Source organism: Schistocerca americana, chromosome 11 (assembly GCF_021461395.2).
Source record: "Schistocerca americana isolate TAMUIC-IGC-003095 chromosome 11, iqSchAmer2.1, whole genome shotgun sequence".
Classification (NCBI taxonomy): domain Eukaryota; kingdom Metazoa; phylum Arthropoda; class Insecta; order Orthoptera; family Acrididae; genus Schistocerca; species Schistocerca americana.
Genome location: NC_060129.1, coordinates 180,277,024 through 180,421,202, shown reverse-complemented (window position 1 = coordinate 180,421,202; position 144,179 = coordinate 180,277,024). Strand labels below are relative to the sequence as shown.

Here is a 144,179-nt window from a genome sequence, read left to right as displayed (position 1 = left end):
CAAAATCAGATACCAAAGGGTGGTGATACACCAAAAGAGAGAGAAAACTTGCTCTAGCTGGAAAGAAATTCAAGCAGGCGTGCCCCAGGGCTGGATATTAGGACCACTTCTGTTCTTATATTACATAAATGACATATCTAGCTAAGTAAATACAGATACAATACTTTATGCAGATGACTCATCTGCTGTAGTCTGCTGCAAAAACACTGACGAATTAGTAGGGACCACGAAAAAAACTCTACAAGAACTTGAACAATGGATAAAAGATAATGCTATGAAATTAAATCTTGAAAAAACCCAAATCGTACACTTCAGGACCAAACAAACTACTGAATGTATATCACAAATAGAATATTCAGGTAAAGAACTGACCACAGTTGATACTGTAAAATTTCTTGGGATAACTTTAAATAAAAACTTGAAATGGACCGATCATGTGGACAGTTTACTGAAGACATTAAATAGTTTAGTTTATGCAATGGGGGTACTCCACAAAGTAACGGATTTAACAGTGAAGAAAACTGTATACCACGCGTATTTCAGATATGAAACAATATTTTGGGGTGCTGAAAAGACAAACCTCCTTCGAATCTTAAAAAAATAATAATAATAATAATAATAATAATCAGAGCAATGACAGGAACCAATAGTAGACATTCATGCAAACCACTATTCAAATGCCTGGACTTCAGGACAATCCCTTCCATCTTCATATATGAAATACTTCTCTTTGACCAGAAAAACTCACATCTGTTTGAAGGAAATACATTCACACATGCCTATGAAACTAGACATAAATTGAAATACATGCTACCTTGTCACCGACTCACAGTATATGAAAATACTCCGTATTACATGGCTCTGAAGATCAGAAATAAGATAAGGTCAACATTTGAGGAATCCACATTGGAGACCATTGGCACATACCTAAAAAGCAAATGTTATTATAATCTAGAAGAATTTCTAAATGAATAAAAAGCAATGTTATAGTTTAGAAGAATTAATAAATAGGAATAGGGAGTAAAGATGCAAGTACAAATGGTATACTTTCGAAGCCATATAGATACAAAGTATACACGTTCACTGTATATTCATGTTTATATATATGATACGAATATAATAGAGGGAAACATTCCACGTGGGAAAAATGTATCTAAAAACAAAGATGATGTGACTTACCGAACGAAAGTGCTGGCAGGTCGACACACACACAAACATACACACGAAATTCAAGCTTTCGCAACAAACTGTTGCTTCATCGGGAAAGAGAAAAGGAGAGGGAAAGATGAAAGGATGTGGGTTTTAAGGGAGAGGGTAAGGAGTCATTCCAATCCCGGGAGCGGAAAGACTTACCTTAGGGGGAAAAAGGACGGATCCTTTTGTCTTTCCCTCTTGCCAAACAAAAGCGCTGGCAGGTCGATAGACACACAAACAAACACAAACACACACACAAAATTCAAGCTTTCGCAAATGTCTGCTTGTGTCTGTGTATGTGCGGATGGATATGTATGTGTGTGTGTGCGCGCGAGTGTATACCTGTCCTTTTTTCCCCCAATGTAAGTCTTTCCGCTCCCAGGATTGGAATGACTCCTTACCCTCTCCCTTAAAACCCACATCCTTTCGTCTTTCCCTCTCCTTTCCTCTTTCCCAATGAAGCAACAGTTTGTTGCGAAAGCTTGAATTTCGTGTGTATGTTTATGTTTGTTTGTGTGTCTGTCGACCTGCCAGCACTTTCGTTCGGTAAGTCACATCATCTTTGTTTTTAGATACATGTTTATATATAGAATTATATGGCGGTTTGTATCCCGTTCAGTACATCCATACTTCATATAGGCGTGTGAAGGCTATAGTAATGATTCGATGAGTTACGAAAAGATTTAAAATATAATCATGTATTTTTGTTATAATAAGCAATGTATGTATGACATATTTCCTGTAGTATATAAAATACTGTAACAACTTAGGTTAAAGACTGACAAGTCACCAATGTTCTCAATCGAATGATTGTATAAAAACATGTTATGTGACAATAAAGTATCTTATCTTATCTCTTCCCCTTCCCAGCTCCTTCCAGATTGCTGCTTCAATTCCACATGACAGTTGCATTCTGGTCCGAGTTGCCAGAAATGGTGGTCATTTGTGCATGAGATGTGCTAGCTTTTGTGAATGAATGTGTGTGTTCCTCTTTCTTTTTCTGACACATCTGTGGCTGAAAGCTAATGTTTAAGCATCTTTTAATCGTGGCTGTCTGCAACTCAAATTGTCATCTTTACGCTAAATAGTAATCTAGCTTTTCCTTGTCATAACTTTTTCTTTAAATTTATCAAAAGGGTTGATACTGTGTGACGACATAGCAACAATCTTGTGTCTGGCTGGTTCTTAATTGCAACTAAATTCTGATTATTTTATTTTATAATCTCAGATTGCAAACTACATAGATCTTTTATATCCTTATATCAGTTTTTGCTGGTGGGTTGCATTTAAAAGGGTTTATGGTATTTTGAAATCCTTCTCAATATTCGCTGGTTTTCAATGTCCATTTCCTCTCCTCATCAAAGATGCAAAAGGATGTATATTATTGTACAATGATCAGTATGATCTCTGAACAGATGTTATCTGAGATTTATTCTTGAATTGTTTTAACTTCCTATTCATAAAAGCCTCTCATTTGCTTTATGTCATTATTAACCTCTCAGATTGTTAGTTATGTTTGATTCTCACAAGATCACATTGTTTAATTACCCCTGACTGCACCTCCTCGGTTAACTCAGTTATTATTCTCTGTGGGACAATGAAGTATGCATTTTCTTATTTGCTTCCTAGATTCTTTTATAAGTTTTCTAAATTTGCATTTGTCATACGTAATTTTGTCTAAGATTTTCTATGTTTATATTTAACCCTGTGATTGCCTTATTGAATTTTGCTGTCACCTTCTCTGTAAACACTTTTAGTACCTCTTCTACAAGTCGTGACATACTTTGGGTGGCTGCAAGCATGCATAAAACAATAACAAATCTACTGCTAAATCTTCACTGTAGCCAGCTGTTTCAGCACTGATCTAATACTGTATCAGTGTAGTGATACAAGGGATAGCAAATTTGTAGTAAAAAAATCAGTACATTACTTTACAGATGGTACTTTTAGTGCATGTATTGCATTCATTTCAAGCAAGTGTTGATTTGTGATGTCATTGTCCAAACACAAACTAATTGTGATCTAAATCCATTTTGGCAAATTAATAGTTTCTCTCAGGCGACAAAATTTTATTGATTGTGAAATATAAACTCCCGAAGTCTATTTAGAATTGGAAATATTTAATATAAAGGTGTTTTTGTTTTTCTATGCCTGAAAAGGTGCGTGAATTTGTGTGTCTGAAAAAACAGATACCATCTTCATATAGTTAAGGATAACCTGCCATTGTCCTTCTTCTGTGCTGGATGCACACGCATTGCCTGAATTCTTATGGGACTCTGTAAGATTGTCTGCTGCGAGTAATGAGTGTAATGGGCAGGGGTACTACGAATGTAGCATATGGACGTCAATTTGGGAAGGTGGGTCTCACGGGGAGCGTGCAAGGGATAAATCTCTTCAGCCACACTATCCTCTGTGCCCTCGGTGGCTCAGATGGATAGAGCGTCTGCCATGTAAGCAGGAGATCCCGGTTCCAGTCCTGGTCGGGGCACACATTTTCAACTGTCCCAGTTGATGTATATCAACTGGGACAGTTGAACATGTCCGAACATGTCCGAAAGAACAGATACCATCTTCATATAGATTTGGAATAAGTTACGTGCCAGTGCAAGATTGGGCTGTTAAGTAAAATGCGGACAATGGCTATGAATAGGCTTGGATTTAATCCACAAAGCTGAAGTTAATTTTGACACAAGTGCTCATTTGGACAAAAACTAACCGAAGGGTTATTTAAAATATTGAGGATCAATTGAAATAGATACATGTATGACGCTGCTGATTGCGTTGCCAAGCAACATCGTAAGGAATTCATTGAAACGGTTCGCGACACAGTAACGTCCATTACACACATAGATGCGACACAAATTTTGATGACGTGTGAGAATAGCAAGAGAGGGTTTACCTTTTCCATAAATACCAATAAACAAACAATGAGATTACAAACTGTCGCATAATTTCATTGTACCACTACGAAACTTGTTATATTTACCGTGCTCTTCACCGAGAGATCTCAGGAAGCCAGGACAAACAAGAAGAAAGAAGAGGTATTGGCAAATCAGACAATTGAACTCTCAATTATCTAACCCATACACCACAACGCTGCAGGCAGAGAAAAAAAAAGTCGGTTTGAATCAAACACAGCTCCCACCGATGAGACACCAGCACAATGTGGAGAGTGAACCACTATGCTGCTGTTGCTGTCGTTTATTGAACATCTGACCAGACCGCAATCAGCTGCCGTATGTCAACAGGGACTGATACCACAGAAGTGTTGATCTTCCAAACCATAGACATAATATTCTCTTCTGATACTTGGATATTGTTGCAGGAATTAATATTTACTCTTCATCAAACAATGGAAACTCCAGGTGGGAATATCAACAATATAGGGAAACACAGATTGCTACTCACCGTAAAGAAGACACATCACGTTGCAGACAGGCACAATTGAAAGACACTCACATATAGATTTTGGCTGCAGCCTTCGTCAATAAAACACACACAAAAACACGACGACCGCCATCTCCAGCATGTTGGGTCGGAATGCAACACCATGTTGTGGGATGCAAGTAGCAATCTGGAGGGGTGGGGATGGGAAGAGGAGGGGGTAGTACCGTAAGGGTGGGGAGCAAAGATGAACACTGTCTGGTGGAGTGTGCAGGGATTAGACTGCCAACAGCCGCAGCGCTCAGGAGATTGTGGGGCTGGGAGGTGGGGAAAAAAGAAGAGGAGTGAGGAAAGACAGGCAGATGCATTGGTGGAGTGCTGCAAATAAACAGGTTGGAAGATAAGAATGGGGAGGAGAAGATAGGACAAAAGAGATGGACACTGTTGGATGGAGGATGTGGGGACAGTATGTTACCATAGGTTGAGGCTGGGATAATTACAGGAGCAGAGAATATGTTGGAAGGATAACTCCCATCTGTGCAGTTTAGAAAAGCTGGTGGTGGAGGGGAGGATCCAGATGGCTCAGGTAGCGAAGCAGCCATTGAATTAAAGTGTGTTATGTTCAGCAGCATGCCGTGTCACCGGGTGGTCTACTTTGCTCTCAGCCACAGTTTAATGGTGGCCGTTCATCCTGGTGGACAACTGGTTGGTAGTCATACCAATATAAAAAGCTGTGCAATGATTGCAGCAGAGCTGGTAAATGACATGGCTGCTTTCACAGGTAGCCCAGCCCCTGATGGGGTAGAATATACCTGTGACAGGATTGGAATAGGAAGAGCAGATTTTGCATGTGGGTCTTCCACAGGGATATGATCCTTGTGGCAAGGGATTGGGATTGGGAGTGGCATATGGGTGGACTACTACGTTGTGGAGGTCAAATGGGTGATGAAACACTAATTTAGGAGGGGGTGGGAAGTATCTCAGGTAGGACGTCCATCATTTCAGGGCACAAATTAATCAAAGCCCTGGTGAAGGATGTGGTTCAGTTGCTCCAGTTCGAGGTACTACTGGGCAATGAAAGGGACATTTGGACACTCCTTTGTGGCTGGTTCTTGGGGATGGTGGGAGGATTGGGTGTGTCAGGGGAAATGGCACAGCATATCTGTTTGCGGACTAGATCTGTGATAATGCCTGTCTGTGAAGGGCTTGGTGAGACCCTCAACATACTGAGCAAATTAGTTTTTGTCAATGGGCAGCCAAGCTATATGGGGAGAATTTTTTGCTGTGGAAGGGATGACAGCTCACAAAATGCAGGTACTTTTGATGGTTGGTGGGTTTAATGTGGACATGCAGATGGAGCCATCAGAGAGAAGGTGATCAACTTATAGGAATGTGGCATACTGGGTTGAGGAGGATTATGTGAAGTGGGTGGGAGAGAAGGTGTTGAGGTTGTGAAGGAATGAAGATAGGGTGTATTGGCCGAGTCCAGGTCATGAAGATATCATCAATGAACCTGGACCAGACTAGAGGTTTGGTGTTCTGGGAGGGTAGATGGCCCATCAAAAGGTAGCATAGGAGGGTGCCATTCAGATGGCCAGGGCTGTGCCACTGATTTGTTTAGATTCCATTCCTTCAAATGAGAAGTACTTGTGGGATAGGATAAAGTTTGTAAGGTGTATGAGGAATAAGGTAGTGGATCTGGAGTCTGAAGGATGTTGGGCAAGGTAGTGTTCAATAGTGGTAAGGCAATGGACATGAGGATGTTAGTGTCTCAGGAGGTGGCAACAGATGTGACCAGTACGAAACCAAGAAGAAAATGGGTGGTGATTTTGCTGATTCGGTGAAGGATGCGGTTTGTATCTTTAATGTGGGAGGCTAGATTACGGGCAATTGGTTGGAGGTGTCGGTCAATCAGGGCCACAATTTTTTCAGTGGGGGCACAATAACCAGCCACTATGGGGCGTTCAGAATTGTTAGGGTTGTGGGGAGCATGTAGAAGGTGGGTGTGTGGAGTGTCGTAGGGGTGAAGAGGGAAATGGGTTCAGGAGAGGTGTTCTGGGATGGGTCTCAGATAAGTGGCACAAAGCAACAGCTCTCTGCAGCAAGTGCCACATTGTCTTGTAATATCGTTGTCCATCACCCTGTTTCACAGATATGCTGTATTCTCCCCAGCATGTGGTACACATAAAAAAAAATACACAAGAATTCGACACACAGAAGGCGGGTCGCAAATGTATAGTAAAGTGAAAAGAAAATTCCTTCTAAAAATATAAAAAGGATAGTTGCTACTCTCAGTATAGTGGAGATGCTGAGTGGCAGATAGGCACAAGAAAAAGACTGTCACAAAATAAGCTTTCAGCCAACCAGACCATTGTTAAAAACACACACACACACACACACACACACGCACGCACACAAACACACGCGCACGCACAAATGCAACTCACACACAGATGGCCACAGTCTCTAGCAGCTGATGGCTTTTGCATGTATTTGTTCTTATTATGAAAAGGATATTTGCTATTCACCATATAGAGGAGTTGCTGATTCACAGACAGGCACAACTAAAAGACTGTCAGAAAATGAGCTTTTGGCCAACAAGGCCTTCATCGGAACACACACGCACGCACACATACACACACACTGACCACAGCCTCTGGCTGCAGAGACCAGACTGACCTCAGAGAGACTATGGTCGTGTGTGTGTGTGTGTGTATTTCCGATGAAGGCCTTCTTGGCCGAAAGCTCACTTTCTGACAGTCTTTTAGTTGTGCCTGTCTGTGAATCAGCATCTCCTCTATATGGTGAATAGCAACTATCCTTTACATAATATTGTTAGATTCCATCCCGGATTTTCCATTGCTTGATTCCTTCTAAAAGTCATGGACATCATTCATCAGACTGAAAAAGGAATACATAACTCATCACTTTAAGCCAAAGTGATCTGTTACCTCTCCCTGTCGAGATTCCAAGAGGGGTCAAGTGGTAAGTGGTACTCCCCTCTCCCCCCCCCCCCCCCCCCCCTCCTCATTGTCCCGTTTCACTTGTGGATGCTGGAGTCATTTAGCATAATGATATAGAATATGTCAAACATGTTTAAAATATATTCACATATATATGTATCATGTTTGAAATAGGACTGGACTGGAAAAGAGTGAGACATGATTTCAGCTGTCACTGTTAACAGTCGACCATCTCATCATTCACCTTAGCAATCCTGATAAACCATGGAAAACCTGAGTCAGGCTGGTTGGTTGAGGGCTAAACAATAGTACTCACTAATGCAAGTCCTGACCTTGCTGGATATTTACTTTGTAAACAAACAACAAATAATGCCGTAACATGTTTAGGATCTACAATTACCTTAATCCACACACCAGGTTTTCAATGAGATCACAGACTGCAATGTGTCATTGGCATCACAGTGGCAGGATACTATATTTATAAACTTTGTGAGGTGCACAATGTTATATTTGTTAATGTATAAGCAAGTAGCTACTTTGAAATACTATCAACATCTGACTTAACTATCAGTTGTCTCTGCTGTGAGTGGCTGGTGGGAAACAGACAGACTGCATTTCATTTCATCACAAAAAAGCTAGCTAAACATCCCTAGGTCCACTGTTCCCAATGTGATAGTGAAGTGGCAGTGTAAACGGACACATATAGCAAAAAAGCGTACAGGCCGACCTCGTCTATTGACCGCCAACAGTTGAAGAGGGTCATAATGTGTAATATGCAGATGTCTGTTCAGACCGTCACACAGGAATTCCAAATGGCATCAGGATCCACTGCAAGTACTATGACAGTTAGGTGGGAGGTGAGAAAACTTGGATTTCATGGTCGAGTGGCTGCTCATAAGCCACACATCACGCCAGTAAATGCCAAACTATGCCTTACTTGGTTTAAGGAGCATAACAAGTGGATGATTGAACAGTGGAAAAACGTTGTGTGGAGTGACGAATCATGATACACAATGTGGCGATCCGATGGCATGGTGTGGGCATGGCGAATGCCCAGAGAGCGTCATCTGCCAGCGAGTGTAGTGCCAACAGTAAAATTTGGAGAAGGTGATGTTATGGTGTGGTCATGCTTTTCGTGGAGGGGGCTTGCATCCCTTGTTTTTTTGCATGGCACTATCACAGCATAGGTCTACATTGATGTTTTAAGACCTTCTCGCTTCCCACTGTTGAAGAGCGGTTCGGGGATGGCGATTGCATCTTTCAACACAATAGAGCACCTGTTCATAATGCAAGGCCTGTGGCAGAGTGGTTACACGAAAATAACATCCCTGTAATGGACTGGCCTGCGGAGAGCTCTGACCTGAATCCCATAGAACACCTTTGGGATGTTTTGGAATGCCGACTTCAAACCAGGTCTCACCGACCGACATCAGTACCTCTCCTCAGTGCAGCACTCCGTGAAAAATGTCCCGCCATTCCGCAAGAAACCTTCCAGCACCTGATTGAACGTATGGCTGCAAGACTGGAAGCTGTCATCAAGGCTAAGGGTGGGCCAACACCATATTGAATTCCAGCGTTACTGATGGAGGGTGCCACGAACTTGCAAGTCATTTTCAGCCAGGTGTTTTGGATACTTTTGATCACATAGTGCACCAGTTAATGGCATGACAGTATATGACTTGGAATCCAAGTGTATGCTAAAAAAGTTATAATTACTGCTGTTCGTACAGTTGTTTCTATAGACGTTTTTGTAGATATTCTGTGCTTTTAGATAGTGTAAGAGGTTGTTTTTCTGCTTTTTTCTGAGGCAAGAAAAATATTACTATAAAATAAACTTTGGGATTCTGGAATCTTATTACAGAATGCATCAGGAGTACAGTCAGGCATTTCACTCTGACAAATGCTGCAGATTTTAGAAAATCAGTACAATCACTACTGGAGCCATTGCCTGGAAGGACTGCAGAAGATCTTTACATAATTATCAGAGACTTGTTATATCACCTCATAAGACAACCTTCTTGTGTACAGCATAAAAAGCATATTACTCCCACAATATATTGTGCATCAAGATTAATATAATTCCATCATTGACCAAATATGCATCTCAGACAAAAGCTACAAATTAATAAGCAGAGTGCTGAACATGGACTATAATGATCACGAGTCACAGCTACTGTGTATAGAAATGCCAGCAGGTAGACGCAGTTGCAAACAAGAAAGATAACATTAGAATTTTTAATTTCTTACTGGCTAGGGAAAACGGGTGGATCATTTCCATTTAGAACAATGTACATGGGTTTTCAGAACATCTTGCTTCATCATTTTTATGTAGCATTTGCTGCTGAAGTGAAATATTTAATAATAATGGGACCGAATCTATGGTAGAGTAGTCAGACAAGCAAAAATTATGTGGAAAGACAATTGATAAGAAACTCATACAAAATAATGAGACTCATGTGGAGGATTATAAAGAAAGATACTTGAAGCTCAGTGCAAAAAAGAAAAAATGTAACATTAACAATAGAGGACTCAAAAGTCACAGAACCAAAATCAGTTGTGAAATAATGCAAAGACTACTTCACTTCGCGAGCTGAAGATCACATTCAAATAAAATGTAAAGGAACAGTACCGTGTTTCTCCATTAAGGGGAGGTACTGTTGACATTTGATCCTGGTCATAAAAAATCACAGAGTACTGAAAATTGATTTCAAAATATATCTTGGCATGCTTAGATTTTTTCCAGAAAAGTTGAAGGATAGTTAGTTTTCTATCACTAGATGGATATGGACAGTGCACAAATTTAATTGAAACATTAATTTTATTTGAATATTTCTGTATACGTGCATAACCTGTACATGCACCAGGAATTGTGTATGTATATGTGCCTAATCTAAGTGTAACTATAATTTACTATCCTTTTTTTCCAGACATTCAGATTTACAGGATGGCAGACTCAACTGTGAACTGTAAAGTACACATTTATAAAGGTTTCTGGTCCTGGACAGGTGGTGGCAGATGTGAGGTTCTTAGCACGAGCAGGTGATCCAAACACAGTCCAGTTTGTTTAGATAACTTTATTCATACAGTAATACATACATACATCCACTCTAGCGGTCAACGTCCCTGCAATCTATCGACTCCAACACGGTGCACAAGCACAGTGATCGATGACAGCACGACACCCGGCAGCCAGAAAAGACTCACTTTTGTTCCACCACATGGTCTGCAATACCAGCAGCCAATGACCCACCCATGCAGACGCACCAGGGATGGGAATGTGCTTTCTGCTTTGAAGGCTGAATGTTTGTGTGCATTACTTCATCACTTGCATGCACATTATTCGATATGATGTAATACTGGTGACTAATGGTACCAAACGTGCCCTGACGAGAGAGACACTTGGTAAACTGTAGTGAGATAGTGAAGAAGAGTTGGAAAAATATGAAAAGCAAAGGGAAAAAAAGAGTCAGTGACATTAGTGAAAGTGCCAATGTAAACATATTGTATGAAAAAAACTATACAAACCAAATCTGACAGTATTGGTAGTAACAGCACAGAAAAATCCAGTTTTGCTAATACTTGTGATGAAAAAACACTGAGGAAATGACAGGTGAATCTGAATATATTTTACTGGATTTTTTGCTGTTATCATCATTATTATCAAAAATGAAGTGCTCTGATTGTGACCAAAGTACCTCGAATTTTGTGTTAAATCCAACATCCTGGGGGTTTTCAAGTAGAATCACGTTAAAATGTTCTTTTTGTGAACAGAGTAGAAATGAATCTTTCAAATCACACATTTTATGTCGAGATGATATTTCTAACATAATGCAAGCAGAGCTCCTTTTGATGTAAATACACATCTGCTCATGGCATTAACACTGATCGACCAGGTCATTACGAACACCGACCTACTGCCAATATCAACCCATCCCCGATAGCAGCATCACCGGGCACGGAATAATTGCTAGGCAGACACACACACACAATGCACGTAGTGTCAGAGAGCGTGTTGTCTGTCTGCAGAATGGGGAAGTTTGGCCGAGTGCAGACTGTAACGGCCCAGAGGCTCAGCACAAGCATTTTGAAAATTGCATGACTTTTCGGGTGTTCGAGGAGTTCTGTGGCGAGTGTCTTCAACACATTGCAAAACTGAGGTGAAACCGTGTCCAGTTGTCGCGGGGTCGGGTGGCCACCCCTCATTGCAAATGTCAGACGGTGTAGGCTGCACCGACTGGTAAAATAGTACAGGCTAACTACCATCAGACTTTAAAGCTAGACAGAGAACAAGTGTCTGAACACACAGTGCACCCTGCACTAGTAACACTGGACCTCCGCAGCTGACAACCGACGCACGTGCCAATGTTAAAATCGTGACATTGGCAGCTACGACTGAAATGACCGTGTGTCCATCGGCACTACATGTTGGCACAGTGACAGAGCATTGCACAGTCTGACGAATCTACCTTCCTCATCGTGCCGACGGGAGGGGCCGAATCCGTAGTCTTCCTGAGGAACTGCTCCTCGATACCTGTACGGCAGGACAGAGACGAGCTGGCAACATCTCCATTATGTTCTGGGGAACATTCGTGTGGGCACGTACGGGTCCAACGGAGCTCACGCGAGGCGCCACGACAGCCGAGGAGTACCGTATGCACGTTGCAGACCACGTACACCCCTTTGTGACGATTGTGGCAGTGCATTTTTCAACAAGATAATGCACCATTCGTAAGGCCAGGAGTATCACGGAGTTGTTCGAGGAACCCAGTTGTGAGTTCTAGTCGATGTGCCGGTCCCCCGACTCGCCCGATCTGAACCCGATCGAACATATCTGGGACGTGACTGAATGTCACGTCAGAGCTCATCGGCCCCCCTCCCCGAAATTTACGGGTATAAGGTGACTTGTGTGTGCCAACTCCCTCCAGTGACCTAACGAGGCCTCAATGTGATGCGGTGCCACTGCTATCCGTGCCAAAGGTGGACATACTGGCTAGATGGTCATAATGTTCTGGCTGATCAGTGAATATATGCAGGAAGAGGATAGTCCAGCATTTTCAGCATCAAGCGGTTTACTGCCCACGAGCTTTCGGCAGAGATCTCCTCTGCCATTTTCGAGGAACAATGGCCAAAAGCTCTCTGCCAAAAGCTTGTGGGCAGTAAACCGCTTGATGCGGCTTGAAACCTGAGAACGTTTTATTAATGAATATCGCCATGAAAATATGCATTCGTACAAGCATTCGGCAGTTTGTGACGATTATGAATTTGTGATCTTCCTCCTGTCATGCTTTCCAAGAACACATGGGACGTATAGAAACTATTGTTGTTGAATCTACAAATCTCACTTCTGATGAACATTGCGTAAAAGGTCAGAATTCGACAGTGATTGCGAGGTTATCGAAAGTGACTCTGGTGAAGAATTGAAATTAGATTTTGAGAAAGAGCTTATTCACAATGATCTTGAGGAAACTACAAAACTGATTCTGATAACTAGCTTATTGATAATGAACATGAGGGCAATTTGAAAGTGAATTTTGATTGTGAGCTTAGTGACGATAATATTGGTATCAATGATATAATACAGCAAAGTTGAGATGACAATACAGATTTAGGTGTGAGTTATGATGGCTCTTGGCCAACTAGAGGTTTCCGATCAAAAGTCAGTCTTGGCAGCTTTACCAATTTGATCACAGGATAAATTGTCACCTTTGATATTGTAACCAAGTTTTGTCAAATTTGCATGGGAACTCAAGGGCATATCAATAAGTGTTCATGAATCACTCAGAATCCTACAGTAGTTTCCGTAGGATTGCTGAAAATATATTGGAATGATCTGAAAGCTATGGATTTCGATACATCAAAATGCTTTCAAATGGCGATTCAAAAGCTTTCAATCATGTCACCTCATTGAACAGTTATGTAAATAATCGTGAAATACCAAAGGAAGAATGTGTGAATCTTCTTGCAAAAAGGTATCATATGTCAATATGTCTACATAAAATCTCTTCTATATATACAGATGTGTACACATATCTACTTCACATCCATTTTATTTTCAATATTTATATAAAAAATGCAGATATGATACAATTCATACTTTTTCTGAGTCTATACAGGTACAAAACAATTTGTGAAAACAGAAAGAAGCAGAAAAGTTACATTGGGGGGCAAGGGCCATAGACAAATGAAAAAAAAAGAAAAAAAAAGAAAAACCTGTAGCATTTACAAAAAGCAATACATAGAAATAAAGGTAATATGAAGGTATGTGTAAAATACTTTTCAATATATTTCATTATACAGCTACAATGGAGTCAACTAAATTATTATTAACAGAATATGAAAGATGCAATATATGCATCAATACATTATTGCACGTATACTGAGAAAAATCCATAACATTCTCACTGCCCGAAAGGAGAGTGATCATGGTGTTTTTATCAGTCAGTACCGGCCAGAGAAATTGATCTAATGCTTCTAATATAAAAACAGCAATAAAAAACTCAATTTTGTTTAGATACAATACTGCCTCACAATACTACCTTGACTGATGAATCACTATTAACACAACGTCTAACATAAAAAGTTAATGAGAGTTTACACACCATTATATGAAATAGGTGTCCCAAAGAGACATATGTTTCTGCAAAGAGAGTACAAGTAGCGGATTTTTCTATCAGTGTTTGTAAGTATAATGTTGCGTCTCTCAGAGTTATTTCAGAAATAATGACAAAATCAGGGCTCAAACGTGCTAATCGAACAGCACAAGCACCAGCAAAAAAGAACAAAGTAGCATTGCAGCAAGCTGATGTGAGAAATTCTAAAAAATATAAAGAAGTTTGTCAAAAAATTGATTTTGCCAAATATCAAAGAGAAGTTGCTGTACTCTAAAATTATGGTGTAAGCTATGGTGGTGGGTTGTCTTGATGTAACTATGCATTAATCACACATATACAGTGCACATGCGATGTTTCATGTAAATTGAAAATAAAGAGTACAATTTTCAAACTGTCAAATCATCTTTTATTTACTTTTCTTTCATACTGGGCCATATTTTCTGTAAATTCTTAGTACTTCTATTTTGTGGCTAAATTCTTGTAATGTATTACAAAAACAGAATGTTTATCTACACTTTTCATATGTATATACTGTTAAAAAGATCACTCACTATACTTCTTTTTTTTTAAAAAAAAGTCAAAATGTCTGAGACAAAAAATGCTGCTCCTCTGTCAATTTTACAATTTTTTGGCACAAAACATTTTTGCGAGTACATTCTGTAATGACCAACAACTCCATGTGTGGGTTTGAAAAAATACTGATTTTTTTCAACAGTCTAAAAATTCAGAAGTGTTGAATAAATTGTTTAGCAGGTTGTATTTACCCGCTGAATTCAGCATACCAAGATATGTTATAAAACAAATTTTCAGCCCCACTGCAATTTTTTTGACATAGATTGAAATTTCATTGGAACCTCCCCTTAAGTTGCTGATATTAGATGCCTCTATGAATGTTTATGACATAAATCCTGATTCAGTTATAAGAAAAATTAAATGATTAAGCAATAAAATGTAAAGTCTTTGATGAAATACCTGACTTAATATTAAAAGCATGTGAACACCATATAGCAAAACAATTGGCAAAAATTTTCAACTTTCCTCTAGAAACTGGTGCCTTTCCAGATGTTCTGAAAATAGCAAAAGTTTCACTGCTACTAAAATAAAAAAAAAAAAAGCTCTGCCGATGAAACATCAAACTGATCTGTGCCACAATTAAGTTCCAACTCAAAAACTATACAAAGATGTTTTTATGAAAGACAGGGAGTAAGAGGTGTCACAAATAGCTGGTTGTGTTCGCGCCTAAAAAAAACACAGGCAGAAGGTATCACTTCAGTACGAATTTCATGACTCAGTCCTAGGACCACTGCTCTTCTTGTCTTCTTGCTTTATCAGTGAGCCACCACATGAAAAAACCCTATTTGTCAATGAAACCAGCATATTGCTCACTGGATCCAGCCCGGAAACCTTGCAGTCAACAGAAGAAAGTTCTATAAAAAGACTTACAGAGTGGTCCACAAAAAAGTGTAAATACTGAAAACACTGTGTGTGTTTGTGTGTGTGTCAACTTTCATTTATTTTTGTCATCTAGCCAAATGTCTATTCAAGAACTATTAAAAATAATCTCCTAGAAAATATAAATGTGACAAAATTTTTGGGGCCTGTTGGTTTATCAAGAAAATGGGACATGCATATAAATAACTATTCAAAGAAACTGTCATTCATGAGTCTATTGCCTAAGAAAATTAAAGTACACAACAAACAAACCAAAAGTACTGCTGACAAACTATGCACTGTTCCACTCAGTGCTCTGATGTGGGACCATTTTCTGAGGACACTCTACTCATAGTATAAATGCTTTTTAAAAGCAAAAAGAAAAAAAACAGCTTTAAGACTAATTTGCGATTGAAAAGAATGAAGCCCTGTAAATTTATCTTTACTGAGTTTGGTGTTCCTAATGTTCCATGCTTATTTACTGATGAAACTATCTTGTCGACTAGGAACTACTGCTTTAAAACAGAACTACTGGTTTAAAACGAGTAAACTATTACAGAACAAAAATATACAAAGCTATTGTACTAGAGGGAACTCAATTTTATGCCAAACATTGTGGCAGTACGCCACATAATGTGAAAAAATAATATTGAAGAACTTTGCAAATTTAACAAAACTGATGTAGTAACGAAATAAATATGATCACAGAAAAATAACACAGACTGTAATCAATTAATATGGTCTGTGAATGTTATTGTAATCTCTGTTCCTTTTGAAAAAGGATGGCCACACTTCAATTTTGTTTCTTGCTAGTGTAAGAAGCCATTTTGTGATGAGGCACGAAAATGTGTAAGTTTCATGTAATATTTACACTAAATATAATCAAATATCACTTAAAAGTGTCACTAATGTTTTACTGTAACAACTCCTATATTCATGAAGTGAATCACTTGATTAATTTTTGCAAATTTTATAGGGGAACATTGGTGCAGAGGTCAACACCATTGTTATATATGATAACAGCCCAGAGTTGTAATAAATATCTTAATATTTGCTAATTTTGACAAATAACAGAAATAAATGTAAATGTAGGAGATTTCTCTTGATTAGCAGTTCTTCTTTTGAAGCAGTAATAGTAGTCAGTTTTTCTAATATTGAACCATATTCATACAATGTGATTTCAGTAAGTTTTTTTGATCCCCACTTAACGGACATTGCGGGAATCTCCTCAGCATTGCAATTTAACAAAAGTAATTATGTAGCTGTATATCTGGAATATTGTGTGTTGGTGGTGTCTTCTGATATAAAAACAGCTTGTCCGGCAAACTAACTGCGAGAAGTACCGTTACTGAGTCCAGTTGTGAAGCAGACAGAATAATACTAACTCCAACTTTATATAACAAACAGATTCCAAAACTACCAATACATAAAAAAGAACCACCACAACTTATTCCAGAATAACATCCTGCAGAGTAGCGTAAATAACACTGGTCTCATACGAGTGTCATACGAGTCCTTACAAATTGATAGAAAAACAAATTATTTCAGATTTTATTTTATTTTGCAACATAATCCTCTTTTAGCTCTAAGCACTTATCCACGCATTGCCCCAACTTTTTACACCTTTTAAAAAGTAGGATTTTGGAAGATCTGCAAAACAGGCATCTGTTTGTGCGATGACCACCTCATTTCATCTGAACCGTCATCTGTCAAGTGAGTTTTTCAAGTTCAGAAATAAAAAATAAATAAATAAATAAATAAAAAATCACTGGGGATAAATCCGGTGGATTTTGCAATAATTTCGACTTTAATTCCATAAATTTTGTCCATCAGATCTGTGCAGGTATGCACCCATCCATTGTCCTTATGGAACAGCATCTTTTACTTTTTCAAAAGAGGATCTTTTCCCTTGATTTCTTAACTTAGCTGGTGCAATAATAATGCCTGATACTCTACAGTTATTGTCTGCCCCCTTTTCAAGTAATAGTTGTAAATCGGGGATAGTCAACTTTTTTACCTACTGCCCAGTTCTGTATCTCTGTTAGTATTAAAATTTTCTAACCACCCAATGATTTATAAAGTAGGGAAGTAACTTTCCTTTACAGAATTTATAAAGCAGAGCTACAGTAAGTCAAAGCTTATAACAATAAATAATTAAGAACTACTGTGTGTCAAAATTTTATGAAAACCTTAGGGAACAGTTTACAAAACTCTACTCTCTGCCACGCAAGCAGAAATGGCCAATAGGCAGCATTAGGGACCAGGTTTGATACCATAGATGTAGACGATTGCATGCATCACAAATAAAAATGGCCTACACCTTGCCAGCCGATTTCACCGTTGTCACCTTCAGATCCCATTCACCTCTAAAAATTCCACAGTTTTGATTGTTCCTTAGTCTCTGGAGGATAGTAGTGTATCCATTTTTTGTCCACAATTATGCACTGATGGAGAAACCTGACAGGATTTAGATGAAAAAGTGCTAAAATAGCCCCAGGTCGACTGTAAAGATGCATCTATTCTCCACTGGAGCAAATACGGCATCCATCTTGCGAATATTTTTTTCACACACACTTTTTCACGCAAAATTGAAAACACTGTACCTTGCAATACACATGTAGCTTCAACTGTTTCATGCACTCCGATGTGTCGATTACTCAAAACCATATTGAGGATTTCGTCAGTCATCTCGGGGGTAGTCACTTACATCAGATGCCCCAAATGCTGTTCACCTTTTTGTGGCTAGATGACCACATTTAAACTGTAAACAGTTGCTGATGCAGGAGCAGATGTGCTGCGAACTTCATCCAACTCCACTTTAATCTGTTTTGTGTTAAGCCATTGAAATAGATGTGTTTAATCACTGATCACAACTCACTTTTTTATCTTGCAAAATAAACATGAGCTTTTTGCTTCAATTGACTGGGAAATGAAACCACAGCTGGAACTTTACATGCTGTCTAGCGACAGATGGCACTTACTAACAGCAAACTGTTTTGATATTATGAGCATCATCTCTTGGATTCTCTAAGGACTTAATGAATGACCCTTGTAATACACAAGATACCACAGGGCATAAAAATTGGTGCATATCCAGTACTAATAAAATTAAACGCATATCTAATAAAGCACTGTGTCTATTTTGAAAAATAATGCCTGAATATGTGTAGTAAATGCTACTTAACAATTTAATTGTAAGAATAGGTACCTGATTTTAATTTGCCCACAACTGGTACTATGAATTACTGTAACTTTATTTTGACCTTCCCTTTAACAGTTACTGAAAAACTTAGATTATAAGAGAACCTAACTACACACTTTCATTTCCTTTCCTGATACTACATATAACACTATCCTCAATTGAACTGTCCAATGTCAATTGTACAATTTGTGACGTATGATAAAACTGGACAAATAAGAAATCAATCAAAATCAAAGAACTGACACTTACATTATGACAGCAAAAAGTAAAATTGTGGAGTAACATATTTATACGAAAAGAATTATAATAATTTGGCTGATGGAACCACAGTACTCTTGCCAGGTGACATAAATAATCTAATTAGATTACACAGTGACAGAAATGTGCAGGAAGCTGTGATATTCATAAAGGTTAATATAACTGTTCAGAACTAACAGGCATGGTGTGGGTTCCTGTTGTCATGTCCTAGTTCATGAACCATGGGCAACGTATGAGTGGCCAAGTACGTGGTCCCGACAGTCGGGATACCAGTTACTTTGGAATAAGGCTGGGCATCTCGGACATATTCTGAGTCGTGGTCACCTTTGTGCTCAGACAGCAAAGACTACCAAATCCACTGGTTAGTCCCTCAACTGTTAGAGGTAAAACTCAATGGGACCCGGGGCAAGTAAGGCTAGCAACCTGCTTCCCTGGTACTTTAAATATGATGCTGGCAACAATCAGAGCAAAATGCCTCGGACCTTTGGAGGTGACGGAGTCCCACCTCTAATTGACAAACCAGGGACTCCTAAGATAAGACTTGGCAAATGAATGGTAATGAGATGGGGAGCTACTAATATCAATGGGGGCTACTCGGGGAAGAAGGTAGAGCTGTCAGAGGCTGCAAGTAAGATGGGGTTGGATGTTTTAGCTGTTAGTGACATTCGGGTAATGGGTGAGAAAGAAGAGGAAGTGGGAGAATACAGGGTCTACCTGTCAGGAGTCACAGCAGGAATAGCACAATGGGGTGTAGGGCTTTACATCAGAAAAGAAATGGAACCCAGCATAGTTGCAATAAGGTATGTAAACGAGCGACTGATGTGGATAGATTTGACAGTGTCTAGCAGGAAAATTAGGATTGTGTCAGTATATTCGCATTGTGAAGGGACAGATCAAGATAAGATGGATAGTTTTTATGATGCACTCAGTGATGTAGTTGTTAGAGTAAAGGACAAGGACAGTGTTCTGCTCATGGGTGATTTTAATGCCAGGATTGGAAAACGAACAGAAGGGTATGAAAAGGTGATGGGTAAATTTGGAGAGGATATGGAGGCCAACAGGAACGGGAAACAACTCTTGGATTTCTGTGCCAGTATGGGCTTAGTAACCACAAACTCCTTTTTTAAACATAAGAACATTCACCGGTATACTTGGGAAGGCAGGGGAAACAGATCTGTCATTGACTATATAATAACAGATCAGGAATTCAGGAAGGCTGTGAGGGACACACGTGTATTCAGGGGAATCTTTGATGACACTGATCACTATTTAATCTGCAATGAAATTGGTATTGTGAGGCCGAAAGTACAGGAGGTCAGGTCCATATGTAGGGAGGATAAGAGGGGAGAAACTTCAGGGTAAGGCACAAGTACATAACAGTGATCTCAGAAAGGTACCAGTTAGTTGAATGTAGTCAATTACAGTCACTGGAAAAGGAATGGACAAGGTACAGGGACACAGTACTAGAAGTGGCTAAAGAATGTCTTGGAACAGTAGTGTGTAAAGGTAGGATGAAGCAAACAGCTTGGTGGAATGACACAGTCAAGGCAGCCCGTAAAAGGAAAAAGAAGGCGTATCAGAAATGGCTACATACTAGAACTCAGGTAGACAGAGAAAGTTATGTTGAAGTAAGAAACAAAGCCAAACAGATAATTGCAGCACCCAAGAAGAAATCTTGGGAAGACTTTGGAAACAGGTTGGAGACTTTGGGCCAAGCTGCTGGAAAACCATTCTGGAGTGTAATTAGCAGTCTTCGAAAGGGAGATAGGAAGGAAATGACAAGTATTTTGGACTGGTCAGGAAAACTGCTGGTGAATCCTGTTGATGCCTTGGGCAGATGGAGGGAATGTTTTGAAGAGTTGCTCAATGTAGGTGAAAATATGACCAGTAATGTGTCAGGCTTCGATGTACAATGGGATAGGAATGATGATGGAAATAGGATCACATTTGAGGAAGTGGAGAAAATGGTCAATAGATTGCAATGCAATAAAGCGGCTGGGGTGGATGAAATTAAGTTGGAACTCTTCAAATACAGTGGAATGTAAGGTCTTAAATGGCTACACAGGATAATTGAAATGGTGTGGGAGTCGGGACAGGTTCCATCAGATTGGACGAAATCACACCAATCTTTAAACATGGAAACAGAAAAGATTGTAACAACTACAGAGGTATCTCTTTAATCAGTGTTGTGGGTAAAATCTTCTCAGGTATTGTTGAAAGGAAAGTGCAAGTATTGGTTGAGGACAAACTGAATGAAAATCAGTGTGGGTTTAGGCCTCTTAGAGGTTGACAAGACCAGATCTTTAGCTTACGGCAAATAATGGGGAAGTGTTACGAGTGGAACAGGGAATTGTATTGATGCTTTATAGATCTAGAAAAGGCATATGACTGGGTTCCTAGGAGGAAGTTATTGTCTGTTCTATGAGATTATGGAATAGGAGGCAAACTTTTGCAAGCAATTAAAGGTCTTTACTTAGATAGATAGGCAGCAGTTGGAGTTAACAGTAAATTGGGTTCATGGTTCAGAGTAGTTTCAGGGGTAAGACAAGGCTGCAACCTGTTTCCACTGTTGTTCATATTATTTATGGATCATATGTTGAAAACAATAGACTGGCTGGGTGAGATTAAGATACGTGAACACAAAATAAGCAGTCTCACATATGTGGATGACTTAGTTGTGATGGCAGATTCGATTGAAAGTTTGCAAAGTTAATATTTCAGAGCTAGATCAGAAATGTAAGGACTATGGTATGAAGATTAGCATCTCCAAAAGGAAAGTAATGTCAGTGGGAAAGAGATATAAACAGACTGAGTGCCAAATAGGAGGAACAAAGTTAGAACAGGTGGACGGTTTCAAGTACTTAGTACTTAGTACTAGTTATCTGTGCACCGTTCCATCTTTCGACCAACTTTGTTGTATGGGAGCGAAAGCTGGGTGGATTCAGGTTACCTTATCAATAAGGTTGAGGTTACGGACATGAAAGTAGCTAGGATGATGGCAGGTACTAGTAGATGGGAACAATACCAGGAGGGTGTCCACAATGAGGAAATCAAAGAAAAACTGGGAATGAACTCTATAGATGTAGCAGTCAGGGCGAACAGGCTTAGATGGTGGGGTTATGTTACACGCATGGGAGAAGCAAGGTTACCCACGAGACTCGTGGGTTCAGCAGTAGAGGGTAGGAGGAGTCGGGGCAGACCAAGGAGAAGGTACCTGGATTCGGTTAAGAATGATTTTGAAGTAATAGGCTTAACGTCAGAAGAGGCACCAATGCTAGCACTGAATAGGGGATCGTGGAGGAATTTTATAAGGGGGACTATGCTCCAGACAACACTGAAAGGCATAATCAGTCTTAAATGATGATGATGATGATGATGAGAACTAACAGGCTCATCATAATTTTTAAAAAATCTGTGGCATGTAACTTTTACATTGCATAAAACCTCCATTCTGCAGATCTTTTTTACCCCTACGGTAGGAGAAAAATCTCTTGGCATAACTATTATGGAGGATTTTAAATGAGGACTTCCATCCTAATAATCTAAATCAAAAAGCTCTTCTCCCTCAAAATACAATTTCCTCATCAGCGGAGACAATGTCCAATTACAGTATAGAGCTACTATAGGCGTGCAGAATTATTTTCTGGGGAAATACCACAATTTGCAAAGAGGCATTGAGCATACAGAAAAATACTGTCAAAGTGATAAAGAAAGCTAAATACAAGGGTGGACTGAAAAGTTCTTGGAATCACCACGAGATGTCAGCACAAGTGCAAGTTGTTCACATGATATTCATTGGACTGTTGCCTGTAAACATGAGCCACATCAGTGCTCTTGGAATAGAGCTGTGGCAGTGACGTGACTCTGTTGTTGTTCCCACGTAGTGATTTGCGAAGATGGAAGAAAATCGAGATTCGAGCAGTGATTAAGTACTTCGTAAAGAAAGCTATGAAAGCAAAGGACATTTGTGCCGATTTCTAGAATACACTGGGGGCCTCTGCTCCTTTATATTCAACTGTTACCAAGTGAACAAATGAATTTAAATATGGTCAGGAGAGCTTAGATGATGATCCGCACAGTGGTTGACCAAGATTTATCAATACTCCAGAAATCATTGCAAAAATGCACAAAATGGTCATGGAGGATCACCGATTGAAAGTGCATGAAACTGCTCATGCTTCCACATGTCATCTGAAAGGGTACATCACATTTTAACTGAAGAGTTAGAAATGAAAAAATTATCTGCAAAATGGGTGCTGCGACTCTTGATGCTAGAGCAAAAATGCGCCATCGCCACGGCAAAATTACGCGAACTAAAGTATGAATTGTTGCCACACCCACTAATTCACCTGATATGGCTCCATCAGACTTCCATCTCTTCCAAAAATTGAAAATTTTTCTTGGTGGACGAAGATCCACTTCAAATGAAAAATTGATAGACGGAGTAGACGAGACGTAGGTTGCAGTAAGTACTGGGAGATGAAGAAGCTTGCACAGGATAGAGTAGCATGGAGAGCTGCATCAAACCAGTCTCTGGACTGAACACCACAATGTCAAGTGCAGTAAGGGGATCACACCCTAACCACAAAAGCAGCCTAATACCACATCCTCTGTACTTCACTGTGCCACTACACACGATGGCCGGTAATGTTCTCCGAGCATTCACCGCACCTAAATCCTTCTTTCAGATCGTCACAGAGTATAGCCTGATCCGTAACTCAGATTCACTCACTCCCGGTCATCCACTGTCCAGTGGTTTGGCTCTGTATTCAGTCTCGAGTATCACTTAGCACTGACCACAGAAATCTGGGCTTATAAGAAGCTGCTCTAGCATTGTATCACATTCCTTTATGTCATCTGCATTGCCGGAAGTAGTTTGGAACTTACGAGTGATTCCTTCTGCCATTTTCATGTGATTTTTTACAATCACTCTTCACAATACAATACCCAGTGTGCCCTGTTCATCAGCATACTGGGTCTGCCCGGTTTCAGTTTAGCGGCGATTCTTCCTTCGCGATTTCACTTTGTCATCATATCACTGACAGTTGACTTGGGAAGTTTTAGAAGGGTTGAAACGAGGGCGCCCATATCCTGGGGTGAGGAGGAGCCCCCCCCCCCCCCCCTCCCCCAATCCCTATCTCTCAGGGAAACTGAAGAATATAGTGTAGTCAGGTGTTTTTCTTTCAAAAATTTATTTAAAAGAGGGTTTTATGAAGATTTTTAAGAGGGTTGGAACTGCAACTTTATTATTGCCACTCCCAAGTCACCTTTCATCTTCCAAAATATTACAGGTACTTCATACCCCCCCCCCCCCCCCCCCCCCCCTGCCAGTTTGGCCCCCCACACAGAATATCGCATGAGCAGTCTCGGGTTGAAATGTTACCGACGGATCTGATACTCAGTTGAGATCCAGTTACTTGTGCACATTCGCAGTCACTGACTCTCGTGACAGATCTGCTCTTGGCGTTACTGCTCTTCTGACAACAGAATACTTCCCACCAGATCCGATGGTGCGTCCGCCTCTTATGACATCTAGTGGTCAATTCCACATGATATATGGGTGTCCAGAACAATCATTTAGAGCTGCGTCAAATCAATCTTTAAATGGAAGACAAATAATGGAAAAAAAGAAACAATACCTAGGCATTGAATATAGCACCACAGAGATAAGTATGTTTAGGGTGGGATTTTCTTGGGAAAATTGCGGTAAATAAGCTCAATATTGTGAAAAGGATATTTGCTAGTCACCATATACCAGAGATGCTGAGTCACACACAGGTACAACAGAACGACTGTTGGCGAATAAGCTTTCGGCTAGAAAGGCCTTCATCGCAAATAGAGAACGTACACAAGTGCACACTCAAGAAAAACGCAACTCACACACACATCGCCGGCCAGGGTGCGCGAGCGGTTCTAGGTGCTACAGTCTGGAACCGCGCAACCGCTGCAGTCGCAGGTTCGAATCCTGCCTCGGGCATGGATGTGTGTGATGTCCTTAGATTAGTTAGGTTTAAGTACACTGCTGCCCACCGTAAATGCAACACCCTGAAGGAAGCATCCAAATCAAGTGAAATTTACACCATGGGTTTGCAGCGATGAGATATGCAACTGATTAGAATTTCAGCGCAGACGCACATCACGCGCGCCTGTGGCGCCACCTCATAGCGCCATTTAAGGCTTGGCGATTTTGACGAGTGTACGTTCGGCACGTGTGTTTACCTTGTGGTTATTTCACAAGACAATCAGTTATGCCTCATAGACAACAGCGAACATCTTTTGATCAAGTATCCGAGTTCGACAGAGGAAGGATAGTGGCTTACCGAGATTGTGGATTATCATACAGAGAAATCGCTAGTCGTGTTGGACGAAACTGAACAACTGTAATGCGGATATGTGACCGTTGGATGCAGGAGGGTACGACGGACCGACGTGGTCGATCGCATTCACCTCAGTGCACCACTGCACGTGCTGATAGGCAAATTGTGCGCATGGCAGTGACGGATCGCTCAGTGACATCCCGAAGCATAGCACAGCACATTGCATCTGTAACGCATCGTCCAGTGTCTGCGCGTACCATTCGACGCCGTTTACAGCAGAGTGGTCTGTCCGCAAGACGTCCGTTGCTTCATCTACCATTGACGCAGAACCACAGACGTCTCCGTCGCCAATGGTGCGATGACAGACGGATGTGGACGGCAGAATGGAATGACGTTGTCTTTACTGACGAGGCACACTTCTGTCTGCAGCACCACGATGGTCGGATTCGAGTGTAGAGACACCGTGGAGAGGGGATGCTGGACAGCTGCATTATGCACCGCCACACTGGTCTTGCACCGGGTATTATGGTATGGGGCGGTATTAGATATTACTCTCGCACGCCTCTAGTATGCATTGCCGGTACTTTAAATAGCCGGCGCTACATATCCGAGGTGATGGAGCCAGTTGTCCTTCCTTACCTTCAGGGCTCGGCCACAGCCATGTTTCAACAGGATAATGCACGACCAGACGTGGAACTCATTGTCCAAAGGTTCTTCGTCAATAACCAGATTGAATTGCTTCCCTGGCCGGCTCGCTCTCCGGATCTTTCGCCGATAGAAAACATGTGGTCCACGGTTGCTCAACGAGTGACCCAGATTACATCCACAGCTGCCACACCAGATGATCTTTGGCAACGTGTGGAAGCTGCTTGGGCTGCTGTACGGCAGGAACACATCCAACGTCTCTTTGACTCAATGCCGAGACGTGTGGCAGCGGTGATCTCCAACAATGGCGGCTACTCTGGCTACTGATTCTGGCAGGAACCACATGTCACAGACGTCTGTAAACGTAATCATTTGATACTTGGTCAACATGTTATCTACAAAATAAATTTTGTTGTGCTACCTCTTGTCTTTCTTGGTGTTGCATTTACGGTGGCCAGCAGTGTAGTTCTACCTTAGAAGTTAAGTCCCATAGTGCTCACAGCCATTTGAGCCATTTAAGCCACACCCACGTCCACAGTCTCTAGCTGCCGAGGCTAGTGAGAAGTGGTGGGTGGCAATTATCCTTTTCATAAAATTGTCACTACTCCATCCAGTATTCTCCTTGGTACATAAACTGGAACACTGAACCAAGGCTAAAGTGGTAATCTTTGCGTTTGCAAATTTACATTTGATCGCTTTCCGTTTCTTTGTGGAATAGAAAACAGATCTAGTATGTGATCGATATTATGTGCTGTGACCTGTATCCTAAATGAAAAAGAAGAGTCCGGGCATAGACCTCTTTGTCGAAATGCAAAACACGTTTAATGTTTTAGACTCGGAGGCTCTCAAAATATTTGCTCGGTGTCTCCTTTTGCGCTAGTCTGTCCCTGTGGTATCTAATTTCTAATCAAAGTCTACTCCACATATTAAATTATTAACAGCACATAAATATGCTTCAGTATGACATAAACTGGACATGATAACCTCAAAATGTTGGATGAACTCTGCTATTTTCTGACAGATTTTACTTAACATACAATAGCTTCCAGAGTCACAGATACCAAATTTCTGAGCATTTTAAGATGAATTCTTGTTTTCTTAGAAAAAATACATCAGAAACATTCCTGTTAAAATTCATACATTGCTGTTCCTATTAACTGGATTACATATAAGACTTTTTAGATCACGGAATATGTACAAGGAGTATTTAACCCATTGCATTATATAATCGCATCCCTTTTAGTCGTGAATCCAACACTCAACAGATAGCTCATCAAGTCATTGTGCTCGCTTCTCAACTTCACGCACTGCCTAAATGTCACAAGAAGGAAGTAAATGAATTCATTGAATATATAGTTTTATAAAGGCTTCAGTACAGCAAAAGTCTTTATGATAGTTATTTCTCATATTGCAGAACATTTTTTTTTTTAAACAGAAATATTTTCTATCACAATTTTGGCAGCAATTGTTATATGTTCTTTTCAGAAGTACCATATTGAATTACAGTAGTTCAAAAGAAAAATGCCTTTGTGTGCTATGCATTAAGGTTTTTTATTTATCTTCTGCACAGTATAAATAAAAAAATGTGGGCTGCAGCATGCAGGAGGCAATTTTCTTTTGAACTACTGTAATTTACATAATTTGTATACAGCTGCTATGAAAATGGCCAACACAAGAAACCTGTTCCATATTAAATATAATAGTAATTTTATATTACATTAATGCCTCCCTAGAAAAACTTTGAATACTGTAGATTAAGAACGTCTGTTGTAATACACTGTGTAACTCTCAGAACACCAACTGTTTTTGCAGGACCAAGACAGACAATACTCAAGAACAAGCAGTACTCAAGAGTTCATTAGACCAAATCTTGGATGCCACTGATTCCATGGAGTTACTTATCCTAATTCGAAGGTTTTCAATGTCATCAGTCGCATTCGGGCAGTGAAATGAATCAATGGCAACAGGTGAAAATTTGTGCCGGACTGGGATTCGAACCTAAATCAAGTGGTCCCTGTAACTGCCTTGACCATCTGAGCACATTTCCCATCTGACCTAAATCCCCAGCCTATTATTCAATACGATTAGCTGCATTTAGGTACTGAAATCAATCAATGGCAACGGGTGAAAATTTTTGGCGAACCGAGACTTGAACCCAGATCTCCTGCATAATGCAAACAGTCACATTAACCACCTCGGGCATCTGACCCAAACTCCCAGCCTGTTGCACACTACTAGCATAGTGTCACCTACCTATGAATGCTTCACTTGCCATTTTGGATCCCACAAGAGATCGAGTTTGCTGTGCATCTGCACTGAAACAATGGATCTTTGGTTGTCACACCTTATTGATAATTATCTCTGTACATAAAAGGAAATATCCTGACTGGCTTACTGACTCATCACTGGCCAGCCCAAAACCACTAAAAATATAAACTTGAAATATGGAGGGGGCTGAAACATAACAGATCAGCTTAAAAAGCAAATTGAATGGTCTTATACCACTACTGTTAGCTCAGTTAGGAAATGTAATCAGCCAGATAAGGCTATAGTAATAATTCACAATATAATTATAGTGTAAATAAAATGTCAGTACCCGTAATCACTACCTTGTTAATGTCACGTGATGTATATGACCTTGAATCAGCAATGCAACAAGTCTACAGAACTTGGTTAATTGGTAGGAACATCTGAAATTGGCACGTTCAACTGTAATTCGTAGATCATGAAATTGTGTTTTTACAGTTGTCAGCCAAAATACCTCAGACAATGTTCAGCGGGTAGCTACTATTCATTTTTATGATGTGTACATGTAACGATATTCACTAATTTTCAGAATAATCTTGAAACTTTATGAGTAACTGACAATCAGAAACTATAAACAAATGACTAAAACTACTTCCTGTTTAAATACTTGTGGCGTAAAGCGCCATAAATATCGATATTTGTTCAGTGTATAAGTGTGCTATCTTTGAGGAGAGGGCTTTGGCACGATGTCGGCCGCTAACGGCAGTTAGCCTCTGGACTTGTATCTGTGTAGAAGCGAAGTGCTAATAAATCTGTATCTGAGAGAATTCTAGTTGTTTACCTACAAGTATATACTATTCCCTCACTGGGACCCCATTTTTTGCGTAATACGCGTCCGAGTTACCACCTGAAGGTTATTTACGCGCCTACCACGTCTGGTTTCTTCGCGATCGTGAGGGCCGTTGTTCAGCTTCAGACAATGGCCTTTCAGCACTCACTGCCACCCTGATTTCCACAACATCTCTCCAGCACTCCTACCGTCATAGTGGACATGCCGCAAGACTCTTCGGAATCCTTCAGCCCAAACATGCAGTGGAATTCATCGAGTGTTGCCAGTTTCTTCCAACCGCTAACAGTTGCGGACTCTGGCTTTGTTAGCCTAGACCTTTCCACGTGTTCTCCACAGAGTGTTGTTCAGAACATTCCTACTCCTGTGTTGAACGCACAATTCAATACAGTTCGTGGCGTCGAGCGAAGTTTTGCTACTTTGGAATATCCAGTAGTAAATTAAAACTCGCATCAGTTCCCGCCACGCGTGTATCCTTCCGTGCCGGCTAGTCAACAGGTGCTCAATGCTCGCCAAACAGCAAATATCACACCGATTGTGCAGCCTAGCAGACATGTGTAGGATCCTTGTATTGCTTCTAATCAAGTCAACAATTCTGTGCCAGACAGTAACTACCCGGACATCTACAACCAGCCTCACCACTCACGGTCGAGTGAATACAGTGTGCATAAAGGACATTCACCGGCATACTTAAGTACTTGTGGCTTCTCTCCGAGCTACCACGTCAATGAGAATGCACATTTTGACTACGATCCTCACACTGTTCGAGCATCTGTCGCTTCTCAGCCCCCCCCCCCCCCCCTGCCCCCCCGTCGTCAAGTAAATTTCGTGATACCCGCATGACAGGATGCCAATAATTTGGACTCATTATCTTCTGCACGCTCTACTTCCGTCCGAAGACATACGCGCACCTCCGCCAGTGATGAAACTACCAGACTTCAAACCCGCTCACCTAGAGTTCTGGTTTAACCTGGTCGAGCAAACATCCAATGTCTGTGCTTTGGACGACGACACACGCTTTGCCTGCCTCACGAACCATCTTCACGACCGCATCGATTTAATTTATGATCTGGTCAAAGCACCCCCCCCCCCCCTCTAGCACGGAAGTATGCTGTGGCAAAACAGAAAATACTGGAGCACGTCTCAAAAACCAGGAGAGAAAATGTGCAACAGCTCATCCTACGAAGAGCGTCTCGGCGAGAGGGCTCCGTCCCAGCTGTGGCAGTGCATCCGTCTTCTCGTCGGTGAGCAAGTTATGCCCAATGACACGCTCGCAGAAATCTGGACTGAAAAGCTGCCTTTGCCTGTCCAGACTGCAATCTCTGCGTATGAAGATAGGCCAGTAAATGAACGTTTACGTGCCGCCGACAGAGCATACTCCGCCAGGCAACGTGACCTCCGTGCACTGCATTCTGGACGTGACCGCACTAAGCTTTCTGACACCACGTCCTTGTCCGGTGCTGCTAATAACAAGTTTGTTCAACTAGTCGCCCTGCCCGCACCTTCAACTCCCCACAACGACAGTGCATCGGCCTCTGTGGAAGACTCTGGGTCACATACTCCGTCACCCAGCAACTACCTACAGGAGCACAGGCCCGCCCAACCTTACTGTTTCTTCCACGCAAGATTCGGGGAGCAAGCTCGCAAATGCCAGTCACCGTGTTCTTACCCAAACTCCGACCACAGGTAGGCTGCGGTGCCACCTCCTGCGATGTAAACGGCGGGCACCACCCGACATCGCATTCCGTTTCGGACGACAACAGTAAGTGTGGTCGAGTCTATGTTCGCAATTTACAATCGGGTGTACATTTTCTGGTAGACACTGGCGCAGACGTCTCCTTGCCGCCAGTTCGCCTAGCAACCGATAAAGTGCAACCACACAAAACAGTACTTCGTGCAGTGAACTTGTCTACCCTACAGTGTTCGAGTTCTACTCTGTATACAGTGAAATTTTCACCAGAGTGCGAGCTGGAGTGGACGTTTTTAGTGTCAACAATTGAAGAACCTATTCGCGGAATTCATTTCCTCAAGCACTATCAGTTGTCACTAGATTTTGTGCAAAATACTGTGTTTTACCCCCCACCAAATGAACATATTCCTTTCGCTCCACCGAGTGACAGTTCGGCTAACACCAAACGTGTGTGCTGTGCTAAGAGGTGTTTAAACCCATCCTCGGAGCTGCAACTGTGGACAAACAAGTGGCTAGTGGAGTGCGCCAAGTTTTCGAAGTTGCGGATGGAACGTACGGAAATGCTGCTGCATCTCCGCAACATACACCACGAGTTGGCCTCCACACAACACCACCTCACGGCACTACAAGCAGACGACTCGTCGGTTACAGACGAGGGCAGTCCGTGCCAATCTGGTGTTCCCGTGCCCGCGCACGTTAACGACAATGTTGTGAACTCTGTAAACTGTGTCAGCACCCCCTCTTGCAATGACAGTGTATGCCCGAGTGCTCACGTTCCTCGCGTTCCGAATAGACAATTAACTTCACAAGCTCGTGGCAATGAACTACGGCCATCTGCTGTTCGGCCACGCCCACTCGTGCCTACGGCGCTCGCAGCGGCACGGCTCGCTACCGAGAATCAGTGTACCGACCTCACCCGTGTTAACATGTGTGCGGCCTTTACGCAGCCTACGAGCGGTTGGCACACCTGTACTTCCGTGACCTCAGCACCACAGCTTTGCCCGTCCGCCACCACCTGCTCTGCTTCACGGACATCTGACTGTCGTGCCACGCCACGTATTGCAGTAGTCACTAATGGCACAGTTCATCGGTTACGTCTAACCGATGGGCCGCCCGTATCGCAACGCCCGTGCCGCTTCGAGCCGGAATTTATGAAAATTGCAAAAGAACAATTAGATGATCTATTACAAAAGGGAACAATTGAACCTTTTTCCGGTTGCTGGGCTAGTCCTATCCTGTTTGACCAAAAGAAAGACGGTACGTATGGTTGGAGACTATAGGCATTTAAATGCCCGCACTGACATTGATAAATACCTGGTCCCACACATTGCAGATTCAATTGAGCGCTCACAGGTGCAAAGTACTTCTCTGTTTTGGACTGTAAGCATGCATTTCATCAGATTCCTATGGCTCTGGAGGATATTGAAAAGACTGCCATAACCACTCCCTTAGGGCTCTTTCAATACAAATTTATGCCGTTTGGGTTGAAAAATGCCCCCCAAATGTGGCAGCATTTCATCAATCAAACTTTATCCCATCTAGACTTTTGTTTCGTATACATGGACGACATATTGGTTTTTGCTTCTACTTTGGAACAGAGTGAGGAGCGTGTTCAAGTCGTGACAGATATTTTAGCAGCCACTGGTATTGAACTAAATTATAAAATGACTCAATTGCACCAGTCAGCCGTCACATTCCTAAGTTATGTTGTGTCGTCGGACGGTCTGACACCACCGCAGGACAAGATAGAGCCTGTTCTCGAGATGGCACACCCCTAGACCTGTAGGGAATTATGCAGGCTGATCGGAACAGTTAATTATTACCGTAAACATTTGCCAGCCACTTCTGTGGTGCAGGCTCCTCTCACAGATACTCTCGCTGGCCCACAAACTTCTGGCACCCACCAGGTCCCGTGGACACCAGACACGGACAAGGCATTTAACGAACTCAAACAGCTGTTGGCCTCTGCTGCCACTATTGCTCACCCACGTGCGGACACCACAATGTTTATCACTACTGACGCTAGTGGCAATGCTGTCGGCGCAGTACTGAGTCAGACATACAACGATGTTACGACCCCCCTGCAGTTTTTCTCAAAAAAGCTAAACAACGGACAAAAGAAATACTTGGCATTCGACAGAGAATTACTTGCAGTTTACGAGGCCATAAGACACTTCAGAACTGATGTTGAGGGACAAGATTTCTATGTGCTCACTGATCAAAAGCCGTTGGTTCCTGCCACAAAAATCCTGCAGCTGATCCGCCCCCACGACACTTTCGTCACATCGATTACATCTTGTAATTTACAAATGACATTCGCTCACATCTGAGGAGTGGACAATGTGGTTGCTGATTTTCTCTCGCGTGTTGGTGCTGTCACAACCTTGACTTAACGGACCTACCTCGGTTGCAATTGGCAGACCCCAATACCGTGCAGTTAATTTCGGACCACAGCTCCTCTCTCCAACCGGTACGCTATACTTTCCCCGGCATATCTTGTAGCGGGGCTTTAAATTTCGCCGCGCTACACTCGTTCCCTCAGATAAAAAATATCCCGTCGCAGCGGTATGAGCGCTCGACGGCAGAGAAAATACTAAAATTGTAACACTTTTTTTGTTTTCTATCCGTTTTTTTTTTTGTTTGTCTCTTGATAGCGGTAGCTTAAGGCAGGCGTGATCGGATGCTGACGTAAAAACTTAATGGATAATCTTGATCTGATTGTAATGTGTAGACATTGTGGAAGTTATTAAGAAATTCGGTGGATGGAAGTAGCAAAGTGAATTAAATTGCATACAGTATCAAGATGATTTTAATTGGTATAAATTAGTGATCCCTGGACTATTACAAGATTTCGGAGCAGATTTTTTCACGCTGATATGAAGGAGATTTTTGAAGACGTGGACGCCGCCCGAAAGAAGATAAGTTAATCTGGTAAAAGATGATCTCTCGTCTACGCCACTTCCCCCTGTCAGTTACATTCTGTTATTCTGTTTCTTTTCAATAACTTTTGTAGTGAAAATTGGTTTAACTTTCGCTCAAAAACGCCACAAGGACCACCCCAACAATAGCTTTTCCGAATAACGAAGTCCGATAGCTTTTCTGTAATACAAAGTCCGATCTGCATTTCCTTTTCATTCTTTCCCTTTTTCACGGTCTCTCTTCTCCCATTTTTTTAATTAAATAATACAATCTGACTTAGCGTGGTGTGAGGAATCTACTGGTACATTGCGGCCATTCATTCCTAAGCCCCTTCAACACCAGGTCTTTAACAAATTACACACATTAGCACACCCCGGTGTCAAAGCTTCCACCAGTCTGGTATCTGCACGGTTTGTCTGCAGAGACATGTGCCGCGACTGTCAGTCTGGGGCCAGGGCATGCGTGTTGTGTCAACAGAACAAAGTTTCCAGGCACACTTCCCCACCCCTTGGCTGTTTTGCCCAACCCCAGGCCGGTTTCAGCACGTTCGTGTGGACCTCGTAGGCCCTTTGCCCCCCTCCGAGGGTTTCCGTTACTTGTTTACAGCTTTTGACAGGATGACTCGGCAGGCTGAGGCTGTGCCTATTCTGAACATTACCTCCGAGACAGTAAGTCGAGCATTCTTAGATTCGTGGATCTCTAGATTTGGCTCACCCTGTTTACCTCTCCACTGACAAGGGATGGCAATTCGAGTCTTCAGTTTCCTCAGACTTATGTAAAATGTTTGGTATTGTCAAAATTCATACTTCCGCATACCATCCCCAAAGCAATGGGCTCGTCGAGCGATGGCATCGCACCTTAAAGTCTGCCCTGCGTTGCCACGACTCACTACAGACAGAGGCACTGCCCTTCGTGCTTCTCGGCCTTCGTGCGACTTTCAAGGAAGACCTCAAGGGTTCCGTAGCCGAGTTTTTGTATGGCCAACCTCTGGTTTTGCCGGGAGAATTAGTCACTCCCACTCCACTTCCACGGCCCTCAGAACTCCCTTCACTTCTCGAGCGAGTGCACTTGCACTGCAGCAAAATTCAGCCGCCACCTCCGGCTACTAATACACCTCCGCGCTTGTACATACTGCCCACGCTAGACTCTTGTGAGTACGTGTTTCTCAGAGATGACTCAGTCAAAGCCCCGCTTTAGTCGCCCTACACAGGTCCTTACAAGGTCGTCAAACGCTTTGAGAATAACATGGATCTCCTCATAAAAGGCTCTGTAACCACGGTCTCACTCAACCGAGTGAAACCAGCTTTCATTGAGCCTCAGGTGAACCTCCCTGATTCTGCCCCTATTTCCCCCACTCCTGCTTCGAGCAGCCATCCATCTTCCCACACCATGCATTCGGGTATTGATTCTCCACAGCGTGCTTCTCTGCCAAGCGTTGCTCATTCTCCACGTACATCTAATTTGAGTGGCCAATCTTCTTGAGGTTTCACTCCTCGCAGTCGAACTGCCAACCACTTGGATTCAACCATTGTGCTACCATCTACGTGTGACAGCTCTTTGTCACGCTGTTCAATCCACGCTGGCTTCTCATCGCCTTCGGTCACGCTCCATCGTCTGTCAGCTGATCGCCCGAGGTTGTTGCCTGCGCAGTCCACTGCACCTGCCACCCCCCCCCCCCCCCCACCCCCCTCTATGCAGATGCTTCCCCCTCCGTGGCTTTCCCACACCTCCCTACCATTGCTCGTACAGGTGCCACCCGAGAATTCACAACACATGTACACCCTGATGACATACATAAATTATCTGTTGTCGTAGATGGCGATACGGTGTGTGTGGTACTCACGTGTGACAACGTTGAGGGAGGAAGTGCAGAAACTCGTGTGGTGTGCCGCTTTAAATTGAGCACAAATGCTGCGTGTGGTAATTTACGTGCCTTTGTTAGGCCTTCTGGCAAGGTGATTCTCCGCCTCCTGCTGACGAAGTGCTACACCTCCACTCCAGGACGGGATGTCGTCTTCAGCCGCCGGCGTCGCTTGCTGACTTCGCCGTCGACGTACCGGGTTTCACCCCCCCGGTCTCCTACCAGTCGATTCACAGGGACGTACTCCATACTGCAGGGGGGGGGGGGGGGAGGGGGGGGGGTATGTGGCATAGAGCGCCAATAAATATCGATATTTGTTCAGTGTATAAGTGTGCTATCTTTGAGGAGAGGGCTTTGGGAGGATGTCGGCCGCTAACGGCAGTTAGCCTCTGGACTTGTATCTGCGTAGAAGCTAAGTGTGAATAAATCTGTATCTGAGAGAATTCTAGTTGTTTACCTACGACTATATCCTACTCCCTCATACTGATAAAAAGGTCTACTCAATCAAGTGCCTAATATATGGTAGGAATCCTGTACCTAATTTATTTATTGCGTAATTAACAAAACTGTTAAATGTGTTGTTTGTGTTGCATATTTCATGTAAATTCCTGAGATAACTTTGTTTCTGGACTGAATTGTGTGTATTGATCGAATGACAAAACTCTATGTTAAATCAACAAAATGTGATGACTTTTAATTGTAGCTTGTAACATCAATTCTATCAACAATGTTCTAAGTCGTGAAATGTATATAAGCATATGAATTGTGAGACGTGGGGCTTACTGTTGTAGCACAAGATCTGTGTTGCATTGTGAAATAAAATATTCTAAAAAGTTTCTTGGTGTATTGAAATGATACAATGATTAGTAAAACTGTATATATTTTGTATTACAAATGCTACTGAAATTACTATTGAATGACCTTTTATATGCATGGCCAGAAAAAGCAAACGTAATATCAGTAATTACAATAAAAATCAACAAAATGTTATCTCTGCATTTTTGCACTTCGTTCATTTCTACACACTTTTTTTTCCTTCTTCTTCTTGTGCTATCCTGCTTTCTCCTGTCTTGGCCATTGCTTATGTAAGTATTTGTACTTCTTAATTAATAATAATTGCATTAACTGGAAATGGCGTACCTGTGTTTATTTCGAGACTAATGATTACGATTTTCACAGCCGATGGACCAGTTGCTCCAATTTATGTTAAGTATTTGCAATGCTTTCCAGAATAACAGCTTGCTGATGAACATTTATCAACCATCTTCTACATCTCGTGCATATCATTACTAACAGTAAATAATTAACACGGTCATGAGTAAGACATTGTGATCCTCTTATCCTGGCAGTGGAGTATGAGTCTACATATCTTCATTCTCAAATAAGTTCCTTTGCCAATGTAACTCTTCTTCACAGCCGAAGAGCGAGAGTTATAGATCCTGAGCTTATTTCACATTACGAACTGTATAAACCCTTGGCAAGACCTCCAGGACAATGAGCAGAGCTCAAGCTAAGTATTATTCATAACTGTTTTATTTCATCAAGCACGTTATGACGCAAAGTCAATGGAATATTTAAGTGCCATGCAAAAGCAAAGAGAAATGTAACAACATGGTAGAGAGAGCTGGAATCTGAGGTAATGATAGACAAAGTGCTAATGTTGTTTTGAGTTTCAGTTACGCAGAATGTAGAAAAATGAGAAAATAAAATAAAAAATGGGACTCAACAATCACAAATTAAATCACTGGGACAAAATGCCAAAGCCAAGCCAACTGGAGAGAAATCGAAATTTTGGAACCAAAATTAGATGTGTGACAAACAACAATGAGGACTTCACAACAAACAAGACAAGTACTCTTGAAAAACAGTTTTATTTGCTTTATTCAGTGTAGTGTGGTTAGGTCTTGAGAAAAACTTTTTGTTTCGGCTAGCTGTAACATACTGAAAATGAAAGCATCTGAAGAAATTGTTGAACAGGGATAGGAAGCAGATGAGAATGCACATTCAGAAAATGACAGTGATGACTTGCAGGTTTTAGTGATAATGACAATTTACATGAAGAAAGTCGCAACGAGGGTACTGTAGACAGGGCTTGAAGTTGCCTTTGCTCTCCTTTTCGAGGATTCGACCCCTGAGAACTGTTAGGTAATAGCAGTGGCTTATTTCAACAGGTTGTTAAGTTCTTAGGGAAGAAGTTAGACAAAGAGGAAAGTGCATAGGCGAAAATTTTCAGCACATGGAGAAAAACTTTCAACAGTGTAAAAAATTTTGAAAAGCAAAACAATGTTCTTAGTTGGATAAGGAAGGAGTTATCAAAAGTGAAAAGACAAGTTAACTAACAGTTAAATAATACAGTCACACAGATCGATGACAAAGGAGTAAGTAGACAGTTTCAAAAGTTTTTTCATGACCGAGCACCAGGAGATTGACACTCATATTACAGCAGTAGAAGACAAAGTGAGTATGGTAGAAAATTAATGACTTGATGAAATAGGGAGAAATGATAGCAGTCTTAAAAGTATGGCATGGCATGATTAAATATGAAATGGAAATGTCTGAATAGGAATTAATGAAAAGTCAAGAGTCTATTGACAGAAAATTAGCAAATGTAAATAGTAATCTTGATGCATGTCAAAGTGACATGTTAGATGTTAACAGTAAAATTGTGTAATTTACAAGATGTGCTTTTTACTAACAGTTTTGGCAGTGGTTGTGGTAATGTTTGTGGAAACATAAATATGAATAATTTTCCAGAAGAAAATGGGTTACACCTAGTTGCCTTTATCTTTCAATGTAAAGACAATTTTGTATCAGGGATGCCTGAAAGTTTAAAAATTAAATTTGAAAAAAGCTTATGGATGTGGAAGCGTTACCTCTGGCCAAACAAAATATTAGTACAGATATGGCTGTCAAAGAGTCTGAGAAATATTGTTAAATGCATTTTGGTCAGAAACCAAACAAGCAAAATAAAAATTGAATTCTTAAATGGACCTGATTTCGGGGAAGGTAGTGGTAGAATGAAGGATATTTATGAGCAACAGTTAAAGACATTAGTGCATTTGGAAAAGCCACTTGATGAATTAATCCAGCTTGATGCCTTAATGAGGAATGTACGAAAGTTCAATGGGGATTAGTATATGGGCCAGATGATTCTATTTGACCATTTCTAAGATCTGTAGACAAGTTAGACAAGGAGTGAGAAAGGAATGAAAAACACAGGGATCATAACCAGAATGGCCAGTGGTCTCAAAACAATTATGAGGTTATGAATATAATAGAGGGAAACATTCCACGTGGGAAAAATATATCTGAAAACAAAGATGATGTGACTTACCAAACGAAAGCGCTGGCATGTTGATAGAAACACAAACATACAAACAAAATTAAAGCTTTCACAGCCAATGGTTGCTTCATCAGGAAAGAGGGAAGGAGAGGGAAAGACGAAAGGACGTGGGTTTTAAGGGAGAGGGTAAGGAGTCATTCCAATCCCGGGAGCGGAAAGACTTACCTTAGGGGCAAAAAAGGACAGGTATACACTCGCACACACACACACACATATCCATCCACACATATACAGACACAAGCAGACATTTGTGTGTATGTTTGTGTTTGTTTGTGTGTCTATCAACCTGCCAGCCCTTTCGTTTGGTAAGTCACATCATCTTTGTTTTTAGATACAATTATGAGGTTAGAGTGTTTCCCGGGATAAGGAAACGCCCCCTATCAAGTGCCAACGGTCTCAAAGAGAGCGGATGAGCGGATAGAGGCAGGGCACTCTCTTGTCCTTGGAGTGAGAAATTGCTCCTAAAGGCGGAAGAACTTCACAGTCAACGGCATAGGATGGAGAAGGCAACGGGAAACCACTCCATTAAAGATCACTCAAGATATCCCAAGAATCAGTAGCGCACCATGCCAGAATCTTCTGTTAAACATAAATCCGGAGTAATAGTCCCCCAATCGGATCTCCGGGTGGGGACAATGGAAGGTCAGGCAAAGTTGAAGAATACACTAAAAATAGCAACATGGAATGTAAGAACACTCCTCCAATGCGGGAAATTAGAGAACCTCAAACTAGAGATGGACAGAATGGGAACAGACATAATAGGAATATCTGAGATGCGATGGCCTGAACCAGGAGACTTCAGATCAGGAAATTATCGTATCATTCACACAGGTACTAACCAAGGAACAACTGGAATCGGTGGAGTTGGAATAATTCTAAAAGGAAAACTCGGGAATCTAGTCACAGGATATGTGCAATTTAACTCTAGGATAATACTAGTCAAAATTGGAACCAAACCAAAGAACACGGTAATAGTACAAGTCTATATGCCGACATCGGCAGAAGAAGACGATGTAATAGAAACAGTGTATGAAGACATCAACAAAGTTATAAATTATGTTAAAGGTGAAGAGAACTTAATTATAATGGGAGATTGGAATGCTAGTGTTGGAGAAGAGAAAGTTGACGGAATTGTAGGGAAATATGGTCTAGGAGATAGAAACGAAAGAGGAAGCCGGCTAATTGAATTTTGTGCCAAAAACAAGTTGGTCATAGCGAACTCCCTTTTCAACCACCATAAAAGAAGAAGGTACACGTGGAAAGCCCCAGGAGATACTAGAAGATACCAAATCGACTATATATTAGTAAAATCGCGTTTTAAAAACCAAATCAAGGATTGCAGAAGCTACCCGTCTGCGGATATTAATAGTGATCACAACCTTGTAATGATGAAATGCTTACTCAAACTCAAGCGATTAGAGAGAAAAACGAACAAAGTATGGAACAGAGATAACCTAAAGTCTGAAGAACTAGTGATCCCTTATGCACGGAAAACTGATGAGATGGCATCAAACATTATTCCCGGGAGTACTAACGAGGAGTGGAAACAAATCAAAGAAGGCATACATAAAGCAGCAGAAGAATTTATTGGGAAAGCCAAACCTGTAAACAGGAAAGAGTGGATAACACCTGAAATAATTTGTCTAATGGAAGAAAGAAGACTATACAAAAATGCCTCTGACGAGCAAAGCGAAAACAAATATAGAAAGCTTAGAAACCAAATAAACAGAGAATCTAGGAAAGCAAAAGAAAATTACCTCAACAGCATTTGTAAAGAGGTGGAGGAAAACATGGTTAAAGGAAAAACTGACTTGGCCTACAGAACAATAAAACAAAACTTTGCTAAACGGAAAGTAAAATCTTCAGGAACTATAAAGAACAAAGAGGGCAAGGTACTATTTGGATATGACACGCTGAAGAGATGGCAAGAATACATTGAAGAGCTATATCAAGGAGACCCTCTAACAGATAATATGATAGAATTAAGCGAAGAAGTAGAGAAAGAAGAACTAGGGGACACAATTCTGAAAGATGAATTTGAAAAAGCACTAAAAGAACTACCAGATAAGAAAGCGGCAGGTGTTGATGATATACCTTCTGAACTAATTAAGAAATCAGGAGACAAAATGAAAGCTACATTACTGCAACTCATACAGAAAATATACAAAACAGGTGAAGTTCCTGAAGACTATCAGAAATGCATCATATTCCCCATACCTAAGAAAGCATCTACTATGGACTGTGAAAACCATCGAACACTCAGTCTTCTTTCACACGCATCAAAAATTCTAATAAGAATAATTTTGAAAAGAGTTGAAAACCAATTGAATAGCACTCTAAGTGAAGACCAATTCGGTTTTAGAAGCGGTGTAGGGACGAGGGAAGCAATCTTATCTTTAAGACTAATAATTGAGAAACAAATTTCCAAAAACAAACAAGTATTTATAGCCTTCGTAGACCTCGAAAAGGCATTTGACAATGTTGTATGGCCAGAAATGTTTAGAATTCTGAAGAAGGCTGGTCTGAAATATAATGATAGAAGGATAATCTTTAAAATATACCAAAATGAAACAGCCTTAGTTAAGAAGGAAAACAAAGAAGAAACAGCAAGAATAAGGAAAGGAGTGAGACAGGGATGCCCACTATCTCCAGTAATTTTCAACGCATATATCCAAGAAGCAATAGACAAAATAAGAGAGAATATTGAAGTAGGAATAAAACTTAACGGAATGAAAATAGATATGTTGCGATATGCAGATGATATCGCCATAATTACAGAAAGGAAAGAAGATTTAGAAGCCGCACTCAATGAAATGGAAAACACCTTAAAAGAACAGTATGGAATGAAAATAAATAAGAAAAAGACTAAAGTGATGGTGAGTGGCGCCCTGAACTACAATGAACCCATACGAATAACAATAAAGGGAGAGAAACTAGGGCAGGTTACAGAATTTAACTACTTAGGTAGCAAAATAACAGCAGATGGAAGGAGCAAAAGTGACATTAAAAACAGAATACAACTTGCCAAAATAGCATTCAATGGAAAAAGAAACTTACTGACGAGTAGAAATGTTAGTTTAGACGTAAGAAAGAGAGTCATGAAAACCTATGTGTGGAGTACAGCCCTTTACGGATGTGAAACTTGGACTAGTGGAAAAGAAGAAAAGAGAAGATTAGAGGCATTCGAAATGTGGTGCTACCGGAGAATGGAAAAAATCAGCTGGCGAGACAAGGCTACAAACGAAGATGTCCTCAGAAGAGTGAAAGAAAACAGATCTCTTTGGCGAAATATACAGAAAAGAAGAATAACCTTCATAGGTCACATTTTACGGCATAACAATTTCATTAAGAGAATATTAGAAGGAATCATTGAAGGAAGAACTCGCCGAGGACGACCTAGATTAAGCTACATTCAACAAGTAATAAATGACATCGGGTGCCAGACCTATGCAGATATGAAGAAGAAAGTTGACAAAAGAACGGAATGGCGTGCTGCTGCCAACCAACCTGTGGGTTGATAACCGAAGAAGAGAGAAGAAGATGAGGTTAGATATAGAAGGAGAGAACCAAGATATTATAGGAATGATTACCAGGAAAATAATAATAGGAGGGAAAATCTCCTACAAGAGGTAGCTTCAAAAGCAGGCCTACATAACAGAGTACATGACAGATGTGAAGGAGGCACCGAAATATGTAGAAACTGATTATAGCAGGAAAAAATGGTTGGTTGGGTGAGGCGAAAGGGGAGAAAGGGGGGGGGGGGGGAGGGTCACCAAACTGCTGGGTCATTGATCCCTTGTTTCTATAAAAGAAGTCCACAGGGAAAGAATAATGCAAACAAGATTAACTGCAAACAACTTGGAGAAAAGAAAAATGTCAAGAACAATACAGAAGTTCAACAAACACTACAATGGACAAAACAGGACAAGAAAACCACAGAGAGGCACAAGAAACAGATAGAAGGGATTAAAACAAGAAAGCTGACAACCATGGCTGGCTGATCACAAGAATAAAAAGTGATAAGCCAGCCACTCTGCAACACATTAAAACCTCCAGCCTAGAAGCACTAGGGTAGAGAACACAGACTGACAAAGGACATGAGCTAAAACTTAGATGGAGTGATTAACCCCCCCCCCCCCCCCCCCCCCCACATGCATAAAATGTAAAACAAAATTAGCTGATGAGGTGTTGTCTGTTAGAACTAAGGGTACCAAGTCCAGGGGAAAATATGTGCCTTATGCTGGATAGCAAACAAATAGAAAAAGTGTGCACCAAAAAGTTTCTGGGAATGCGAATTGACCAAGATTTAAACTGGAATGAACACAGTGTATATCTTACTCAACAACTTAGCTCAGCATGTTTTGCCTTAAGAATAATATCCAAGGTATGCAGCAAAGAATGTATCAGAGCAGTGTATTTCAGTTATTTCCAATCAGTTGCAAGCTATGGCATAAGTTTTTGGGGAAAAACCAGGTCAAGACTAAATGACATTTTTATTATGCAAAAAAGAGCTATTCGTATCATGACACACAGCCCACCACAAACTCACTGTAGACCCTTATTCAGACAACTAAAGATACTTACAATACCATCAATATATATTTTTAAATACCTGGAAATGATAAGTAAAAATAACTGCGATCTCCAAACCAATTCAAGCTACCATGATCACAATACAAGGCATTGTAAAGACTTCCACATTCCCTATGTAGCAAAAACTAGAAGTCAGAAACATGTTAGCCACTTAGGAATAAAGCTTTTAAATGCACTTCCATCTCAAATTAAAGAATTGAAAGGCAAAAGTAATTTCAAGCATGAAGTAAAAAAATACTTGGTGGAAAAATGCTACTACAGTGTAAATTAATACCTGTCTCAGACTGTGGATTAAAACCTGTAGCCTACTTATGTTTTAAAAATTCAGACTAATTAAATGATGTTTCCAACTTTGTAATTATGATACTCAGGAAAAATCTGTTAAATATCCATAATACGTTTTGTGTATATCCGTAACACGTTTTGTGTATAAAACATAGTTCATTATCTAAAATTGTTTATCGTGAGCACGTACTTTTGTTTTTTGGGTAATAAGTTCTTGTACACTACTTATGTACTATGTGTATGTAATTTGTTTGCTGTTTGTACATGTTTGTCAATTTATTATGTGTATGTGTTGCGTGTAATCAAATGACAAATCCTATATCACATGTGTGATCTATTGGATGCTAAATAAATAAATAAAAGTAACTGATAATGCCATTACAGGGCAGCTAAAGTGGGACAGTGCAGCAGAATGTCGGCCACCTTCAACTGGCCGCCGCATCGACACTGGGGTCGGTCTTCACGGCACAGGAGGTAGCCGTGGGTCATCCACGTGTGGCCAATGTGGAGCCGGCAGAGGAGCACAGAGCTCCTGCGAGAGGCCCGCACGGAGTACTTCCAAACATTCTAGTCTCCTTTACAGCACACAGTTTATTGTGCATACCGAAGTTAAGCTATTCGGTAGCCCAAATCTGAAAAACTTTGCAGCGTAATACCGAGCACACGCCAGTTTCAGAGATGCCGATCTCCAGAAGCGGTTTCCGAGTAGCCTGTTTGGTCAGGCTGTCAGGAAGTTCATTTCCTGGGATTCTGACATGTCCCGGCATCCAGACAAACACCACCGAATGACCGGATCTTTCCAGGGCACAGACGGCCTCCTGGACGGTCGCTACCGAAGGATGGCGAGGGTAGCACCGGTCAGTAGCTTGTAAGCCGCTCAAGGAGTCACTACAGACAAGGAAGGACTCACTGGAGCATGAATGCATATGCTCAAGAGCACGAGATAAGGTCATCTGCTCTGCAGTAAAACACTGTACCCATCTGTAAAGGAATGTCGTTCAATAGTCCTGTGTGAACATAGGTGAAGCCAATGTGACTGTCAACCGTAGAGCTGTCGGTGTAGACGACTTCAGAGCCCCAGCACACACCGAGATTCGACAGCAAGTAACAGCGTAAAACCTGTAATGGTACTCGAATTACGTAACCGTTACAGAACCTCACCTCAACCTCTCGATACCAGCAATAGTCTACTGTGTTTTTGTAAAATTGTTAACATATTTCTGCGACAACATTCAGATTTGATTTCATTAATGTGGAGGTACTTTGATACATTGATATGTTTATGTTACAATGATATTATTCGTACGTGTATTCTTTCTTTTGTCACTATGATCTTTGTCGTACTTATAACTCTGATTTTTGGGCACGTAAGCGGTTATTAGAGAGTCAAGCCTTGGACGTCGTGTTGGAAAGACACATATTGTAGTCAGTTTATAAAATGTGAACTTTAACAGTGAGGAAGATATTTTCAAGTATGTTTTATTTTGTGAAGTGAAGTGATATTGCAAAAAAAAGTAATAAAGAAGAAGTGTAACTTAAATTCGGAGTGCTGACTACTTTTTTCATCGCCATTGTCTTAACTTGCAAAAGTTTAATCTTCAAGAATGGTTTATGAAACACATCTATAAAACTTTTGAATATCGCAGAATAACACCGAGGCTTCTTTGCATCCGAGTTTAGAATCATCACCACCTATATTTTCGACGATAGAGCCGTGAATTCACAATGAGACCGGCGTGGGAAACACGAAAAGATGAGTGCCGTTCATCCATTATTTCATGAAATGACTTTATTAACTGTGCTCTAATGACACCTGCCACATAATGTAACTTTGTTGTTGTCCGAAACTGCAATATTTAGCAGCATGAGCAACACTACAATCGTAATTAAATTTTACCTTTGTTGCGGTAGGGTTGTTAGAAATCTCAGGAGGGACTGAGTCCTCAGGGCCTAGGTATAAACCGTGGAGGGGTATATGAATGGACCTGGACAATAGGTGGTAATGCAAATGAGTCTAGTTCAGACAGAAGAGGTCAGGTGTGAACCGTGATCGTAATCCCCGACCTGGGTTGTGACACAGGAGATGGACTGCCGTGGTTGGGAAAAGGAAACAGTAATTTGGATGCTCAGGAGAGCTACAAATGCAGTTGTTGGCACCCGATCTGCAACGAAGGGACCCCAATCTTTACCAGTAGGCCGATCACCTGACTCGTCCTAAGTGTTCCCGTCACTAGTCGAACCCGCAGAGGCGCAACGGGTCTAGTAACTGCAATGCCGAGGGAGCCCCCGGACCCTAAAATAGACTCCCATAGTCGAGGTGGGATCGAACAAGACAGCCACGGCAGTGTAGAGTGATCTGCATCCCAGTCGGTGTTGCTCAGGCAACGGAGGGCATTGAGGTGCTGCCAGCACTTCCGCTCAAGCTGACGAGGATGAGGAAGCCGAGTCAATCGGGCGTCCGAAACCAGTCCTAAAAATAAACGTGTCTGCACTACAACGAATGGGTCATCATCGAGGTAAAGTTCCGGTTCCGGACGAACGGTGCGATGCCGACAACGTGCACGGCACGCAACTTCGCAGATGAAAACTGGAAGTCGTGGGCTAGAGACCGTGACTGCGCCTCGTGGCTGGCTCCCTGTAGGCACCGCTCAGCGATGCCAGTACTGGGGGAGCAGTACGAAACGCAAAAGTCGTCCGCATACAGATAAGGTGTGACGGACGGCCCCACAGCTACTGCTAGACCGTTAATGCCCACTAAAAACAAGTAGACACTCACTACTGAGACCTCATTCTCCTGGACATGGGGGGAACTACGGGAGGCACCGACTCGGACACGGAAAGTGTGGTGCGACAGGAAGGTTCGGATAAAAATAAGGAGTGGGCCGCGGAGAACCCACTCGTATAATGCGCCAGGTCGTGTTGTATGCTTTTCTTACATCAAAAAGACAGCAACCGGGTGTTGGTATCTGGAAAAGGCCATTCGGATGGCAGACTTGAGGGACACTAGATCATCAGTGGCAGAGTGACCATGGCAGAAACCACCCTGGCACGGAGCCAGTAGATACTGTGACTCCCGGATCCGACACAACTGCCGACTCACCGCACATTTCAGCAGCTTACAAAGAATGTCGGTGACGTTGATGGGCTGATACACAGCCACAGCAAATGGGTTTTTAGCACGTTTGAGCAATGGAACAATGACGCTGTCTTGCCATTGCAATGGGAATACGCCGTTGCTCCAGATGCAGCTGAAGATATTTAATCATCTTAATGTGCATCCAATTTGGCCATAGAGCTGTGTCAGAGCAATGTGCAAGGGGCACTGAGGAGCTCCCACTCAGTAAATAGAGTATTATATGATTCACTGTGGCATGTAGTGAATGGGAGGAGTTCCCTTTCATCCACCAATTTAGGGTACAAAAGGCTGGGGGTAATTCTCCAACGCAGAGGCCCGAGCATAGTGCTCCACAGAGTGCTCGGAAATTGTGTTTGCACCGGTAGATAGCACTCCACTGATATTAATTCTAGGGACACCTGTCACGGTCTGGTGCCAATAGATATGTCCGATTTTCTTCCGGACTTGTGAAGGCGACATATGGTACTCAGTGGTTGAGATGTACCTCTCCTAACGCCCCTGTTTCCGTCCTTTTACGAGCTGGAGAACGTGGGCACAGAGCCATTTAAAAGCTATTCGGCACTCCAGTGATAGGTGCCACTTATGTCGCTGTAGAGCCTGCCTACACTATTTAACAGCCTCGACGATTTCCGGCAAACACCGAGGCACTTTCTTTCGCCAGAGGCACGCTAAGGTACAAGAAATCGTGTTTCCCACTGCAGAAACGATCGTTGCGGTTACTCGCTCAACCACCACATTGGTGTTACCGTAAGGGGGAGATTATTGGTGACGGCAGAGGTGAAAGTTTTCCAGTCTGCCTCGTTTAAAGCCCACCTGGGTAGGCATCCAGAGGGATGACGCTGGGGGAGCGACAGGAAGATGGGGGAAGTGTTCACTACCGCACAAGTCATTGTGGGCTCTGCAGTGGATAGATGGGAAAAGTCCTGGGCTGCAGAGGGATAAATCAATGGCCGAGTAAGTGCTGAGAGTCACACTGAAATGTGAGGGGGCCCTGTATTTAAGAGGCAGAGGTCAAGTTGAGACAGTACATTTTTGGTATCTCTATTATGGAAATGGAAGAGGATGTAGATGAAGATGAAATGGGAGATACGATACTGCGTGAAGAATTTGACAGAGCACTGAAAGACCTGAGTCGAAACAAGGCCCCAGGAGTAGACAACATTCCATTAGAACTAATGACGGCCTTGGGAGAGCCAGTCCTGACAAAACTCTACCATCTGGTGAGCAAGATGTATGCAACAGGCGGAATATCCTCAGACTTCAAGAAGAATATAATAATTCCAATCCCAAAGAAAGCAGGTGTTGACAGATGTGAAAATTACCGAACTATCAGTTTAATAAGTCACAGCTGCAAAATACTAATGCGCATTCTTTACAGTCGAATGGAAAAACTGGTAGAAGCCAACCTCGGCGAAGATCAGTTTGGATTCCGCAGAAATGTTGGAACACTTGAGGCAATACTGACCCTACGACTTATCTTAGAAAATAGATTAAGGAAAGGCAAACCTACATTTCTAGCATTTGTGAACTTAGAGAAAGCTTTTGACAATGTTGACTGGAATATTCTCTTTCAAATTCTGAAGGTGGCAGGGGTAAAATACAGGGAGCAAAAGGCTATTTACAATTTGTACAGAAAGCAGATTGCAGTTATAAGAGTCGAGGGGCATGAAAGGTAAACAGTGGTTGGGAAGGGAGTGAGACAGGGCTGTAGCCTCTCCTCGATGTTATTCAATCTGTATATTGAGCAAGCAGTAAAGGAAACAAAAGAAAAATTCGGAGTAGGTATTAAAGTCCATGGAGAAGAAATAAAAACTTTGAGGTTCGCCGATGACATTGTAATTCTGTCAGAGACAGCAAAGGACTTGGAAGAGCAGTTGAACGGAATGGACAGTGTCTTGAAAGGAGGATATAAGATGAACATCAACAAAAGAAAAACAAGGATAATGGAATGTAGTCGAATTAAGTCGGTTGATGCTGAGGGAATTAGATTAGGAAATGAGACACTTAAAGTAGTAAAGGAGTTTTGCTATTCGGAGAGCAAAATAACTGATGATGGTCGAAGTAGAGAGGATATAAAATGTAGACTAGCAATGGCAAGGAATGCGTTTCTGAAGAAGAGAAATTTGTTAACATAGAGTATAGATTTTAGTGCCAGGAAGTCGTTTCTGAAAGTATTTGTATGGAGTGTAGCCATGTATGGAATGAAACATGGACAATAAATAGTTTGGACAAGAAGAGAATGGAAGCTTTCGAAATGTGGTGCTACAGAAGAATGTTGAAGATTAGGTGGGTAGATCACGTAACTAATGAGGAGGTATTGAATAGGATTGGGGAGAAGAGAAGTTTGTGGCACAACTTGACTAGAAGAAGGGATCGGTTGGTAGGACATGTTCTGAGACATCAGGGGATCACCAATTTAGTACTGGAGGGCAGCATGGAGGGTAAAAATCGTAGAAGGAGACCAAGAGATGAATACACTAAGCAGATATAAGGATGTAGGTTGCAGTAGGTACTGGGAGATGAAGAAGCTTGCACAGGACAGAGTAGCATGGAGAGCTGCATGAAACCAGTCTCAGGACTGAAGAAAACAACAACAACAACAACAACCTTGGCCAGTGAGCACGGTGCCACCACATCAGGTGTTATTGGCTTTAAAAGTCCCAGAAGTATGTAAGGTTTAGGGAGTTGATTAATCAGTGCAGCCAATATGTTCAGGAGTACTGCACCACCCGGAGGAAGATATACATTGCAGACAGTTATTTCCTGCGTTGTCCTTATCCTGACAGCTACAGCTTCAAGAGGAGTTTGGAGGGGTGCCGGTCTGCTACATACAGAGTTCAGGACACAGACGCATATTCCACCTGACACACTATGATATTCGCTACGGTTTTTGTAATATCCTCTATAGCCACGGAGAGCAGGGGTCTGCATTGTCGGGACCAGGTTTCCTGGAGGGCAAGGCAGAAAGCAAGTGTAGAACTTAACAGCTGTCGTAGCTATGCCAGATGGTAGAAAAAACCACAGAAATTCCACTGGAGGATGACGTTATATTTGAGGCTGGGAAGGCATCAAGCGCTCAAGGAGGCAGTTTACGTCTCAGGGTCACGTGATGCCACCGACTGAGTACGTGTGAGGCTCATATCCATTGTGTCTGAGGGTCCGACAAGGTCGAGGTCCTCAGGGGACACCAGAATCTCCACCTCATCCTCAGACGCTGAGCTTGTAGGGAGTGGTGGTGTGGGTGCCACTGCAATGTCTTTGTTCTCGGGAGTCTTTCTCTCACTGCTCCTTATGTTTCTCCGGCTGGAAGTGCTTCACTGATTCAGTCTGAGGGACTAACGAGGACACAAAATTTAAATAGCTAGGTGAAATTATATGACCAAATGCTTTAGAGAAAGAAGCTAACTTAGCAAGGGCAAGGAAAATGGAGGCGGCTAACAAAAAAACTGTATAACATGAAATCTATTTCCATAAATGCAGAACTTCAGCATTGAAATACTGTCATTAAACCGGAATGCCTTTATGCATCAAAATGCCTTTCGTTATATACAGCCAAATAATCAGGTGGAATAGAAACGAAGGAAAGGAAAATAATCAGGAAAATCTTGGGATCAAAATATGAAAATGAGAAATTGAAATTAAGAAGTAATAAAGAAGTTTATGAAAAATAAGAGTGAATATCAGACTCAATGAGGAAGAGAAGAGTTGCATTCTATGGACACCTAAAAGTCTGGATGAAAACAGGATAACAAAAAGAATTTTTAACTTCTTTGACAAAAAACCACAAAACATCAATGACAAGAATATAAGAAGTTAAAGCAGACCCAAGGAAAATGGAAATAATAGAGAAAGAAATAAGAGAAAGAGAAAGGTTAACAGCAAAAGTAGAAGATTTAAAGGGCTTCCAGGAGAAAACAAAGAAAAAGATAGTTGCAAAATGGACAGCAGAAAAAAAGATAAAAACATAGGGAAAGAATGAAAAAATTATTCAAAAGAAAGGAAAAAAGAAAGCTTTATATGGAAGACTATTGTAAATTTGTATAGTGTTGTTTACTATGGAGGTTTTATAGGCTGATGTCCTTATTGACTGGACATGAAACTTTTCCTTTTGTCTTTTATCATGTTCATGGATATCAAAATTTTCATTTACATCTTTTAAATTCTTTCTTATATATTTACAGATTTCTAGCATATACGTACAGGGAAGAGGGATTATTGATGATTTTTGAAAGAGGGATTTGCAAGAATCTGTTTGTTGAGCATGTTACATTGCTCTTACAGTTCAATTTTGAGTTAAGAAGATGACTGAATGAGGTAGTGTATTATCCCAGAATATAATTCAGTACAGTAGGATGCTGTGGAATCGGGTAAAGTAGGCAGTTCGGACAGTGCTATAACTTGCTTTGACAGAGAGAAAATGCAGACTGTAATATATTTTATTAAGTGTTCCACTAATTTTGTTTATACGTGTGTGCCATTTGAAGTTATTATGAAGCCATAAGCCTAAAAACTTTGTTTCTGGAGAAGATGAAATTTTGTTGAGTTTATTGTCATACTGGTGTCACCTTTTAAACAGAAATTTAGGAATGTTGTGTTTTTGGTGTTTGTCATACATTTCTTCTCCTCAAACCATCTATTTAGCTGTTCTGTAGTCTTATTAACAGCCGTTTGAAGCTGACTTAGGGTATTTCCTGTAATTAGGATGTCATCTGCAAAAAAAGTGTTTGTTTGTAACTCAATGTTCAAGTCTAGATCATTTATGTACAGGAGAAAGAGGATTGGCCCAAGAATTAATCCCTGAGGGACTCGACTCCTTTATTTAGAACTTCTGCATCTGAGAAGCATGTCCTGTTGTTTTTCCTTTAGTTCACATTTTATTTGTATTTTTTATTTCCTGTTTGTTAAGTATGAAGTGAAACATTTTAGTACAGTGCCTCTAATGCCATATACCTGGAGCTTCTTGTGGTCCAGTATGTCAAAGGCTTTACTACTTAAGTCTTAAAAAAATGTCCATGGCTCTTTGTTTTTTGTCTATTGCTTGCAGGGCATTTTCTATAAAATCATAGATTGCACTGGTTGTTGATTTATTTTTCCTGAATCCATGCTGAGAATCAGTGAGAATTTTGTTTTTCTCTGAGAATTTCATTAACCTATTATACATTACTTTTTCTATGATTTTACTAAAGCCTGATAATAATGAAACTGGTCTATAGTTTTCTATATTTGTTTTGTCTCCTTTCTTACGGATAGGGACCACTTGTGCAGTTTGTAAACTGTCTGAAAATGTGCCTGTCAGAAAGGACGAATTTACTATATCTGCAAGAGGAAGTGAAATGTTTTTAGTACATTGCTTTATGATTTAATCACGAATACCATCAATCCCTGACGACATTTTCCTATAAGCTGATGCAACACTGATGATTTCATCTGAGGTTGTTCCATCAATGTAGATTGAAAAGGAACACGAGTGCACTTTGTTTTTCCGTTTCATTTTAGTATCTGTTTTGTCACTGACTATCAAATTATTTGCGATCTCTGCAAAGTAACATTTAAAAAGATCTGTGATGTGTTGGGAATCAGTTATACTCTTGTTCTCATGGTTAAGAGTGATATTTTTCATTTTATTTTTCTTATATCCACTCTGTTATTACCTATGGAATAATATTTTGGGGAGTCAACAGTAAAAATATTCAAATAGTTTTCAAATTACAGAAAAGAGCAATTCGTATAATAACCAAGAGTGGCAGTAGGGCTCACTGCCTTGAACATTTCCAAAAGCTGGAAATCCTAACTGTCCCCTGTGAATACATTTTTCAAAGTGTTATGTTTGTAAAAAAAAAAATATTGACTGCTATATGAAAAATTCTTTAGTACACAGCTATGAAACTAGAAACCAATACAATCCGCATCTAGAGAGGAAAAATAAAGTTAAAGCTCAGCAGAGCTTGTTGTACAATGCTGTTAAATTATATAATAAATTACCCCAAAAAATACACTCCTGGAAATTGAAATAAGAACACCGTGAATTCATTGTCCCAGGAAGGGGAAACTTTATTGACACATTCCTGGGGTCAGATACATCACATGATCACACTGACAGAACCACAGGCACATAGACACAGGCAACAGAGCATGCACAATGTCGGCACTAGTACAATGTATATCCAGCTTTCGCAGCAATGCAGGCTGCTATTCTCCCATGGAGACGATCGTAGAGATGCTGGATGTAGTCCTGTGGAACGGCTTGCCATGCCATTTCCACCTGGCGCCTCAGTTGGACCAGCGTTCGTGCTGGACGTGCAGACCGCGTGAGACGACGCTTCATCCAGTCCCAAACATGCTCAATGGGGGACAGATCTGGAGATCTTGCTGGCCAGGGTAGTTGACTTACACCTTCTAGAGCACGTTGGGTGGCACGGGATACATGCGGACGTGCATTGTCCTGTTGGAACAGCAAGTTCCCTTGCCGGTCTAGGAATGGTAGAACGATAGGTTCGATGACGGTTTGGATGTACCGTGCACTATTCAGTGTCCCCTCGACGATCACCAGTGGTGTACGGCCAGTGTAGGAGATCGCTCCCCACACCATGATGCCGGGTGTTGGCCCTGTGTGCCTCGGTCGTATGCAGTCCTGATTGTGGCGCTCACCTGCATGGCGCCAAACACGCATACGACCATCATTGGCACCAAGGCAGAAGCGACTCTCATCGCTGAAGACGACACGTCTTCATTCGTCCCTCCATTCACGCCTGTCGCGACACCACTGGAGGCGGGCTGCACGATGTTGGGGCCTGAGCGGAAGACGGCCTAACGGTGTGCGGGACCGTAGCCCAGCTTCATGGAGACGGTTGCGAATGGTCCTCGCCGATACCCCAGGACCAACAGTGTCCCTAATTTGCTGGGAAGTGGCGGTGCGGTCCCCTACGGCACTGCGTAGGATCCTACGGTCTTGGCGTGCATCCGTGCGTCGCTGCGGTCCGGTCCCAGGTCGACGGGCACGTGCACCTTCCGCCGACCACTGGCGAGAACATCGATGTACTGTGGAGACCTCACGCCCCACGTGTTGAGCAATTCGGCGGTACGTCCACCCGGCCTCCCGCATGCCCACTATACGCCCTCGCTCAAAGTCCGTCAACTGCACATACGGTTCACGTCCACGCTGTCGCGGCATGCTACCAGTGTTAAAGACTGCGATGGAGCTCCGTATGCCACGGCAAACTGGCTGACACTGACGGCGGCGGTGCACAAATGCTGCGCAGCTAGCGCCATTCGACGGCCAACACCGCGGTTCCTGGTGTGTCCGCTGTGCCGTGCGTGTGATCATTGCTTGTACAGCCCTCTCGCAGTGTCCGGAGCAAGTATGGTGGGTCTGACACACAGGTGTCAATGTGTTCTTTTTTCCATTTCCAGGAGTGTAAAAGATATTGACACAATGGGACAGTTCAAAACAAAACTAAAATTTTTTTTATTAAATAAAAGTTATTACGCAGTAATGGACTATCTGAATTAAAACATGTAGTGTAATTAAAGTAGCCTGCATTGTAATACATGAGGAAATCAAAAATTGTACAGTAATATAAGAAAATTTCAAATTACACAAGGATATAAAACTAATTTAAGATACCTCAAAAATGTGTGTAAATACAAATTTTATGTGTATAATTGTAGGTATATTGTATTGTATATGATTTTGCTGATGAAATCCACACAATGTAAATTGTTACATGGATTAATAAAGAAATCAATCAATCAATCAAACTTTATATGCTTCCTTCTTTAAGACTTTGCATACTGCTTGGCTTTTATTTGCCGATTCTGGTATGAAGTTACCATTGGTGATTTTTTTGTTTGTCGTATCACTATTCTGTAGATTTGAATGTATTCCTGTATGATCAATATAAGATTAATGGAAGATGAAAATGTAGAGGGGGCTTGTGAACCTATTACTGCTCAGGTTCGAGGTGCAGAGATTGAAAATTGTGTACTAGATGGGGAAGATAGCAGGATATGTAATAACTGTAAGGAGGATATTGAGATGTGGTGTTGGTATTCAAGTTAATGAAAAGATACTGACAGATGATAATATTATATACAGTGATGGTAAAAGTGAGGTTTCTGGCAATGAAGAACGAGAACATGTTTTACTTTGTCACGACTTAGACGGAATGATTTATGTTGAAGTGAAGGAAGAACAATTAGTGAAAAATGATACTACGAATATAGCTGTCTGCGGTATGAATGAACAGGGGAACATGGTAATCAGCTTGTACCTGTTAGCAAATCAGTGAAATAGTGTTGACTCATAAAGATGTCAAAAAACAAGGTGAGCTTATTGGAGTCAAAATATCAAGAGTAACATATTACAATTATATGGGTAATGCTAATGAAGTTCCTGGTGTTCTGAACGACATTTGTCAGATTATGCATCCAGATTTGGTGGTTGAGGGAAGGGGGGGGGGGTTGATTCTTTGGGGGCATTAGAAGCATCAATAAAAGAGGAAAAAGGATTAGAATTTGAAGAAATTGAAAGGGATTTGTTACCTGCAGGGGTCCGGGAGGGAGATATAGGTGAATATGATGTGCACAGGAGTTCATGTGTTTATGCACAAACAGAAATTTGGAAGGGGGAATGACACTGAAACTATGTAAGTGTTAGTTTTTTGTAAGACAACTAATTTTTTTTACTACAGCATAAGTGAAAAGGGAATTTTGCCTGACAGTGACAATGTTTTTGAATAGAAAAATTTCCAAAATCAAAATCAAAGAAAGGATGAAGACCATTTTTTCAGTTAGCCAATTATTATAGAAAATATGTACAAACACAGGCACTGAATGCACCATGATTGAACAGCCTCTTAAGAAAAATTACTATGTGGGAGTGGAGTGAGGCAGCTTTTGACAAGATAAAAGAACAACTGTGTAAGGGTGAAATAGCACCTGATCTTTCATTACCATTTTGTCTGATAACAGACAGTAGCTTATTTTGGATTAGGGTTTTATTCATTCCAAGAGAAGGTAGTTAATGGGTGTATCTAAGGTTATACCTATTTGGCTGCAAATGGAGTAGAAATCCTGTAAAATATTCTATTACGAAACTTTCTGTGTTACAACAGGAAAAATAGAAGTAAATTACATATTTATCATAAAATTTATGAGGTATAGAAGTAGAAGGCTTATTTATGGATGGCTGTAGACAAAACTGCGAAATATATCTCTACACGGTGATGTCGCTATGTCTACAGGTGATCTGGAACTCATATCCTGCACATCTTTGCTCGCTCCAGCCATCAGCAGTGTTCTTACTGCTTCGATGCGGTTTGTGGAAGCAGCCCAGTGGAGTGGCGTCTTCCCCCAAAGATCCTGAACATCTAGCTCCGCTGACGCCGTCAGCAGTGCCCACATGATCTTCAAGTTACCTCGGTATGCAGCCACGTGCAGAGGTGTCTGCTCACTCGAGTCCTTCACGTTGACATTTGCCCCCGCATTCAGGAGACACTTGACGGCGTCTACACTGGCTTTCATCACTGCGAGGTGCAGGGCGGAATTTCCGCTGCCGTCCTTCGCGTCGACCGGTGCGCCTGCGGCCAGCAGATTCTGCAGTTCGTCCACTTCACCGGTTCTAGCTGCCTCTGTCAGCCTTTCGCCCAAGTCCTCCGGCTGCTCCACAGATGAAGTCCTGCAAAGTAAACCGTTGTTCGCACAACTCTCTGTGCCAAAAACAATGTGACAAGTGTAACTCTCAAAACTGATGCAGGTGGTCGCTGCTGTTCGGAGTGACAATGTTGTACCAGGAAAGTAGTGTAAGAAAATGTACATGAAACTGCAGTAGCAGTAAGGTGGAAGGTCAGTAACAGCAGTAAGGTGGAAGGTCAGTAACAATGAAGTAAACGAAAGTTGCTGCTTTCCTAGAAATCTAGGGACAGAAGTAAACTCAATGACAAGGCAATATTATCATCTCTCTCCATCCTATATCACTACCTACTCCTGCTCACTGTCTTAGCAATTTCTACATCACAACAATAATTTTACTGCTCGAAACTTCCTAGCAGATTAAAACTGTGTGCTGGACCGTGATGCAAACTCAAAACCTTCGCCTTTCCTGGGCAAATGGTCTAACAACTGAACTTTCCAGGCACGACTTGTGACTCGCTCTCACGACTTTACTTCCCCTGGTAGCTTTTCTAGCTGCCAAACTTCAGAAAAGTTCTCACGCATACCTTACAGGACTAGCACTTGTGGAAAAAGGATACAAATGGCTTAGCCACAACTGTGGATTGTTACCACAATGAATTTTCACTCTACGATGGAGTGTGCACTCCCCTGAAGCTTCTTGGCAGATTAAAACTGTTAAAACTGCTCGAGTCAGTCACGTGTCATGCTTCGATAACTCATTCACAAAGAGCAATTGCTCAGAAAAAGCTGTCCAGCTAACTACTTTATTCTTTTATTAAGCTTCAAATCAGCAAACCCTCCACTGTAGGGTGAAAATTTATTCTAGTCCTATTGCTTTATCTACATAATTTGTACCGGAAGTGAATGCTACAAATGTCTAATTCTATAAAATTGAATGACAGTATGTTAAAACAAAGCACTAACTTATTATGCTAGTACTGTGTGCAGCAAAATTTCAATGGCTCATTCCCAGATTTTGAAGAACACATTTTGTTTAACGAGTCGAGCACAAGAATCACTGATTTATTAGACAAAGCGCATACAGTGCCACTATTAAGAAACATTGAGAGTCGAGTTGGCAACAGTCGTTAGGGAGAGCTCGTGCTCTTAGCGTCATATTTGGGCATGAGACTAACTGAAGTCATTCTCAATGGACAGACCAACATTTGCCTAAAGTGGTTTTGGTAATGGCCAGGCAGGGATTTGAACCCACTGCCCTGAGTCCATTGCCTTAAGAGCACTGCCCTCTCACTCAGTCAAAGTTTATTTTAAAGATAAGGGATAAAATCTGAACATTATTGAGAACAAACTGTGTACAGCATTTGTGGCAGCCCTGCAGAACCCTGCATGTGGAACAGTAGTGCCTTCCTGCTGCACGGTGTCCTTCGATAATACAGGGTCCGGCAGAATGAACAGTACGACCTGAGTCACGTAGTTCAGAGACACTGCTGAGCCAGCACAAAGAAAGTATGCGTGTGTTGCCTCAGGAAGGTCAGACGTATGTAATTATGGTAGGGTGTCCATTTCATTTTCATTGAAAAAGGGGACATTTAAAATAAATTACAGAAAAACCTGGGACAATGAAGAAAAAACCAGGACATAAATATTGTACTGACTAAATTTAATACACATACAAGTTTACCTTTACAACGTGCACTCAGATGATACCAAATCACTTTTTACAATTATTCTGCCACACTATCACCATACTTTTAACTTTTATGTACTTTATCAAGAAGTGCATTTTCGTTTGAAATTATATCATAAAAGTCAGTACACGATACACCATTAAAGTGTGTTTTGACAATGAGCAAGGCCCTCACTGTTTCAACTTTCATTCTGTTTTTTCCATCTGACCACAAAGAGTTCACTAACGAAAACACACGTTCCACAGCAGCATTTGACCCAGGAATTGCCAGACAAAACTCCACCAAATGAATTATGTTTTTCATGTTAATGTTTTTACTTTTGAAATAAGCAAATATTTTACACCATGTTGCACTAACACTTTCTTTGTCTCCTTCTTCACTTTTTATGAAGTTCTGTGTACATGAAAATTCATCAAACAGTTCGTCTTCATCAACAGGAAAATTTGGTACAATACTTTTAACAAAAACACAACAGTCCTGAATACCCTTCCACTGTGGCTGCTCCTTTTCAGTATTAACCCAGTCAAATGCTTTAAAAGGTGTGATAAATGGTAAACACCGTACTTTAATATACTCAATGTAAGAGTCACAGAAGATGTCAGCAAAAATATGAAATTGTTCTACAGTAATTTCACCCTCTTCTTCCAGCTTTCTTAGTCTCATGTACAAAGGATGTGAGAAATCTTTTAGATTTTCTACATTGTAATTTGCCCAATAATTTGTTTATTTCTTGATAAATTTCCACTATTGTGATTTCTTGTTTCTCAATACATTTAATTGTTGTGGAGAAAGGTTTTAGCTGGCTAACAAGAAAATGTAGGAGAACAATAGACACAGGGTTGTCAAAGAACTGTTTAAGGATAACAGGACACTTATCAAGGGAAATGAAATATGATTTCAAAGCAGGAAATATCTCTACAATTCTTTCCAATGCTGGTAGCAGAGATAGCCATCTTGTCATGCTGTGCCCAAGTACAGTTTTGTATTCAGTTTCAGTAAACTTACAGAATGACTTCAGAGATTCAACCCTTACTGTATATATGTGGAAATGCCGGTAGATTTTTTTTACAATTAATTGGCAGTCAATGGGTAGGCAATTTGAGCCATTTTGTAAGGAATTGGGCACCACATGTGCTGGACAGCCAACACCTACTATATTATTCACTGTGTTCTGTTGCAGTTTATATAACAAACTGTTTTTTCCTTTCCTCTGCTTACCACCAAAATTGGTGTTAGTGTTGTCTGCAAAACTGCAATTACCTTTCCCTCAAGATCATATTTCTTTAAAACCTCCAGCACATAATTCTGAAGTAAATCTGAAGTTTCTCCAGCTAAATTAACCAATTCGAGCACTTTCACCGTGATGCCATTTTCAGGGTGAAAATATCTGATAAGCAGAGGAACCAACTTCAAATCCAGATGATTCGATGTATCGGTGATTACAGAAATGAATCGAGCACTTTTCAGTTCATTTAAAACCTGCTGAGCTGCATACGGTGCAATAACATTTGAAATGATTGCATTACATTTTGTGTGTCCACATGTGAATTTAGGATTGAAAACTTTTTTAGCAAATGCTGTAGTACAGTCCATTGACTTAAAGCTATGGTTATGCATTGCACTGTGGTATGCAAACGTAGCTTCTTGTGCTGCCAGCTGCCTATCCATTTCTGTTACTGATTTTAAGTTTACACAGTAGTCACTCACATATTTATTTGCTCTTTTCGTTTGATCACTCACGTGATGTTTCTTCGTCTTAATGTGATTCACAATGTCAGACCTTCCACCGTGACCAATAGCAAATTTTGATCTGCACTACGTACATTCTACAGTTTCTCCACTACCTGTGGTAAAAGGAAACTCGCTTTTTATATTGCTGTTAAAATTACACTTTCGTTTTGGCATAATGAAACAGTGATTGCACAGTGCAAAACATTAACAGCATGGTGACAAAAGCCAGAGAGCACGTATCAGTTGTGTAGAATATCTCCGGACCGAAAGGACGGATTCAGTGGATCGATTTAGAAGAGAAGAATCTCCGCTGTTATTCGTAACCTACAGTGCGTTTAAAATTACTTGCGATTTTTGACAGTTCGGTACATATTAGGGGTACACTGAAAGTCATCACACACTTCCTAGTGTAAATAACTGCGCAGTTAATAGCAAGTCAAACAACCAGCAGCGTAAAATACTCTAGCCAAGCGGAATCATAAGAAACGGGACATTTGAGCGTCCCCAAAAAAACTTTCGGGACAGTGGGACATTTTGGCAAAAAACGGGACTGTCCCGGGAAAAACGGGACGAATGGACACCCTAAATTATGCTTTCACGGAGTTCAGAGCATCATTTGCTGTCGAGGTGTATTTAAAAAATAGCAAGTCTCCCATCACAGTTCAGTGAACCTTTCGTCATCATTTCGAGTTGAACCAACACGATTAAGTCCCGGATCACTGTTCGATTGAATGGTGGATGCAACAATTCAGGACTACTGCATCTTTTGCAAAGAAGAAAAGTCCAGGCAAAGGAGGACACGTGGGCGCAGTGCACCGGAGAGTGAGTGGAGCCGGCACGTCAAGCACTCTTCCGAAATCCTCACCATTCCACTGCCAGACACGCCTCGGTACTAACAATATCAGAGTATTCCCTGCAGTGCATCATACACAGAGACTGCTTGTTATACAGAGACTAAATGAACAAGATAAAGCTGCCCGATGAACCTTTGCCTCGCGTTTCCTGGAACTTGTAGCAGCAGACCCATAGAAGTGAAACAACATACTGACGCCAGATAAGGCCCATTATCATTTGGACAGTCACATAAATAAACAGAATTACAGGTACAGGACACCACATAACCGAGATCCTCGTCAGCTGCGTCAGAAAACCTTGCCACTGCGTAGTGTAGCATTGCTTTGTTTGGTCTCCTTAGCTCATATTTTTTTGTGTATCTTCAAGGCCATGCATTAACAGAGACCAGTGATTGCTATGTCCAAATTTTAACCATTTGTGCGTCATATTTAGAAAATAATTGGGGGAAATTTTTTTTGTGATGAATATTTACTGTATATATGTTGAACATATGCCATCATCATCATCAGTTATCTGCTATATTAGCAGGTCATTTGCCTCTCCATTTTCTGCGATCCACTGCTTCCTTCTTAAGGCTGCTGTATGTTGTACCGTCCATCATGTCATCCAGTATCTGGAATCTCTTCCTTCCTCGCTTCCTTTTCCCTTCTACATAACCTTCTAAAGCTGTTTTTATCAGTCCGTCATTCTTTCTTAATATATGCGCAATCCAATTTCTTTTTCTTCTCTTTATTACATCTAGTAACTATCTTTTCCCTCCCAATCTTCTCAGTACCTCTTCATTTTTTACTCTGTCCATCCAACTTATTCTTTCCATCCTCCGCCATGTCCACATCTCAAAAGCCTCCAGCCTTTCTCTGTCTTTCTTCCTCATAGTCCAAGTTTCAACGCCACATAGAAGAACACTCCATACGAGACATTTTATGAGTCTCTTTCTGAGTTCTCTGTCCAGACCGCTGCAGAAGATTCTCCTTTTCTTATAAAACGCCTCTTTTGCCATTGCTATCCTTGTTTTAATTTCTGTGGTGCACTTCCAGTCGGTGTCTATCCTGCTTCCAAGATACTTAAAATTTTGCACCTGTTCTAGTGTTTCTCCATTCAGCACAATTTTTATTTCCTTATTTCCTCCTATTGCCAATACTTTTGTTTTATTTGTGTTAATTTTCATTCCATATTTTTTTCCGTTAGTTGCAATGGTGTCCACCAAATCCTGTAATTCTTTTTACCCTGTGGCTAGAAGGACCATGTCATCAGCAAATCTCAAGCATCCTACTCTTCTTCCTCCAATTTCTACTCCTTTGTCATCTAATGAGCATTGGTCAATCATATTTTCCAAGTACAGGTTGAAAAGAGTAGGTGATAAACAGCATCCTTGTCTTAGTCCTTTCCCTAGTCTGATCCAGTTTGTACTTTCTCCTTTCACTTTAACTGAAACTTTTTGATTAAGGTATAATGAGTTTATAAGTCTTCTGGTTTTCCAGTCCACTCTCTTTTCCCTCATAATAGTCGCCAGCTTGTCCCAAACCACATTGTCAAATGCCTTTTCTAAATCGATGAAGCACATATATAGGTCTCTTCCTTTTTCAATAAACCTTTCTCCCAAGATTCGTAGGAGCCCTATTGCATCTCTGGTGCCCGTATTCCGTCTAAAGCCAAACTGCTCCTCGCCGAGATTCTCCTCTATTACTTTTTCAAGTCTATTATTAATTATTCTTAACATCACTTTGGCTGCATGTGAAATGAGGCTGATTGTCCTGTGCTCGCTGCATTTCTTGGTTCCTTGTTTTTTCGGTAATGGAATCATTACTGTTGTCAAAAAATCCTCAGGCCATTCACCACTGTCATATATTTTATTACATAACCTCAATATTTCTCTTATTCCATTGCGGTTCAAGCATTTTAGTATTTCTCCCGGTATTGTATCTGTACCTACTGCTTTGCCATTTTTCATTGCAGCAATGGCAGACTTTACTTCTTCCATTATGATGGTCGGTCCTTTCTCTTAATCACTTACACTGTTGTGTGATTCAAGTTCCAGAGTTTCTGGTTTGCTATTTGTGTCATATAGCTCTTTTATATATTCTTCCCATCTCTGGAGGACATCGTCATGATCTTTGTACACTATCTCTTTGTCTTTACTCAAAATTTCCATAGTAGCACTTCCTGCTCTGTTTTGTTCCCATGTCATAGTCTTTACTCTGTTGTATAGTAAGTCGTATCTTCCCTTCCTGTCCAGTTCTTCAATTTCATCACATTCCTCTTTTAGCCATTTTTTCCTAGCCTGCTCTGTTTCTCTTCGCAGTTCGTTATTTAACCTTCGGTATATCTTTCTTGCATCTTCAGTATTCTTGTTTTTCAATTTTCTTCTCTCCTCCATATTGGAAATCATTTCTTGTGTGACCCATGGTTTTTTTGACCTTTTCCCTTTTACATATCCTATATTTTGCTGTCCTGCTTTAATGATTCCTTCTTTCAGCATGTTCCAGTACTCGTTGGCATTATCAGGTGCTTCTTTGTCACGTAATGTGTTTAGAAAGTCCCGAGACAGCATTTCTGTAATTTGTTCTTTGTTGGACCTTATCCTCTCTAAATCCCACTTCTTCACCATTGTCGCCATTTTCAATTTTTTCATTCTTATTTCTATTTCTGCCATAAGTAAGTTGTGGTCACTATTAATATCTGCACCTGGTAATGTGTGCACCTTCTTGATTCCATTCCTGTATCTTTCTTCTACCAGTATAAAATCGATTTGGTTTCTGTATTTATCCCCTGGTGATTTCCAAGTGTAGAGCCTCCTCTTATGGTTCTTGAACCATGTGTTTGCCGCTATCAGCTGCCTTTCCCTGCAGTAGTCAATTAACCACTCACCTCTGTCATTTCTCTTTCCAAGACCATGACTGCCTACTATGTTTCCCACTTTCCCTTCTCCCACAATGGCGTTCCAGTCTCCCATTACTATTTTGCAGCATTTTTTATTTTCGTCCATTATTCTCTCTATTACATTGTACGTTTCCTCTACAATTTGGTCATCATGTTCTGAAGTTGGCATATACACCTGGACAATCAGTAAATCTTTTTGTGCTCCTTTCAGCCTTACACCAATAACCCGGTCATTTGCATAGTCCACATATTCCACTCATTTAGCCAATTACTTTGTCATAATCATTCCTACTCCATTAATTCCTTTTACTTCTCCTCCTGAGTAGCAGAATACATATTCATCTGACTGCAACTCTCCATGTCCATTCCATCTTACCTCAGCAACTCCTACGAGGTCCATATGATTCTTTTCCATCTCTCTTTTAAGGTTTTCTAGTTTTCTTGCTTGTAGCAGAGTTCTGACATTCCAGGTACCAATTCTCATTTTGATTTTTTGCCTCCTTTCAAGTAATGTATATAAAAGGAGGCAATGATTTACTTATTTTAGTCAGCAAAATGTCGTGGGTAAATCAGTATTTAAGTACGGGCAACCATGGCTCTATACAATACGATGGAGGTGTTTTATATCCGGGACCAGAGGAAGACATTGAAATGGCGGAAAGAATTCTATTAACAAATGTTAATTGTTCTCGTAGCAGTAATGATATTCGAACAGTGCAAAGAGAGGATGCTGCTAATCATATACGGTATGGAGATAATCCAGCATACGACGATTTGGATACGAGTGGCGAAACAGTTGAATTTGAACGCGTGCCCAGAAGAAAGTAATCTTGGAGTGCGACGGCGCCGCCCAAATAGACCACGACATCGTGGCCGAGGTCACCAAAGTTCCGATATAGCAACTACTAGCGAAACAGTGCCCTTGTTATCTGAGAGTGTAACAGACGGGGCCGCAATCAACACAGTTCAGGGCAGATAGCAATAGCGGCTGGCGCGACAACTGCTGCCGTCGCAGGTGCTGCTTACGGCGTTAAAAAAGTAATTGAACGTGTACAGAACAAAGGATATACTTTACCTGGCAGTGATTACGTAGGACCGGGAAATCCTATAAATATAGACGCACCGCACAGTGGAGCAGATGCCACTGCTAAAGAGCACGACGTAGGATACGATAACTTGTTAAAGGAAGCAAGAGAACGACCATTTACAGAAGAAGAGTTTAGACAACGAGTTCAACAATCGGATGCAAAAGCTATAATTGATTTTGCAATTGACTGGAGTCATACACGAAATTGGCATTCATTTGTGGGAAAGTACGGCCTGAAATTGAAGACAGCTGTTGAACCACGTATCGGAAAAACTTTGTACCCGAAACAACCGAATGCCGAAAAAACAGGTATGTAAATATAATTTTTGTTGTTTATGATAATTTTTTGGTTACATTTTTTAATTGTAACGTTTCTTGCCTTCAGAATTATGAAATTCCACCGTGGGAACGGTCTAATTGGGAGTTTATGCATGAAGGCCAGAAACGGTATGCCTATGAACAATGGCTAATGTCTCGTCTTTGCCATGGTTTGCCTATAGATCACGACCGTCCATCAACATCTGGTTCAGCCACTGGAACAAGTTCTGTAGACAAACATCACGTCGACCACGAAGTATCAGATAGCGAAGAAGACGAAGACGAACAAGGACCAGAAGAAACACAACAACATTCTGAACCACAACGTTTAGTACCATATTCTGACAGTGACGAAGGTATGAGTTCGCCAATGCAGGTAGATTCAGGTAAACGACAGGCTGCAGCAGGTCAATCTGGTGGATCTAAGAAAAAAAAAAAAAGCATTAACAGGCACTGCAGCACCATCTGCTAACGTACTGGGTGATTCTCCTAATACTCGTGTTGATCCATTACCTTCTCCTTCTATATTAGATACCGGTAATACACATAACTGTATTGTAAACTTACCGTATTTCTTTCCTTTCCTAGCACTCCTGAAAGAAAGGATATTGCCATTATCTACAATATCCTTTCTTTCAGGAGTGCTAGTTCTGCATGGTTCGCAGGAGAGCTTCTGTAAAGTTTGGAAGGTAGGAGACGAGGTACTGGCAGAAGTAAAGCTGTGAGTACTTGGCGTGAGTCGTGCTTTGGTAGCTCAGTTGGTAGAGCACTTGCCCGCGAAAGGCAAAGGTCCCGAGTTCGAGTCTCGGTCGGGCACACAGACACAGTTTTAATCTGCCAGGAAGTTTCATATCAGCGCACATTCCGCTGCAGAGTGAAAATCTCATTCTGACAACAGTTATTGTTTACTCGCAAATGCAGTAGCACAACTCACAACACTTCTCTGTTCTGCACTTCAAACAAACAGCGAGTCACGAAAGCATAAGCCACTGTGATCTGTTGGCCAAACTTGGAACTACGTGAAGCAATGCCAAACGGTATCGTTGAAGCATTGGGAAGCTCAAAAAAGCTGGGAATACTTAATGATGTCATTTAGAATCACAGAAACAGAAAGGGTTAAATGGCTTACTCCTTCCACAGTTGAACAACGATACGTGGTTCGAACAGGAAGGAGCAATAGGGCATACTGCCCACCAGTCCACAGCTATCTTACGGTGCCTTTTTCTTGGTGAACTGTTTTTTCAGATCTGGAGGCATTCACTGGCCAGCACGGTTGCCTAGTCCGACTGCTCCTGACTTCTTCTAGTGGGGATAATTGAAGAGGCAAGTGTATGCTACATGTCCTCACTTGACTCAACTTGAGGAAAGGACATCTACACGATTTTCAAATCTCATCCAGTTCAGTTCCCAACAATCAGTCTTTCCTTCTCATCCCGTCCAGTAAGTATCCACCGACCCGTGATTCTGGTTGACTTTCCCGAAATATACCCCTTTTCCTAGACCTGTCCAAGTCCTTTTCCTTCACACCTCTTCCTTCCCCTTCAACCCTTCGGCCTGAAGATGGAGCCAGTGGCTCCGAAAGCTTGCCTAATTATAACTTTCTTTTATGTGTGTTTTCTACCACTGCTTGGTGAGTAGATTTTTTATCTGTCCAATTAAAATATTTTGTCAAATACACGATTACTCTGCATTTCATAATCGAGTGCCTCGCAGAGGGTTCATCGAACCACCTTCTAGTTATTTCTCTAGTGTTCCACTCTTGAACAGCACGAGCATGGCAAAAACGAATACTTAAATCTTTCCGTGCAAGCCCCGATTTCTCTTATCTTATTACAATGACCATTTCTCCCTATGTAGGCAGGCGTTAACAAAACATTTTCACACTCTGAGTAGAAAGTTGGTGACCGAAATTTCACGAGAAGATCCTGTCATAACGAAAAACACATTTGTTTTAATGATTGCCACCCCAATTCACAATCACAACAGTAGCACTCTCTCCGCTACTTTACAATAATACAGTCCTATCTGACGGAGATCCTACACTGTACAACAATATTCCAGAAGATGGCGGATAAGCGTAGTGTATGCAGTCTCTTTAGTAAACCTGTTGCACTTTCTAAATGTTCTGCCAATAAACCACAGTTTTTGATTTGCTTTCCCCACAACGTTACTTATGTGACTGTCCCAGTTTAAGATATTCGTATCTGCAAGTATTTAACTGAAGTTACAGCCTGTAGACTTGTGTGTTTTATCCTACAACTTAAATATAGGATTACTTTTAGTATTCATACGGATGACTTTACTCTTTTCATTATTTAGAGTCAGCTGCCACTTTTTGCGCTGTGGTATTGGCCGCCATCTGGTTGGTCACTGTTTCAAATATATGTGCGACCAGTGATGGCAACGTGCTTCGTACAGCCGCAACCACAGCACGAAGGTGCTGCCCTCAACACAAACTGCTGCCAACAGTGCGTCTGCTGAAGTTCAAATATTGACGCACAGGGACCCATTTTTTGGTGTTTGCCATTTTGTGACATTTACGGACTTTCACAGCAGTCAGGGCTCATCATCTACAGAATCGTCATTCTATTGAAGGCCTACTAAATTGTAAACCTTTTAAATTATATGTATTTCAACATTCAAATCTAGAGACTGCAACTACAGCAAACAAAGTTATCTATCACATTTACTATTTGAAATTAGATGTAGAATAAATTAATATCTGAATTCTCTGTCCACCATCCACACCTTTTCGTCATTTCTGTTTCCACATAAGAACCACAAAGTGTGAAAAGTAAGTTACAACGTGTGTCGTATAGATATCTTGTCTAAATTACATACAGCTGTGGAGGAAATCCTATTGAACAATCTGAATTGGGTGACACGAGCTTTCGTTCACCACTCGGAGAAATGCACAGAATGTGATGGCAATCATCTGTGTTACATTCAAAATACTTAATACGTAATCGCATATGTTTTTCTTCTTTTCAATGTGTGTTTCAATAAATTTGTCAATTTGTTTGGAAGTTTGGTAGTTTTCATATTGTACTATTCATTCTGCTGTACCCTGTAATTCCACAGCTATACGTGAATACAACTTGAGAGATCTGAAACACACGACGTTTTCAGGTGATTAACTAATGCCAACGTGCAACTACGAGGGCACGCCAATAAGTGTCTGCAATTTTGCTCTCATTGTCTTTAGGTTGATTGTACGGCTTTGTGCTGCCACCCACCACTAGATGGCACTGTTGTCTTCAGCATTATTAGATCAGTCCAGTTTGCACTGCTGTGTCACACCCCTGCCAGTTTGCACTATAGAAGAACAGCATTCCACGGTCCATCTTTACGGTGCCAGGAATGGTAGTTCCTCGAAGACCTTCTGCACAATACAGCGATAATTTTTCGTCACAATCATGTGTTTACTGGCAAATCGAACAGTTCAAAAGTCGTTGAATGAGTGTGAAGGATGAGGAAAGAGAGCACCATTTAGCTACATCCATAATTCGTGCCAATCTTGAGCACGTCTGTGCCTAGATTCCAAATAACAAATCAGTGACTGCTGGTGACTTGGCAAACCCCAATCACATCAGTCCCTGCTCTGCACATGAAATCACGCGCAACAGGCATTCTTTTGTCAGACAAGAAAGCACGTCCACATACGAACAACCGTACTCTTCAGACGCTGTGTTTCAATGTGTAGGAACATTACTGCGTGCAGTTCCTATCTCATTTCATTGGATTGCCACCCGTTTGGCCCACTTAATGATGTTCTAAGAGGCCATCAATTCAACACTGATAGACAGATGAAGGAAGCAGTGGATATGTCGCTTGCTGCACAAGCAAAAGCCTTTTTTCCAAATGGTACCAGGAAGCCCCTGCAACAGCGGACCACGAGCACCGAAAAGCTCAGTGACTATGTTGCTAAATGGTTGTTGTTGTTGTTGTTGTTGTTGTTGTTGTTGTCTTCAGTCCTGAGACTGGTTTGATGCAGCTCTCCATGCTACTCTATCCTGTGCAAGCCTCTTCATCTCCAGTGGCTACCGCAACCTACATCCTCCTGAATCTGCTTAGTGTATTCATCTCTTGGTCTCCCTCTACGATTTTTACCCTCCACACTGCCCTCCAATACTAAATTGGTGATCCCTTGATGAATTAAATTCAATATATCTCCTGTTACCCAAGGATTTCTACTAGCCCTCGTCTTTTTACCTACTTGATCCTCCGCTGCCTTCACTACTTCATCCCGCAAAGCTACCCATTCTTCTTCTACTGTATTTCTTTCCCCCATTCCTGTCAATTGTTCCCTCATGCTCTCCCTGAAACTCTGTACAACCTCTGGTTCTTTCAATTTATCCAGGTCCCACCACCTTAAATTCCCATCTTTTTGCAGTTTCTTCAGTTTTAATTTACAGGTCATAAGCAATAGATTGTGGTCAGAGTCCACATCTGCCCCTGGAAATGTCTTACAATTTAAAACCTGTTTCCTAAATCTCTGTCTTACCATTAGATAATCTATCTGAAACCTGCCAGTATCTCCAGGGTTCTTCCATGTATACAACCTTCTTTTATGATTCTTGAACGAAGTGTTAGCTATGATTAAGTTGTGCTCTGTGCAAAATTCTACCAGGCGGCTTCCTCTTTCATTTCTTAGCCCCAATCCATATTCACCCACTACGTTTCCTTCGCTCTCTTTTCCTACTACCGAATTCCAGTCACCCATGACTATTAAATTTTCATCTCCCTTCACTACCTGAATGATTTCTTTTATCTCATCATACATTTCATCAATTTCATCACCACCTGCAGAGCTAGTTGGCATATAAACTTGTACTACTGTAGTAGGTGTGGGCTTCGTATCTATCTCGGCCACAATAATGCGTTCACTATGCTGTTTGTAGTAGCTTACCCGCATTCCTATTTTCCCATTCATTATTAAACCTACTCCTGCATCACCCATATTTGATTTTGTATTTATAACCCTGTAGTCACCTGACCAGAAGTCTTGTTCCTCCTGCCACCAAACTTCACTAATTCCCACTATATCTAAATGGTATCAACAAAAATTGTGAACTCTTGCTGTAATAAAGCATAAAAAAAAATTGACTACAGATACTTACTGACTTGCCCCTGTACATCATATGACATAGAAACACGACTTCTGCAGCAATTGTCTTTGGAAGAAACAGAATAAAAGCTAATTACGTCATATACGCTTTTCTTAGAGAAAAACGGCTGCTCAGACCTGATTTTTGGTGTTGCTGCTGCCACCAGCCTGCAGATTCGTACTGCAGCCTCCGGATTGCCCCGCAAAACATCTATCCAGCCGTCAGAGATCATCACTTCTGGGTGTCTCGCTATGAAGTCCACGGCGGCGCTCTCGAGTCCCGAACAGGAGTGCAGCACGGCGAGGAGCGCAGTGGCGGCGGCGTTGTCCACACTCAGGCCCTTTACCATCTCTTCCTCGCACTTCCTTTTGAGCAGCGGCAGGTCGTACTTATCAGAGGCAGCCAGCAACTCGGCCGCCACGCTCTCTAGGCCCGGAGCTGTGTCAGTATACATAAAACACAGTAGTTGGTGTAGCACATCCTCCTGCACATCAGTTATCTCAATTCGGCGGTTGCTGGCTTCTTTCATGTTAGTCCGCAACATGGCGGCAAAGACGCGGCTCCTAGCTGACAAAATGAAACTGTGGGCCGGCATTTGTGAGGGACCCACCACCAGGGTCACGTCCGCACCCTCGCCGGATTCCAAAAGCACGCGCAGGTCACTCGCGAAACTGCCGTCCTTAGTGTCTGTTGCCGCCATTGTAGTCACTCCTGAAACAGAACGCAACTTGAATTTTAAAATGTTACTGAATTCTTCATCTTTCATCTTATCTAACATATACTTATTTCACCTCCTAATATTCATCCTCGTTTAGTAGAATTGTAGTTTGCGTGTTAGTCACGGCTAATTGTTTTCTGTATTTACTTTGGAAATCGTGAAATGTCCTATTGACTGTGTTATTCAGTGATTGTACAGAGTCATCTCATTCTACTGTTTCATTGCTTTTACAACTATATGAAATGATTATCCTACAGAATGATGGCCAGAACCACTTCTTCATTCCTGGAAAAACCTTAGTCTCAAACACTGCAGAATGAAAGACTGTTTACCATTTTAGAAACAAAAAGCACAGCAGAAGTCATCTTTGGTGCAAACGTGACAGGACCGTTTGGGCGCATTATGTTGAGGTCCTCTGTATCTGTTCAAAAATCTGATCAGACATATGGTTGAATGTCTAAAAGGTAAAAAATTGACACTAGTATAAAAAATAAAACATTTTTCTACAGTTTCATGTGAATGCACACATCAAAACAGAAATTTCTTCCCATTAAATCATTTTATCTGCTTTGAGACTGCTTCACAGTAAGTACTCTGCACTTATTGAAAAGTTCAAACCTGCAGATACATACTATGTGACCAAAAGTATCCAGACACCTGGCTGAAAACGACTTACAAGTTCATCGCACCCTCCATCAGTATTGCTCGAATTCGATATGGTGTTGGCCCACCCTTAGCCTTGATTACAGCTTCCACTCTCACAGGCATACATTCAATCAAGTGCTGGAAGGTTTCTTGGGGAATGGCAGCCCATTCTTCACCGAGTGCTGTACTGAGGAGAGGTATCGATGTCAGTCAATGAAGCCCGGCAGGAAGTCAGCGATTCAAAACAACCCGAAGGTGTTCTATAGGTTTCAGGTCAGAACTCTATGCAGGCCAGTCCATTACAGGGACATTATTGTCGTGTAACCACTCCACCACAGGCCGTGCATTATGAACATGTGCTCGATCACGTTGAAAGACGCCATCGCCATCCAAGAGTGGGAAGCAAGAAGGTGCTTAAAACATCAGTGTAGGCCTGTGCTGTGATAGGGCCATCAGATTGCCACACTGTGCACCGCGATTTGTCACTCCCCACAATGTTTTTCCACTGTTCAATCATTCAATGTTTACGCTCCTTACACCAAGCGAGGCGTCGTTCGGCATTTACCGGCGTGATGTGTGCAGCCGCTCGACCACGAAGTCTAAGTTTTCTCACCTCCCGCCTAACTGTAATAGTACTTGCAGTGTATCCTGATGCAGTTTGGAACTCCTGTGTGATGGCCCGGATAGATGTCTGCCTATTACACATTACAGCCCTCTTCAACAGTCGGTGGTCTCTGTCGGTCAACAGATTAGGTCGGCCTGTACGCTTTTGTGCTGTCCGTGTCCCTTCACGTTTCCACTTCACTATCACATCATAAACAATGGACTTAGGGATGTTTAGGAGTGTGGAAATCTCGCATACAGACATATGACACCTGTGACACCCAATCACCTGACCACGTTCGAAGTTCGCGAGTACCGCGGAGTGCCCGATTCTGCTCTCTCACAATGTCTAATGACTACTGAGGTCGCTGATATGGAGTATCTAGCAGTAGGTGGCAGCACAATGCACCTAATATGAAAAACTGTTTCTGGGGTGTCCAGAGACACTATGTGCTCAGAAGTATCAGGGAAGGCTACTGGACAGCCAAGCGCATCCCCTTGTTTCGAGCTGTCCATATAAGCTGCAGTAAAACTGTGGTGCTTATATAAAAACTTATTTAATTTGATCCATTAGAAATGGCTCATGAAAGCTTGTGCCTGCTAAAACGTGTCTGTGTGCTATGCCATTTATTCATGATGCTTTCAAAATGTGAGGTGCTGTGTTGTTCCCTTTATTGTAATACATCCTGCTGGGAAAAAAAAAGAAATTAGTACACCCTTATCAAGGTTTCCAATTCACTCAAGATTTATTGTTGCAATGGTGCATATGAAGTAAATGAAATGATTAAATTTACAGATCAATAGTAAAAGTGGTTCTCAGATACCAGGTATCGGCCCATGCTGAAATATCCATATTAGTATGTGGTAATGCTTCCATTGGTGGCAATGCAGGCGATTCTGGCATCCAGTCGATTGCACAGATGGCAAATACTGACCTGGGAAACACTGTGCAACACCTGCTCGACCTGTTCACGTAGTTCCGCAAGAGTTGTCGGTTAACGAGTCCGACACACTCCTCGGCCCAACGTATCCCTCGTGTGCTGATTGGAGACAAGTATGGACGATGAATGCTGGCCAGGAAATTTGTTGCACATCGTGCAGAGCACGTTGACATTCACAGGCAGTGTGTGGACGAGTATTATCCTGTTAGAAATACACATCGCCTTCCTCTTGCAAGAACGGCAAAAGAACAGGCCTAAAAATATTCTGCACGTACCGAGTGCTGTATAGCATCCCGCCCACAAACACCAAAGGCGAATAAAGTTGCAGCTCATTGCACACCAGATCACAAGACTTGGGGTGGGTCAGTGTGTCTTGTACAAATGCACTCTGTGACACTGAGGCGTAGCGCTGGATAATGATCCTGCCTTGGAGGAGGTTAAGTGGGAGATGTGTCTCAGAGCTGAATAGTGACAGATGGTGACACGAGACTGGGCGCACTGTAGTTTATGTATCAGCCGATAGAGGACAATATTGGATAGGGGGACTGTGATTTTAGTTTCGATTGTGCCCCCTAGAGTGCACTAAAGTAATAGAATGTTTTTCATAAACTGTTCTATTATTTTCATAAAGTGTTATTATGTCTTTTTGTGTATGTAAAATGTTATAAATGTGTTTTAGCAGTATGAATGATGCGTGAGTGTGGTTTAAGGTTAATATGAAAATAATTGTTTAACGAGTTATGTAGTAGGAGTTAGAGTGAGAACATTTTGAAGAAGTATGGATATGTAGAATAGATTTGTAAAGTAAGTTTATGGTAAAGGGAAAGTTAATTCAGGTATAAATAACAATAGTAAATAACTTTATGCATAAACAAAACTTCAGCATATTAGATAATTATGTCGGTAAAAAGTGCAGTCGTGAGGTTTACTATTTTGCGATCGGTTACGAATGAAAAGTGTGGATTGACACGGGAGAATGTTGTTTTGTTATTGGCTGTCGAGTAAACTGACCAATGGTAAAGCAATATTCTTTGCGTGCCTTTCTCTGCTGGTAGAAAAGACTTAAGAGTATTCTAAAGAAGAGTCGAAGCCTAGCCACGAAACAGATCGGATGTAAAAGTGTTGGAAGTGGCGGCATCATTATTCCGATGTGTGTGTAGGAATTTCGGAATTTTTAAGTGAATTTTGTGACGAGAAAAGACATATATTCCGTGCAGCGTATTGAGCAGGTCAGTGGCTAAAAACTGTGACTGCATTTGGTACAGACAGACTTTAATATTTGGCGAGCATTCTCAATCAAAAATAATAAGTATTTTTGTAGCTATTATGTTTTCGGGAAATGCAACACCGTAAACTTGCTAAAGTGAGTGAAAGGGATTGTGAGTGACTGTGTTAAGACTAGCACGGACTTGGCAGTGATACTTGTTCACCTAAGTTTCAGAATATATTAATTGAGGACAAAATTTCCAACCTTTCATTTCTTGTGGAAACTTTCTCCTGAAACGTAGATTAGTGACTTTAATTGTAGCCGGGTTCACGTTGAAGTACAGTAGGTTTCGCTCGGCTTCCCTACTGATGAAATGCTGAGACAATGTACACAGGTAGGTGCGGGTTCGTCGTAAAGGGACAGAAAGAAGTGCGCCGCCGCAACACACGGCTCGCCCGGTCCACATCTTACGTGTAAACGGCCATCGCCTGCATGCTGGCAGAATCTGCTTTCATTGCAGACGACCACAGCATACCATTCCATCTTCCAAGTGATCATCCGATGCCACCAGTTGATCCGTGCACGAGTGGAAGATGGGCTAGTGGTGTGTGTGCTCGCAGTCGCACTGTTAATAACCGTTTCACGACAGTTCGTGTTGACACATCTGGGCTCACAAGCCATCTTACCCGTAAGGAACTTCCTGGCAGATTAAAACTGTGTGCCGGACCGAGACTCGAACTCGGGACCTTTGCCTTTCGCGGGCAAGTGCTCTACCAACTGAGCCACCCGAGCACGACTCACGGCCCATCCTCACAGCTCTACTTCTGCCAGTACTTCGCCTCCTACCTTCCAAAGTTAACAGAAGCTCTCCTGTGAACCGTACAGAACTAGCACTTCCGAAAGAAAGGATACTGCAGAGACATGTCTTAGCCACAGCCTGGGGGATGGAAGGTAGGAGACGAGGTACTGGCAGCAGTAGAGCTGTGAGTACTGGGCGTGAGTTGTGCTTCGGTAGCTCAGATGGTAGAGCACTTGCCCGCGAAAGGCAAAGGTCCCGAGTTCGAGTCTCGGTCGGGCACACAGTTTTAATGTGCCAGGAAGTTTCATATCAGCGCACACTCCACTGCAGAGTGAAAATCTCATTCTGGAAACATCCCCCAGGCTGTGGCTAAGCCATGCTCCGCAGTATCCTTTCTTTCGGGAGTGTTAGTTCTGCAAGGTTCGCAGGAGAGCTTGTGTAAAGTTTGGAAGGTAGGAGACGAGGTACTGGCAGCAGTAAAGCTGTGAGGACGGGGCGTGAGTCGTGCTTGGGTAGCTCAGTTGGTACAGCACTTGCCCGCGAAAGATAAAGGTCCCGAGTTCGAATCTCGTTCCGACACACAGTTTTAAGCTGCCAGGAAGTTTCATATCAGCGCACACTCCGCTGCAGAGTGAAAATCTCATTCTGGCATCTTACCTGTGCTGTGGTAGCTGTACGCTCTGCCACTGCTGCCCTGACAATGATCATAGCGGGCACCAGTGCTGTGTGGATGTCCTGAACCTCGTCTACGGGTGTGAGAATGTTCACGTGACCACTTATATGAGAATTGTCGCACAAATGACACAGTATGTCCAAATTGTGTGACAAGTCTCCAAAAGGACTGTCCCACCACTCAGAAGACCACAATTTGACCCCTTTCAAACGCGCTCGGTCGGCTGAAGTGAGCACAAGCGCATCTCCGTGGCGCGGTTGCATATTTTGCTACACACATTTGCACCACACTGAGCCTGCCGGCTAAGAGAATTCCCTATTAAAGGGTAGAAAAAGACGGCACTCCGATACGTGTGCCGCTATACTACCTGTCGGCAGACGATAATGAAACCGTTATTTGTACGAGTACTATCCCCAGGAGGCATATGCCGTCATTGGTAAAAAATCAAAGTCATCTTTCTAGGTGTACTATTTTCTTCCAGTACTGTACGAAATTATAACTACCGATTGATCTTTATCTAAAGATAGCAGCAAAATTTGGGAGGAACTTCCACTTAGGGTCTTTCCATAGACCACTTGTACGGCAACTCACAAATATAAAAAATTTTCTGAGCACAGAACACAATTAAAATAGTAAACACACATAAACAGTTACAGAGTTGTTTTTACATGTAATCGACAGAAATAAAGCCACAGGTTGTCCACACAGTATTATGTACTTTTGTACAGAAAGTATGCATCTTAATAATCTCGAACATTATTCGGTTACACATATTACTGTGCTACTTATTTTCTATGTTTCAGTATTTTTACTAAAGTATGATGTGGTAGCATCTGAGAAATGTACTGATTAACTTTCCAGGTTTTCATTCAATATTTTATTTCATACATCTCTAGTTCTTCCAACATCTCCATTTTATAACCTTTATGTAAGCGGTGGAATGCACCAACATTTTGCTCTATTTTCCCAATTAGGTGTCCTGTATTGTGTGTGTGTGTGTGTGTGTGTGTGTGTGTGTGTGTGTGTGTGTGTGTGTTCGGGGTGAATTCTAGAGACACTTGTATTTCACCATCTCGAACACACGATATTTTAAGGATGAGTGTGTGAGAGTGGAAATGTGTCTACTGCACCACGGCTTGTACGTGTGTAGGACGGGCATGTGTTACGCGAAGACTAAAGTTGTGGCGGTAATTCGGCGCTGACCAGTGATGGCCGCGCACGCCTCGGAAGCCGTATGTCTAGTTGTTTGTTGTTGTTGTGGTCTTCAGTCCAGAGACTGGCTTGATGCAGCTCTCCATGCTACTCTATCCTGTGCAAGCTTCTCCATCTCCCAGTACCTACTGCAGCCTACATCCTTCTGAATCTGCTTAGTGTATTCATCTCTGGTCTCCCTCTACGATTTTTACCCTCCACGCTGCCCTCCGATACTAAATTGGTGATCCCTTGATGCCTCAGAACGTGTCCTACCAACCGATCCCTTCTTCTAGTCAAGTTGTGCCAAAAATTTCTCTTCTCTCCTACCCTATTCAATATCTCCTCATTAGTTATGTGATCTACCCAACTAATCTTCAGCATTCTTCTGTAGCACCATATTTCGAATGCTTCTATTCTCTTCTTGTCCAAACTATTTACTGTCCATGTTTCACTTCCATACATGGCTACACTCCGTACAAATACTTTCAGAAACGACTTCCTGACACTTAAATCTATACTCGATGTTAACAAGTTTCTCTTCTTCAGAAATGCTTTCCTTGCTATTGCCAGTCTACATTTTATATCCTCTCTACTTCGACCATCATCAGTTATTTTGCTCCCCAAATAGCAAAACTCCTTTACTACTTTAAGCCTCTCATTCCCTAATCTAATTCCCTCAGCATCACCCGACATAATTCGACTACATTCCATTATCCTCGTTTTGCTTTTGTTGGTGTTCATCTCATGCCCTCCTTTCAAGACACTGTCCATTCCGTTCAACTGCTCTTCCAAGTCCTTTGCTGTCTCTGACAGAATTACAATGTCATCGGCGAACCTGAAAGTGTTTTACTTCTTCTTCATGAATTTTAATACCTACTCCGAATTTTTCTTTTGTTTCCTTTACTGCTTGCTCAATATACAGATTGAATAACATCGGGGAGCGGCTACAACCCTGTCTCACTCCCTTCCCAACCACTGCTTCCCTTTCGTGTCCCTCGACTCTTTATAATTGCCATCTGGTTTCTGTACATATTTTAAATAGCCTTTCGTTCCCTGTATTTTACCCCAGCCACCTTCAGAATACCGACCCTACGACTTATCTTAGAAGCTAGATTAAGGAAAGGCAAACCTATGTTTCTAGCATTTGTAGACTTAGAGAAAGCATTTGACAATGTTGACTGATATGTTCAGTACAAGGAGTAATTGAGGGCAGAGAATAGTATTACTAAGAAGATTTGGTGTGGGGAAGTAAGCAGTCCCCAAACATACGTCGATCCAGCCGACGCCAACACAGTTTCCTGCCAATGACACTGGCGCAATAACCAGCCACCGTCACTGACTGCAATTGCCTTTCTCCGTTGCCGGCTTTGCGTCCACTCGCCGATGCCGCAACCGACGTTCGACGCTGCCGACACCCGTGCTGTTCACCCCCTGCTCACCGACCCAGCCTAGACCTCTACGACAGGTGAGCGAAAATCGATAACTGTTTGGTACAGTTGAAAGAACTACGGGACAATAAACTGTTGGTGTAGTTATTGTACACAATATTGTATTTTAGGCTGGATGATTCCTAGGTCGAAAAAAAATAGAGAAATGGATAATATTCAGTAATTTGGAGAAACTTCAGAACCAGCCACGTCCATGACGGTGAATAAGGAAATGCCACACTTGTCTGAAGTAATAAATTCAACCAAAGCTCAGAGTATACAATTAAATACTACATTAGATGAACAGAGAGCAGACTCAGCTTCTTTAAGACGAGAACTAAATGCTCAAAATGCTTCGCTAAGACAGGAACTGAGTGTTTCTTTAAGAAAGGAATGAAACTTTAAGTGCTCAAAGTCTTAAGTTAGATTCAGTAAATACACAAGTGAACATCAAACTAGATGCGCAGAGTGAGGTTCTAAGTAGACAAAGCAAAATCTTAAACAGTCAAGCAACAAATGTAAGTCTGCTAAAGACTTAATTTGACTCTCTGAATAATAAAGTCAAGAATCTGAAGTTAGATTTAAAGAGTGAACTAACCAGTTCTTTAAATACTCATGTTAATCAACTATTTACTGAATTTAACCAGACAGAGGAAGTGCAATTTCAAGATTTAATTAAGAAATTATAATTTGACGTTGAAGGTAAGTACAACAATGTAGAATTGGAGTTTAATGAAAAATCTGGATCACTTCAGAATGTACGCAATGCTACATTCGATGCTACACACCTTAAAAGATAATATAGAAAGACAGGATAAGACGATCCCTATTGTCCAATCGCAAATTACAGGCGTCAACACTCGAGCTGATGATGTAGACAGAAATTTTAATGAAAAACTAGCCAACTTTGACATGATAAATGTAAGTAGTCTGGTGGAACCTTAGGAGATAATTATAGATTGAGAAATTACTGAGAGTATAATCTCCGGAAACATTTCGACTGTTCAATTTTCCAAACTTAATGATAATACCAGTGTTAGAGATGACTCATGGAAAGAACTCAAACTTGTCCAAGACAGATTAGAACATAGAATAACTTTACTAAATGTCATGCTTCCTAGTAAAATGGTAACTGTTTTTCTATGGGGAGACTTCCACGTAAAATTTAATGAGAAGTATTGGTCCGTAAGCAATCGAGTGAGGTTAATGTAAGATCCATGGGATCCGAGCAGAGGCACATCTGTTCCCCAGGGACATTAACATTCTGCGTTAACGGGCGGAGCGTCGACTGTCAGATCCTGAGCTGTTTTCAGTGTTGCTTCCACATTAGTTTTCCTACACCGAATTCCCGTCAAATCTTCAACTATTCTGTAATCTATTCATAACCTCCTAAACTATCCTATCATGTTAGTATTTAAGTAACCAAATATGACTACAACATTGTGACTAATTTAAGAGAATCACAAATAAACAGTGATCTCTAAACATAAAATGAAACAAACAGAATAATAATTCAGTGGAAAATTAGTATGATGGTACTAGATAAGCAGAATGATATTGAGACATGGACCAAACACAGTATTTTATGTGGGTATAAAAGATAATATGAAGTGACTAATTAGATGACTATTTTATACAATAGTGTATAATTTTCTGATTTTATAGAATATTTTATACCTTTTATGAGATGTGATGTAGATGGGAGGGTTTGTATTGACCTTGAAAAGGGTGGGTGGTGTAGGTAAATACATGACTAACGATATACACACATACCACATATTTCAGATGCCTCTCGCAAACAAGTGTGACTAATTCTTCACAATTTGCCATTCCATAGGTGTTGCTAAGATTCTTCTATGGAGACTTCAAAGGAGAAGCTGAGAATGTCCATTCTGCAGGAGATGTTTAACATCATATCTCCTCCGGCTTCTCACTCAAGTACCGGAAGTAGGGATCCTGGGGGGCGGGGGGAGGGGGGGGGGGGATATGTATGAAAGTCCTAACTTCAATATTAAGCGCAATTCTCAGATAATAATTATTGAAACCAAAACAAAAAGAAGAGTTATCTATTAGGTATATGATTGCTAGAAAAAATGATATATAAACTGAAAGAAATGTAAATTAGCGTTATGTGAATATAATCTTTATGTACATAATGAACATGTATAAAATATCATGTGTTCCAGCTAAGGGGAGGGATATATAGTGCCTTGAGAATTTCAGGGTAAATTCTAGAACACACAATATTTTAAGGACGAGTGTGTGAGAGTGGAAATGTGTCTACTGCGCCACGGTTTGTATGTGTGCAGGATGGGTGCGCGTTATGAGAAGAGTAAAGTTGTGGCGGTCTATCAGCCTGACAAGTGGTGGCCGTGCACGCCTCGGAAGCCATATGTCCAGTACGAGGAGTAATCGAGGGCTACTCTTTGGCGGTTAAATAGCAGTGACGGTTGGGGACAAATGAAATATGTTTTATCTAGAGACTCTTATACTCTATTGTCTGACTTGCTAGGAGGAAACCAAAAGGGTCTGTAATGATATATGTTAAGTACTAAGATTTTGCAGACGGGGTCGATTTGTGAGACTTGACAGCACGTGTGAAACTTGTGTAGTTGTTTTATTGTGAAGAAGAAAATATAGTGAAGTTGATATGAAAATATTCCGAGAGTAAGAAATCACTTCAAAAGTAGAGCACAATACGCAAATCTCCTGTGAGAGACATCCGAGTCTTGCACCCCAGTACACAGTCTCCGGTCATCAGGAAAACGTTAGAGAGAGAGAGAGAGACAGTGTGTGTGTGTGTGTGTGTGTGTGTGTGTGTGTGCGTGTGTGTGTGTGTATTGCTGATGTTATGCATAAGCTTGAGGCGCCGATGAGGTCATGAGGTCGACACCAGTATCGATCTAAGTATCGTCTTTGAACTAAGCTAAACATTTATCTTTGCGCAGTTAAGCCATTCAGTTCTGTGTAAGCCTTGTTTGTGTAAAGAGGTGAATAAATGAACTACTGTAAAATGGGAGTGGTGTTTGGTGAAATCGACTCGAACTTCCTCCTCACTGGTGACCCCGACACGATCACACGCTCCCAACGTCGAGCTTACCTACGATCACGCCCTCGCCGCCGGTCCCTTCGACCTCTCCCCCTTCACCTGCCTCGCCTGTCGAGGTTTCTCACGCCCATCTCGAATGTGCCCTCGCTCGAGGTGCCTGTGCCTGTTCCCCCGGACATAATCCACGACATCTCTATAATACTACGCAATGATACACTGTTTGTCGCGTGTTTCCCTTCGTCCGGCGCCCGTGACATGACCTCCGCCATTCCCTGCCACCTGGTGAAATGTGTTCCCCTCTCACCCGACGTCGACCCGGACGTGCTTCGTGTGTTCGCCACGCCCACTGGAGACATCGTCGTCGTCGCTGTGTTCCTCCTGCAAACCATCGGCCTACCAGTCGCCGCTCGACCGGCACGCCCGGCACACTTCGACGACTTCCAGGTTCGGTGGCCGTACCTTCCGTCACGACACCTACCCACTGAGCTCCCCGACGACGCTGTCGAGCTGACTGTGGTCCAGCTCCTGCGGACCACCCCTGCCGACGCCATAGAGTGGAGAGTGCTACGGGAGAACCAGTTGTTTCCGTGCCGTGTACAGCGTGTGCAGGCACTATCGGCAGCTGATTGGCCTCCACGGGTACACTTCTATGTATGGTTCATCCGACAGTGTGTCAGTCCTAATTTCAGTGCAAACGTTCTCTTTACAGATGAGGCTTCATTCCCACGTGATCAAATTGTAAATTTTCACAATCGACACGTGTGGGCTGACGAGAATCCGCACGCAATTGTGCAATCACGTCATCGTCACAGATTTTCTGTGAACGTTTGGGCAGGCATTGTCGGTTATGTCTCGATTGGGCCCCACGTTCTTCCACCTACACTCAATGGAGCACGTTATCACGATTTCGTACGGGATACTCTACCTGTGCTGCTAAAACATGTGCCTTTACAAGTACGACACAACATATGGTTCATGCACGATGGAGCTCCTGCACATTTCAGTCGAAGTGTTCGTACGCTTCTCGACAACAGATTCGGTGACCGACGGATTGGTAGAGGCAGACCAATTCCGTGACCTCCACGCTCTCCTGAACTCGACCCTCTTGACTTTCATTTATGGGGGCATTTGAAAGCTCTCGTCTATGCAACCCCGGTACCAAATGTAGAGACTCTTCGTGCTCGTATTGTGGACGGCTGTGACACAATACGCCACTCTCCAGGGCTGCATCAGCGCATCAGGGATTTTAAGATATGGAGGGTGGATGCGTGTATCCTCGCTAACGGAGGACATTTTGAACATTTCCTGTAACAACTTGTTTGAAGTCACGCTGGTACGTTCTGTTGCTGTGTGTTTCCATTCCATGATTAATGTGATTTGAAGAGAAGTAATGAAATGAGCTCTAACATGGAAAGTAAGCGTTTCCGGACACGTGTCCACATAACATATTTTCTTTCTTTGTGTGTGAGGAATGTTTCCTGAAAGTTTGGCCGTACCTTTTTGTAACACCCTGTATACTGGAGTCACCTGTGCTTTTTTCCAGTCACTTGGGACTTTGAGCTGGGCAAGAGATTCATGACAAATGCAAGTTACTTAAGGGGCCAATGCTGTAGAGTACTCTTTGTAAAAGAGTGAAGTGTGAATCATCAATCTGCCAACAGTCTTGTCAAAAGTGAGTGGAGCAACCACAAAGAGTGCTTAAGGAGCTTCCTCATTTTCTAGCAACTAAGATCACTGGAGCAACAAAGCAATCTGATTGATTGGAAATGGATGAAAATCATAGCCACTTCGAAGAAGGGTCGTTTAACAAATGGTTGAATATATCATAGAGCTGTATCACTGACATCATTCTGTTATAGAAATTAGTAACATTTTCTGTTGTTGAGGTTTTATGACTTTTCTGCAGACCAAAAGTATCCTCTGTAGGGATCAATATGAAATCAGCAAACAATGCTCGCATGAAACCCAGGTCACCCTGTTCATCCACAATACCCGGGCCACAACGGACACCAGTAACTAGGTCGATGCCGTGCCCCTAGACTTCCGGAAAGTTTTCAATACGATTCCATCCTGTCACCCAATGAACAAAATATGAGTATACAAGCTATCAAACCAGCCTTGAAACTGGACTTTTAGTGTGACAAAATTTTCAATTACACTGCTACCTTCACCGCATGAGCAACATAAACTACATATTACTTTTAAAAAGTAATTATGGAGATTTTAGACAGTTTGATTTTATGGAATAATTACAGAATGTTTATTTTTATGTTTTTTAATGAACAAGCAGGAATTGAAGCAACACAGCCACATACATTTTACTCAAGGAGGACCATCGTCACTGCTAGTCAGAGCAATGTCTTTCGCTGACAGCCAGCGACTGTGGAAAGATACTGCCATTGTGTTCCAGTCCGCTGTGACTATTCTTATTGTAACTGTAAAAAGTAAGGTATGAGAAACTTGGATGAATTTATCTTTTGTAATGCCCAGTGCTTGACGTAGTGACGAAAGGCTGCCTGTATTGTAACTTACAAAAGAGTATGTGGGAGTGAGTACACCAGTAACACTCCTGTTAATGATGATACTCTACTGCTATGGAGAGTGGCAATAATTCTATTGAAAGAGAATAAAAAATAAACTTTGCTGTCTGAAAACTGCATATAAAAAATAAATAAATTACAATGTATTTTTAGGAGCACAAAAGAATAATGAATACAATGAAATTTTTTATGTAGTTATGAAAAATGAAGCATTTAGAGTTAATATACACTGAACTGAAAAATGTCATGGGATACCTCATAATACAGAGGGGTCCAAAAAAATGTATCCATTGTTTAAAAGTCCATAACTGGCAAAGTAATTGACGGAGTTGTTTCACCTTTGGTAGTGTAATAGTTTGTAGTTCCAGTAACCGCCACAAAAGCATTGTATTGTGTTGTTTTGTTTGGTTAGATGACAGTCACCAGACAGTCAGTGTTTTGTTCTTAGTTGCACCTAGTTACTCGAGTAAACATGGCTGGCACAAAGCTTACATTCAATGAAAGGAAGTCAGTTTTGAAGTGGTATTTTAAGTATGAAAACATTAATGAGGTTCAATGGCAACGGCGAAATGAGTATCAAACAGAGCCAGCGACACATTTAATGATTTGTTACATTCGAGACAAATTTGAAGCCGAAGGCTGTGTTAAAGATGTACACAAACAATGATTTGGACAATCCGTAACAGTAACAACTCCAGCTAACTCCCGTCGTGTGTTACAACAATTCACTCGCTCACCACAGAAGTCCGTGAGACAGTGTGCCCGTGAAACTGGAGTGAGTCGCTCGAGTGTTCGGCCAATGTTGAAGACAGCAAAGTGGAAGTGCTACGTCCCACGATCGCTACACGCAATTAATGAGGACGACCCAGATCGTAGAATGGAGTACTGCGAGTGGTTTACTAACATGGTGCGCAATGATGAAGAGTTCGCAGAAATGATTGTGTGATCTGATGCAGCACAGTTCAAACTTAATGGTACAGTAAATCGCCACAATTGCATCTACTAGGCTGCCGAAAATCCGAACGTCCGTGTAGACAAAGCCGTGAATTTGCCAGGAGTAAATGTGTGGTGTGGGTTGTCTTACTGGGGCTCGATTGGGTTATTCTTCTTTGACGGCACAGTTACCGGTGAGGTGTACCTTCAGAAGCTTCAGACATGCATTTTACCTGCCATCCGAGACTTCTACGGAGAACGGAAGAGTTTACTTTCAACAAGATGGTGCCCCAGTCCACTACCAAAATCGTGTTAGGGTGTACCTCGATGAAAATTTACCATGAAGATGGATAGGCCGTAGAAGTGCTGTGGAGTATCCACCACGTTCCCCAGACCTAACCCCTCTGGACTTTCACCTATGGGGAACGCTAAAGGACTCCGTTTATCGACAAAAGCCACGCACAGTGGATGAACTTTGAGAATCCGTCGTACATTCATGTGCAAATATCCAACTGAACACATTGCAGTCAGTAGTTCGTGCTGCAGTTCAGCAGCATCGTTCGTGTGTGGCTGTTAGTGGTGACCATTTCGAACACCTACAGTGATATCTTTAAGTTGGACTTTAAGCTACACTATCATCAAAAATGAGACAACTCTCTCAATTCGTTTGCAAGTTATGGACTTTTAAACAGTGGATGCATTTTTTGGACCCCTCTGTATAGTTTCAAACCTCCTTTTGCCCAGCACCTCGACACGGTATGTACTCAACAAGCTGTTGGAAGTCCTCTGCAAAAATATTGAGCCACGTTGCCCCTATAGCCATCCATAATTGCAGAAGTGTTGCCGATGCAAGATTTTGTACACAAACTGACCTCTTCATAAATGTTCAATGGGGTCCATGTCAGGCGATGCAGGTGGCAAACCATTCACTTGAAAAGTCCAGAATGTTCTTCAAACTAGTCACGAACAACTGTGACCCGGTGACATTGCGGATTGTCATCCATAAAAACACCATCATTTGGGAACGTGAAGTCCACAAATGGCTGCAAATGGTCTTCAAGTAGCTGAACATTCAGTCGGACCAGACGACCCAGTACATCGCATGTAAACACAGAGTGCACCTTTACAGAGACACCATCAGCTTGCACAGCACCTTGTTGACAACCTGGGTCCACGGCTGCGTGGGGTCTGTGGCACATTCGAATCCTACCATCAAACAGGCACTTTGATCGGTTGCCTGTTGCCGTAGCCCACCGATGCCAAATTTCGCCAAACTGTCCTAATGAATACATTCGTTGTACGTCCCACATTGATTTGCACGATTATTTCACATATTGTTGCTTGTCTGTTAGCACTGACAGTTCTATGCAAACACTGCTGCATGGCTGTCTTTAGTACAGCGCATCACGTTGTGCAAGGCGGGTGACCTTGAAAGGGACTTAGTCACTGACGAGGCTGCCGCGCAGGATCGCGCTCTAGTTTTAACAGAGCGCGATCTGCTGCGAAAGGGTCTTTCCGGTCACCTTATCGCTTATCGCCATGAAGTTGCAGTTGATATGACGTCACTCCGGGCTATAAATAGCACACTGCAGCTGTGTGCTGAGGCCACTGCATGTTCACTTGTTCACGAAGCAGCAGCACGTAAGAGACAGCCATGCCTTACTGTTGCAGAAGATACAGAAGGAGGGTGAGACTACCAGTTTACAAGAATGTAGATACCTTTGATCTTACACCAAAGCCAACTGGACAACAGCAACTACTTGGAGGACCAATAACCATTGTAGGATGTAAACTTAACTTTTCCTGTACAACTACAGAGGTTGTGAGTGGTAATTCTTGGTTGATAATCACTATACTAAGGGGAGGTGAGACATCACTTGGAGGACTCGAGAGCTATAATGAGAGGGATATTATAGCCTTCCGTACGTTCTCTCTAGGTGTAATTCCAAATAAGAGTTATGGTACTTGTGTTGTAACAACAGATTTTATTCTCATTGTATACTAAGAACAGGAGGAAGATTAAGTGAAGGCTGTTGGCCACTGGTAATGGCTGAAATGTGGTATCCTCAGCACACTCTTGATACTGTGGATCTTGGAGTACTGAATTACTTAATTTCTGAAAGGGAATGTCCCATGCACCTAGCTTCATCTACCAATCTGGGTTCAAAGTCTGTTAATTCCAAGGGTGTGGCCATAATCACGTTGGACACCTTTTCACATGAATCACCCGAGTACAAATGACGGCTCCGCCAACACAGCCCTTTTATACCTTGTTTACATGATACTACTGCCACCTGTATATAAGCATATCACTATCCCACGAGTTTTGTCACCTCATTGAATTGCTGTACCATTAATATCGAAAGATGTGATGTACCCAAGAATTACTGGCTTTTGAAACATTAAAAGGTTGGTGCCAGAAAAGTTATAAAAGTAACGAAAATTTACATAAAAACTACAGAATCAAAAAAATGGACATCTGAGTTGAACGGTATGTAGAGCATCTAGTAGAGTGGGGGTAATTTCCCTGTGAAGAACAAAATGAAATTTTTTTGAGGCATAAAAAACAAAGGGATTGTAGTGTGTTTTGGTCATGAAACTAAATTATTTATGAGAGATCATTACTATTTTCTTGATTTTGTGAGAGTGCAGTACTAATTACATACACTGTCCATATTACTTCTTGTTAAGAATGCTAGCATTAATGCATGACATGACATGGTAGAATTCAATTCAATTTACTGCTCGTAACATGTTAATATTACATGCATATGTGTTTTCAACTAAGTATAAACTTTTTACAATTACAATTTTTTTAGTTTATATTATTTCTTATTACATTGTAATTTATAAGAGTATTTTTGGATAAGCCAGTGCCTGACTCGCTTTTTAGAAGTATCCCCTGTCAATATCTTAACTTCATTTCGTAACAAGTTATTAAAAACAGCTCCTTTGACATAGGAGCATTTCGCTGTTAATCTTCTGTTAACCATATGAAAATTTTCTCTATGCCTTCTTTCATAGTTATGAATATCAATGTTTCTTTTTGTGATCTTGGTGTCTTCTTGGGGAGAAGAGAAGTTTGTGGCACAACTTGACTAGAAGAAGGGATCGGTTGGTAGGACATGTTCTGAGGCATCAAGGGATCACCAATTTAGTATTGGAGGGCAGCGTAGAGGGTAAAAATCGTAGAGGGAGACCAAGAGATGAATACACTAAGCAGATTCAGAAGGATGTAAGTTGCAGAAGGTACTGGGAGATGAAGAAACTTGCACAGGATAGAGTAGCATGGAGAGCTGCATCAAACCAGTCTCAGGACTGAAGACCACAACAACAACAACAACAACAACAACAGTGTCTTCTTTCAGTAGCATTATAGTTTCTAGTATGGACACGGCATAAACTGTGAGAATATTGTGTCTAATAAATAGGGGTTTGCAAGAAGTTCATGGTTTTACTTCTGCTATGATCCTCAAGGCTCGCTTCTGCAGTATAAAAACTGTTTTCATGTTAGTTTGGCATGTGACACCCCACAGCACTACTCCATAAGGCAAGAAAGGGTACACTAGTCCATAACATACAGTCCTTAGGGTTTCAGAATTAAGATATGGTGATAACCTTCTTAATGCATATAGACTGAGTGTTATTTTTTTTTTACAGACATAATCAGCTTGATGCTTCCATGAAAGTCGATCATCTATGCATAAACCCAAGAATTTACAATCTGTACAGGTTTTTGACAGAATTTCATCTATCACAGTATTTTGTCTGTTTGGACAAACACCAAAATGTATATTCCTTGTACTTCACCTTCTCCTCTCCAGTATTGCTCCCTTGGAGTACATTATCTCCATGCACTGTTGTCTAGCCTTTGAATATGTTTCTAGCAATTGCACGAGTTTTCCAGTGGCACCACTCTTTGCAATTTTTGATAAGAGCACGTCATGATGTACTCTATCAAAAGCCCTTGAGAGGTCCAGGAATACTCCTGCTGCTTCGGATTTTTTATTTATTTTTTCAAGTACATTATGGACAATTGCACTGCTGCCGACATGGTACTTCGACACCTTCTCAATCCCTGCTGGAAATCACTTAATGTGTCAGCACTGTTGTAGTGTTCTAAGATTTTTTTTAACACTTTGCCGTCCGCATGTCTCGTACAAATTTATTTGCTTGGCGCCGGCAGTGCTAATTCGGATTACTTGGCTTGTCGCTGGCCCCTTGTCACCTTTCCGATGATGACAAGCTTCAAACACATTGACTTTTGCACGCATTAATTTTTCCGGAAATCCTCAATTTTGCCATATTGTTCCACAAACTCGAATTTTTTTCTTCGAGTAACTTCTGTGCAAGTTCTATACAGTAATAATAATTATCCATGTAGAGGTGTGATGCTTTCCATAAAAAGGTGTCAGTAGTTCCATCACTGTTTTTGCTGAAGGTTGTCCAGCGCCAGAATATATCTTGAATGAGGAAATGTATCCCGTACTCGAATCACACAGCATCTGAATGAATATGCCATATTTCGTAATTTTCAATGGATTGTAAACTTTAAAATTTAACTTTCCACGCCTCGGTGTCATTCCTTTATCAATTGATATGTTTGGACTTGGATTAAACGTTTCTTTAAACTTTTTGGAAAAATAATCAATTACGAATTGCACTTCGAAAAGCCAGTCGGCATTATCCAGTTTATTGATATTGTCGGAAAAATGTAAAAACGATAATATTTGTCTGAATCGGTTGTGGGACATCGTTTTGCGAAATGTCGGTGTGTTTATCAACAGATTCGTTGATCAGCAATCATTGTTCCTTGCTTTTTTTACAATTCCCATAAGGATAGCAAGCCCAGACCATTTTCTAAGTTCGGGTCCCGTAATGTTAACAAATTTGGCTTTTTTTTAATCCAGTTTCCTTCTATTGCAATTTTGACTGTAATACTTGTTGGTTTCATCCCTAATATATTCAAATGGGTCGTTCCCATTATGTCATTCTACGATATGTACGATGTTCTGTGTATCTTTGGGAAATATGTGTGGACCCGGAAATCCTCCAAATTTATTATTGGTCCACAGTAGATCACAGTCTGTCTTCTTTGTCTGATTCATCCGCATCAGCTGGCAAAAGTAGCATCCACCGGATTCTTCTTGGACGTACTTCACTATCTTCCGATGATTCTGCTTCACTTTCATTTTTTTTATATCCAGTGTCTTCTTCCCAATCGGCCAAGTCATCTGGAACGTCAGACAAGACGTTCGCGCATTCATCGTAAATAATCGTATCATCTCTTTCATCTGCCGTGATGAAAGTGCATGAGTACTTATAAAAACAAAAAACTTGTTGACGTGTGTAACTTATTGTTACCTAAACAAAACAACAACAGAATGCAAAAGATACTAAAGTGCTGTCACCGCCCACTGCGCGATACTTTGCACACGACACCACCGTCGCTAGATGGCAAAGTGTTAATATTATTTTCTGCATCAGTTTGCTGACAGTTGAGATTAGGGCAATGGGTCTGTAGTTCTGTACATGCTTTATTTCCCCCTTTTTGTGTATTGGTTTCACTACAGACAGTTTCAACTTGTCAGGCAACACAGCTCCTTTGAGAGCACAGTTTATTAGATGAACTAGTGATTTCATTAGTTCATGTTTACATTTCTTCAATAGATATGGAGAAACATCATCTAATCCTGCTGATCTTTTGTTTCTGAGGTAATCAATAAGCTGCTGAATGTCATATGTGCTTACTGTGGGCAGTGTACCGCAGTTCTGTTTGTTACAGGACTCAAATGAGTGCTGTATATCCTGTTTCATAGAGACATCGATTTTGACAGTATCTATGAAGTAATTATAAAAAATAATGCTGACTAGAAGAAGATCAGGGATATCATCATTATTCACAGTTAATTGTAGATTACTAATTTTAGTTTCTGTTTCATTGTTTCTGATTTTATTTACAACTGACCAGGAAGTATTTGAAATGTTATCTGAATGTCGTATCTGTTGGCTGATTCTTTCTGATTTTAATCTCCTGACCTCTTTGTGGTACTTATATTTGTACTGCTCGTCGAGTTCTTTATGTAACTGAGTTAGTCAGTCTATGTAAGCTACACATTTCCCATTTTTTTCTTTTAGATCTTTTGCTTTAAAATCTAATGGCGCAGGTTTTGATTTTGAAGGCCGATTTTTCTGGATACTCACTTTTTTTAATGGCATGGCTCTATTTATGTGCTCAGTCATAATTCCTGTGAACATGTTCCATTTATTGTTGACATCAATGGTAGTCATAACTAATTCCCATTATTCCTGGCTTAAACTGTGTCTTAGTGTAGCAATGTCGTTTGCAGATAATATTCATCTGTTCTCATACATTTTTATTGGTTTGAATTTGATATTACAATTTAGCACTAGTGTTGGCCCTAAATGATCTGAGAGGTGACCATTTATTACATCTGTTGATATGATGTGGTCATAATTTGTGAGGACATGATCAATTAAACTACTATGTGTGTTAGATATTTTATGGGTACTAGTCCAAGAAGATCTTTAGCCCCATAAGACAGGATAGAATCTGTAAACCATTTGCTTTCCTGACCATCATGTAAAGTGCTGATGTTCAAATCTTCCAGTAAGACAAGATTTACACTTCTACAGCCTGATATTCATTTACTTAAAACTCCCATCAAGTGATTTCAGAAATGCATCGAAGTTTCCACATGGGGATCTGTATACACCTATGACATGGAAAGGAACAGTGCGAAATGTGATTTTAAGAATTGCTATTTAGAAATCTTTGTCAACACAGAAATTGTTTTCCCAGAGCACTTTTTCCATGGTGGTTCTTGAGTAGATGGCAACATCACCACCTTTACTGTGTGTTCTGCAGTGGAACATAGCTAGGTTTTAGCCTTCTAATTTGCAATATTGAATGTTGTTCACTGCTTTCTAGTGTTCTGCAACTATTACTACATGTGGAGATAGCTATGCGATAAATGTTTCAAAAGCATGTGTTTTGTTTCCTGAACCTTGTACATTATAATGAAAAAGTGATAAATCATTCTCATGTGGACTGGTGTCAGCTCGAGGCACATATGAAACACACACACACACACACACACACACACACACACACACACACACACTTGCATCTGGTGTTGGGCTGGTGGAAGGTTTTACTGTCTTAAAAAAACAAGTTGCAGCTTGGGAAATGAATGCATGTATGACCTCATCCTCACACGGTCCACCCTCTAAACATGTGCTGTGTACTTTGTACCATGCATCTGAACAGTAAAACTGAGACATGTACATCAGTATTATGAAAAGGGTAGATATAGTGGAGATGCTGAGTCACAGACAGGTACAACAAAAAGACTGATTAAATAAGCTTTCAGTCAAAAGGCCTTCTTCTGAATTACAAAACATATACGTGCATATTCACACAGATGCAACTCGCACACACATGGCTAGTTTCTCCAGCTGCCGAGGCTGTGGTCACGTGTGAGCAAGTTACGTTTGCATGAGTGTGTGTGTATATGTTTTCTAATTCAGAAGAGCACCTTTTGGCCAAAAGCTTACTTGTTTAGTATGCGTCTCAACATTCTGCTATACGGTGAATCACAATCTATCGCTTTCACAAAGTTGGCATTATTCCAGCCTGGATTTTTCATTGTTCGATTTAGACATTTACATCACATACACTTAAATATCTCAAGAAAATGCCGTCTCAGAGTTGTAGGTACTTCCTGCAATAGACCAGAAATTACTTCATTATTCACTTTGTAACAATAAATGAACTAATGGCCACCTCAGCAAAACATTAACTATGTAACGGTTACTGTGAGGAGTCCCACAGTCAAGTGGTTTACAAACAGTAAGTATAGTGTGCACATTTTAATTTGGTCGATTTTAAATATGGGTGCAGGATGTGGGATAACAAAGTGTCACTGGGCAGACGAGTGGTGCAGAGCAAGCATTTTTATAAGAAATTTCTATACTTAATGATGCATAATTAGCTTTCTTTCCTGTGAGAAGGAGTTGTAGGTCGTGCAGTGGTACAATATCTCAGATCTGCAGTTGCACTGCTGAGTGTACCTATATCATGAAGTGATTTGCCACACTGATGGTGTTCATAATACTGGTTACCCAGAATATCTTCTTACGGTCACCTTTTCGTCAATTCTTGTAGCTGTGGACCTGCCTGTCAGTGCCACTAATTGTACCATGGAACCCTACCCCCATCTGCAGAGGGTCGAGGCCATAAGACTGCTCGTATTCTCTAGCGACTAGCTACGAGATCGTGTAACAAGTCGTTAAAGAACTCTCCGGTATTTAACATTTATCATAAACTATTACAATATCAATTGAACAGTTCACTCATTTATAACATGTTCGCAGCCAACCTGGACACGGTAACTCATCAAATGATGGTATTACATAATAGGGGCTATACCTGTAGCTGCTTTTGTTCTGAGCCTACACCACTGTCACCAGACTCCTTCTTCTCTCGAGTCCACAACATCCCCAAAGCATGACCGCAAAGTGTAAATAAGCGTCATGTCGATGCACTGTGCTCACATTTCACCCTTTGTGCCTCAATATACACTGACAGAAAAAAAATCGTAGAACTGAGAAGGAATTATGCGACATAAATGAAAGTTGGTAGGTGTGTTTCTACATCTGAAAGATTACGTCAGTTCAAATTTTGTGCCAGTCACATACGAGTAGCATTAACCCATTACTGGCCAAAACTCTATCGGATCATTTTTTGCAAACTTTTATACATAAATACGTTACATTGAGTGATTAACTGAATAAAAAGTTGTTTTGAAAATTTTCAGTTTATTAGAACAAAAACTACAGACCGTCCCATTTTTGGGACATTGGCCACATGCGCTATCCAAATTCACAACCTTATTCTCCATGCATAATAATGTAAGAAACACCACAAACAATAAATAAAGACTGTTTTAATATTTTTGAATGTCTATTCACTATGAAATGAAGCAAAACACTTGTTGTGTACACCAACATTGCACCTATCACAATTTTTTTTTTTTTTTTTCAGAAGGCACATCTCTTCTGTGTTCCGGCACAATGAAATGATTTCCAGGATCTAGTTGTACATCTGTGGTCACCTGCCCTCCCATCAATTTGCTTCCTTGTGGTCCTCAGCATTTTGGTACTGATTCTGTTTTCTTTGATAGGTAAAACATCACTATTCTCCGTCGGACATCCAAACGTGAGAGCTTCTCATTAGAGTTAGCAATTTGGTATGCATGCCATGTGTTTACTACGCAGATATCTATCATCTGTGTGAATAATGGCCACCACCATTTCTTTGACCTTATCCTCACCCTATAAAGTGATATCTGCTTGTCCAGTAGATCTATGCCACCCATATGGGCATTGTATTCTTCAATGAGATGTGGCTTTGTAACAGATATTTCCTTTTCCTTTGCCCGTGAGTATCTTTTAGTTTAACTCAGAGGAGTAATAGTACTGTAATTTGTCGCTACACATACTGGTTTGTTGTCACTCCATTTCACAAACGGAACTTCGTTCTCTTTGTCAAATGTGTAGTCATAGAATCCTCGTTCCTTTTCTTTTGCCATTCTTTCCGAGTCAATCAAAGGACATGCATTAGTTCAGATCTCTCTTATTGTTCCTGTAGCTTTCATTTTACTCTTTCAGAGTGTGATCAGTGTGTCAACACTGGTGAAAAAGTTGTCAAAGAAAAGCTTATAATTTGGATACTCTGATTCTGGAATCATGCTGGTTAGTTCATTTATTACCCTTGCACCTAAAGGCTCCTGTTTGTTGTCAGTCTTGCCACAGTATGGCGAAAAATTATGAAGAAAGCCATTGGAACTTGTAAGACACCGGTCCCAGCAGAGGTTCAAGTCCTCCCTCGGGCATGGGTGTTTGTCCTTAGGATAATTTAGGTTAAGTAGTGTGTAAGCTTAGGGACTGATGACCTTAGCAGTTAAGTCCCATAAGATTTCACACACATTTGAACATTTTGTAATACACCAAATTTTATATCCAAATTTGATAGGCTTTCCCCTCAGAAACATTTTAGCTTAATGTTTACCATAATAACGTACCATCATTTCATCAATTGAGAGTTCTGAATGAAATATGCCAAATTTACCAAATTCCTTTTTCGGCATTTCAAAGTACAACCTCAGTTTGAACATCTTGTCATTTCTGTATATTTTGGAGCTGTCATTGAGATGAATGAGTCTCTTTATTTCCCGAAACCTATTTCTTGACGTGGAGTTGAAGACTAAAGGAACACTGACATCAGGAGCCTGTTCCCAGTACATATTCTCATGGGGAAGCTTATGATAACCACTCAGAAGTAGTATGCCAATAAATGATTTTAGTTCTTCTTTGGTTAACAGAAAAATTTATTTTGTTATGTTGGCAAGCATAGATTTCGCTTTGTTCAATAATAGTATCCATTAGTTTCTCACAAAAAAAGTCCTCAAACACCTGGGGCACTGTCTTATTTGCTAGACATACCGCAAAATAATATTCATTGCTCTTCCCTGGTTCACTAGTGTCTGTGTACGTCGGTTGACATTTATACCACATACATTTATATTTTTTTGTCGATAACATACCACTTTCTGCTCCATCTCCAAACGCTTTCCTTCTTTTGGCTTCTGTAGGTACAACTGTAGCATTAGCTTCATCTCGGCTGGTTATGAACCCTGGAGTACCAGCTACATCTTGTGCAACAGACTCATTGTTCAGTACATTTTCGTCAATGCCTTCTTCATCTGTTATTACATCTGCATCTGGTGGAATAATTGCCAATTCTACGTCATCATCTTCATCGTCACTCTCTTGATGGTTCTCTAGTTCTGCAAGAATTTCTTCAGGTTTAAGTCCATGCGGCATGTTTTTATCCTGTTGGAATTGTAAAATTTGAATAGAATATGAAAAAAAGCAGATATAAAGAATGTAAAATGCAATCCTTCTCTGCATAATATGTGCATATAAGAATACGGCACACCAACAATAAATTATAGTGTAACATGCCATTGTCCCATTATTGGGACGCATAAAATGTATCGATATTGCACTAACTTGAAAAAATCTGAAGTATACTTAATCTTACACGGACATCCATATGTTCATAACAAACACGCCCAGACAACTTAATCACAGCTCACTGTCGTCCAGGTACTACCAGCAGACATACAGTGCTGTCAAGCGCCAGAACAAAAAATCGGCAAGTTTATAATTTTCCTGACGTGAAGTACTTAGAGAAAAGTTATTTATTTTACATTTACAGGCATCGTAGCAGTTAGCTGAACCTACAGGCGCAACAATGAAGGCTAAAAGCTCCATTGCTTACGTGGAAATAAGTAAAATATATGCGTCCCAAAAAAGGGACAATGGCCAGTAATGGGTTAAGAACACAACTACAATGATGCACATCAGATTTGCTTTAAATACACACTGTAATGATTGTGAGTATTAGTTCTCTTTGAGAGTGGATGTGGTGAGTTGACGTTTGTCAAGAATGCCTTTACGATGACAAAGGTGCCATTGCCACCCGTCATCACCTGCGACTTCAGTGGTGTCAAGTGAGACCTCACTGGAGAGCAGGTTGGAGGTCTGTTGTGTTTCCTGATGCAAGATGGTTCCACATCAGTGCCAGCGATGGTTAGAATGAGGCCAGCTGAGGAAGCAGGATGTAAAACTGGAGCGCCGCTTGCTGGAACTCCCAGTGGGCAGGGCAAAGTCCCGAGGGCGTGCAACCAACCTGTCTGCATGCCAAACACACTGGCCCTACACCTAGAGTTATTGTCTGGGGTGTGATTTCGTATGACAGCAGGAGCACTCTTGTGGTTATCACACACACACACACACACACACACACACACACACACACACACACACACTGACTGCAAATTTGTACATCAATCTGGTGATGTGGCCTGTTGTCCTGACATTCACCAACAGCATTCCAAGGGATGTTTTCCAGCAGGATAACGTTTGCCCACATACTGTTGTTGTAACTCTACATGCTCTACAGTCTGTCAACATGCTGCCCTTTTCTGCTCAATCACCGTATCTGTCTCCAATTGAGCACATATGCGACATCACTGTTACGACAACTCCGGCGTCATTCACAAACAGCATTAACCATTCCTGTATTGACCGACCAAATACGACAGGCGTAGAACTACATCCCACAAACTGACATCTGGCACCTGTACAACACAATGTATGCTTGTTTGCATGCTTGCATTCAACATTCTGGCAGTTACATCAGTTACCAATGTAACAGCATTTCATACTGCAATGGCTTATCTTGCGCTTACATTAATCTGTGATCTTACAATGTTAATCACTTAAATATGATACCTAGACAAATGTATTGCAAAAATTTCATTACTCTACATTAACTATTTCTTGGTTTTGCAATTTTTTTCTGTCAGTTTAAATCTAAAAAATGTGAGGACAATTGGCAATCCCTTTTACACTACCAATTAAAATAATGTTTCTCAAGAACATTTTTCATTGGTACAGTAGAAAGAAGTGAGACGTGTTGCTGTATCAAATAATAACATGTACCGCTGCACGAACATCTGCAATGCTCTGAGAATTGCTTCGTCATTCTATATAAAAATAAATAAATAAATAAGAAAAAATAAAAATGTTGGAAAGAAGCAGTGTCATTGACATATTGATTCATGGTTTACTAAACCAACTATAAAAACTAAATATCATTTATCTTTCAACACTTTAAAAATGAAAGTGTTCAAACAAATAGTGTTTCGTTCTAAAGTTCAGTTAGGCACTAAAGTTTACAACCCTGTGGAAAGCAAGGGGGGCAGGGGGGGGGGGGGGGGGTTCTACCTATTACCTGCCTGCACTCACAAGTAACAGTCTCACGAAGATTGGGAACCTCTGGTCCAGTGAAAGAAAAATTCAAGTCTTGCTATTGCTCTAGAAATGCGGTCTGGTTATGAGCGAATAAAAGTTAAACACGGTCAGCTGCTATCATAGCGAAATATAAACAACTGTCTGATGCTGTTATTTTAAACTGTAGGCCAAACTGCAAAAGTTATCTTGATGCTACCAATAAACATTCCCAGCAAGAATCTGCACACAAAGAGGAGCCTACTTATATACAAGTATCTAATTTAAAATGTTGCATTGCGCATATGTTTGTAGCATCTTTCTTTTACATTTGGTACTTCAGTTGCTATGGGTTTATTTATCAATTGCCAGTTTTTATCTGTAGTTCACTGTTGCTATTTCAATTTACATATGGTCATTCTGTCATTTGGAGATAGTAAGAGGGGCTGTGAATGTTAGAAAATGGAGTGCCACGTGGTGAAATTGAAACATTTTCGACATATTATTCTGTTCGAGTTCAATACAGGGATGACAGCAGCAGAGGCATCCAGAAAGAACACTGGACACAGCATGGCAAGAAAATGGTTTTCTCATTTCAAGGAGGATTGTTTTGACATTAGTGACTCATCACATTCAGGAAGATTTTTTATAAACGTCAATTCCAGTAGCATCCACATTAGCGTATTCAAGAACTGGCAAACATGATGATCTGTGATCATTCCACCTTCTTACAACATTTGCACGCAATGGGAAAGGTTAAAAAACTAGGTGCACAGGTACCGCACGTTCTCAGCCAAAATCACAAAAATCAGCAGGTGCCCATATGTGCATCTCTGCTGACTTGTCATCAACTGGCTCGTGAACAGCACTGACCATTCATATTCTGTATCATTACTGGTGACCTGAAACAGTATCGTTATGCTAACATAAGGAACAGAAAAGAATGTTTGAGGTCAAACACTGCAGGGGCTCCCCTTGCAAAGACCCGCACACACCCACAAAAGATAATGATGTGCATCTGGTGAAACAGCAACAGTGTGGTGTACTACGGATTGCTTCCCCGATGTGTAACCATCACCGCTGACATTTACTGTCAACAACTGAGATATCTTAAAGATGCAATCCGAGAACAGTGATCAGGGCGGCCCCATGAACTGATACTACTCCATCGTAACACCCACCTGCATTCTACTACACTGATAAAAAACATTAAACAGCATTTGGATTGGGAAGACATTTACCATGTGCCTCATTCATGATACAGCTGCAGACTGTAGATTAAAACTGAAGAAACGGCAAAAAGGTGGAAATTTAAGGAGATGGGACCTGGATAAACTGAAAGAACCAGAGGTTGTACAGAGTTTCAGCGAGAGCATAAGGGAACACCTGACAGGAATGGGGGAAAGAAATACAGTAGAAGAAGAATGGGTAGCTCTGAGGGATGAAGTAGTGAAGGAAGCAGAGGATCAAGTAGGTAAAAAGACGAGGATTAGTAGAAACCCTTGGGTGACAGAAGAGATACTGAATTTAATTGATGAAAGGAGAAAATACAAAAATGCAGTAAATGAAGCAGGCAAAAAGGAAAACAAACGTCTCAAAAATGAGATCGACAAGATGTGCAAAATGGCTAAGCAGGGATGGCTAGAGAACAGATGTAAGGATGTAGAGGCTTATCTCACTAGGGGTAAGATAGATACTGCCTACAGGAAAATTAAAGAGACCTTTGGAGAAAAACGAGAACCACTTGTGTGAATATCAAGAGCTCAGATGGAAACCCAGTTCTAAGCAAAGAAGGGAAAGCAGAAAGGTGGAAGGAGTATATAGAGGGTCTATACAAGGCAATGTTCTTGAGGACAATATTATGGAAATGGAAGAGGATGTAGATGACAATGAAGATGAAATGGGAGATATGATACTGCATGAAGAGTTTGACAAAGCACTGAAAGACCTGAGTCGAAAAAAGGCCCCGGGAGTAGACAACATTCCATTAGAACTAATGACAGCCTTGGGAGAGCCAGTCCTGACAAAACTCTGCCATCTGGTGAGCAAGATGTATGACACAAGCAAAATACCCTCAGACTTCAAGAAGAATATAATAATTCCAATCCCAAAGAAAGCAGGTGTTGACAGATGTGAAAATTACTGAACTATCAGTTTAATAAGCCACAGCAGGAAAATACTAACGCGGATTCTTTACAGACGAATGGAAAAACTGGTAGGAGCCGACCTCGGGGAAGATCAGTTTGGCTTCCATAGAAATGTTGGAACACATGAGGCAATACTGACCCTACGACTTATCTTACAAGAAAGATTAAGGAAAGGCAAACCTACGTTTCTAGCATTTCTAGACTTAGAGAAAGCTTTTGACAATGTTGACTGGAATACTCTCTTTCAAATTCTGAAGGTGGCAGGGGTAAAACACAGGGAGCGAAAGGCTATTTACAATTTGTTCAGAAAGCAGATGGCAGTTACAAGAGTCGAGGACATGAAAGGGAAGCAGTGGTTGGGAAGGGAGTGAGGCAGGGTTGTAGCCTCTCCCTGATGCTAATCAATCTGTATATTGAGCAGGCAGTGAAGGAAACAAAAGAAAAATTCAGAGTAAGTATTAAAATCAAAGGAGAAGAAATAAAAACTTTGAGGTTCACCGATGACATTGTAATTCTGTCAGAGACAGCAAAGGACTTGGAAGAGCAGTTGAACGGAATGGACAGTGTCTTGAAAGGAGGATATAAGATGAACATCAACAAAAGCAAAACCAGGATAATGGAATGTAGTCAAATTAAATCGGGTGATGCTGAGGGAATTAGATTAGGAAATGAGACACTTACAAAGTAGTAAAGGAGTTTTGCTATTTAGGGAGTAAAATAACTGATGATGGTCGAAGTAGAGAGGATATAAAATGTAGACTGGCAATGGCAAGGAAATCGTTTCTGAAGAAGAGAAATTCGTTAACATCGAGTATAGATTTAAGTGTCAGGAAGTCGTTTCTGAAAGTATTTGTATGGAGTGTAGCCATGTATGGAAGTGAAACATGGACGATACATAGTGTGGACAAGAAGAGAATAGAAGCTTTCGAAATGTGGTGAATGCTGAAGATAAGGTGGGTAGATCACGTAACTAATGAGGAGGTATTGAATAGGATTGGGGAGGAGAGAAGTTTGTGGCACAACTTGACTAGAAGAAGGGATCGGTTGGTAGGACATGTTCTGAGGCATCAAGGGATCACCAATTTAGTATTGGAGGGCAGCGCAGAGGGTAAAAATCGTAGAGGGAGACCAAGAGATGAATACACTAAGCAGATTAAGAAGGACATTGGATGCAGTAAGTACTGGAAGATGAAGAAGCTTGCACAGGATAGAGTAGCATGGAGAGCTGTATCAAACCAGTCTCAGAACTGAAGACCACAACAACAACACATCAAAAACCTTCAAGGAACTTCCTTTCCACATGAAAATGCGCTCTGAACACGGCTCAACAGGTTCATCGCTTCAAAAAAAAGTTCGTTGCAAGCCAGTTCCTAACCAATACAGCACAGAATGACACTTTTAATAGAGATACAGCTGCAGACATAAACAAGCTTGCTAAAGAATTTCGACTAAATTATACACCTGTGACAGAAACAAGTTACACTATGAACTTCCTGGCAGATTAAAACTGTGTGCCATACCGAGACTTGAACTGCGGACCTTTGCCTTTCGCGGGCAAGTGCTCTACCAACTAAGCTACCCAAGCACGACTCACGCCCCGTCCTCAAAAATGGCTCTGAGCACTATGGGTCTTAACTTCTGAGGTCATCAGTCCCCTAGAATTTAGAACGACTTAAACCTAACTAACCTAAGTACATCACACACATCCATGCCCGAGGTAGGATTCGAACCTACGACCATAGCGGTCACGCGGTTCCAGACTGTAGCGTCTAGAACCGCTCGGCCTCTTCAGCCAGCCCCCGTCCTTACAGCTTTACTTCTGCCAGTACCTCGTCTCCTACTTTCCAAACTTTACAGAAGCTCTTCTGCAAAGTTCGCAGGAGAGCTTCTGTAAAGTTTGGAAAGTAGGAGACGAGGTACTGGCAGAAGTAAAGCTGTGAGGACGGGGCGTGAGTCGTGCTTGGGTAGCTCAGTTAGTGGAGCACTTGCCCGTGAAAAGCAAAGGTCCCGAGTTCGTGTCTTGGTCGGGCACACAGTTTTAATCTGCCATGAAGTTTCGTATCAGCGCACACTCCGCTGCAGAGTGAAAATCTCATTCTGGAAGTTACACTATATTAGTCTTACAAACAGTGAAACTGCAGTACTTTCCTCAATCAAACGTATGACAAGTGTAATACCTAATACCCAACTCAACAGGCATGACAAATGAGAGCTAAATCCTAGTATTACTTTATTTAATAGTATACTTGTCTCTGTGAACTTCAATAGGAACAAATGCATGACAGCTTTTAATACTGCAGCTGAGACATGAAAAGGTTCCTCTGAGTTTTCCACAATTAATAAAAAATATGACAAATCTCTGAAAGGACAAAGCTCACATCACCTGATATCTGTGAAAAGAAACAAGTGCCACTGCCAAGAAATCTGACCAATACACACTAAATTTATTGATATTTTCTTTGTACAGAGCTATCAAAATTATGGCTTTTTCAAACACCAGAAACAACAGTGCTACAAAAATTACACTTGCAAAATATGTTACACACTAAAACTGTTGCATCTTGTATCCCCTTTATAATTTATTACTTTACAGCTGTTACACTACTGCATCATATCACAAGCAGTGTCATAAAATTCACTGAATGAATATAAATTTTTTTTCTATCACACAAGATTTTAATTTTGTATAAAACCAACCCTCTTGCATGTCCTTCAAGAATTTGATGAACCAAATCAAACCACTGATGTACATGCTATGATCTGTCCTTTTTAATTTTGTTCTGTGCTGGAAGTAGTTACATTTTGTCCTGGTATTGTGACCATATACTTCACTGCACTTGATAACATCAGTTAACTGATTCAAAAATGTAAGTACACTAGTTTAAATAAATACAACAAAGACACTCCCGTGCAAAATTATGCACAGGAATGACTTTTGCTCAATGTGTCATTGCCATGTAACATAGCTCAATGAAACTTGGACCATATATATAGAAGACAACTGACAGAAATATGCAATGAGACAAATAGAAATAACCATTTTATTCAAAAATAATAATTACACTGAAGTCACTGTGATTTATGATGGTCCCCTGGACATTACAAAAGACAGAACATGGTTCTTAATATGGTCTTTGACCACCACAGACAGCAATGTGTGCTTTGCAATAAGCTGCGTAGGGGTCTCAATGTTGGTAAGGAGTTCTTGTGGTAGGATGTAGACTGAACATTTAAAAAATATGGTAAATCATGGGCATCTTTCATAAATTATATTTTAGTTTCTGTTGTTGCATTCAGCAGTGAAAATGAGTTTTACCGTTTGGCTGTGAGGATTGTTCATATAATAATAAAAAAGACTCGGGTAGTCACTGAAACAGATGATACCTTACAGAGACAGGATAAAAAACTGGTAAGTAGAGACGATTGACAGCAGCTTCTGTAAGGAGTGCAATCGGCTGGCATTTGATGAAAGAGTGCACAAAACCACTGTACCTGGTGAATTAGTTTATGCAGATGTTTGCTGACCAATAAAGAAATTTATTTGCAGGCTTACTGATACTTTGATGTTCTTAGAGACAATTTTTCCAGTTTCAAGGTAAAGTAGCTTTTGCAACACAAAGATCAAATTAAAAGTTACCAATGTTTATTAAAATGACAGATTCAAGCTGAAGTCACTGTCAGAGAATTAAGATGGTGGCGAGTGTAGCGGGACTTTGAATTTCGCCGCGCTACACTCGTTCCCTCAGATATAAATTATACCGTCGCAGTGGTATGAGCGCTCGACGGCAGAGAAAATACTAAAATTGTAACTCTTTTTTTTTCCCTATCCGTCTATTGTCTCTCGAGAGCGGAAGCTTAATGCAGACGTAAAAAACTTATTAGCTAGTCTTGATATGATTAAAACGAAAAAACTTATTAATGTGTAGACATATTGTGGATGTTGTTATGAAATTCGTAGGATGGAAGTAGTAACGTAAAATAAATTGCATTCAGTATCAAGATGATTCTGAGTTTTATAAATTAGTGACTCCTAGACGGCTGCAAGATTTCGGAGCAGACTTTTCACGCAGAAATGAAGTAGGAGATTTTTGAAGACCTGGACACCGCACGAAAGAAGACATGTTAACTTGGTAAAGGATGAACTCTTATCTATGCCATTTCCCCCTGTCAGTTACATTTTCAAATAATTTTTGTAGTGGAAATTGGTTTGACTTTTGCTCAGAAACACTACAAGGACCACCCCAAACAATAGCTTTTCTGAATCACGAAGTCCGATAACTATTCTGTAATACGAAGTCCAATTTGCATTTCATTCTTTCACTTTTTTTCACGGTCATTAACGATTTTATAACCCCCTTTTTATTCACCTTTTCTTCCCATATTTTCAACCTTTTCTTTTCTTCTCTTTTTCTTTTTTATTAACCACTACATGAGGAGTCCCATAATAAAGATATAAATAAATTTGCTTACTCAGTTGGGCTATAACATCCAACTACTACACTGTACACTATATAGCAGAATGGAACTGGTGAGTGCAAAATGTGATCCTATGTGAGATGGCACATTCTTGGCTTTGCTGTGCCAAACGTCTACCACACGCATTGTGGGGTGAGGCAGTTTCGGATGCAACACACACACTGAATCAGACTGGTCCTACAAAAATTAAAGGTAATGTTCCAATTGCTCTAACCTCTCCTGAAGAGCATCAACAGATTAAAGATATATGAGGTTTGGTGTTAAATCTTGAGAAGGATTTGTTGTTGGTTATGATAATTATGAGTAACATTTTCTATTTTCCTGAAATGAATTGTATCTGCATATGCAAAGGTGTAGCCCGCAGCTCGTGGTCGTGTGGTAGCGTTCTTGCTTCCCAAGCCCGGGTTCCCGGGTTCGATTCCCGGCGGGGTCAGAGATTTTCTCTGCCTCGTGATGGCTGGGTGTTGTGTGATGTCCTTAGGTTAGTTAGGTTTAAGTAGTTCTAAGTTCTAGGGGACTGATGACCATAGATGTTAAGTCCCATAGTGCTCAGAGCCATTGCAAAGGTGTAAAATCAATTGTAAGCAATTACAGGGTTGTCAGTATATCAGAGATGGGTGAAAAGGAAGCAGTTATAGAAACTGAATGTGAAAAATGTTGATTTTTAAGAGGATAGTCAACAAGACTGTATGAACTACAATGCAGTTGTAAGTAACAAAAAGATTAGCAACCATTTGTATGAGAAAGTGGGACAAGTTGAGAGCAACTAAGAAGCAAGGACTGAAGACAAGGCATACCACAATTTATGTGAACAGCGAAATTAGAAGAAACCCTAATGTTCCTGTGAAGTTTCAGCCAAACAACCAAGGATGGTGCTTCATCGCGAGATAACAAGAATTACAAAGAAGCCGTGCAGACAGAAAAATCTGAAGAATGGAAGAAAGCGATGGAGGAAGAACTGAATTCTGTGGGGGGGAAAAAAACATGGAAACTAGTTTACAACACTAAAACAAATACTGATTGAAAATTAATGGGTTTTGCTAGAAAATTAAATGCAGTTAACGAAGTGGTTTGATGTAAAGCTCCACAGGTGGCAAATAGATAAAATCAATGATTAGGAATAGATTATGTTTATACATTTAGCCCTGTAGCAAGATTTGAGAGGATGAGAGTCATGTCGAGTGCTGCAGTTCAACATGACTGGTGTCTAAGACAATTTGTTGTAAGAACAGTATTTCTCAATGGTATTTCGAAGGAGGAAATTTACATGTATCAACCAGAGTGCTACGATGGTTGTACCGGACTTGTATGTCAATTCCTGGAGTCTGTATGATTTGAAGTAAGCCTCAAAATGCAGTTTATAGGATAGCTGTTCAGATCCAGGTATGTCCCATAGTAAAACCCTGGTACTGATGTTTTTAATGTTAATGGTGGAATGGGTATGGGCTCTACTGACACAAAAACTAAATTAATGGAACAATTGGGTGAATTTTTTTAGATCACCACTGAAAATATTGATTACTTCCTGGGCTTACAAACCAAGAAATCTGACAGCTGGATTTAAATAAATCATACAAAGAAAATTTTAGAAAAACATCTTTACCAACTGAAACAGGCTGGATACCGGGAGGGTCATCTCCTTTTAATAATGCTGTATTCTATTGAGAAATAGTTGAAAATTTGATGTTTTTAACAGAAGGTACAAGAACAGATTTATCAATGCTGTTAAACATGCTTCTGGAGTTACAAGACTCACCAACAAAGGCACATTTTGCATTGCTGGAACAAATTCTTAGAAATCTTATTTTTAACAATCACAGATGGCATTAAGCTTCAGAAGAGTGAAGACAGTAGTACTGAAGCATATAGTGAGGCTGTTCAGGGTGGGAACAAACATACAAGGATCAACAAGTAGCGTCCTACCCAAGTTTCAAGGAAGTCCAATTGTGCTGAAGAGTAAATTATAGCAGTGTGTTGCTCCTTCTTCAATGGAGGCAGAATGTGTGGCTGCAGGGGAAGCCTCTAAATCACCTGTTTGGTTGGATAACTTTTAAAAGGAACTGCAGCTGATGATACGTCCTCAGTTCCCATTCACAAATAGAAACAGTAACCAAAGCATTACCAAATTTGTTAATGGATCAGGATTTTATAAATGATCACAACACATACAGACACAATATCATTATATTAGTCAACTAGTTGATGAAGGGAAGCTTTAGAGTGAACTGCACACCAACCAGCAGACATTATGATCACAGGATTAGCATAATAAACACTGAAAAAACTGTAGCTATGGATATACACACAGCACAAACAAAAAATCTGATGAAGATACTGGCAGAAGTAAAGCTGTGAGTACCGGGCGTGAGTCGTGCTTCGGTAGCTCAGTTGGTAGAGCACTTGCCCGCGAAAGGCAAAGGTCCCGAGTTCGAGTCGCGGTTGGGCACACAGTTTTAATCTGCCAGGAAGTTTCATATCAGCGCACACTCTGCTGCAGAGCGAAAACCTCATTCTGGAAACATCCCCCAGGCTGTGGCTAAGCCATGTCTCCGCAATATCCTTTCTTTCAGGAGTGCTAGTTCTGCAAGTTTCGCAGGAGAGCTTCTGTAAAGTTTGGAATGTAGGAGACGAGATACTGGCAGAAGTAAAGCTGTGAGTACCGGGCGTGAGTCGTGCTTTGGTAGCTCAGTTGGTAGAGCACTTGCCCGCGAAAGGCAAAGGTCCCGAGTTCGAGTCTCGGTCGGGCACACAGTTTTAATCTGCCAGGAAGTTTCATATCAGCGCACACTCCGCTGCAGAGTGAAAATCTCATTCTGGAAAAAATCTGATATCACCCAATCTAGAGCTACACAGACAGACAATTGCCAAAACAGCCCGTACCAAATTTCTTGGACTTCATCTACAAGACAACTTGTAATGAAAAGCACATATTGAGCAAATGAACAAAAAATTAAGTACTTCTTGTTTTGTGCTGCATACATTAAAAAATTGTACCAGCTACAACACCCTTCAGTGTGTATATTATGCAGTTGTACACTCTCACCTCCGGTATGGGGTTATGTTCTGGGGAAATTCTGGAGATGCCATCAAAACATTCAATATTAAAAAAAAAATTATAAGAATAATGAAAGGGGTAGATAATCGCAAATCATGTAGACCATTGTTTCAAAAAAGGATGATCCTGCCACTTCCTTGAATATATATACTTGAAAATATAATGTATTTAAAGCAAAACTTACACACAAAAAGACCACTCATCACTCAAAATCACACAATACACAGCTATGATACGAGACAAAAATTGGATGTACATGTTCAAAGCACCAACACAAAGTTATTTCAAAACAGCCTTATCCATCCTAGTATCAAACTATACAATGCCTTACCAGATACCATTAAACACATACAATACATTGGTCACTTCAAATCTAAACTGAAGTCGTACTTGGTTGATCACTTAAATGAATACCTACAAAACTAAATTTTTGTGTGTTTACCCAATGTAGTCTCATTCAGAAGAACATTTGTATTTTATCTCTCTGTATATAGCGTAACAACATTTATTTAAGTATTCATCATTAATTGATATATTAATGTGTGTTGTTATGTACAAAGGTATATTATATGTAAAACTGTTAATTTAACAAAAAAATCCAAATATCTCTTGCCCATTGTGCAGCTGTAGATGAAATGGATCAATAAATCAATCAAACTTGCAAAGGTATGGATAACGACGGGACTTGGTATTGTGATACGTTGTGGAAGAATGTGAAAGTACTTGCATTTTCTGTGTTATTATATGTCTAGTATTATTTTCAAGTTATAACTTGACATCACAGATACTCTTAGTTGATTCTGCTTTGGTTGGTCGATGGACTTTTTAGGTAAAGTGCACTTGTGGTGTACCATGCTCTTCTGCTGCAGCTCCTGTTAATGACTTGTTTCCATCAGTCATAGTCAGTCGAGTGACAGTGTATGGTTCCTAATAAGAATAAATAAAACTAACAATTACCTTTGGCAGAATAAATGAATTGTTTTGTTTTCAATATTGACACTTGGAAGTACACTAGATGTGCTGGTGGACTGGCTAGTAGTGTAGCATGAGCCCTAGATTAGGTTAGAATGTGAGAAAAATACCAATGGTGTTTTACCGTAATACAACAAAATACCAGTAAACTTTATTTAATAACTGCAGGATAATTATGAAAGAGCATTCTGATTGGCTAGAGAACTTTTTACTAGACAGGGTATCTTTGTACAACTTACTTCTTTTGTTTCAAATGGCTGCTGCTCCATCTACCTGCATTATTTTGTACGAAAAGAAACAGCTTTATTACCTCTGTGTTTTATTGTTAGTATTTCAGTTCTATTCCTCCTGCTTACAATCTCTCAAGCTTGTGATATGCTTGAAATGCACCGGCTGTGAAGAGAGCTTCTGGAAACAGTGATTTAAGTTGAACAATGCCAGGTATACAAATATATTGATATTTCAAAGTAAACCTGTAATACTGAATAACATAATTTGTTTTTACTTCTTATTAGCACTTGATTTACTTCTGGCATTATCTAAATTGACCCAGAGCGTTAGATACAGGAAAAATACTATGTTTTTTTAAGACTAGTCTAAAGTTACCCCAAATACCAGTGTAACTTTGTACCAGTATTAAAACAGAAATTTCACTCTAATAGGTGACAGTGTGCATTTTCAGCTTCCTAAGCACTCAATTGATACAGATACACTATGTTACAACATCTATTGTGATGTGCAACTCATCTTTTGTCTATTATTTTCAAAATACAGAGAACAGTGATACAAAATTATTCCAACTGACTGTACCAACAGACGACTTGTGCTTCGTCTTTCACTTCCCATCATTCATCCTGCCAACCATTACCAACAGCAGCATGCAATGGAAATAACCCTGTACACTGAACGTGTACTTTTATTGGCTTTTCAATACTGTATAACTTTTGAGGTTTAAAATATATGTTTCATTTTAACAGTGGCTTATGGTATTTTACCAACAAAAACAGGTCACTCTCAGTGTGATCTCTATTGCTAAAGCCAAGAGGGGGTTTGTAACATCTAAGTAGACTTGACCATCTGTTTCATTTGGCAATTAATTACTGGAGTTTATATTAACTTGACATCTGCACAGAAGAAAAATCTTTAGTCCCAAAAGTTCTCTCTTAACTATCCCGAGGCGTTACTCATTAATAAACGTCACAAAATGTTTGTACATATCGTGAATGGTCAAACTTTAATACATTTATTCCCAATTTTCTTGCATTATTTATTTTTCAGTTACAATACATGTTTCCCACACTTGTGTAAATATTGTGTGCTCAGTACCGCTACGAAAACGTCTAACAAAAATTTAGCAAATCCGGTACATGTGGGCCAGTAAAACAAAGCAACTGCTAATTTAGAAAGTGGATAACTTTCCTGTACTGATGGGACACGAAACACGTAGATTTGAAAAATACGGTTACATAGCAGGGCGCACTAGAAAACATAGTGGCAGATTTTGAGCCAACTGAGGTCGAGGAATCGAGAGGGAGGAAAAAAAAAAGAAAAAAAAAATCACAAATTGCTAACTCCATATGGGCAAGCAATTATTACACTGTTTCTTCAAAACTTGGATTTGTATGCATTTCTTAGCTCAAAAACTTCTTTTTCACTGTTTTTTTGTCTCGATTTTAATTTAATAAGAACAACGCTACAGCGATAGTAGTTGCTCATAATTTTTTGCGTGATATTGCAAACTTCCATTTGCCTATCTCATGAAGCGACTCTCTTAGAAATCTGAAAACAATACTGGAAGACTTGCAGAAAGTTCCTAAAATTAACTTGGCGTTGCGACTAGCGGGCGTTAACTTCCGCAACTTTAGGCGACTGCGTCTCTATGGCAACGACCTTGTTGTCGCAACCGACAGGCATCTGTCTTCGCCTGCAGCGGCGGAAAGCTGGCAGCAGCGCTGTTACCTGTCACGGACGCGCAGTCGAGTTCCATTGGAAATCAATTCCTGGTGGACACGCCTTAAGCTGCAGATATTATCGCAATAAAGGCAACGACTTGCATGTTGATAGAAAAACTTGAGCCTAGTACAAATGTGGGTACACCACTGAAGCCTAAAGGTGTTTTAAGGCACTCTCATCGGACATAAAAATCTTACCAGCGTAATGCCACAATTTAAAAGTAAATTGAAGGTTATCTTCTGGGAAACTCTTTTTACTCTCTTAATGGATTCTACAATGTAAACATTTCTAATTTAAATATGATGCATTGTACTTGAAATATTTACTATTACCACGTTGTAATGCAACACGATAACCTGCGTCATCACGGAAATTTGTTACAGCAAATTATTAACTTGTAATGTGGAATAATTATGGTTTATTATTTGACTGTTTTATACCTCTGTTCTGTACAGAATGCCTTAGATTAAAATTATTAGCATACTACAATTTGCGTCTATTACAATGTATAAGTACTGTTCTCATATATAACTCGTTCCATTTCCATGCAATTCTCTTGTATACTGGAGCAACGTAACACGAATAAATAAATAAAATGGCTTCTACGACAGGCAAAACATTTAAATAAAATTTTCGGGAATAGTTTTAGAGCGTAATAACCGACACCAGACTAGTTTTTATCACACTGGCATCGATGCCGAAAATTTGACAACGTAAATGTACCATCGCCACGTCTGAAGTGTATTAAAAACAAGGACACTAATGAATAAGTGTTTACCTTTCTATAGCGATGAATGTTGCTGAAAAAAGCGTCCGTATAACGGCAGGATGCGCCGCCTACAATCTCCAACTCGAGTCACAATTCGCAACTACGACGCAGAATGGAAGTTACTGGATGTAATCACCCTGCCAGTGCTGCCAGTAGCTGCATGGTTGGCGATACCAAGTGTACAGGGCAAGTGTTCGAGAGAACAAGTGATGTGGTAGTAGTAGTAGTAGTAGTAGTAGTAGTAGTAGTAGTTTATTCATCCAGAGACAATTTACATTGCATGGATTTCGTCAAAAAATACATAGTATATATATATATACACACACATATAGGGTGAACAATACTATTCAAAATACATATGTGCATAGTGGACTACATAACATCAGACCACATTGAAATAGCATGTACAACTTTGATTATTTACATTGATGTATGAGAAAGACTTTTTACATGGAATACACAGTTGACATTTAGATATAACACATACAATTCTAGCACTTTTGTACATATTATTTATTTAGATCATAGCAACAGTCAGATAAAAATTACTATTGGCACAGAGTACATCACTATAATTGTTTAGTATGAAGCTATTCCAGGTATTCTTTTACACTATAATAGCAGTTGGTCATTAAAAATATGAATACTGCTTCTTTAAATGAAGACAATTTTTTTATTTCTTTTATCTTTACCGGTAGTTTGTTATACAATCTGCTTCCTTGTATGTTTGTTTGTTTCTGCGCCAAAGCCTTGTTAACTCTTTTTATATGAATGTCATTGCACTTTCTTGTGTTGTAAGTATGTAGATCCGAGTTGGATTGGAAATTGTTAATATTTCGTTTTACATTAATTACGCTTTTCTGTATATAGAGGCATGGTAGGGGTAGAATATTCAGCTGTTTAAATAATTGCTTTGAAGGAGTTAGCCTTGAACTGTTGGTAATTATTCTAACAGCTCGTTTTTGTAGAGTGAAGATGGTTTTGAGATTTTTCTTACTATGACCCCAGAAGATGAGGCCATAGGTAATAGCAGAATGTATATAAGCAAAGTAAACAGCTCTGCTACATTCCCTACTACATACAAAGCTAATAACGCGTAAAGCAAAGCAAGCAGAGCTTAACTTATGTCAGTTACTACAATGTTTGTGTCATCCGCAAACAGGGTTATATGAGTACCATTTACTGGAATCTTGATATCATTTATGTAAAGAAGAAATAAGAGAGGTCCTAGAACACTCCCCTGTGGTACCCCTATTGGCACAGTCTGAATATCCGATCTGTAAACAATACTTTGGTTTTTACTGTTTGTTGTTGCAATTTCTACTACCTGTTTCCTATTATGGAGATATGACTGAAACCACTTTTTAGCTACTCCTCGTATACCGACATATTCTACGAGGGTTATTCCAAAAGTAAGGTCCGATTGATTGCCAAATTGAAACCACAGTGAACATCAGAAATGTTTTACTTGTAACAATTAGCTACACCTTTCAGCTACTTCTCTACGCAGTCGCCGTTCTGACTTAGACTTTTGTCATAGCGTTGTACCAACTTTTCAATAGCCTCATCATAGAAGGCAGCCGCCAGTGCTTTCCGCCAATTCTCCACGCTGGCCTACACCTCGTTGTCTGTGTCAAAATGTTGTCTTCAAAGACAGCGGTTCATGTGACCAGAGATGAAACTCAGGGGGAGACAATTGCGGACTGTATTGTGGGTAATCTAACATTTCCATTTGAAAACGATGCAGGAGCATCTTCATTGCCCCTGTAGAATGCGGCTAAGAATTGTCGTGAAGACGAAACAGCACGACAGTTATGTAATGTTGGCTGCATAGCTTCAGGCGAAATTTCTCACCAGGCCCTCGTACTTGGCGGCAGACACTATTTTCTAGACATCTTTACGCACTCACTGCGAGCTCAGAAATGAGAAGAGCGACGTGATGCTAACTGGGGTTATACTAGAGACACTACCCAACACATCTGTGCAAAGCTTTATCGGATTTTCATAGTCGTTTCCATTTCGCGACCGATCGGACCTTACTTTTGGAATAACCCTCGTAATTTGTCTAGCAGGATATGATGTTGGACAGTATCGAATGCCTTTGAGAGGTCAAAATTTATTCCTATTGTACTGTTGTTCTTATCTACCCCCGTTACAATATTTTCAATGAATTGGGTGATGGCTGACTCTGTACTCATTCCTCTGCGAAAGCCGTGTTGGTTTACAGACAATAGATTGAATTTCTCGAGGTAATTTGTAATTCTGTTTTTCATGACTGTCTCTATTACTTTTGAAAATACCGATAATAAAGCTATTGGTCTATAGTTTCCCACTTCATGTATATTGCCCTTTTTATACAATGGTTTTACTTTTGCAATTTTTAATCGTTGTGGAAAGACACCTTCTGAAAATGATATGTTTATGATGTGTGAGAGTGGGTCTGATATGACACTAGCACATCTCATCATGACTGAGCAAGGTATCTCGTCAATCCCTGAGGACATTTTATTCTTCATTGTTTTTATTATTCGATTAACTTCCAATTTGTTTGTGGGAGGTAACAATAATGAATTAACACTTTGTTCTTCTGGGATTGATGTTCTACTAATCTTAGAACAATTTTTATGCAGATTGATGGGACTATTTATGAAGTAGTCATTAATGTAATTTGCTAGAGTACGATTTCTGACTAGCACACCTTGATCATCTTTTAAAACAAAGTCCTCTGGATTTCTAATATTTTTGCTTGTGCCTATTTCTTTTTTTACTTCATTCCATATAGCTTTTGATTTGTTTGCTGACCCAGCAATTACACTGTCATTGTGCATTGTCTTGGCTTTTTTGATCACCTTCCTGTAAATTTTCTTGTATGTCTTAACATAATCTGTGAAGTGTTCATCTTTGTTATCTTTTTTGAGTTGACTGATATGTTTTAGTGTTTGACTAGATACTCTGATAGCAGGTGTTATCCACTGGCTTGTGTTCCTAGGCATGACATTGATCTTTGTGAGCTTTTTTGGGAAGCACATCTCAAATAGGGACATGAATGTACTAGAAAAAGCATTGAAAGATTCCTCGGTTGTTGTTTGTGCAAAGACATCTTCCCAGGTTTCATTAGCTAACAACTGGATGAAACTATTTACTTTTTCTGTATAGAAGTGCCTTTTGTATCCCCACTTATAATTTACTGCCTTGGGGATAGAGTAATTTATGTATGTTAATAGTGTATTGTGATCCGAAAGACCTAAGTTTACGTTTAGTGTCTCAGTGATACCATTCTCCATATTTGAGAAAATATTGTCTATAAGAGAAGATGACAGTTCTGTTATTCTGGTGGCATCTGTAAAGAGTGGTTTCATGTGGAAGCTGCTGAGTATACTCAAAAGCTGTCTTTTTTCATCACTTTCAATTAACAAGTTAATATTAAAATCTCCACATAAAAATAATTTCACTTCATTACTATAAAAGGTGTTTAATGCTGCTTCTATTTTTTTGAAGAATATGTTTTTGTCACCCAGTGGAGATCTATATACTGTAATGACAACTAGTTTTTCACTCTTCTCCTCAGTTTTTAACTCTATGGCACATGATTCAAAATGTTTTTCTATATTTAGATGGTCCAATTCTGTTTTCACTTTGAACTGCAGTCCTACTCTAGAGTAAATGCATACCCCACCATTTTTAAAAACACTTCGGCAATAATGTGTTGCTAAATTAAACTTGCTTATATTTATGAGACTTAATTCACTAGCCTTGCTCCAGTGTTCAGATAAACAAATACAAGAGACATCAGCAAGACTATTTAAAGCTACTTCTAGATCTAGTACTTTGTTTCTGAGGCACTGAATATTCTGACTCATTATCCTGACTGTTTTGCAAGTATTTTTTGTTTTGTCATTACCTGGTAATGTGCTGCTTTTTCCATAGTATTTGTGACTTATCTGCAAATTTTCATGCTGATTTGTCACAATCTTTTCCATTTCTTTGTCTGAAGCCATAAAAAATCCTTATTTAATGATGTAGATTTACCTTGTCTTTGACTCCTCCTTAGGCAGTGTTGTGTTGCTGCAACTGTTGTTGATGGTTTTGTTGCTGCTGCTACTGTTGTTGTTGGTTCAGTTGCTGCTGCTGTTGTTGCTTAATCACGGATCTGCTGTGTGATCCGATTAGGAAAATTATCTGTAACAGGATACGTCCAGTAACGATAGAGGTAAGACTTGAGTAGTGTTGTTCTTAATGAGACTGGAGTGGCAAAGATCGATCGCGTAATCTACGCAGTGGGGTGGGAATTATTAAGTGTTTACACTCAACAACCATTGGGAAATTTTCTCGATCCCTTCAATAACGATGTTTTGCCGAACGGACCTTGCTGGCTGAAAAAAAAAGCCTATTGGGTTGGTGCATAAGTTTGTTGGGTTTTTCCATAACCTCAATAAACACAACAGATACACATAACAGAAACTTTAGCCATCAATAATATATTCTCATTGACTATTTACAACAGTCTGCCAAGCTGGGATTTTATTTATTTATTTATTTATTTATTCTTTGCCCATGGACTCCAGCTGAAAATCCAGCTGAGAGTATTGGGTGTGTCATACAATAGCCTATTAACATCAAACTTGATTTCAATATATATATAAATGAAACAAATGATTAAACAGAAATAGTCCATAATCATACAAAGGTTTTACATGTTTCACATTATACGTACACACAAATCAAAAAAACATACAGAAATGATAATTTTTACAGGTACATTTCAGTAATGATATATTTAAACACCATCTTAGTATTCACTCAAACTGTATATACATTTCTCTGTGAGATATAGTTTCAAATGATTTTTAAAACATTTTAGATCTGTTTCTTTTTTAATGATTTTGGGGAGTTTATTAAAAGCCTTTTGCCTGCTTCTTCTGGGGCAGTCATAGACAGTTTTAGATTTCTGTTTATCATGTAGTAATTTTCATTTCCTCTTGTACCGTGTTTGTGTACATCTTTATTTAGGAGGTGTTTATCACTTGACCTTACCACCATTATGCTTTGGTATATATACAGTGAATATACTGTCATAATATTATAGTGTACAAAAGCTTGCCTACAGGTCTGTCTTGGTGGTATTTTTGCAATGCATCTCACTGCCCTTTTCTGAATTGTGAATATTCTTTTTAGGTAGCCAGCTTGTGCATTTCCCCATATATGAACTGAATAAGACAAATGTGGGAAGACAAGTCCATAATACATTGATCTGAGGACTTTATCATCCACAGTGTTAGCTGTTTTATGCATGATGAAGATCTGTTTGTTTATCTTTTTACACAGTGCATCTATGTGCTCCCCCCATGCCAAATGTTTGGCTATTATAGTTCCTAGAAAATTTGTGCTGGTTACTTCTTTAATAGTCTTTCCATTTATATTAACATTTATATTATAATTTTCACTATGCTTGGTCTGAAGTACTACATTCATTGTTTTAGACTGATTCATAAACAGGTTGTTTTGTGTTAAATATTTATTTGCATTTTCAATAGTCAGGAGTGCTTCCTTCTCAAGCTCCTCCTTTGTGTCAGCTGTGCAAATGATTGTTGTGTCATCAGCATACATTATAAGTTTCTGATTTATATAGCTAGGGAAGTCATTTACGTAGAGTATAAATAGTATTGGCCCAAGCACAGACCCTTGCGGCACACCGTGTTTAACTGTTTGTAATTCTGATACGTAGTTTGTTATATTTCCCCCACTAGTATGTCTGATTTCTGTGCATTGTTTCCTATTTGTAATGTATGATTTAAGTATGTCATATTATTTTCCTCTAATTCCATACTGATATAATGTCATCATTAATTTTGAGTGGTTCACACAATCAAATGCCTTAGATAGGTCCATAAAAATCCCACAAGTCTTTTTGTTGCCTGTCAAGTAAATTAAGAATGTGCTCAATTATATCTGTTGATGCTGTTTTTGTTGACTTCCCTTCTCTGAAACCATGTTGTGATGAATGCAGTATACTGTACTTTGTTATAAAACTTACAATTCTATTCTTTATTATCATTTCATAGATTTTAGCAAATGTTGAGATCAATGATATTGACCTGTAATTTCCTAATTCATCCCTGTTCCCTTTCTTAAATATTGGCTTCACTTTACTTACTTTCAGTGAATCTGGAAATATACCTTCTTCTATCGCAGCATTCAGCATGTGTGTCAATGGTTTTAATATACATTCTCTGCATTCCTTTATGAGATGTGATGTGACACCATCCAAGCCAGAAGAGTGTTTAATTTTAAGTTGTTTTATTAGGTTTGACACTTCTGCATCTGTTGTAGGTATGAAAACCATAGTATGATTTGTATGTGGGGGGTTTAACAATTTACTTACTGCATTTGTTTTATTTTGACTTATTAATTCGTCTGCTACAGTAATATAATATCTGTTAAAAGTATTGGCTACTTCTAGAGGGTTTGCGTTGCTTTTCCCAATCGTCAGTGGGCAGATGTCCTCTGCCCGATTTGTTACTTTTCCTCTCTCTCCATTAATGAACGACCATAAACCTTTTGAGGAGTTCTTTCCCTTATCTATAGACATCCTGATGAATGATGCTTTAGTTTCTCTGATAAAACTACAGTACTCTTTCTTTTTTATTTTATACAGTGTGTTGTAGGCCTCACTATTTTTTTTGTTTGGAGAGGTCATAATACACTCTCAGATTATTTCTGGCATGGATTACTTCTCCAGTCAGCCAGCTTTTCTTTTTTTGTTGCTGTTTGACAAGCCTTTTACTAACAGGCCTGACTGTAGAAATCAACTGATTTTGAGGTGAAGAACTCGTTGAGCCATGTTCAGAGTGCGTTTTCATATGGCAAGGAACTTCTTTGAAGGCTGTTCAATAGAGTGGAGAAAGGGTGCAAATCTGATGGCACAACTTAAAGTGATAAGGTGAGTGCGATGTGACTTCCCAACTCAGCTCTTGTGGAAAGTTCTTTCTCAGTCTAGCAAACAGTGGGTGGGCATTTCGTGGAGTAGCATCACTTCACGCAGCCTTCCTGTCGTCGTTCTTGGACTACGTCTGCAAGACATCTCGGTTGCTGACAATCTACATCTACATCTACATTGATACTCTGCAAGCCACCCAACGGTGTGTGGCGGAGGGCACTTTACGTGCCACTGTCATTACCTCCCTTTCCTGTTCCAGTCGCGTATGGTTCGCGGGAAGAACGACTGTCTGAAAGCCTCCGTGCGCGCTCTAATCTCTCTAATTTTACATTCGTGATCTCCTCGGGAAGTATAAGTAGGGGGAAGCAATATATTCGATACCTCATCCAGAAACGCACCCTCTCGAAACCTGGCGAGCAAGCTACACCGCGATGCAGAGCGCCTCTCTTGCAGAGTCTGCCACTTGAGTTTATTAAACATCTCCGTAACGCTATCACGGTTACCAAATAACCCAGTGACGAAACGCGCCGCTCTTCTTTGGATCTTCTCTATCTCCTCCGTCAACCCAACCTGGTACGGATCCCACACTGATGAGCAATACTCAAGTATAGGTCGAACGAGTGTTTTGTAAGGCACCTCCTTTGTTGATGGACTACATTTTCTAAGCACTCTCCCAATGAATCTCAACCTGGTACCCGCCTTACCAACAATTAGTTTTATATGATCATTCCACTTCAAATCGTTCCGTACGCATACTCCCAGATATTTTACAGAAGTAACTGCTACCAGTGTTTGTTCCGCTATCATATAATCATACAATAAAGGATCCTTCTTTCTATGTATTCGCAATACATTACATTTGTCTATGTTAAGGGTCAGTTGCCATTCCCTGCACCAAGTGTCTATCCGCTGCAGATCTTCCTGTATTTCGCTACAATTTTCTAATGCAGCAACTTCTCTGTATACTACAGCATCATCCGCGAAAAGCCGCATGGAACTTCCGACACTATCTACTAAGTCGTTTATATATATTGTGAAAAGCAATGGTCCCATAACACTCCCCTGTGGCACGCCAGAGGTTACTTTAACGTCTGTAGACGTCTCTCCATTGATAACAACATGCTGTGTTCTGTTTGCTAAAAACTCTTCAATCCAGCCACACAGCTGGTCTGATATTCCGTAGGCTCTTACTTTGTTTATCAGGCGACAGTGCGGAACTGTATCGAACGCCTTCCGGAAGTCAAGAAAAATGTCAGCAATGATGGTTACACCTTGGGGAATCAATTTGTTGTACACCACACTGCTGTTCTACAACATGCAGAACATTCTCTCTTATGGATAGGTGCAGATCTTCCTGTGAGGACCTGCTGCTATGTTTGGACTGAACCATACCTTTTTACTCCTTCCGTTAGCTTAAAGACTCCACACATTTCTCATCAATAGTAACGGTACAGGATAGGAATGGTCAGTGTTGTTTACAAGACAATTGGTGAGGAGCAAGCAGACAATGTATGGCCCACCTGCAGATTTTTGTGATTTTGGCTTAGGGCATGTGGCATCCATACACTCAATTTTTGAACCTTTATCATTGCATGCAAATGTCGTGCAATGGTGGAATGATCACAATTCATCACATTTGCCAGTTCTCAAGTATAGTCATCTGAATCACTGTGGATTAATGCATTTAAACGATTTTCATCAGACTCTGAAGGTCTTCCTGAATGTGGAGAGAGCCAGCCGTTGTGGTCGAGCGGTTCTAGGCGCTTCAGTCCTGCTTCGGGCATGGATGTGTGTGATGTCCTTAGGTCTGTTAGGTTTAAGTAGTTCTAAGTCTAGGAGACTGACGACTTCAGACGTTAAGTCCCATAGTGCCCAGAGCAATTTGAACCATTTGAATATGGAGAGTCTCTGATGTCGCAATGATCCTCGTTAAAACGAGAAAACCGTTTTCTTGGCATTCTCTGCCCAATGGCATTATCCACAAACGCGTGCAAATATTTCTGTCTCCCCTGTTGTCACCCCTCGACTGAAGTCAGTCAGAAGAATATGTCAGAAATGTTCCAATTTCTCCACTTGGCACTTGTAATATTATTGGGCTTTCCGTCGTATGAAAGCTGTGAGTACACTTGGAAAGGCATTCACCTAGCTGTATATTAATTGATCAACTTATGAGATGAGACCTATTCTTCGAGAGACATTTGTTTTATATAATATACGTAACTGTAAAGATGCGCATCTACCACGGACGCTAATACATCGATTGCGCAGTCAGAGAAATATTTTAACAGAAGCTGAACTGAACTTTCCGCTTCGATCTAAGTAAAAGATGACAGTAAAAACCTTTGTAGATATTCAGATTTTATCGTACTTCTGCTTGTAATGTGAAAACGTAAAGAAGGTCGTCTTTAAGCCATAAAAGTGAGTGGTCTTGCCAGCGTATAGACAACAGTAATTAATTAATAAAATTCAAGTAATTTATGTTCTATACTGTAAACCGGCAAGTTATTGTTATGAAGGTGTTGAATGGTGCAAGAATTGTCTCGAAGGAAGGAGAAAAGTAAGGACTGTAATTTGTGACAAAAAAAACGTTAACCAAGAAGCTAGCACAGGACAGGCCGAAATCTGATCACACCATACAGTTAGAAAATTACATATGTAAGTTATAGTGTTTATAAATAAGCCCTAATTGCTTGTGAGAATTATTTGAATATATTTACTGTTTACCAGATTTCTTATTCTATTCTTTTCCTTTATTTTTTTTACCTCCATGTCATATTATTTTTATAATTGTCAAACAGCCTTTACTACAGTAGAAAATACTGCGGCATCCTTGTTGTAGACAGAAGGCCACTCCTTATCTTCTATACAACTCATAGCTGCCCCATTTATTAATGATTTCATTTGCAAATGCAATTTTTTTTATTGTTCATTGTTAAAGGTTCCTTAGGTAATCATCAAATTCATACTGATTACGTAAAGATAACAGAAACCTTTGCGTAATCAAAAATAGCCTCTTTCTGACATCGATCAGGAGCCATTGATGCCCACCTGGCAGATTCATTGAGAGAGCTGAGTATCTACTATTCTAATAATAAAATTCGTCCAAATCCTGCTAAAACACAACTGTGTCCATTTCGTGTTAAACCTAATCAGATACCTCACAAACTCAATATCACACATCAGGGGATACAATTAGTAAAAATGACTAATCCAAAATATCTAGGGGTCACTTGGATAATGGCTCTGATGTACAAGCAGTATTGCTTGCTTTACCCATGACTGAGCCTGTGTGATCATTCCATTTCATATGACGGTGACTGAAATGAAAATCTTGGTACAATAGCGTTCTGTTATTTGGTTTTTGCCTGGTGAAGGTATGAAACCTATTGAAATTCATCGACAAATGAAGGTTCAGTACGGTGATGCATGTTTGTCACAGCAGCAAGTCTACGAATGGAGTAGGAAGTTCACAAATGGTGTGACTTTAGTGGAAGATGCTCCTCATCCAGGTCAGGCACAACGAGTTGTGACTCCACAGAACACTGCAGCAGTTGAAGCCATAGTGAAGGAAAACCGCCGAGTGTCACTGAATGACATTGCAGCATGTTTAAAGATCAGTCACGGGTCAGCCCACCACAATGTGCTCCAGTTTCACAAAGTGTCTGCAAGATGGGTGCCACGGCAGCTGACTCCTGAAATGAGAGAACGGTGTGTTGATGCTTGGGAAGAACTTCGGTGCTTTGAACGAGAAGGTGATGGCTGCCTTGCAAGAATCGTTACTGGGGACGAAACCTGGGTTCATTTCCACCAACCGGAAATGAAGAGAGCGAGCAAGGAATGGCGTCATTCCTCATCACCAAAACCAAAGAAGTTTCGAACAGAACCATCAGCAGGGAAGGTTATTCTGACTCTTTTGGGACGAAAAAGGCGTCATTTTGGAGCATTACATGCCTAGAGGGACCACTGTCACCAGTGCATCGTACACAGATCTCCTAAAAAATCATCTGCTGCCTGCAATCAAATCAAAGCGACGTGGATTGCTGTCAGCAGGTGTCCTTTCGCAACATGACAATGCAAGGTCCCACACTGCCCGTACAACAGTAGCAACAATGACAGACCTGCATTTTGAGTGTCTTCCTCATCCACCATACTCACCAGACCTTGCCCCAAGTGATTTCCATATGTTTGGACGACTCAAAGATGCAATGGGAGGAAAGAAGTTCCGTTCTGATGAAGAGGTACAAGACGCGGTGCACGAGTGGTTTGTGTGGACTACCAAAAGAATTTTTTTCTAAAGGAATTTATGCACTTTGTAAGCGCTAGAGGACTTGCATTGAGCAGGGGGGAGATTATGTTGAAAAGTGAAACAGCTTTGTACCACTTCTGCACAATAAATAATATTTAAAAAAAAAATTTTAAGTTTTCGTCTGACTCACCCTCGTATATCCCTAGAGTAATCATTTAAAGCCTGTTCTTGAAACTTTGTTAACAGACTTTCTAGGTTAGTTTGTGTGTATCTTGAGGAGTATTCCAGTTCAGTTCCTTTAGTATTTCCGCAACTCTTCCACAGGTGAAACAAATCTGTGACCATTCATGCTGCCATTCTCTATATACGTTCAATATTCCCTGTTAGTCCTATGTGATACGGGCCACACACACTTTAGTAATATTCTACGACTGGTTCCACAAGTGATTTGCAAGCAATATCCTTTGTAGACTGATTGGAGTTCCCCATATTCTACCAGTAAACCGAAGTTTACCAGCTGCTTTACCCACGACCAAACCTATGTGATCATTCCATTTCATATCCCTACTAAGTGTTATTCCCAAGTATTTAGATGAGTTGGCCAATTTCAACAGTGACTCATTGATATTATGGTCATAGGATCCTATGTTTTTTTGTGTTGTGAAGTGCAAAATTTTCCATTTCTGAACATTTACAGCAAGTTGCCAATCTCTACACAACTTTGAAATCTTATCAATATCTGACTGAATATTTGTGCAGCTTTTATCAGATAGCACTTCATTACCAGTAATTGCATCCTCCGCAGAAAGCCTGATTTTTTCTGTTCACGTTGTCTGCAAGGACATTGATATTGAACATGGACAGCCAGGGTGCTAACACACTTCCCTGGAGCACACCCGAAGTTACTTCTACATCTGATGATGGCTCTCCATTCAAGATACCTTGTTGTGTCCTTCCTACCAAAAAGTTCTCCGTCCAGTCACAAATTTGATTTGATACCCCATATGATAGAACTTTTGACAGTAAGTATAGGTGTGGTACTGGATCAAATGCTTTTCAGAAATCCAGAAATACAGCATCAACTTGATTGCGCTGATAAAAAGCTTTCAGTAGGTCATGTGAGAAAATTGCGAGTTCGGTTTCACGTTATCGATATTTTCGAAAACTGTGCTGGTTGGCATTAAGGTCATTCTATTCAGATATGTCATGTTTGAGCTCAGAATATGTTCCAAGATTCTACAACAAATTGCTGTCAAAGATACTGGACAGTGGATCTGTGGACGACTATTTCTACCATTCTTGTAGTTGGGTGTAACCTGTGCGCTTTTCCAATAACTGTGCATGGTTTCTTGTTTGAGGGACCTACAACAAATTATAGCTAGGAGAGGGGCTAACTCAGCTACAAATTCAGCAGAGAATCTGACAGATATTCCATCAGGACATGGAGCCTTTTTCAATTATAACAATTTGAGCCATTTCTCAACATGACTAAGACTAATACTTATTTCATTCATCTTTTCAGTGGCATGAGGATTAAATTGGGGCAATTCTCCTGGGTTTTCCTTTGTAAAGGAACATTTGAAAATGGAATTAAGTATTTCAGCTTTTGCTTTGCTACCCTCAGTTTCAGTTGCTGTCTCACTAGGGACTGGACACTAACGTTGCTGCCACTAACAGCCATTACATATGATCAGAACGACTTTGGGTTCTGTGCAAGATCACTTTACAATATTCTGTCACAGTAGTTATTGAAGGCTTCATGCATTGGTCTCTTGACTGACAAATGTGTTTCATCCAGCATCTCTCTATCTATAGACTTATGCTTTGTTTTACATCAGTTATGGAGTAGTCTCTATTTCTTTACAGAAACTTTATTCCCTGCAGGGTCCCTCCCACTAAGTGAACCTATCCTGTGCTAAATGTTGCAAGTTCCTCATTCAGATTTGACACTACTGACTTTTTATCTAGTTTACAACATATATGTCGTCCTGCTTGTTTTACTTGTTCTTTGTACTTTGGTAATGATTGTTGGCACATCTGTGTCATGATCACTGATACCAGTTTCGATGTGGACATCCTCAAAAAGGTCAGGTCTATTTGTTGCCATTAGATCCAATATATTTCCATAACGAGTGGGCATTTCTAAATATCTGTTCTAGGTAGTCTTCAGAGGAAGGATTTAGTAATGTTTCACAGGATGTCTTATCATGCTCCCCACTAACAAAGCTGTACTTTTTCACAGTTAATTGTTGGATGATTAAACTCTACACTGATTATTACAGTATCTCACTGAAATGTGTTATTTTATGCTGTATGTGTGATACATCACAATTCACACAGAAAAAAATGTGGTTTTCTGGTGTAATGTAAATCATGATGATATGCAACAGATGTAAATAAATTCATCTCAAGTTATGGTAAGAGCCAGGATGGTGTCATGATACCATGTCAGATTTTATTTTTTGAAGGGTATGTAAAAGGAAATTCCTATTTGGGCAACTTGTAACGCGGTTCATACCGCAGCTGAAAGACAATGGAATCGTGTGTCATGTATTGTTACAATGGGGCGCAGTTCCAGCACATTTTGCTGTTAAGGTGGACGAGTTCCTAACAAATGATCTCGCAAATCACTGGATCGGGCACGGTTTAGTGACGTCTGCAGTGCCACGGAAATGGCCACTACCGAGCACAGAACATGCCACACTAGTCAATGCCTTACTGAGAAAAATTGAGTCCCATGCTGCTCGGCACTGCTACATGACTGTTGAAGGATAGTGCACAAGTGTTGAGCAAGCCTGTCTAGGAGACACATACGGAAAATCCCTGTGTAAGACACAATTGTGCTCATGTGAGTTCACAGGATAGATAGCTTTTGTGTGCAAGTTCTCCAGGATAGAATATGCCAGTTTGACCAAGTAGAGGGGCTTCCGAAACACACCATATACTCACTGTCTTTGGCATAAACTGAATGCTATGTATGTCAAATCTGTAGCATTATGTGGCTAAATTGTTTGAGACCACCAACGTGTCCTCTACCTGTTCAAAAAGTTCCGAGGCTATTTTATTGCGGTAACTGAAGTGGCAGCTTGAACTAACAACTGTAGACAACAGATGTGCATTTGACCAGTTAGCTGTGAGCAAGCAATATTAAGTAATGCATGTACAACTGTGGTGTGCCAACTTCGTTGTGTCACAAATTGCAATGGAGCTACACCACTATAACAAATACTTCAGACATTCTCCAGAATGTTTTGATGAAGAGCGAATTATGGTCAAAGCTCGTCCCACACACCTTGGCTCCTGAACAAAAAACAATGACGCATGGACGTCTGCCCTGACTTCACTGAAAAATGCTGACAATTACTTAACGTTTTTTTGTTTATCAAACAAAAAAAAAAAAAAAATTTCAGGGAAAAGAAGACATTCTGTGGAAAGAATAATGGAGTCTCATGCTGCTTAGCATTAGTACAAGACTGGTGATGAAATGTGTGAAAGTGTTGAGAGTCTTTCAAAAAAATAAATCCTCAGGTGCTCGGCACAATAGTTTGCCACGACCGAAGAGGGTGCATATATGATGCGAGTTTAACAACATCGCAAAGAAGTACTTTGACAGTTTCACATGATTCTTTGAATGTTCTGCACGTTGCATTGAAGTGGGCAAGACTATGTAGAACATCAGATGCATTAGAACCTCCATCTTATCGCTTCTCTATTATTTACTAACCTAGTCTTAAAATTTTTTAGACTGATGGGTTATCACCTGTGTATAATCCAGGGTGCCCTACATAAAACCAGTATGTCTCATGTACCATTCATTTGTGTCTAGTGCTTGTGAAATGGCAACACCGTCTCGAAAGTTGGCAACATTGCATTTTATTGGAGTGTTAAGGTCAGCTGTATGTTCGGGCGTCAGTTGTTGTGAAAAGCTCAAACTGTCAAGTTGTTACAGAAATAGGGCAGTTTACACTAGAGCAGTGAATTGATAATGTGGAATGTTACATAAAGACATGCTCCATCAAGGACTGTAAAGAAATGTTTCAAGCGAAGTATACTGGTAGAAAATACCCAACTAACAGCACTATTCCCAAGATCAGTACAAGAAATGGAGGACTGTAGGTTCCATTCAGAATGTGCAGGGAAATAGGCAACTGACAGTGAGGACTCCTGAAACTACAGATAGAATAAGCACAGACATTATGAGAACTCCACGTAAGTCAGTGAGGCAGGTCGGTGTACCTCGTACATCATGTACTGGAAGATATGAAATTAAAAGCTTATTGTGTGAGTGAGGTGCAAAAGTTGAAATTTGAGGATCAGAAAAATAAAGAGTTCATTATTGTAACTGGCTGTCAACATCAACAGAATTGCAGATATTGGTCGCAGGACAAGCCACATATTCTGCACGAAGAACCTCTGCCCTCAGAGAACATAGGTGCATGATTCAGCATGCACATTACTGGCCGCATATTTTTCGATTACACCTTAAACAGTGCCAGATATGTAGAGATCTTTGACTGTTTCTATGCACAGATAACAAATGCAGAGAAGCTGCATGCAATATTCCAACAAGATCGAGCAAACGCTCGCACATCAAACCAAAATATGGCCCACATCATCAACGTGTTCCCTGAAGCCAGACTTACCAGTAGATGCCTCTGGCCTCCAAGGTCCTTGGACTTAACATTGTGTGATTTTTATTTATGTAGCACACTACAAAGCAAAGTGCATGTCGACAATCCTCGCACAATAGACACCCTCAGATGTAACATTTCTAAAGAAATTAAGAACATTACATCAGCATGTTGCTGGTAACATCATCATACAAAGTCAGTGATGCCTGGATGACCGTGGCCACCACTTCCAGCACCTTTTATAAACAGGTAATTACATGAAACTTCCTGGCAGATTAAAACTGTGTGCCGGACCGAGACTCGAACTCGGGACCTTTCCCTTTCGCGGGTAAGTGCTCTACCAACTGAACTACCCAAGCACGACTCACGCCCGGTACTCACAGCTTTACTTCTGCCAGTACCTCATCTCCTACCTTCCAAACTTTACAGAAGTTCTCCTGCGAACCTTGCAGAACTAGCACTCCCGAAAGAAAGGATATTGCGGAGACATGGCTTAGCCACAGCCTGGGGGATGTTTCCAGAATGAGTTAATTACATATTTTCTAATGTTACTGTTATTGATTCTTTTTAGTTAGTTCATTGTTACTTGAGTTTCAGGCATAAAATGTACTGGTTTTATGCGGGGCACCCTGCATGTCCTTGATGCTGAAGCCACGACATATTTGTGCGGAAAGTCAAGCTGCACAAGATATTCACCATCTTCTCTATCCAGTGTCAACTAACGGTCAGGAACAACGCGCATCTCTTGCATGGTAGTTGTCTGGCTTACTATCGGTGGACTACTTCCAACCAGGTTGAAATTTCCATGCACAAATGCGAGGAAATGGACAGTAAATTTTTACTGATTTTCGTCACATATATAAATCAAAATGGCAGAGCAGTAATAACCTTCAGCAGATGAAATGTTAAATACTGGTGACCTACACATATAAACATAAAAGTACACAACATTATCCTAGCTTTTGGATGATTAGTTCCTTCCTCAACATGGGCACACAAGACGGGCTGGGGGCTATCCTGCTCTGACCTTACTTTGTTGCCAATAATTCCTGTGCGTACATTAACAGAATCTTAGCACTGATGCCTCACCTCTTCAACTTCGTGTGGATTTGCATTAGCCTACACACATTGTTAAGAAAACTGACTAGTCTATCTTGCATGAAAGTGGCCTCGTCTGTGAACAGTATCTTTGTTGTGAGAAGTGGATCTTAACAACACCCTTGCAACAGCCTTTGGCAGAACTGCATTCGATCGGGCCGATCTTGTGGCCAAAGGGCAAAGACACACTGTATGATATGGATAGAGCAACTCGTCATGTAGGACGGCCCAGTAACCCTGATAGATGCTTAAATGCTACATACACTAGTTCCATGTTTCCAGAATGAGATTTTCACTCTGCAGCAGAGTGTGCACTGATATGAAACTTCCTGGCAGATTAAAACTTTGTGCCGGACTGAGACTCGAACTCAGGACCTTTGCCTTTTGTGGGCGAGTGCTCTACCAACTGAGCTACCCAAGCACGACTCACGCCCCGTCCTCACAGCCTTACTTCTGCCAGTTTTAGTTCCATGTTGTTCTTCCACTTGTTGCAATGCTCGGTAATCCACAACAGGAGTATGAATGGTGCAAGATCTGCTACAACATGCCACTGTTGAAGCTAAGGAGCCAGAGTCCTTTAGTTTCTAGAAAAGATGGCATAATACTGTAGTTGTGCAGATGGAAATCTGCGTGCTGGATATTTTTCAGCACACAGGACATCAGCTCGACAGTTGCTTCGATTTTCCATACCCTACAAGAAGATCATGTCTGCCATTTCCTAAGTGGAATAATATGCTTAAATTACACTGGTAAGTGCAAGGATAAAACTATAATGTAAAAGCATTTTACAAACTTATCGAAACATAAGCTGGCCACATTAGAACTAATGTAAGCACAGCCCTTACCCAGAACTGTGGATACAATTTACAGTAACAACACTAACAGATGTTTACTGCATGCTGAATCCATGGACAGTAACAGAAAAATCCGTTCTTGTTTGTTTACTGCGTTTCTGTAGGTTGTCTGTAATAGCAAACTGCTTTCAGTAGAATAGATGTATTTCACATTAGCAAAGATGAGTAACTGCTTATAGCTTTTAAAGTATGCACTTTTAGAGCCCATGTTTACATGGCATTTTTGTCCCCCCCACCCAACACCCTGCACACATGTTGGGTGTTTATAATCAAGATGCTGAGAACCAGAAAAGCTTAAAGCACACTGTCATCAGTTTTATGACCGTAGCATGTAAATGGACATCTGTTGATGTTATTGTGAACCAGCTTTATCTATCTCTAGCCCCCACATTGTATATATGAAAATTCACAAAAAAATCTGCCTCTCAGGTTTTTCAGATATTCATTTCCTTGCGGGCCTAAAGCACAAAGCACTATTTTGTTGCTCTGCAATGCTCGATTGTTATCCAGAGTTGACAATATAATTTAGTGTTTACATCATGCACATAGTAGTACCTGCCAGGGTAACCGAGAGCGCTAATGCGCTGCTTCCTGGACTCAGGTAGATGTGCTGGCCCCGGGCCGTATCCACCCAGCAGATTAACGACGTGGGTCAGTATGCCGGCCAGCCTGGATGGATGTGGTTTTTAGGCGGTTTTCCACATCCTGCTAGGCGAATACTGAGCTGGTCCCCATGTTCCGCCTCAATTCCACGACTCTCAGACATTTGAAAGCGTTTGCACTATTTCATGGCTTACACCAGACACAGACAGCTTCGGGTACATAACTTACGTCGTGGGGGGTTCCGGGTGGCGGCAGGAAGGGCATCCGGCCACCCTCTGCAACTAACACTGCTAAATCCGTAATAATATGGCCGACCCTGGATGCAAGTGGGACCAAGGCCCAAAACAAGAAAGAATCATGTACATAGTAGTAATATTTCACAATCTGAGGTGTATTGGCAGTTTTACATGAACCTGAAGCCAAACAATGTGCTCAATAAAAAATATTACAATAAGGACCAAGAAGTGTTGGAATATGTCACACTTGTGTGAGTGGGGCATCTATTATCTGTTCATTATCTCCTGATTCTAGTTTTGCATTATTTATAAACTTTACATCTATCATAAGACACTAACGTCACTAGCCTATATATATGCAAATTTTGTGAATTAATATTGATGGTAAATATAATCATCAATATTAATTGATATTTTGTAATATAAAGTGGATATATTATTTATCTGTAGGAAGTATGGGGTGTCAAGACTTGGTTAAAAAACAATTTAGGTCTGTGCGGTGGTGGTTTGTCTGTAAATTTGATTTTCACAAACGTCTATTTTTCTCAAAACTTCGTTTCTATACTTGAGGCCCTTATTGTTCTCAGTGTTTCAAAGTGAAGCTACTCACAGAGGTCCAGTATGGGCTGCAATATCGTACGAAAGCAAATCTTGATAGATATTCTAATGCATCAACGCTGGAAAAAAATTAGTTTCAATTTTAGCGACCAGATGCAAATCCAGCACTGTGAATGCAAGAAAGATATATAGAAATGTTTCCATATGTAATGGATTAGGGACGGGACATGGGCAGATAAGGCCAAATAAGTGAGAAAGTCATAATGTTGATTTTATTATTAATTGCATCTGACACAACTTGTTCAATATGAACATTGGAGAAGTCGAAGAAATGCTGTATAGTGTCATATCTACACCTGGTGATTAAAATTGGAACTACTTTTATCCAGGTTATATCGGTTCCACATTAATGGTTTAGCACATCTGCCGAGTTTCACTGCCATACGAGAAATAAAGCTCACACTGTACCACTGCAAGTAGCTGCACTTCAATTAAACTGCCCAGTAAATAAATGATAAATTCATTTAGTAAATGAAACTCTTTATATCTCTAATTATTTAATTGTATATCTAAAAACAAAGATGATGTGACTTACCGAACGAAAGCGCTGGCAGGTCGATAGACACACAAACAAACACAAACATACACACAAAATTCTAGCTTTCGCAACAAACGGTTGCTTCGTCAGGAAAGAGGGAAGGAGAGGGAAAGACGAAAGGAAGTGGGTTTTAAGGGAGAGGGTAAGGAGTCATTCCAATCCCGAGAGCGGAAAGACTTACCTTAGGGGGAAAAAAGGACGGGTATACACTCGCGCACACACACACATATCCATCCACACATATACAGACACAAGCAGACATATTTAAAGGTCTTTAAATATGTCTGCTTGTGTCTGTATATTTGTGTGTGTGTGTGTGTGTGTGTGTGTGTGTGTGTGTGTGTGCGCACGCGCGAGTGTATACCCGTCCTTTTTCCCCCTAAGGTAAGTCTTTCAGCTCCCGGGATTGGAATGACTCCTTACCCTCTCCCTTAAAACCCACTTCCTTTCGTCTTTCCCTCTCCTTCCCTCTTTCCTGACAAGCAACCTTTTGTTGCGAAAGCTAGAATTTTGTGTGTATGTTTGTGTGTCTATCGACCTGCCAGCGCTTTCGTTCGGTAAGTCACATCATCTTTGTTTTTAGATATAATTATTTAATTGGATAGATAAAAAATCTACTCACCTAGTGATGGCACAACACACATATAAAAGACTGTTGTGACTGGCAAGCTTTTGGAGCCAGTGGCTCCTTCTTCAGGCAGAATGGTTGAAGGGGAAGGAAGAAGGGTGATGGAAAAGGACTGGAGAGGTCTAGGAAAAGGGGAAGATTTTGGGAAAGTCACCCAGAACTGCGTGTCAGGGGAGACTTACGGTACGGGATGAGAAAGAAAGGCTGATAGTTGGGGACTGCATTGGATGAGATTTGAAAACCTAAGAGGCTATATTTTCTTTGTACCTCTAACAATTCAATGGCAAATATACCGTAGTGAATGAAAGTATTCAATCTCAATAATTCAATCCTTACTTCATACGTGGAAATGGAACGCAATGCCTCAAAATTTTCCACTTTTTTGATGACAGCACTAGAATACTATCAAGCTGTCAGTTATAAGCTATTCGTGACTGACGATGATTTTAACGCTGAGGGAAATAAGGGAAGGATCGAAAAATCAAACACTATATTTTACTTCCCATTTGCAGCTTCATATAAATATTTGTATATCTTTAGTAATAAATGCTCACAGTATAAGTGCACAATGCAATATAAAGAATTTACATTTCAAATAATGTAGCAATATATATTATATAAATGCATATAAGGAATCACATTTCCTGTAAGGCACACACATGAAAACTGCAAACTAAGTGAACAGAAAACGTAAAAAGTGACACATACTCTTAAGTTCAGAATTATGCAAAAAAACCACTGCTTAGTACTAATCTGCATAAAAACACAGACTGCAACAAAGCTATTAATGAATACATGTGGGGTACAATATGCAGGAATTTGCTACCAATAATTCACACCTGGGTAAGAACGCAGGCAGTGGTATCAGTCTCCCCACGGGGAAAGTAGACTTGCTTACATTGCACAGTTTGAAAATGACATCACTTGTAAAATAAGCAGGCAACACTTATTCTTCTTTTGCTGCTGCTGAAACTTTACATCAGACTTTGGTTCTCAGAAACATATGCAGCATAATAAATATGCCATTAAGTACACACCTTCTGTAGTCCTAAAGTCACAGGTGCTAAACGTGTGTGAGTAATGAGAAATCTACAGGCATGTTTGCAGGTTCCTCTGTGCTCTCCAAACACAAATGCCCTACCAACTACAAGATAGGCAGCAAAGAGATACAGCAGCATCTCTACTGAGAATGTCCCCACTTTTTTATGTATAATTCTCTAGCTGCAATAGTTTAACACCTTAACTCACAATATTGATCTCAAGAGACAGTGATTTCCAGCAGTCACTGTACTAGCACTGAGAGTGCTAATGCCTTTAACTAGCAGCGTTTCTTGCACTCTTCCACTGGTTCTATGCAGCAGTTGCAGACCTATCTTTGTAGAGCAGAATTTTGTCACATACACAAGGCCTGTGAGCTGGGAGTGTCTTAGCATTTTATGAAGCAAACAGCTCCTGTTGCAAATGGCAGCAGTAATTGTAGCCGCAGGCCGAATGGGTGAACATTAGAAACAGATGGGAGACATTCGAAAAAATGCAGAAGAACACCATGTGTCACACGGAGGCTGTGTTGACAAATGTTGTTCTTGCTGCTGCACAGAACCCCTGAACAAAATTCATAAAATATTTTTCTCGTTCAAACTAGGGGACCCTAATATCAAGCTGTTTTCTTTGCATTTTTGCTGGTATGAAATTATAACTTATATAGAGGGAAATGTGTTTCCTTCTCCCTTGTTTCATTTCTTGTATCAGAGAGGATAAATGCATGCTTTAAAGGTATTGTGCCTCTCTCTCTCTCTCTCTCTCTCTCTCTCTCTCTCTCTCTCTCTCTCCCCCCCCCCCCCCCCCCCCTCTCCCTCTCCCTCTCTCTCTTTCTCTCTAATTCATCAAACTCTCTCGAGAGGCTATTTTTCATGATTTTTTTTACACATACTGAACAAAGCCTTACAGTTCATATTGGCACGTACAATTGAACTGATATTACCAATGCTTAATGTTATATTTTATTTATGTACCCAAATGGTCGCCAATGTTAACTGAGCCTATTATCTCGAACTGAAATCTTTAAGTACAATGTGCAGTTTAAAGTAACATAAAACTGTGAAACACACATCCTTCACATATCTAGTGAACAATAAGTACATATATTGCAGAATTCCTTTCCACAAAAAATTAAACTAAAACTAGGTGTACAAAGGAGAATGATTTAAAAAAAAAAAAGAAACAGCTGAAACACAAACACTTCAGTCTAACAATGATATAATATGTTGACAAGTGCAATCTATGTTCAATGTTGAATATCAACCCTTGCATTTCTGTATTAACCAACAGATAGGGAAGTAAAGAAAATGGAGGTGCCAAGTTAGAGCTTGATATCTTCATTCACCAATTTTTAAATGTCAAACTGTACAAAAGACTTGCCAATATTCACTATGCATATACCATTAAGTACACAACCATTTTTGCATTTTTAAGAAGCTTTTAAGTAAGAAATACAATACATTCAGTGGAGGGCACGATACATTTACCTACTGATTACACCAACAGAAGTGCAGACAGCAACTGAAAAGGTACCCACACAACCACTTAGTTGCAATACACAATATTTTTCAAGAATCCTGAATATTAAAAGGTTGAGCAATCACAAATTCTGAAAATGAGTTATCTTACTGCCTACAGAGTACTTGCTACAGTGAAAAGTTAAAAATATGAGCTGGGCTGTGACCTGAATGCAGATTCCCAGTGTGCTCAGATGGCGTGACTGATATTGCACAGTCCATGCTAGGCACATACACAGGTCGTATGTCCAGTTTTAACTTTTCACGGATGACTGTTGCAAGTCCTGTTATTGCCTATTATCTCTATAACTAAGCAGTGGGTGTTTTTATTCAATTCCACACTTTCCACAGCCACTAATATATATTTTATCTCCTTTTTCTTCGGCTCTTCTGGAGTGAATGATACCACTGACTGCACATTACCCATTACACACACAGTAACACTCGACTGTCCCTATTGCTTGTACTGCTAGAATATATGCAGAAAAAAATATATAAATATATACACATAACATTAGAGAACAAAGACATACTTTGTATGAAGAGGCTAAAATTGCAAAACAAAAGGCTTCTGACTGTAATTTTCAGTTTCTTCTCCTCTGCTTTTTACATAAGACCATTGTCTTGGACACCAGAGGGAGAATGATGTGAAATTTATTCCTGTTAGGCACTGTTGACCAAGAATCACAGAGGACAGTCACTGTATACACAAAACACTATGTAGATTGCTTTTATTAGTCACTCAGAGCAATCGAGGCCATTCACATACACACATTTGTTTGAGCCCAAAAGATTCTGAACACAAAGACATACAAAAATGACTCAAAGATACCTCAACACTAGAACGACTGAAAGTCTGACTCTAATGCAAAATCAATCTCTCACTCTCTCTCTCTCGTGCACACACGATACCGTTCAACACGTCTTTAACATCTTTAAGAACAATGTAAGCTGTACAGTAACAGAAATAGCAGTTGCTTAAATGTTCTGATACAAACAAAAACTTATGAGAACTAATGATTCAGGACAACACTTGTTCAAAATTTCACTTTGATGTTTTAAACCATCTACAAAATATAGGAGTTCCTACATTGTACTGGATAATCTAACAATAAGAGTGAGGTGGGGAGGTTAAGAAAATATCTTACACTGGACAGGTTCCACAACAGTGCCATAAACACTATCTCTTTTTTTAACCATAAAGTAGCTTACACAGAAGTAAGACTGAAGCAGTGTGCAGTTAAATATACCAGAGATTCAAGGGTACTTGTGTTCCTTAATAAAAGGTGGCAATCTCAATTCAAGATTGGTTGTTAACCAATCACAATGTAAGAAAGGGATAGTATCACAAAAATGGTTCTAGTTAGAAGACATGCTGAAAAGGTGGAGACCCCACAGTTCAACAGTGTCATTTACTGAGTGATGAAGATCAATACGAATTGCAACAAGAGGTAGAAGATTGGTGTTTGATGCTCTGTTGGCACAAGGTCGACATATCCGAACTCTCGTAGGATCTGTGGGATCTGTGCCTTGCAGCCAAAAGAAATCATTCAAATAACAATCTCTTCTGAAACCATTTTGTAACAGAAAATATTATTCTCTAGGTGAAAGAAAAAAGTAAACAACTCATAAAGCAATAAATGTCGTAAAATTAATATAAAGTAGTAAAAGTGACTTTGATGAACTCTGTAATAATGTAAAGTTACACTCTAACTGTTACAAACATATAGATGTATATCTGTCTGAGGCCACGGGGGACTTGTTATGTAGTGCAATTGACGAACAGACTGTGCATTTTCATATTGCAAAATTATAACGTAGATCAAAGTTAGATGTTAGTGTCAAGTTTATTACAAAAAACTTAGACCAAGCCATCCTTTCATCAATATATCCAAAGGGATTTGAAAATTGAATTTAATATTGCTGTCACCATTGTTGCCATGAGGTGCTGTGTCATAAGTCACAAACCATAAAAACACACCATCTCATTGTGATAACATCAAAATGACCATTTTTGGATAAATTAGATGGGAAGGGAAAGTTATGGTAACTGTGATTCATTGCATTTGAAGCTGAGAGACAATCAGACAACTTGATGTACGTTTTTATTTTTGCTCCTGCTTTCACTCACTCAATATTATGTTGAATGCTGCCCCCTTTTCAAAACATTCATCAGTTTGACATACATGGAGCTCTCCTTGCTACAAGGCTGCCAAATGTGTGTACTTGTGATACAAGGTCACTGAACTAATACGGGTGTTTGTACTTTTATTGTGTCAGGACGACTGCCAAAAATCTGATGCGACTGAAAATATACTCAGTGTGCGAAATAGGAGTTCACCAGTTTCTGGAAGCTCTCAGTATTTCTGTCTTACATGAGCAGTACAGCTGAGGTACAAACTTACCAGTTGCTCCTGGGAGCGGGAGGTCTACCTAAGTGAAGTGATGCCAACAGAAAGTAGCTAGCCACCGTATGTGACACCAACTCGGATATGATAAATGCCACAGTAAGATTCCCGACAATTGCATAGCCCCAAAGATTGGTCGAATAATAAATTATTTGCACCTTAAAAGCACTGTTCTGAAATATGTTGTTTATAAAAGTTTATAATAAAGCAACTAGTTTCTGAATTTGGTGTTCTTTAAACAATGTCAAAGGAGATTGTAAACAGGCAAAGACTGGACACAAGAGCCTTGTGGAAGGAACAGTGTCAGCATTTTCCCCAATTTATTTAGGGAAAGCAGAGAAAACTTTAATGTGGGAAATCAGACTGGGACCCGAACCTCGCCTCTTCCAAGTACGAGTCTACCAACTTTTCTTAGCCCATTGTGCTCCACAATCGTGTCTGAGACCACCTGTTCTACAACGAAGAACACGGCTGACCCTCTTGTGGCTCCAATAGCACGGTCATTCCCATTACCTGGTAGTCGAAATGCATATGCTCGAGCACTGCTTTGTTCTGTAACTTGGCACACAATTTTCTGCAAGAAAAGTGTGCAAGGCAATTCAATGCAAACAGCAGTGTTAACTCTGGCTACCACACACAGAATGTGAAAGAATCAGGAGAAAACGATAAGAATGGAAGACCAAAAGAGAAGTAATCAGATTAATGAGGGTGTAAGCACGGATGCTGTATTCCCCTCTACTGTTCAACTAGATATTTAAGATGCAATGGAAGGGAAGAAAAAACAAACATCCAGAAGTGGGTCTAAAACTCAGGGCGAAAAAATATCAATATGATACAGCTAATTGCATTGCTGCCATCTGTGGAGGAATTGCAATACCAGTCAAATGGAATGGACACCTTGCCAATTACAGAATATGGAGAGAGAGAGAGAGAGAGAGAGAGAGAGAGAGAGAGAGAGAGAGAGAGAGAACCAAAGGGACACAAAAGTAATGAGAAGCGGCAGACTTGAGATTACCGATAAGCTTACACACGGAAATCTGGGACAACACAGTAGATGAAGTGAAACATTTCTGCTAGCTCGGAAGCAAAATAATGGGCGATGAAGGTAATAGTGAGGACAAAAGAAGCAGATTAATACAGACAAATGGAGCATCTTCACAAAAAGACATCGCTATCATCAAACTTCTTAATTAGAGAAATAAATGTCTGAGAATGTACATTTGGTGCACAGCGCTGTATTGAAGTGAATCCCACACTGTGGGAAAACCAGAAAAAAGAGAGTTGAAGTAAGTGTGATGTAGTGCTGTGAAAGATGTTGAGAATTGAGTGGAATGATAAGAAATGAGAAAGACTCCTGTAGAACTGTTGAGGAAAGGAATTTGTGGAAAGAAGGGACAAGATGGCAGAACATGCATTGAGATAGCAGGCAATAACTTCCTTACTACTAGATGGAGCGATGGAGAGTAAAAACTACACAGGAAGACAGAGATCAGAAAATACAGTATGTTTCAAAATTACTGTTTCAGGATTTTAGGGATTGTAGAGGAATTTAGCAGATAAAGTTGCGACAATGAACCTACATTCATAAATGTACCATTTGGACGTAAAATAAGTGTGACTTCCAGATAACTTTCAAATCCTCCGCTACACAGTCTCGTATGTAAGGAAAAGCCACACAATGCCTGCATCGAGAACATTTTCTGGATCGCCCCAGTCCGTAACATACTATCTTTTTGTGACTGTAACAACAGCTGCAAGAGACTGGTAGGGTGGGTTCGTGGACTGTGTGTCTCAAAGCACACACAGCAAATACGCCTCATTGCCATGTGGATGATGATGATTATGTTTGATTTGTGGGGCACTCAACTGCGTGGTCATCAGCGCTCATAGAAAGTCCCAATTTTTACACAGTCCAATCTAGCCACTGTCACATATGATGATGATGATGATGATGATGATGATGATGATGAAATAACGATGACAACACAAACACCCAGTCTCTGGCAAAGAAAAATTTCAATGTGGCAGGAGTCGAACCCGGGACTCCGTGATGCAGCGGGAGCAATGCTAGCCACAAGACCACGAGCTCTGAACTCGCCACACGGAGCAGCTACTGTCGAGCGCACAGGTCAGAGATTGTCATCTCTGGTCTCTGCGAACCGCAAAGCAGGAAATATGAGTCATCTGACCTTCAAACTTATTTTACATCCAAACAGTACATTCCAGAAATGGGCTAATTATGAAAACGTAATAAGGGAATGTAGGCAATAGGAGTGGACTGGAGTACAAACGGATTGTAACTTCGATTGTCTCACATATTGAGATGACGTAGTACTAGGTTGAGCGAATCACACCGCGAGTTGAAATAAATTTACCAGAAAATGGACAACTACACGCAGAAGGTTTGGCTAAAAGTGAACAGAGACACAAAACGGAGTTTATGCAATTAGGAAGAAGACGAGAGCAGGAAGAATTTCACGTGAGTTCAGCAGTCCAGATACATGGATATTGGTTAACCAGTGAAAACTGCATAGGAATTGATATTATGTACAGAATAGCAGTGGGAATGGAATGCAAGTATTCCCTTGGGTAAACGCCGAGTTCAAAATCGAGATCAACAAACACTGAGGTAAGAATCTACAATGCATGGATAGGCCCAGCAATCTTGTAGTGCTCAGGAATCTGGAGCATGACTAAATGAGAGATGGAAAAATTATTATACTTGAAAGAAGAGCAATGAGGAAGACACGGGGACCCAACTTAGATAAAGAATAATGGAGGAGGAGGAGGAGGAGGAGGAGGAAGAAGAATGAGCAATTCTACCTCTTGATACAAGAAACAGCAATCCTACAGAAGCTGAAGAGCAAAAGACTCCAGTAGGACAGACCATATAGCCCGTATGCCAGAAGAAAGACAGGCAAAGAAAGCACTCGAGTGGAAACCGAACACCAGACGCCCCACAGGATGACCGAGGCGGCGAGGGACGGGTGACTTGGAGGAGGATGTGCTAGCGCTGGGTATTGGAGACTGATCAGAAGACAGAAAGGAATGGAGGCAGCTTGTGGAAGCAGGTCAAGGTCTGCAGGGCCTGTGATCGCTGGATATGTACAGGCATTACCTGCTAAGTCTCTTCTGCAACTCGCAGAAACCTGTAATACGAACTGTGAAACACCCTGTATACATCAAATAACTGACAAAGCTGAGTGCGAGTGCTATTCTGAGAGGGTGGTACAGGAGAGGCAATCGTGGTGGGTTGCAAAAAAGAGCCACAAATAATATACCAGTACTAGAAAACTGGATGGTAATCTGCAAAAGTTGTAAAACAGGAACAAAAAGCGTGGCATTGGGTCCTAATGGAGCAATTCTTATTTCCGTATGTCATTTCTACTCTGGCAGACACACTATACAAATCACAAGAGGCAGGAGGTGGGCAATACTCTCTCTGGTTCCATGCCACACTCTACCAGAGCTCAGGAAAATCAGGGCAAAGAGTAGTGTGCTCAGGGGTGCAAATTTTTGTAAAAGTACAGCAAAGGAAATGCATCTCAAAGCGTCTCAGGAACAGATACCTTGTGATGGGAGTGCCAAAAATATGCTTGCAAAGTTGGCAAAATTGTGGTTTGTGATGTTAAGAAAAGCAGCTTTCTAGTACTGTTGGTCAAGTCATGCAGTGGGCTTAGGTAGCACTTCGTCTTTTTTTATTATTTCGTGACCAGTTTCTTTCTCTCTTTTCCTTTAACTACAAGCAAAACCACATAAAACCTTCAAAATTCTGTGTGAGCTTAACAAGTTTTAATCAGAAGATTTAAAAGAGCCTCCTGGAACACAATGCATCCAGCACAAAAGCCTTTAACCAGTTTCTGGCAGTAGTTCCTGTGTTGCCCTTCTCTGGCTCATTTGAGCAAAGTTTGAGACCCTATAGGTTGCAGCTTTATTACTCAATGCTTTATAACTACGCAGAAGTGCATTTGCTATTTTATCTGATGTTATTCGATGAAGTGTTATACAGTATAACACTTTCAATGAACAAATGCGTAATTTACTGAACTGTGGCAACTAAAGCTTAATACACGACTACTGATGACCAGTTTCTTTCTCTCTTTTCCTTTAACTACAAGCAAAACCATATAGAACCTTCAAAATTCTGTGTGAGCTGAACAAGTTTTAATCAGAAGATTTAAAAGAGCCTCCTGGAACACAATGCATCCATCACAAAAGCCTTTAACCAGTTTCTGGCAGTAGCTTCTGTGTTGCCCTTCTCTGGTTCATTCGAGCAAAGTTTGAGACCCTATAGGTCGCAGCTTTATTACTCAATGCTTTGTAAGTATGCAGAAGCGCATTTGCTATTTTATCTGATGTTATTCGATGAAGTGTTATACAGTATAACGCTTTCAATGAACAAATGCGTAATTTACTGAACTGTGACAACTAAAGCTTAATACACGACTACTGATGAACAATTGACTATTGCATGACAAAATCTCAACGAATTTGTGATAGCAGTAACTTATGAATATTACTGTAAAGCACATGTTCAAAAGTGCACGGTTTTGGCTTCTGAACGGTACCGTCAAACGGGGTGATTTTGGACACCAGGGCGAATTCGGACAGTATGGCTTATTTGCTCTTTGTTACTGCATAGAAACAAAGAGCTACTTATTTTAACGTCTGTGTGCCAGTTATTTTAAACACAAGATTGCATTTATCACTTTCCACAACTTTTATTTTGCGTCAATTGTTTCACTAGGTGAATAATTGACGAACAGTCTCAGTGTTAAAAATCCGTGCATTATCGTAAAGTGGAAACTTTCTATTGTTGGGCCGAGCGGGAAGTTATTGTAACCGTAATTGTCGACGTGCTCAATAGCTAACAGCAAGGTTTCTCGTGCAAGGTTATAAAATAACGACGGTTTTTGTAAAACTGTGTACTGTGTGGGTTGATTTCGGACTATGTCAAGAACGTATAAGAGCAGGAGAGATGCTACAGTATGGTGTAATTATGACCTGGAATTTTTAGATAAAGCTGTTCGTGATATTCAGAGTGGTAAATAATCGTACAGAAAAGCATGCGATTCGTATGGTATACCTAAATCAACCCTACAAAATAAAGTGCAGGAAGCATATCCGAAAAAAATGGGAGAACAGCCAGTGCTAAATAAAGAAGAAGGTATCTTGAGGGCTGCATATTGGGGATTTCCCTTCACTAAATTGGATATTAGATATTTAGTTAAAGGCTACCTTGATAAATCTAGCCGAAAAGAGAAGAAATTTCATAATAATTTGCCAGGAGAAGAATGGGTGCATTTATTCCTCAAACAACAGTCAGAAGATCTTCCCATTCGCTTAAGCGAAAATATTAAATGAGCTCGTGCAGAAGTGAACAAAGAGACTGTTTATTTAAATTCTTGCAAAATAAAAACTTATGTGTAACATATAAAATCCATTATATCATTCCATATCACTTATTCGTAACAAAGGGCTGCCTTAAAATGTCACCAAAATCAAATAAAAAGAATGTAGAATTTAAAAAAAAAAAGGCAGTAACTGTCCAAATTTGCCGTCTATAACTGTAACTTCGGACAGAGATTTAAAAAACACACGTGTCCGAAATCACCCCAATTCATGGGGGTGACATCGGACACTTTATTTAACTGCCTCAAATATACCTACACATACACTTTCTGGTTCTGCGATATTTTATTTGTTACACATATACCCTACCACTTCCATTACAATCAATTTAATTTAACGATATATATGAAAGTTACAATCAAAATAACAACAAAACCGTCCGAAATCACCCCGTTTGATGGTATTTTAACTATCGTTGTATTGGTTCAAATGGCTCTGAGCACTATGGGACTTAACATCTATGGTCATCAGTCCCCTAGAACTTAGAACTACTTAAACCTAACTAACCTAAGGACAGCACACAACACCCAGTCATCACGAGGCAGAGAAAATACCTGACCCCACCGGGAATCGAACCCGGGAACCCGGGCGTGGGAAGCGAGAACGCTACCGCACGACCACGAGCTGCGGACTATCGTTGTATTCACAGGGTCTGTATAGTAGCACTAGTCAGAATGTTGGGATGCTAACACAATTGAAGACTTGAAATAAACAAGGCTCTAAGTGGTATAACAGGGAATTTTGAAGTTTTGTGTTAAATGTGATTGACGTGTGAAGCCCACTAATGTGTAAAAGGCTCAAACTGCCACAAACAAAATGTAATAACAAATGCAACCAATAGATGGGATGCAGTTTAACAGCCACTGCTGTTAAGACATTTAAGGCTCTATGTTCCACACGCTTACTCCTCAGTGTTAGATAAAATGGTGGAGGCAGCAGGTGTTTGTAACAGTTTGAATGGAAAGAAGTGACAAATTAAAGGAGAAGGTACTGTGGCTGCAATAAGGGAAAAGCTGAAAAATGGAGGGGATGAATACACTATTCAAGCAATAAATCCATTCTGTAAAATCTCATCTAGCACAAGAAATAAGTCTCATTACTGATCGTTAATCTGCACATAACTGTACATAATGTTAATTCTTGAATTACCAGATGTATTGTTCCACAAGATGTAAAAGACATGATACAGCCATTTATAATCAGTAACATGAATGCATCTACCTTGTTGGATTTCAAGAAAGCAGCAGATTGTAATACAGCAAATCTAAACATATCAAAAGTACAGTGGCTCTGGTTGGATAAACTTAAGCCTCATGTAGTTAAGACCAGGAGGCTTGGGAAGGTGTCCCTATTTTTCAGAAAAGGTGTACGAGTAAGGGGCATCACGAAAATGCAACCTTTTTGCCGAGTACTGAGCTACGCCACGTAGAGTTTTTCATTGAATTTCCATTTTCAGTAAGTTTTTCATACTATTAAAATAGAATGTTCGTAATTTCCTTTGGAAACTAGATCCATACTACTCTTAACTTTCAAATAAAACATATTAATAGTGCAATTATAGACATTAATTATCCAGTACACTTAAAACTCATTTTCCTCAAATTCACGATTTTGGCACTTAGAGCCTTTTTCATTTCAAGTCTTAAATTGATATCACTTGCTTCTAGGCTAAACTAGTGCTCTGCACATATTTACCTGTCTGTATTGTGTGCATCTGATACAAATGCCGAAAGTTTACTTGTCTGTTCAACACCCATAACTTTGACTTGCTTCTTTTTGCTCTTTATTTGTAGTCTGATGTTTCTGATTCGAACAAACCATTAAAAATAGTGAGAGAGATTAGACTATTAGGACCACATTCAATACATGTTTGAGTAATGCTTATAGGTTGCTAATTTCTCTGGAGAACTGTTATTGAGAATGAAATACTGCTCCCCCAAGCTAACTCAACTCGGACAAGTGACGAGTATTAAGTGGGATATATTTGTTTCCAGAAACAAAAGGTGACACTCCTAATTCTCAGTGATGCTACTAACAGAGATACTTCTAGAATTGACCTCAAGGAGAGGCAATTTGAAGTACTGCCAATGTACACACAGAAAAGTGGGTCTGAGTGGTGAATGAGCTCCTGCTCCTTTGCAATCTTTCATAGCCTGTCCTATCTTCTTCCTGAGAGAGAGGAACCAACAGTTCTGAAAGTGAAGTA

General features: G+C 40.5%; 1 protein-coding gene and 1 non-coding gene across 2 annotated transcripts; both read right to left on the bottom strand.

The window, feature by feature from the left end:
- Positions 1–55,403: 55,403 nt before the first annotated feature.
- On the bottom strand, positions 55,404–111,328 carry LOC124553892 (poly [ADP-ribose] polymerase tankyrase-1-like). Its single transcript, XM_047127909.1, has 4 exons — positions 111,219–111,328; positions 95,584–95,872; positions 70,364–70,937; positions 55,404–56,602 (listed from the first exon to the last, which is right to left on the bottom strand). The coding sequence occupies exons 2-4, from the start codon at positions 95,861–95,863 to the stop codon at positions 56,104–56,106; spliced, it is 1,353 nt and encodes a 450-aa protein (XP_046983865.1). The 5' UTR covers positions 95,864–95,872; positions 111,219–111,328; the 3' UTR covers positions 55,404–56,103.
- On the bottom strand, positions 75,059–75,133 carry Trnas-cga. The gene has a single exon. It is a non-coding gene; the product is annotated as a tRNA-Ser (tRNA).
- Positions 111,329–144,179: the final 32,851 nt, after the last annotated feature.

Coding starts and splice junctions, on each gene's coding strand:
- LOC124553892 (XM_047127909.1), bottom strand. CDS start 95,863: ATGCCGCATGGACTTAAACCTGAAGAAATTCTTGCAGAACTAGAGAAC. Junction 70,938..95,583: donor TGGAGATGGAGCAGAAAGTG/GTATGTTATCGA, acceptor GTTCTGTTTCAG/GAGTGACTACAATGGCGGCA. Junction 56,603..70,363: donor GCAGCAACACCAAAAATCAG/GTCTGAGCAGCC, acceptor TTTACTTTGCAG/GACTTCATCTGTGGAGCAGC.